The following is a 105,593-nucleotide window of genomic DNA, read 5'->3' on the forward strand; positions in this document are numbered from 1 at the left end:
ATACTCTACTATAAAGACCAAGCCAGCCTAAAACTCAAATTAAGTTTGAAATTCAACAGAAATTCACAAAATAATTCAAATTAATCGCATCCTTTATTGACAACAAGCCAAACCAGAACCCAAAACAATCTCAATTCTCTCAAAATTCCACCCTAAACAATATGAGAACGTAAAGGTTCTCAATTTTTCTGGTTGCGGTACAAGTACATTAAATTCTCAAACGTTAAAAAGGGAACAAATGTGCAAATATTTGACTCGATTTGTGTTTACATATCATTTAAAATTTTGTTTGATTTTCTAGTTTGCAATGAAATGAATTCCATGTCAGGCGATGAATAAAGATCTTCACCCTCGTTCCCATATATTCACAAATTTGCGTCTACATGCTGATGAGAGGCTGAAAAAAAGAAAAAGAATTGAAATTGAAGAAAATTGAAGATTTGCCGATGAATTTATTGTGCAAACGACATGAACATCATGTGTGCATTTGCTTGGTGGAATAATAAAGCAGGAACAAGGAAATGAATCATCCTGAAAAACGTGATAATAAAAAAATTGGCATTTGCTATAAAATTTTTTATTTTTTTGCAGAAATCGCAAAAATTTCTTATTATTTTCTACAGTTCATGCTTGTTTAAATTTACAGATTTTTCCATCATGTCTATCATGTCTAATGACATTTCATTTAGTACCAGTCAACTACTTCGATTTAAATTGTTTATCGTCATTGGTATTTTCATATATTTTCAGGGATTTTTATCATCTTTTTTTGAGTTTTCTAGAAATTTACAATAATTTTTCATTTTGATTAATTACAATTTGATATAAAAAAGTTTGAAAGAAAATCTGAAATTTTGAGGATTTAGCACGTTATATTGTCAGATTAATGGCTTTTCCGAATAGTACTTTTGTTTGCTAGGACGTTGCTAAGTCGCTGTCTTAACCGTAAGACTCAAGTTGCCTTTGTCGCACCGAAACTGCAAACTAGTTGCATAATCAATGCTAGAGCTCGAAGTCGACTCGAATTTTGCATGAAGTCGAGTCAAATTGATCGACTTTTGTTATTCAAAATCCGAGTGAACTTCAAATTCTCATAAATACGACTTACGACTTTGAGCTGCTCGGGATTGTAATACATTTCTGGCAAATATACTTGATTTGTCTTCAAGAATCTGTTGCAAGTGTTTGTTAAATTCTTTTGACTTGATGTAGAACTTTGAAGATTTTGACCTCAAAGCAGTCGTGACAGAGCCTATTCCATTTGTGTCACTCTGGCTGATGTAATTTTCAACCTAAAATCGTTCTAAATACTGATAATTTCTTTACATTTCTCAAAAGCTTGCAAAAATCTCGCTAAAATTCTTCAAAATATCAGAAATGCCATCATTAAGGTTTTCAAAGGGGATTGAATCCCGGGATTACATACATTTTGATCCCGTAATTGGAAACTCTATTCATCACTATTCATCTGTACCAAAACACGCTAATTCCTCAAAATTCCATCTTTTTCTTCAATTATCCTGACTATTCCTCTCTGATAATTCTTTATTTAATTTTTTGATACTTTTCATACTCTTTCCAATACACTTTCCTATTAAAAATAAATTTAAGCAGATGCAATTGAAGCATTATGATGAGGATAAACTTTTCATTATGATAAGTCTGTGTGAGTCATCTATGTTTGATGATTTGGATGCTACTTTTTGAGTAGTCGGCAGTTTTTTAATAAATGCTTATGGAAGAAATTTTAGATTTTTATGTTGAATGAATGAAGTTATGCATTTAGGGACGGTTTGAAATTTGAAATTTTAATTTTGGCTTTACTTCAAAGGTGAGTTTTGGCGAGTAATCTGATCAAAGATCAAATCCTTTTGGTGCTTGGCTCCATAACCCGATTTATGACGTAAAAGTAACCAAAAATTTGGTCAAAGACTAACTTGACTCTTGCCTTAGACTGAATTTTACCGAATCAAGCCAGCGTGAAAATGTTGCCATGCCAGATTCTATGAAATCTGGTTTCAGAGCTGGATTTTTGATCATTTCTACGTTGAGTGCTTACCGGGTTTACTGGCAACCTAGGTCAATGAATGATAAGCATTCAGAAATTTGAATTTTCTTTATTCCTGAATTTTCAAGACTGACAAGCAATCCTTGCAGTTCCTTAATCAACATTATAAGTTCCTTTACAAAGAATTGTCATTGATTTGACTTAAAAGTCACTAAAAGCAGCTCAAAATCTCAAAACTCTTTCATCTCGATCTTTAAAACTTTGAATGCTCCTATCTAGATATCCATCAAGTTGCTCCATAACTTTACCCAATTCATGTTAAATGTAGCATAAATCTATGTCAGTAGATTGACAATAAAACTCTTTAATGGCATTTAATAGCATCAATAATCATAATACAAAATATGAATGCTCCATTCAATGGCATCAATTTTCAAGGAAAACTCTTTTTCAATAGAAAAGTAAACTCATCAAAGAAGCAGCAAGAAGAAGAAGGTCGAAAAGTCATAAAAGTAAAATTTCCTATAAAAAAGTTTTTTTTATGAACTGTTTAACTCAAAACAATCAAAAAATGAGCGACAGAAATGAGATCATAAAAAGCTATGAACTTTTTCCTCTTTCCAATTTTATTTTGATGCTTAAGATGAAGAAGAAGCTACAGGAAATAAAAGAGCACTTCTCAATGACTCATTAAAGATGATGAAGAACTTTTTTTTACTGCAAATTAGAAGAAATTTTCATTAAAATTTTACTCAAGTGAAATAAAAATTAATTTGGTTCTCATCATTTGTCAAAAAAAAATTGAGGATGTATATCCTTTGCAATAAAATGCTGGTTTTGATTGCTGTTGGGTTATTTTGGCAAAATAATAAAATTAAATTGAATCGTTTTTTTGTGAAATTTCGAGGCTTGTTAGGCATTAAATTAAATTTAGACCCGAGTGGCGCAATTTAGTGGTTCTTGTCATACGATTGAATCAGAACCAACCATCAAGGTGCCATTTGAGCATTTTCAAGCCTAAACGATCCCATTGTGCTGTTAATGACTTGAAGGTTTAACTGTTTTTTGCCATAAAATTGACTCGAAGTCAACCGTCAAGTTGCCATCAGGACAGAAGTCATGGGAGGAAGCTGTCGATAGAGACAGTCCCTAACAGACAAAGAGCATGCTTTCATGGTTCAGAAACATCTAACCTGTAAGGGATTTTTGCAGGAATCGGGAATTGGCAAGCGATAGCCAGCAACAGATCTATGTGAGACCATGGATTACAATTGATCTGTATGGCCAGTGAAGTAATTAAGTTAGTGAGCATCTTTACTTCAGCGACTCAACAAACCCCAATCGAACACATCAACACCCTTCTCGGGACTTAAGAGGTTTAAGAAATTTTATTGGCAAAATTTTTGCAATTTGCGGTTGTTGGGAACTTTGCTGTGCTGTGTTATGAGTCATAATGTCTGTCGTAATATTTTTATATTCCTCATCTTAATTTGTATCTTTTAATCTTTTTAACAACTTTTATAGCCATTTTCATGCTCAGTTTGATGTGAGGACATGCTGTTATTTTGATAAATAGGATGATCGTAGAGTTTATGGCTGTTTAGTCATCAAAATGTGGAGTTTTTTTGGAGAGATAAGGGCTTTTTTTTGGGTTTCAAATTGTTGGTTTTGGAGCTGATAACTGAATTTTGTTAACATAAATGTTTGAAATAGTCAAAATCAGACATTGAAGTTGACTTTTGTTCCGTTAAATGCGACAAAACCGGTCGTCACGACGCCGGCTACTTCAGGTCTTACCGTAAATACGACGTAAAAATGTTTAAAAATTTTGAACCAAAAATTCCACAAAAATCTGAAAATGTTTTCGTTGCTTCATATCCTGACAACAAAAAACCGAATTTTCCATCCTTCCTCCAATCTTCCTGAATGCAATTTTTATGTTCCATTCAGCATAAATATCTAATTTTTCTTCCATAATAATAAATTGATGATAATCAGCTTTTCGATTATTTGTTAGAGCCATTTTCATTTATTATTCATTTCATTCACAATATTTTTTTTTTGTTATGCTTAGGTTATTTATGTACAAAAAAGCATCTCATATAATGTATTTTTATTTTATTTTTTATGTATATAATCAGATTATTCATTTTCATATTGTAATGTAATTCTCAAATATATAATATTTTTTTTCGTATGTCTTATGCACTGTTCTATCGAGTTCTGTGTGTAAATATAGCTTAGATGATGGGAAAGAGATATGTATCGAATTATGTTTGCATAGCAATTTTCATGTTTTTTTTTTTTAAAAAAAAAATTTCTTCCTATACATGCTTTTTATGCTAGTTTTGCTTGGAGCTTCTATTGAAAGTTTTATGTACAATTTTATTTTCTCATTTTATCTCAGGATATTCAACTTGCACTCGACAACTCGACAATGTTCATCTATGCTCAGCATAAAAAAATAATAATAATAAGTTTTGGAATTTTCATGAAGTTGCATTGAACGCGGTTAACCCGAGCAGCACAATATAGCAGAATTCAGATTAAAACAGCAGACTTGCAGTTTAGGTCCACAGACCTGCAGTATTTGGCTGCACTTTATAGTCTGCCTAAGGCTGCAGACTTGGTGATTTAAATGAATCCTACAATACAGTCATTAGGGCACTGATAAGTCACTGTTTTAATGACAGAAGATAATATTGAGATTAATGTGCCCTGAAGACAATGAGGCTGCTGATTTTGGCATCTTTGATGACAAATGATAAGATTCACCACATTGGACTACTCGGTCATAAAAATGAGCCGAATACAGCCATTATAGTGTCGTTCAAGCAATTTCATGGTTTCATGGTGGTCTTGCAGCTTCTTTATCTTGCGAACAAGTAATAATCATGTGGACATTGAGGGTTCCTGATGTCTCAACTTCAACAAATTCAAAAAAATCAAGACAGAGTTAAGATTGTGACAGCGTCGAAGTCACACTAGTCCAAATAACCCTGAATTGATGATTGATCTTAAATTCAGTCCAGGCTGTCGTGACTCTGGCTTGGTGCCAGATTCGGGCTTGAACACGGCAACACGTCAGAATTACGCCAGTCTTTTGCTGAATTTCGGATCGTTTAACCGTCTGGTGGTATTTAGATAGACGTCATGAATGTTCATTAATTAAGCTGAACTTTTGAATCTTGGAACTTTTAGTTTTTGAAGTAAATTCCAGTCAACCTCAATATAAAAACTTTTCAGTTCCCAAAACTTTCCGAGAAAACCACACTCAAAAATAATTTCTGCAGCAAGAAGCATTTAAACTATTATTATCATGGGAAATAAATTTATTGCATGATGAAGGCAGAAAAATTGAAAAAAATTTCTTCATCTTCTGCCTCAATTTGACGATTGAAAATTAATATCCAATGTGCAATTGCAAGGCAAGCATGGATGAGAAAAATTTTTTTTATCTCAAAATTCAATCGAATGCAAAAATATAAAAATTATCAATTTTTAGTTCCAACTTCTTCTTGTTCATGCAATTCAATTGGGAAATTCTATGCTGAACGATGATGAAAATTGTAGAATTTTTTATGCAGTCGAGCAGGAGATGATGATGATGATGCTACGAGGTGGGTTTTATTTGAGATTGAATAATTTCTAGTTTTTTTATCATAATATTTTTATATATGTATTGATTTATCACAGCCTTTTAGGAGAATAAATTTACAAGTGGAATGGTTTGAAATTTTTTTTAAGTTTTTTTTTTTCAATTTCAAGTTTTTTTTTACTTTTTTTAATATTTAAATTTTTTTATGTTTTATTTCATTTGTTGAGAGACAAGACATGTCTTTTGAGATTTGAGGATGAAGATTCGAATGCTTTTGTGATGATTTTGGGTGAATTTGTGACTGCATTTGGTCATATTATCAGTTTTCAATAATTTGATAACGATTCAAGTAGCATTTGATGATATTTAGGCTCAAATAGCATTTAAGGATGGCAATTCGGCTCTAAAAAGGGCAAAAATGTAGCATGAACACTCTTTGGTTCTGATTTCAACCTGAATGTCGCTTTACATCTGCTTGACAATGGCTAGTTTTCAGATTTTTCCAACTTAAACTCTTCGTGATCAAATTGTCACCAAAATGGACAATTTTGCTTCAAAACTTGGGAAAGGTCAAAAATGTCATTAATGTCAATATCATGCTAAGGTAATTGAAACATGAGATTGTAGTAGAGTTTGGCCAAGAATCAACTGCATTTTCCGCATTTAAGATGCACAGGCCTGCTATTCTTAATAGTTCGTCCAAGACTGCAGGCTCGCATTTCCTGTATGCAGGCCGGCAGTTCTGGATGAACCCCCAAGAGAGTACGGAACTGATCAACTCCATTTTTATCAATTTTGATCATTTTTGATAATTTTTTGATTAATTTTCAAAATTTCTTGAACATTTTTAGATTATTTTGTTCATTTTGATCAGTTTCATTTTAAAATTGTAACAACATAGTCTTGGCATTCTCGATAGCCTTTTAAAAGACATTGTCAAGCAAATGCCCTATGATCACCTCTTATCCGCTTGACTCCCCAATAAACACAATTTTAATGTGCACCGATCAGACCGCAATCAAGATTACCTCAAGAGACTTAAACTTCTCATCAAGTTTCACTCAGAGTCCCTTAAGAATCCACACAAAAATCATCACAAATCGAATCCTCATTCAAATTCTCAACTCACTTACAGATTTCAGTTGAAAAATGTCATAAAGTCTAATGCTGATTTAATATTTTTTTCTCTCAATTTCTCTGTCTCTGCCTCCCATCTCCTCATCCAATTTGACATGAACACATAAATGCTTTTAATTTTTCCTTCTTTCTCACTTGAGAATGCAATCAATTCCTGTTATTTATTCTTCTTCTTTTTTTGTGCTAGTCGATATATGTCAGCTTATCAATAACATAAATTTAGCTTTTCGACTTTTCAACTAAATTGAGAACATTGAGTAGATTGTTATGATGTTGATATGGATGAGAGGTTATGTTGGGGGGCAAGAATGTTGAGAGAATCAGGGGGTTGGTGATGGAATTGGAAATGATGGTTTCTTCTTGGCTTTTGTGGATGTGGACAGGATATGGTCATGGAATTTGGTATATTGAGGTCATTTTGACAATTTTAGGACTGGATTTTGAGTTACTGGTTGGCTGATAGGGCTACATTAGGATAACTGCAGCTTACAAGAAAAGTTTCAGAGCATGACTACAAGTTCATGCTGAATTGAAGGCTAAAATGAATTTTGTTGGATTTTGCATTGAAAATTAGAGTCAAAGTGACTTCATGTCAAGCAAAATTCATGTCTATTGAACCACAGTGACTTGCAGAGCGTCAATGAACATAAAGTCCTAATTATTGGTCACTTTAGCTGCATCGACTAGTTTCTTCAGAAATTAAGTAAATTTTTGGCATTTTTAATTTCAAGAGCAACTTTAGCAACTGAGTTTCTGACCATAATCCTGTATTTCCATCATCCCATGCATCCATGCCAATCCCACATCCAAGAACATACCAATTAAAATAATGACGCACTTGAATTCCCCCTGAACTCTCAAGCACTAGACAATCAGACTAGAAATGAAAAAAAAAAATTCATATTTATGTTCATCTCCACACATTCATCTCATCCCGGAGTTTAGACTTTATGGATATGTCGGGTAGAGATTAAAATTGCCATGATCAAATGCAATGACATTACACTTTATCACTTTTTCCAAAGCTGCTTAAATAGCTACTACCATTGCCGTTGTGTAAATTGCCTTTCGTCATCATTGGCGAGTCTGTGATATTGTTGGTATTATTATTATTACAATTGCTACCATTCAGTTGATTTAATGACGATTGAAGATGTCGTGGCGATTGATGATATGACAATGGTGGTAAATGACTTGGACTATTGTTATTACTTGTTGTTGTTGATGATGTCATGGCACTTGTCGATGGTATTGATGTCCAACTACCATCGAATTTTGATTTCATGAATAATGGCTGCTCGGATGATGCATCGATGCCATTAAGATAAGGAGATGAGGACAATTTATTGCTTTTATTTGTATTTGAATTAATACTGCTACCATTTACAAGACGATTACGTCTCATTGTATTGAGCAATGGTGTCTGTGGAACACTCTTGGTTCCATTTTTCGTTTGCATCATTGGCGATGCGTGCGATGATTGTGACATTGATGCTGGATTATTTAAATTATTCATTAATTGTTCCATTTTATTTTCAATTATATTCATTTTCAATTGATTATTTGTTGATGGTAATTGTTGATGATTTGATGCCGCAGCTGCCGCGGCTGCCATAAAATTATTGTAATGTACACTATTTGGTGCTGAATAGGAATTTGGATTTTTTGTAAATTGACGACCGACGAGTGTTGTGGTTGCATATGCTCCAAATGAATCATATGTTGGTGATGTTGTACTTTTATATGATGAACATCCAGCCACTTCAGCATAATCAGGCATATTGGGACTTAATCTAAATTTCGGGATGGAGAGAAAATGAAAATAATTAGTTTCGGTCAGTTATTGGTGGTGCATATTTTTGGATATAAAATGTTTTGTGGGTGATGGTTTTAAATTTTATTTGGTTTTTGTGATGTGGAATGGAAGCAGGGTATGCAACATTGATGGCTCATGTCATGAAGTGTGAACTATTTGATTTTGTGGCTAGAATGCATCAAGAGCCGGCTTCAATGCATCAAGAGCCTTTAGTAGACCTCAGAGGTCTGTATGACGTCATATGCACCTAAAATCAGGCATGAAGCAACTTCAGGCATCAAAAATTTCATTTAATTCCTCAAAATCCCATCACAAATTTGCACCCTCCGACATCACAATTATCTCCTCTTAATTTTAATGCTGCACGCATTCAAGCGAACGAGTTAATCGATTTTTAATAATCTATTGTTGATACCCAACAACAAAATAATATGCAGGCATAATTAATATTTGATTATTCAACCAAAGGGAATTTTTTGAGCTTAAATTTTCAAATTTTCACACTGATGGGAGATAAAAGAGTCCCTCCTCACAGGAATAATCTCTTCTCATTCACTTTAAATTTAATTATCATACATTCATCTCTTAATTGATGCTGAAAGACGAGAACAGCATATACATCTAAAAAATATCGACATGCTGCGCGCATTCCCTTATGCCCTCTCCTAAATCTAATTAAATTTCGATACAAATAGACATCAGCAGAGCATAATCATAATTTATGAGGGGAGATTTTCATATCATAGAGGCATTAAAAAGGGGCTATGTACCGTAGCATAAAAAAACATACATAAAAAAATCACTTTCGACCGGAATATTTTGTACTTCTATAAATTTTCTCAGCATCGTAGGCAGACGACAGTAAATTTTGAATGAATAAATGCTTGAGTTAGAAAGTCATGATGGGGATAAGGCGCATTTTTTGGGATGTTGTCAGTAAAAGCCACTTTCTTGAGCTATAAAATTGATTTTTGAGGATTATGGGTTAGTAGCTGATAGTCTGCATAGCTTGTCACACTTAACAGCCTCTGGTTGATCAATTCCTTGACAAGAGTCCATCCGGATGTCAAAAATTGAGCCAGAAAACAGCTTAGTGTCGTATGTACATTGAATTTAGATTTATACCGACCAATGTCAGTCTAGTGCTGATTATTTATGCTTTATAGTCATTTACTGAATTTTGGTGGATACTAATCTATCATGTAAATATGGGCAGCCCACCCGCAAGGCACATGAGATAGAAAAGACATAAAACAGTGTCTTCAGACCGATGTGACTCAGATTCGGCTGAATTCAGGCCCATATCACAACCAAGCCGGCCATAAGAGTGTCTTATTCACGCCATTTGCCTTTTGACTAGCACTTAAGCAATCAATACAAACTGCCCGACACAACATTCACCCATTACGCCTCTTCCAGTCACCACCCCAAATAAATTCTAAAAAATTGACTTCGCTTCCTTAATCCCCATATTATAGAATATATACGCAAATAAATTATGGTCCATGCATGGTTGTCATGTGAGCAGCAATAAAAAAATAAGCTAGGAATTTTCTCATCTACAAACCTTTCATAATCAGGAAGTGGAAGCTGTGGTGGTGCATTTGCAGGAATATTTCCTTCACCATTCATTCCATTTGGTGGAATATTTTGAACATCCGTTGCTTGTCGCCACACGCCTCCAGTCGGATCGATCCAAACGCCATTTGCATTTAGTGGTAATGTCGGAAACTTTCGCACCGTTCCAATCGCGTGATTTCCTGTAATCATTGTAAGATTTTTTTTATATTATCGCATTTGTAAAGAAAATGAGAGTAAAAAAAAGTTTTTTATTCTTTTGTGTCTCAACTTGATTCCTATTGTACTTGTTTTTTTGTACAATGAGCAATTTCAAGCTGTGCTGAATATTCTTGTTCATTTGTTATTGAGAGTGTCTAGTCACGAGATATGGGAATGAATAATATTTCTTATGTAACGTAACAAAGCAAGTGAATTAAAGCATGTTAGGGCATTATTAGGAGGAGCTGACCCATATGGAGTCATGGTATGTGCTGAAGGTGACAGCAAGGCTGTGGAATTTCGGAATTTTGAAGTTTATGAAGCCCTGGATTCACTGGCCATTAAGTCAATCATGAATTAAAACTTCAAAATCTCTACATCTGGGTCGATTCCTCCTTCAAGATTCAAGCCATGACTCCAAGAAGCTTACCCTCAAACCCAACTTACACAATACTCCAACCAATTCCATTTTCACGACACATCCTTAATGAAATTCTTCGACTCAACATAGACATGACATTTTTATATTAAATTTTATCCACTTGGCACTGCCATAAAGCACTTTGTGCTTTATAATTCCCATTTGAAGCACATAACACAACAAAATATCAAGCAATGCCGCTGCGATTTTTTAATTTGTTTTCACGACTTCTTTCTAGTTTTTTTTTGTTCTTTAATTCCGCATATTCATATAAAAAACAATGGAAATAAGTATCATGGAGAGCATAAAGTGTAGAAATGTATATAAGACACTTGAGATATCACAAACAATACAATGGCTGTGCCAAAGTTCTGTTTTTATCTGTTATGCATATGCAGGAAAAGTATAAATTGCCAAGTGCTTGCTATTTTTATTGTGCCAATTTTTTTATTGTCTCTCTCATGTTTTAATGTATGAATATGCTGAGTATGTGATGGATACTAGGGGATAGTTGGCGGGAAAAATGGTGAAAATTTGCCAATTTGTTGTATGAGCTTTAAGGGAATTATGTAGGAAGGAAGTGACTTTAAATTGGTGTCAAAGTAGCATGGAGTTGAATCTTATCGAGCATATCAAGAAGTACTCGATATAGAGTTTGGGAGAGTTGTCCAAAAACAGCAAATTGATGGAATTTAGCGACCGAGGGGAGCTTTGACCTCTATCCAACCCCCTTCTGTATTCACCAATATTCAACAAGCTAATATTGGAGCACTACAGTGTCCTAGCTATGCCTTGGAAGTCCTGTGGCACTTCAAAAACTAAAAGCCCCAAAATTTGACCCAATATCCTCCCTACAATTGTGCTAACTTCACACAAATCCACAATAAATTTCAATGATTCACAGAACTGTGACTCAATCAAGCATAATCTATAAAGTCACAATAGTACTCATCAAATCCAATTACTATGCACATCCGCTCATGATTTTCCATAAAATAAAATTCATAAATTATGCATCATAATTCCAGAGATAATCAATTTGTTTATGAATATGCTAGTTCATACTATAATTGCAGCATATGCGACTTGAAATGCTTATAAAAAAATAGGTAATAAACTTATGATGTGGATGTTAATTAATGAAATGTTATTGCCAATATGACACGAATTTGTAGTGTATATTCAGGCACCGAGACGAATATAAAAAGTGGAATTTGATTTAGACTGGCTTTTATGGCTCCATGATTACTATTTTCATTTATGGATGTACTTTATCGCAAGAAAATTTATTGGGGCATTTGATTATAGAGCTTGTATGGAGCCACAATAAACCTGTACCAAGAAAGCTCTTTGACTGTTAGCTACTAAGAGTTTATAACGGTCATTTTAAATTTGAAAAATCGATAAAAAAAATTCAAAAATAATTTCAACGGTTTTTTGCAATTTCAGCATTTCCTACCAAACCGCAATATCAAATCTGATATATTCTCCTACCCGTACACAAAAGAACTCAACAAATCACATTAAAAATGAAAATTCCTTACCATGCACGCTCGTTAGCGAATTGTGCTTAATGTACTGTATTTTCCTGAACAAAACTGTAGCGCCAAACAGGAAAACAATAATAGCTATAATTGAGCCCAACAGTATAATAAACCAGGTCTGCGTGATAATATCATCGGAATAATCGCGACTGATTGGATATCTTGTTAAGGTAAAGGAAGAAAAAAGCATAAAAGTCACAAATTAAAATGAAATTAAATTTAATGTACACCAATATTTACCTGACATAGCCCTGATCCAATTTATTTGTGCTCGGATCAAGTCGTAAAATTGATGGCGAACTATATGGCCCGTAGCCAATTTTTGTTGATGCCGATACACTCACGGAATACGTAACGCCAGCTGTTAAGTTTGTCAACATTAATTTTGGTGAATTTCCATCTACAGTCATGTTGGTAAGGACTTTTGAGATGTTATTTGCATCATATCCTCTTATTATGACATGATAGTTCCTCAAAATACCATTAAGATTCTCAACCGGTGGCGGTTGCCATTTAAGATAAACAGCTGTTGTATTGAGTAAAACTGCTTCCATATTTGTCGGTGCAGCACTTGGCACTATAAGCATATGAATAGGAAGAAATTATTACCATAATCATAATAATAATCATACTGTGCATCCTTACCATCCTCAAGTGTTGCAGTCTGTATCAAATTTGATGGCTTCCCCTCAATACTCTTATAAAATGGTATAAGGAAGAAGTCATACACTGTATTACGTTCTAATTGTGTTATTGTGCATGCTGAAGCACCGCCACCATGAATTGCAGTTAACATTTTATAGACTCCGTTTGAATTAACTTTTATCGAGTAGATGTAGAAGCCTTCAACATACTGTCCATTTACAATCTGTATTATGAGAATTGGATATGATTAGGAAGTGGAAATAAGGAAGAAGTTGCGATGAAAATTAATTTTTGGAATTTATTGAGCATTTTTAAGATGGAAGGAGAGACTGGCTTGCTGTTTATGAGCTTGGATGATGAGTATTCATGAAATAGGCATTGTACTCTCAATTAGACAAGTCTGTTGATGTGAATACGTTAAATCAGAGTAAGCTGTCCTGAGGACAGGTTATTGAGTCATTCACCGATTTGTGCTGTTCGGGAGTGCTCAATAAAGATGAACCTGATTAAGGAATGGATATTGAGAAGGAATCAGCCACCACAATCATGGCCTTACATCTCATATCTTATCCTGAAAGGTATGGCAACAGAATTTGAGGAACAATTTGTCTGCTAAAGTCCGTAGTCTTCAAAAAGGCCAAAAGGCACTGCTTTATGGACTTAAAGTCCCATCTGAAGCAATCAAGACATTCCAAGGACATACTGCATCTCCATTAAGTAGCAATTGAAATTCACATGACCAGTATCAAGACAAATTCATGAATCAATGTCCAACAATGACATTCTATCCAAAAGACATCCTAACAAGAGGCCATATCTATATACTCAACAGTTTACATCACAAAAGTGCCCACTCATAATTTTATTACATTCCATCCCTTCCGTTCCATCATTTTAAAGAAAAGAAAATAATAATTTTATAGCTTCATATTCCTACTTACATCCCACACAAGACGAACACTTGTGGAATCTGTTGCATTTGCCTCCAACAAGTTGACCACTTTACCAGTCGACAATATAGCTTGTGCCTCACTCAAACTGATATCGTCGACAATATTAAAATCCTTTCCGACAGATATTGCCTCCGACATTGGTGATGGAAGTCCAAGACCAAATGAATTTTCAGCTCTAACAATATAAATGTATGTCAAGTCCTTTTGTACATTCACATGTGTAAATGATAAGCTCTCGACACGCTGTGCAATTGTTATCCATCCTTTTGTATTGTCATTTGGAAATACTTCAACCGTGTATCCAATTATGTCTGATGCACCAGACTTTACGCACGGTAGCCATGATAATGTTATTGAATTGTTTGTGACATTTGTAAATTCAGGCTTACCGGGAGCACTTGGAAATGCTGGCGATTCTGGTGCACGATAAAATTTAATGTTTGGATTTGTTGGATAATCCAGTTTGAGGTAGCCACTCCATGTTGATTTACCGCTACGACTACTTGCGACACATGTATAAAGTCCTTGATCGACATTCTTGTCGAGATCAATAATGATTAAATTTCCCGTATCTGATATGTTAATTCTATCGGAATTTACGACTGGATTACCATCAAGGTACCATGAGATAACTGGTGTTGGATTTCCTGATGCTTTACACATCAAATTGACCATCGATTTAACTGGAAGTGTTTGATTTACTGGACCGAGTATAATGATTGGTGGAGGTTTGTCCTCCTGTGATGATATTGTAAGTCTGGCACGAACACTTATGGATCCAACTGCATTTACAGCACTACAGACTACAACAATACCATTATCACTTTTAGCTGTGGATGGAAGTGTCAAAATTGATGAACTTTCAGGCGTTATTGTCGTCTCAAAACGATCAAAATTATTTGGTGGAAAAATTAACGACCGATTGCCTTCAATTGACCAAAAAAGTAAAGGCTGTGGCTGACCCGTTGCTTTACATTCAAATGTTACATCAAGCGGTGCTTCCACAACTTTCGGTGATGGACGTATTACTAATGTTGGTGTTGAATAGACATTAAGAATTCCTGTGGCTGTTATAGCACCAACAACATTGTCAGCCTCACAACTGTATTCACCTTCATCCTCAATCACAACATTATCGACCCGAAGGCTACGATCTTCGAGTATGTGAACTCTATCCAGTGGCATATTACCACCAGATGCTGAACGACGCCACAGGACATCCGGTATGGGATCACCACCCACTCTACATTGAAATGTTACCGACGATCCTTCAACTACGCTCTGATTGCTTGGGCCACGTATGAGAAATGGCTTGACTGTAAAGGAAGTAAAATTTATGATTTGTTTGACATTTATTGAGGATCTGAAGGACATTTTTGAGGAAATGGATGAAAAAAGTTTGAGAATCCATACAGTGAAGAAGGTCAACAATCATTAAAAGACGTCAAATTTGTACAGACCTCATAGTCAGCTCATGTGGCTATTTCCTCATCCACAGACTTTTTTCCCACTTATTACTTACCATTAACTTTGAGAAATGCGGCATACGACTCACGAATTCCGGCTACATTTCTTGCGACACATTGATATGAACCTTCGTCAGATTGCCTTACGTCTTGAATTGCTAAATTGGCTCCATCAACAATACGAATCCTAAATCAACGAAAATATTGGAAATAGATGAAAAATGAGTATGGTGAGGAAATTAATGTTTGGGTATATTGGCAATGTCATAGCACTAAATGGATTTTTATGAGATTTTTTGTCAAGCTGCTGTAAATTGTGTGTGAGGAATTAGGTATCGAATGCGATATGCTTAATATTCCGTGGTTCGAATCCTATACAGATCAACTAATCACTGCAACAAATTTTCAATATCAATTTTTTGCAGCATCAACCATTTAAACTTTTTGATCCCATCCACAGATTTCATATCCAGTACACAAATATCAACATTAACATAATGTGACAAGCTATAATAACATTATCGCATGTTTATTTACCAGAAATCAATTAAATGTATGAATATGTGCCAAAAATAATTAAGGCAACATAAGTAACAACAACAACATCCCATATATTCATGAGGATGGTCATAAAAATCAAATAATTACGGTAATTAAGTACGAAACAAGAAGAAGTAAGTATAAGGAGTGAGAGAGCAGCCATGAAAGAGAGTATAAATATTTTGTATAGACATGAAAGCATGAAAAATATGTTTACGAGCAATTCGAGTGAACTAATTACGTTAATTAATTATCTTCACATCGCCAATTTACTTGTTTTTTGTTCCGGTTCCATTGTGGAGATTTTGGAAGAGTTTCTGGATGTTTTGGTGGATTTTTAGGGATGTTAGCTCCTGCTGAGAGCAATTAGAGCTTAATTTGGTAGAATAGGTGATTAAATGCATGACTATGGTTCTCATGGTGTCCTGAAGGTACATCCATACCCGAAGGGCACCGATTAGACACTGAGTAAATGACAGGACGTCCAAATGATGCCTTAACGACAGTTTTAATCGATTTTGACATCAAAAACTGCCAAAATCGTCAAATTTCAGTCCAATACTCAATGTCAATTAACATTTTCCATGAGAACCTGACTCAACACCTCTTAAACAGCCACAAAACCCCCCAAAATTCCCACAAGGAACCGACAATAATTCATCAACAACTCACCTTTTCGATGTGTCTGTGTCAATTTTCTGTCCATTTTTCTTCCACATTATTGACGGCTCTGGACTGCCTTTCGGTGGACCGCACTCAAGTATTGCTGTTTCACCTTGTGCCACTCGAATATTTTGCGGCTCCAGTCGGAATTCATCTCTCAAGACTGTAAATAAAAAGATATAAAGGAACGCAATTAATTTTGATTTTATTTTCTACTTCTTTCTTCACTGCTTTATGAGTTTAATGATGATTTAATTATAAGTCATTTATAAAATGAATGAAGAAGATGAAGGAGGGGTGGATGATGATGAATGATGTAAATGGAAAGTGAGGATGATGAATGCCTTTATACTCCATTTAAAGGATGAGTCTGAATGAACTTTTTTATTTCTTCATATTTTTTGTTAAATGAAATATGATTTTACAGATGAAAAGGTTTAATGCAATACGATTGAGGGTTAAGGATTAAACATTTTATGAGACGCAGTTTTAATTGGAATTTGAAGAATGCTTGTTAAGATCCGTTTAAATTTGAATTTTAATAATCCGTTATTATTTGAATTTTCAAAATTTATAAGAATTTGAATTTGAAATATCCGTTAAAATTTTAGAATTTTTAAATTTCAAAACCATTAAAATTTGAATTTTTCAATACCGTTAAAATTTGAATTTTCTCAATGCCAATAAAAGCAAACTGCATCAACATTTTGACCCCATCCGCAGATAAATACAACAAAGAATCCATCCAATAAAACAAAACTAAGGTAAATTCAGGAATACAACAACCAACCCATCCACCTATCAGCATCATTAATATGCTTAGCAACTGAAATCCGCTTTTAAGGTTATTGCGTTTCATTCATTCATATAAGTACGGATGTATATTTTTTTAATGAGATTTTCCTCTTATTTCATTGTTCTGTTTGTTCTGCCTTAACTTCAGGTAAACATAACATGTTGCTAGACAGTAAGAGTTTTAAAGTCTTGTTGCAATTGGTAATAATTTTTATTATTCTTATAAATTGATTGATACATCTTTAAAGTGGATTAGGAACTGTGCATAGGAGAGAATTGAATTAAATATTAAGGTTAGGAGAGTAGCTTACGTTGGTCGTTGTTAAAGCCTTATTTTCTAAAATAAGTTAAGTACAATAATTTATATTTTTAATGACATGAACATGGTCTTGTGCTCAATATTAAAACTTGTTCCTGCAAATCCTCCAAAGATTTACTAAAACTGTCACTTTTGTCTTTCAATTCTTTTTGTAGCTCTTCTATCAGCACTTTTTGTTGCTGATTTTCTTCTATTATATCAGTAATCAAGGCAGTTTGATTATTCAAAGCTTCTTTCAATTCCTTGTTTTCATCTCTTATGTCTTTGAAATTTTCATGAAATTCTTCAATTGTGTCCTCAATTTTGCATACTCTTTCATCAAGATTACCAGCATTACATCCAGGAGGTAGGGGTTTGGAGGTTGTTGATGTTGTTGTTGTTGGGATTGTAGTTGTTGTAGTCGGAGTTGCAATTGGAGTTGTAGTAGTTGGAACTGTAGTTGTTGGAACTGTAGTTGTTGGAACTGTAGTTGTAGTTCGAGCTGTAGTTGTTGTAGTTGGAGTTGTTGTTCTTGTAGTTGTTGTAGTGGTTCGAGTTGTTGTTGTAGTTCCTTCACAATTATTTAAAAATAATATTCATTTATTATGTAAAATTCATGTAAATTATCAATAAAATGCTTACCAGGATATAACTCATCATAATTCCCAAAACAATCCCTTAAAGCTGTTCTCATTGACTGCCTCGATGCTGATGTATCGGTAATATTAACATCAGCACAATCGTTCATTGTCATATAAAAGTATGTCACATTTGTATTATCAATAAGCCTTTCATCAATGGCACCAATTTGATTTGCATGAAATGAAAAGGTTGTCAATTGAGGATGAATTCCAAATGAGTCTGAATGGATTGTCTTCAGATTACATTTTTGTGAATAGAGTCCTTGTAAGTTCTTTAATGGCTTGAAAATCCTCTTTGGAAATTCACTGATTGGATTTTCGTATATCCATAAAGTCTCTAAATTTTCAAGCGGCTCAAACCATTCTGGACGAAGAGTTGTGATTTCACTTCTACTGAAGCTTAAAACCTTTAAATTTTCTAATGGATCAAAAAGGTCTTCTGGTAAGTCAGTTAAAGGATTTAATCCGATGTAAAGCCTCTCAAGCTTTGAATTTTCTTCAAATGCATCTTCATCAATTCTCGAGATCATGTTGCTGATTAACTCCAGATGTAGTAGCTGCTCACATTTTTCAAATGAGTAGTCATGGATCCTTTGGATTTTACTCAAATACAGAATTATCTTTTTGACATTTTTGAATGTTTCGCAGATTATGGACGGCACATTCAACGTATTTGATTGAGAATTTGATGAAATCACTGTAACGTCGGCATTTGTCTTTCCAGCCAGATGAGTTCCATTAATTGATGTAAAATTATTATATCCATTTGGATTATTAATCAATAAAATGCAGGAATAGTCAGACACGCTCATAGAATAAAGGCAACTTACACCTGCATTTTGAGCAGAAGTTGTGTAGGTATTAAGCAGTAAAATGGCGATTATTATGAAATATTTTGAATCCATTTGGACTTCCGAAATGTATTTCAACTCTTTGACTTATTGCGACTGAATGAATCGATTGGAATTTTTAATCAACTTAAATTCTTTGCCTTATCAAATTTTATATCCGTAGAAAGTCTTCATTCCGTTTTTTCATCATTTTTCATCACTTAAACCATTGTTTCTCAATCTATTAGGTACGGCACGCTAATAAAGTTAAAGATGAATCTAAAAAATTCTGCCGCAAAATAAAAGGTTGAGCCGGCAAGCTTAATTAATCCACTTGAGATAAGTTTCAAGTACTTCCCATGAACAAAAGATAATTCGATGACATTGTTTGTTGTTCATTCGATAGAAATAATATTTGGCACGTAATGGTTTTAATTTTAGCAGCATACTCATGGTCAGAAACAGAGCTGATTCAAATGTCTTGTTCGGAAGAGTTTGCCTATCTCGTAAGGTAAATGGTGTAAAGCGGTCAAAAATTCTAGACCAACATGACTATTGATTCGAATGAGATTTGATGAAATTCAACATTAAGTTAGAGTCAGGTTGGTTAGGAGTCGAATTTTCGTTCATTTCTACGCTCTGTTCGGGTTTGATCAAATAAACTCAAATAGCACAAATCGATTTAAATCCGGCACCATGGCAGAATCACGTTAATTTGATGCTGGTACACATTTTTCGCATATTCCTCGAAAGCATACAACTTAAAAATGCCTGGAAATCCGACCCTAAGCAAACTCAATTCAATTCTGAGGCTGAATTTCATCAAATCCGACCTGAAACCTAAATAATACTGGCCTGGGTTCAGATTTTCGATTGTTTCTAATTGTTATTCTTTCGGGAATGTTGTCCACGAATCAAACAAGAATCAATAAAGACTGAATCAGTAAAAACATGCATTTTAAGTTATTTATTTCTTAACAATTAACTCCGCGAACATGATATTTTCAATTCCGCAATTTGTCTTCTCAGATCTTCCAACTCATCGTTGATATTGTGAAAGTTCCCATGAAATTCTTCAATTTCACTTTCTATTCTACAGACTCTATCATCTAGATTTCCAGCCTCACATGCTGGAGTTGTAGTTTGTTCTGTTGTTGTTGAAGTGGTTCCAGTTGTTGTTTCTGAATTGGAATTATGTATTAATTAAATAAGATTTGGATGTTTTTCAGTCCAGCATGACTCTAATTTTATGCCAGATTCCGGCTTCAAACTAGAGTCAAGTTGGTCTGAGGCTGGAAAAATTCTCACCAATTCCAATATTTCTGTAGTTTTCAAAACATGGTTCCAAAATGTTCATCATATGCTCCCTATTATCCAGCGCATCGTTAATATCAACATCAGCACAAACATTCCCAGTAAAGAACAGATAGTTCAGCATTTCAGTGTTATTAAAAAGCAGCTCATCAACAGCATAAATTTGGTTCCTCATCAAATAAATCACATTAAGTTTCGGATGAATCCCAAAAGATTCCGAATGAATAACCTTTAAGTTATTGTCATCGAGTCCAAAAACTTCCAAATTTTTAAGGCCTTTAAAAGCATTTTCTGGAAGTTCCTCAATTTGATTCTCATTCAGGAACAAAAATTGTAAATTTTCAAGTGAATCAAACCATTGAGGTCTGATGTTTGTGATTTGATTTGCATACAGGTACAGTTCCTGCAAATTTGTCAAAGGCCTAAAAATATTTGCAGGCAGATCAGCGATTCTGTTTTCTGTCAGATCCAAATCCAGAAGCTTTGACTGATTGAAAAACAAATTTTCAGGTAAAGTCGTTAATTCATTGCTGTATATCCATAAATTCAAAAGTTCTGGATTTTCACCGAATGATCCACTTTCAATGAAATTGATTCTGTTGTCATTAAGGTACAGACCAGACAGCATTTTGCAGTTATTAAAGGAATTTCTGTTCACTCTCTGAAGTCCAATATTGGTAAGCACAACAGTTCTGATATTTCGGAATCTTGAACAGATTATTGATGGAATATTTATGGAACTGGATCCAGCTTCCGGCAAAACTCCAACAACATCTTCATCACTTCTGCCTTCTAAATGTGTTCCATTAATTTGTGTGAAGTTATTCAATCCATTTGGATTATTAATTGATAGATTGCAATTGTAGTTGGTTCCTTGAGATGAAAACCGGCAACTTATGGCTGCATTCTGACCGAAAATTAAGCTAAAGTTCAGTAAAAGAACCAGAAATTTCAACATTTTTTTCGACATTATCACAATGAAATTTCAAACAAATTCAACGCCGCTGCTGTTTGTGACTAGATGAAAATTGGAAAAAGTCAACAATATTTATACATTCAGATACTCAGAAGTACTTCCTGAGATCAGATAAAGCATGTGATAAGAATAATACGAATGGGAAATACCAAATAATAAGCCAAAATTATTTATTTTCATTTCTAAATTTCGATTGCTTTCTTATCAATTTATACAGGCACAATTTCGCTTAATATCTATAATTGTATTATCTATGTCCCGACCGACGAAAGTGAGTAAAGGTTCCATTATTTCTCTCGTGATCTTAACAAGCAAAGAAATCGCTTTTAGGTACCAAAGTGGAATTTCTGTATCATGAAAACATCCTCTTTGCCTATTAGGGCTATAAATGAATCCATTTGATATTAATGATTCGCAGTCGAGATGAAGCCTTAATCATTTATGTCGGTTGGGTTTGCCGTGATGTAAGTTACTCAACAAAGCTCGAAGTCAACTCAGATTTTGTTTGGAATGGTAGACTTGAGTCGATCTGACTCGATATAAGATTTGATCGACTTCGAGCTTTGTTACTAAGTTTTCCATAGGTTCCAGGTTCAAAACTGCATATCCAGACCATGATCCTGTGATTATCATCTACTGCAAACTGTTCTGATAGCTATTAACCATTCCGTCATTTCAGCCAGACAACGAAGTCAACTCAAATTTTAAATTAACGTCCTTTTCCTTCCAAAATCCAAGTCAACTTCAAGCTTTGCTATTGATTTCAAGCTAATCCTCTCCCAAATCATCTTATTTACATGCACACGGACGCGATTTCAATTCCAAAATCTGATCCTGCATTTCCTTCATCACAGCATGAATGTCCTCAATTTCAATTTGCAGTTCTTCAATTTTTGTATTGAGTTGAATGTTCTCGTCCTGGATATTTTGAAAGTCTTCCTGAATTACTTTCATTTCATCTTCCATGTCACAAAATCTTTCATTCACGTGACCACGATCACATCGTTGATTTTGATTTGGATTATTTAAGGAGTCAAGAATTAATGATCGAAGATCAGCAGCTTGATTATCACTTTGACAATTAATTGAGAAGATGCTTATTGATAGAACTAGAAACAGCTGTAGAATCTTTAGATCCATTTTTGAAAACGTACAGTTCGATTGCCTTTATTCAACTAATACAACGAGAAGCTTTTCTTGACTTTTATTTTATTTTCCTTATCAGCAATTCTTTTAGATTGTCAAGTCATTTCGTGACGAGCTATAAGCTTGACTTCCTATGGTCTTATCAAAAAATATTTGTCACATTCCTTGTCAATTTGTAATTTTTAGGTTTTATCTTAAGTGACTCAATGTTTTGAGTTTTTTGATATCAAAAGATCCCGAGCTGCACTCTGGCTGTGTCAATGACTTTACCTTGGTGTACGACCATGCCATTCCAAATAGCCCAAGTCAGTTAATCGATCCAAAATCTGACAACAGACCGGCGATACTCTGACATGGTCAAACATCAATTCAGTGCCTCGACTGCATAGTGCTAGATATTGGATAGGTTGACAGACTTGCGCTATTCGGGCACAAGTCGATAAGGCGCTGCTACGTAGCAATATCAGTGGAAAGACAAGAAATTCTTCATCTGACGATACATGACTGTAGCTTTTGATTCATTTTTATGGCGAAAAATGTGACTTGCTGCATTTTGTCGCTCGGGAGAAATATTTCAGAATTGAAGTTCAAGTCCGAACATCTAAAAATATATAATTTATCTCGTATAGCATCCAACACAATGATTTCTACAAGCACATGATGGTCTTATATGCTTTTACTACTAGTTGTCGCTTAAAACAAGCTTTATCGCTGGCTACAACTTGCCAATTCCCAATTTCAATTGCAATTCTGTCTCATTCGACGGTTCCTTCCATAATCTTTTACAGCTCATTCCTTCAAATTAGCAATCCACCCAGCATTTTATTTTTGTCCATGAATTGCAAATTTATGACAAATTTTGTGCCAATTTATCTGTGAGAAATCGCGTTATATGGCAAATAATAAAAATAAAAAAAAAAACATGAAGAAATACTAAACGACTGATCGTAAAAAAGTAGACAAGCTTGGCTGTACTTCCTTCAATGTATGAACGTTTTATTGTTTGGGAAATGAGCATGTATAATTTGCATAAATTTTATTTTTCTTTTCATTTTTTTTTCATGCATGCTAAACCAAGTCTGGTAATAAAATGAAATAAATAATGTGAATCTTTTGAGTGAATTTTGGAGTGGGATATGAGTAGGTAAAGGATGGAGAGAGTCGTTAAAAGTGAAATTTAAGGAGGTTCCAGAATTTTTGAATTTATCCGTCATTTTGAAATTTTTAGCACGGATCAATTGCAAGCCACAAGTTGTTTAAAGTTCCTAGACCTATTTTGAGTCACTCGGGTATCTATGCAAGCCTGCAGGAACCGCTTAAAGCAAAAATTCATCCACTTAATCTCAAAAAAAGTTATCTCAATTTAAAAGCACTAAAAAAATATTTTTTTCATCAAATTAAACTCAACAAAGCTTCCCCAAAAACAGCACAAACAGTGAAGCCCCCCCTTGACAATTTCCATTTCATTTTCCGCAAATAATACACAAATGTATACAATTTGCCGTATGCATATAATACAATATAATAAAAATACATATAAAATGAAATGTATTAAAACCATTATCATGCCATATAATAATAGAAGCTGCTTCATTGTTGATCTCGTACACATGAAATGGAGAAATGAGGATGCAAAAATATCTAATTTTAAAATGAGACTTTTTTTTGCTTCCAGTGGAAAAAAAGGAGGAATAAAAATACGAAGTCGCAAGAAAATTTATTTGTTTCTATAAAAAAGTATAACCTCATGTGCTTAATTCTATTTTATTGGCATGGATAAATGAAGAGTTGTGGATTGAGGAACAGATTAATGCGAAGTGGGGGAAGCTTAGATGTACTTTTTTAAGAGGATTTTGTTTTGAGGTACGAGAAGGAAAAATAATCTGAGGTGTATTCAGAGTTCAATTGATTTCCCTGCATTTATTATGTAGCTTGTGCTTAAATCAGCTAAGTTTGCACCAAATTCGACTTAACAATAGATATTCTCGATGGCTTGACTTCTACAAATTCTCCAAACAGTCCTAAATTATCTATATTTAACCCGAAAAGCACAAGTAAGATAATCGATCCAAAATTCGAAATCAGGCTCTAACAGGTAAAAATCATACTGACGAGTACCTGCTCATCTGTTTTATACTAGATAAGAGTTGTCCTGAGCGTTGCTCCTAGCTTATTTTGCTCTTGAAAGCACACTCTTTGTCTACTAGAGATTCATGACTCTAGTATAAAAGCAACGCATCATTTGGAGCAGCGCAAAATCCGGATCTTTGCTAGAAACACTCAGCATTGGAAGCATAGGCATAGCAACATGGTAAGAAGCGTAACTATAGAGTGGGACCGGATTTTCCCATATTTTTCTTCAAGCCTTGTAACTTCCGAGTCAATTCTAAAGTATTTAATAGTCGATCTAGTATCAATCGCTAGTTCTGAGTGATGTCCCAACCCCTAGAATATTTGATGCACAAACTACGTTCTATTCTACAAGAAAAGTCCATAAAATCATAATTTAGTGCCATCAATAACCCAGCACATTGAAAAAATGACTCCAAAGACATGACATTAACCCTAACTAAGGTCAAAAAGTTCGCAAATTCTCAACCCTTACAAAAAATTCACTGCAATATAATTCATACTTATTTTCAGGACATTTAATTCGACATCATGGCAACTAAAAAAATCTTCAACAGCATAAAAAAATTTCAATTCTCTCCCGATAATCTGAAAATAAATTGCCCCTAATGTCCTTAGGAACTAATAAGCCTTCTTAACTTTCATTCAACTACGGTTCTTTTCTGGCACTTATACTATCGATTTTTTCATTTGACATTCAACCTACACATTAGTATGGAAAATGTATGTGCTTTATAAAAAAAGGAACTGTAGATATTCATGATGCGATCCTTTTTTTTTAGTCGAGCAATTATGCTTCAGGGAAATGACCGTAATAAAATTTAATGAGCATCGAATTAAAATTAAATCGTACCCGACATAAAGAAATGTTCTTAATTTCAAGTATCGACAAAAGTCTTTTTTATCATCCTTAATGATTTTAATTAAGAACAATTTTTCGTGTAGTCAATAAATTTTCAATCGAAACGTGTTTAATTCCAAAATCTCATAACTTCTTCGCGTGACATTTTGGATTGTAAGTTAAAAAATTGTTTCATGTTATCATATCTAATATAAATACGTACGTGATGATTTTATGGTTGAAGAAATTTTACATCTCGCTTTTTACTTTTTCGACTTTACTTTTTTTACTATATTCAGACACAAAAAAAACGGAGCATTCAAAACGTGTGGAAAAAATCGAAAAATAATTGGAAAGAAATAAAATGTTAAAATGAGTCTCATAAATTGTTCGATCATGATGTCGGGAATTTTTGAGAGTTTGGGGGGAATGTGAAAAAGAGTTGGATGTTGCTTTGTCTATGTGGCAGACTGTCGGGGAGCTAAATTGAGGGAATCTGCCAAAATATAGGATTTTGAGACTTATTCGAGTAGCAAAAGATGGTTAATCGATCCAAAATGTGACTTCAGGGCGACATGACGCTAGTTTGGTGACAGATTCAAACCAAATTTGGCATCAAATCAGAGTCACGCCGACCTAAGACCAGATTTTCAATTGATAAGTCGATTTAAACTCTATGGGCTATGAGATCGACCAAGAGATGGATTGTTGAGTCGAATTTTGTATGAAATTGGCAATGAAACGAGTAGACGTTGGGTATGTATGGTTTATAGGACTGTAGGAGTGCTAGGAATGTAGAAGTGCTAATCATGAAGGGGTTCTGGGGCTGCAGAAGTTATGATTTGGTTCTTGTTACGAGGGTTGCCTAGAGTTGCCTAAGCAGGAACGAAACAAAGCTTCTTGTCACTCTGGTCATCAAAAGCACAACAATTTAAAGTGCCAGGGTAATGCTTTACTTTTGACAAATTGACGCTGTCCATTCGTAACATCATCAATATGGTGAACGGATATATGATGCGGATAGTTGCATAAGCTGGAAAGTGGCAAAACCTCTTGCCGGCCTGGTCTTAAATTGTCCAACATTATTAAGTGCCTTGGGGCCATGCTCCACTTTTTACACCCTGTCGCTATCTATTCCCAATATCATCAACATGTTGAATCACCTTATTTACCCAGGAACGTCACTATTGTCTACAGTTCCTTCAATATTTGACTTATAAAATTCTACACTTGATTCTATTCTACTAAAGAATAATTAACTTAATTTTACATAAAACATGCTCCTTCTCGAACCCCACCCTAACATCACTTCATACTTCTCACATCGTCTCCTTCCAATTTTATTGAAAATTTATTGAAATTTCGTTCATTTTAGAATTTTAAAATCGAAATTAAAAAAGAAGTAAAAATGAGAAAAAATTTCTTATCTAGTTTGAAACTCATTCAACGAACAATGAGCTTCAAATAACGATGTATGTATAAAAGCGAAGCTTTAAAGAATGTGTTGAAATGCATGGAAAAGGAATAAGCAACATCATACATTCACCTACAGTCATGGAATTCAAATGGCAAAATTATTCAAATGAAAATGGAAATAAAAGCAAAAGCACAGTTGAGCACATTGAAATGTAAGCTTTTTTTACTTTTTTTTGTCATCGTCGTCATCATCATCAGCCGTAACAAGTTCAGGATAATATTTTTACTAGTCGTGTAGGAAGAAAAAAGTCGTTTTTTTGAAAATGTAGTAAAAAGATACATTTTATGTTCATGATGTATTAAAAAAATCTGTTGGGTGATTTATGGACAGGAAGGAGAAGAAATCTTGAATATTTGAATATTCATAAATGGTTAGAGGTGGATATGAAAGTAAGAGAGTTTGACATTTTATGGAGTTTTTGCTTTATGATCTTTAAATTTGCATTTTTAGACTAGTTTGCATATTTTTAAGGATTGGGAGCTCTTTAGGAAAGCACAAGGTGTAGAGTAAACCGAAATTCCAACTCCAGACTGACTTGATTCTGGTCTAACCTCGGATTTTATCGGATCTGGCTTTGCAACATATTTACATAGACTTTAAGCCAGATTGTCGACTTTTTCAACGTCAAGTGACTTCTGTGTATTAAAGAGACTTTGATAAAGGTTTGAGGTGTCATGTTGTTTCAATTTTGATGATTTTTTGAGGATCCGATGGGACTGAGTTCATGAATAACGTAAAATGTATCAATCTAGATCTTAATCTTGTCTTGATATTAGCTATAAACAATGAAGCCAGATGATAAAGGGATTAGGGTCCAGAAATAGGTTTTTTGAAGAATGCTTGAGCATATTCTTAAAATTCTATAAAACCAGCCTTGATTCAGGTTTTCTGATGCCGATACCAAGACTTGACTTCCCAATTCGGGTTTTCAGAATTGACAGTCCTGGTTTCAGCTTTGAATTTGTTTGGACCAGGACTTTAGGAAGCCCAACCATTGACGAACCTTCAATATTCCTTAAACTTCCTAAATATTTGTAAATCCTTAAATCCTTTCAAATTTCAATTTGAATACTCGTTTCAGGCTTTCAATCCTGATATTAAATAGAACTACCCGGAACAACCTACGATACAATCCTGGGAATCGAGACCCCTCCTTCTCTAACCTCCATTTAATAATTCTTACCTGTAAAACCAAATGACTTAAAACTTTAGAAAAAATTCTCATTTTCAGCAGTGAAAAAAGTGAATTTTTCATTTAAAATTATGCAAATGAATAAAAAAGAATTCTGCTTCCTTTATATTCTATCGTGTTAAAAAAATTGCATATCTGTGAATAATAAAACTCACCTGCTACTACCATTGTAGCGTTACGACTCCGTGCCACACCTAATTCATTTTTTGCCTCACACCAATAAACGCCACCGTCATTTTTAACAGCCTTATTACACAATGATGTTGAAAAAATATGAAAAAAAGAAGAGAAAAGGAATAAAATTTTTTTATATTAAATGAATGAAATTTTGAGGGAATAAAAGAAAATGTTGAAAGATATTTCCCGGTGGAAGCATTACAACGTGGATGGGAATATTTAGAAATTTTATAGATAAGTCGTTTAAGCGCATTGATTCTATTATGGAAATTTGTTTTAATTTTTTTTGCTCTGTAGATTTGAGACATTTTTGGATGAAATTTCTTCATTATGCTGGTATTAAGTATATAAATATGGATTATATTTTAGTGTAGAGTAGGATTCAGGCATGCATTCTCTACATTTTGGATGTGCAGTTCTGCAGTTTTGAATTAAATCTTACCCGGAAGACACACACTGTAGAAATGGCTGAAAATCCGGCCCAAAATTAGTGTGACTTTAGCCTCAGGTCAGATTCAATGAAATTAGACTTGAGGCCTGGCTTGAGGCCAGAGTCAAGCTGATTTGGAGCCCAATAATCCGGCATTTTTATGGCGTATGCTTTTCAGCAAGGCTACAAGTTTGCAGATACTCTACAATAGAGAAAGAGTTTTGTTAATTCTACACAGTAAGGCCAAACAACTCAGAGCTCTGTAGGAGGTTTAGACTCCCATTAATACACCTCGGTAGTATACTGCAATTTCAATGCCCTTATGGGAGCATTCAAATGAATATCGATCGGATCTGTCTGTTACTAAGAGGAACTAATGTCATATGGATGCAATTTGAGGTCAAACCTTTCTATTTGTGTTAAAACCAGACCTCAATATCGATTTGGATTTTGTATAGGAAATCCTACTTTAATCGTCTCAACTTCATATAAAATCCGAGTTTACTGCCAATTCTAGCTAAAATACCAGCATCTAGCAGCTAATTAGACGCTTTGAAATTCCAAATACCATTCCATTTAAAGCCCTAAACAGACAAAAAAATCCAATAAAAAAAATCCCACTCAAAATCAGCTTCAAATAAATGAATGAGTGGGTGAGACAAGAAATAAAAAAAAAATTCAATATCCTGTAAGTTTATTTAATTTTCAGCTGCAGCTTCTGTCTGATTATAATTCAGACAATCCGATTACCGGCATCTCATAGCAACAGAGCATAGATTTTTTTTTATATTTCGTACGTAATGATATTCTCAAAAGAATTACAGCAGCAAACTGAGAGAGAGTAAAGGAGGAAATATCCTAGTATAGCTTTCATGTCATGCCATTACGTTTATGTTTAAATTGCAAGAACATTAAATACATGGAAAAGGAAGCGAAAAAAAAAATGTTGAAAGATTTAAGGTGTACATTTTTAATTAGTTTTTCTTCCTCCCCATTTTTTATTTCACGTTTCATCTTCCTGCCTGCTTATATTTCCACTGTGTTGTATCATGTACGTCGTCATATGCGGGTGGGCGAATTTCAATGAACGAAAAAATTAAAAAACATGAAAGGCAAAAAAAGGCGTTTTTTAATTTACTTTTATTTACATTTTTTCACTCATTCATTTGCTTTGTTACTTCTGATCCCGAGTGACACATGTGAAGATGGCTCTGAAACCGAGAAAGCTATAGTTGGCAGCCTTATGGACGCTAAATGCAAACGATTTCTCCGATAACTCCTAGATGGACGCCTTTAAGGCTTCGCTATACCTCCTATCCATAACAGGCAAAGAGCATCATCTCGAGAGCTGGCTCAACCTTAATATTCTAGCTAAGCATGTACTTGAGCATTGCCCTCAACAAACTCCACTCTTGTAAGCATGCTCCACGCTCTTTGCCTGTTCAGGTTTATTAACACCAAATTATAGCCACCACAATTAGTCGTCCATATGGCTGCCAAAAATACCTGCCTCCTTAGCTAAGTCTTCTTCATTAGTGCCACTCGGGTCTCTTTTAACTTCTGTTTTTTTGTGTATGATTTGGTAAGCTAAACAGAATTAAAAAAAAGTTATTTTAATGGGAAATGGAAGAGAAATTGTGAACGTGTTGGAATCTCTTAACGATTCTCAAAGGTTTTATGCTGTTTTTTGTCTGTTTGTTTGTTGCTGTTTACTTTGCTGATTTTTTTAAAAGGGGCATCTTTGATGAACAATTTATTCGGATGCAGATGAGTGAAAGGTTTAATGTTTAAAAGTTAATTTTTGATGAAGTTTGAATAAATTTTGTCTTTTGGACATGATAACTGATGGACATGCTGAATTTTTAAAACTATTAGCAGTCGACTTGGACAATTGATGCGATTCTGATCCACTTGAGTACGGACTATCAAATTCATGCTAAATCTGATTTCGAAAGTGCATTTTAATTCCTGGATTTAAAAGTCTAATTAGCAGACATTCAGCCTAATTTGCAGAGGTATTGGAAATTGGCAAGCAAGGCCTTAGATCAAATAGAGGCCTTAGATCACAATTGTTCAGGACAGCCAGCGAAATAAGGAATTTGCAGATTAGCTCTTTAAAAATTCAAGAAAATTGTCTTCAAAAGTTACAATTTTTTACCAAAAAACTCAACAAATACAAAAATATCTCCTAGCTAGTTCCTACCCTCACGAAAAACCATCGATTTTCCTACTCTCTCTTTATTCATACTTTCCTTTTTAATTTTCGTAATATTTCATGGATATAAACGCAGCAATAATAAAAAGTCGTGTAATAAAAAAGAAAAAACTTCAACAAAATATCTCCTTCATTATATTGTGTCTAGTCCCTTAAGGTTAGGGAAATCATCATAATATATCCATAATATTTTTTTCGCGCTCATTTGCTGTCAACAGAACTAAAATTGAGTTGAATGTTGTTTAGTCCTTGTGAGGATTTTGAGATGATATTTTGGGTATTTTTGGGCAAATTTCTATTTTGAGAGCAGCTAAGGGATGTCTTTGGGTACAAAACCACCATTTTTGGACAAAATTCCTTAATATTTCCAGGAATTTTCGAGTAAATCCGAGCGACAAAACACGGAAAATCTTACTTTTTGCCATAACACTGAGTCAAAATCAGCCGTCAGTGTGCCATCAGGGCTTTTAGCTTGTTACTTAGAAATCCTTCACAAACGCCATGTGAAGCTGCGTCGCGGAATTAACGGTAATGCGCCAAGTGGCCTTGATGGCACCGTGACGACTACTTTTTATTCATTTTACTGTGAAAAATGTGTCAATGTGCCTCTCGAGAATTGTTTTGTAAGAGTAGTAAGTAATAGCTTAGAACGTCCATAAGTCAACAATTTATACCCAAAACTCTCAAATCACCTAAATTCCATCCAAAAATATTCACCCAAAATCCTCACAAGTTCCAGTTTATTACAATAATAAATAAAAGAAGAAGAAATGGCACACAGCATTGTTAAAAATTATGTTAATAGTATGAGAAGCTATACAACAGAAATTGTTAGGGAAATAGCTGTAATGTTGAGTAAGAGATGACGATGGAATAAAAAAAAATAAATCAATTTTTATGAAAGAAAAGGGAAATTAAGTTCGTTACCGGCATTCATGCATAAATATTTAATTTTTCATCATCCGCATTTTTCAGCAGTGTCGTTTCCAAAAAATGAAAAAAATATGTGTACACGAGCAGCATGTGGAAATAGAATTGAGATAATATGGTTAAAAAATAAGAGGGTCATAAAGTCCTCTCATTAGAATCGTTGTTACATCTCCATACACAATGTACACATTCATATATTGGATTATTATAAAATTGTGCAGCAGCACACACAAAAATTTGCGGATCATAATCGAGAGCCCACACACATACCGAATTGTGAATGTAAATATTTTAATATCTACATGATATGAATTATAAATTTATTTAATCATCAGCTCAACCCTCACTTTTTTTTAGAAATTTGAAATTTTTTTTTGTCTATTTTGTAGGGATTCTGTGAGGATTGTTTTAATGCTGTTGGAACTTTTTTGGGGGGATTTTGTTGTTCTATCAAATGGTGCTGATATCATCTCTTGCAAATTAACACGTTTGCTGATTTTTTGTGCTTATTAATTGCCGAGCAGCACAATGATAGTCATTAAAAACTGCTTTGTCGTCATATTGACGATAATACGTTACAGCAACGTAAAGGCTACATGAAAACTACGTAACGGCCACGTAACGGCTACGTAACATCTATGTGACAACTACGCAACGGTTACGTGAAGTCTATGTGACGACTACGTAACGGCTTGTAGCTGCAATGTGATGGTTACGTGACGGCTGCATAATGACTACGTGACGGCTACGTAGCGGCTACTTAATTGTAACATGATATAGCAACATATCGATACGTTATGTAGCTTTAATACAACGACTGCGTGACGTCTACATAACAACTTTGTGACATCTTTGTATCGACTACGTGTCAGCAACGTAACGGCAACATGAAGACAATGAGAAGCTTTCATGCCGGCTAATTTTTTAATTTTAATGTGATAATTGATGGAAATCTTCAACTTGAATATGAAAAAATCCACAAAGTAGCAGTTTATTGCTTGAACCAGCAATCTCACTTCCAAATCTTTAACCTGCCCCTTTCTAGAACCCCTAAAAATCTTACAACACGTCCCTCACAAAGAAATTCTTTTTTTAAGAACAATCCGATTAAATTAATTTGCTGAACTTCATCTTCATTCCAATTCCACTTTGGTACACTTGAAAGAGATTCAAAAATTATACTTTTTTTATATGAAGAAATCACAGTAGTAGGTCTGGTAACGTTGAATCTCCTCACACAGTTTCAAATCATATTTTTTATGTTCTTCTCTCCTTTCCTGCGTCTTCCGACGATGAAAAGTTTTTTCATATATTTTTTTATATCCCCTCTCAGAGGACTTGTTATGAAAATTTTATTCGTGCATTCTTTTTTCACTGTACTAACTTGTAGTATCGGATCCTTGTGAGGGATTTGGGTGATTTTTGGAAGGAATTGGTGTTAATTTAAGGGATCTTGTTGAATTTGTAAGGGATTGATATGAAGTAAAGTGATTTTTGGATTCTTTTTCGTTGGAAATGTATTGGATTAATAATCCGGAAGGTACATAACGTAGAAATGGACGAATATCCATCCAAATCCGATTTGATTCAAGTCTGTGATCGGATTTCATCGATTGGTCAGAGTCATACTGGCACGGAGCCGGATTTAGGGCCATTTTTATGCCGGAAGACTTTCTGTCAAGGTTTATGCGATAGAAACTCTGGGAAACACTCGATGTGATTCAAGTTTTAGCTGTTCTTAGTTGCTGTTGACTCGAAGAAGACGAATTGATTCCGAATAGAATTCAGTAAAGTACCACTTTAGATGCGAAGACTTGCAGTTCGGCAATACCTTAGCTCGTCCTAAGCAGCAGGCCTGCAGTTTTGGATGAACCCTAATTCCAAGCCTCTCCACGACTATACTCCTACCTTCTGGTGTCAAATTCTTCTAAAACCAAATTCATTCATCTTCCTTCTTAATCAATCTAACATTTAGGACGCATAATTAGTGACCTCCTGGCTCTATAATTTATAATTTAATGCTTAAAAACAATTCCTTGACACTTGACTTTCCCGAATTTATCACCTAATAATTAAATTTCTCAGTCAAGATTGAATAAAAATCTGATAAAATTACCCTAAATGAGATACATAGTCAGTACGTACGACTGTTTGGAATAAATTTTAACCATCCTCTTCAAGCCACACAGCAGGATGAATTTCATCTCATTTTCTTTATTCTTATTATTTTGTGTGTGTGTGTAGATGTTTGTGCATGTAAAGAGGGATATACAGAGACAGAAATCCGAAATGAAAGGGAATGAAAGTTTAAGCTGCCACTTTGGCATGAAAATCTCGTCGAGAAATATTTTTTTGTTACGTATACACGAATGAGGATTGAGGGACGATGAAAAAAATATGTAAAGGAATTTAGGAAGCATTTGAGATATTAAATTTTTTTATTCTTTTGTCTCTATGTTGTTGATCTAGTTCTAGCATTAGCTGAAGTTGGATTTGTTGGGGTTTGAGGGGGTTGTCTTCGTGTCTTTTTATTGTTTTTTTACAGTTATTTGGAAGGAATGAAAGTGTTTTTTTGAATATTTTTCAATTGATTGTAAATCAAAGGAGTTTTGGGATTTTTGGGGAAGGAATGAATTGATTTTTTTTAAGGAATTTTGAAGAATTTTGGATTTTATCATGAATTTATAAGAATTTCTTAACATTTGTTCTTCAATTTTCATCTTTTAGATTTCAGATAATGAATATTATTCAGTCTGTACAATCAGAAAATTTAGCATTGCTAAGCTTCATAGTACAGTAGAGGGATATTTGTGATTACGTGTCAAACTAAGCATCTTAATAATTCATTACAATTCTCATTCTTTTAGCTATCATCTCGAATAGCTTAGTCCTGTTTGCAATCTGTTGCTTACTTCGTAGAACTTCTTGAGGTTGAAAGTCTTCCCATCGTTAACCTGATTGTTAGCTGCCATCATTCAGGCAGGATTGTTTGGATAGGCTTTAAATCTGTCCTATAAAGTACATGTGGCGTAGGACGGTAATGAAGGAATGCCAGTTATATGTCTAAACAAGAACTAATTTGTTCAAGCTTTGTGATACAGCCTGCAACAGAGTCAGATGGAAAGCAATATGAAGCAACCTAGGCTCCAAATCGGAGCATGGTTCTAGTAAGTAAGTATAAAGTATATATCCCGGAACAGAGCTTGGTTGTGAGCATTGTTGTATTTAGTTGTCACAGAAGATATCACAAGAAGGTGTATACTTGACATTTAGTCAACTTCGGAGTCAGACTTTGGATATATCAGTAAAATGTCGATATTCAAAATCGATAATTGCCAGAATAACTTAAATACTTATTATATCAGCCTTAGGCCGTCGAGGGTCTGGATCTCAGATTTCATCAAATCTAGTCCAAATTTAGAGTTAGACTGGCCTAACATATGATTTTTCGATATTTTTTTACAATGTGCTTTCCAGAATTGATTTCCAATGTCTCAATTTGGACGAATTCTCAAATTATAGCAAAATCTAGAATCCATAGTCTTCAAAAACACCAGATTCTCATTTTAAAGCTATCTCTACTCTGAAATCTTCAAAAAAAAACACAATTTTTTACAGCATTCATGCCTTAACACATCGATCTACAATATCTTTCAACATATTTCTCCTGAAAAATAGGTCAAAATAAATCTGCAAAATATTTTTTTTCACGAAGCCAAACAAAATATTTTGCACAAATATTCGAACATCCTCACACAAACAACAGCAAAAAGAAGAAGTTGAAAAAAATCAATAATAAAAAAATATTTCACTTCCCCCCATCTAGATGCTTACCTTAAGAAAAAAGAGATTCCCCATGGGTAAAATATTTCGATGTTGTGATGATTTGAGCAACATTCCATCCTTATACCATAAAATTGTTGGATTTGGAGAACCTTCTGATTTACAATTTAACGTAACTGGATCATTTCGTGGTACAACGGTATCTATTGGATGTTCAACAATTCGTGGTGATGTAAAGGCTATAAGAGAAAATGAGAGAAAAAAATTTAATTAAATTTGAATGTAAATCCACAATTAAATTAGACGGAAGTGGATGGAAAATCAAGTGTTGTGGTCTGTTGCCATAATGGCCAGCAATAGTGCTCACAACAAGATTGTTATAAAATATTTAATGAAGCAGAACAACAGCAACAGAAGTTCCGATGCAACAGAAACTCTTATGGAAGTAAGGAGATAATTTTATTGGAAGTGACTGAACGCATTTAAGGCAAACTTTGTTAATTATTTAACTGATTTAATGTCAAATTTTCATGATTCTGAGAGGAAAAAATATTAACACTCGACAGCATATGGCAGACGCTGTTCTAATGGATATAAAAAGTTTCAACCAGAGTTGGCAAGAGGGTCTTTTCTGCCAATTTTCGTCCTTTACTGTCGACAGTCAACATCAGCCATAGGCCGCCCGATAAGCTTGAGACACCTTCCACTGGGAGACTGTCAACAGCTTCCGGCAAGTTTCAACGGCTTCTGGCAAGTGTCAACGATTGCCGTCAACCTTCTGGCAAGCAACAATTTTCATTCATTCCACAAAAACGGCTTCTAGACGCTAAGTGTCAACGGCTTCTGTCAGCTTGAAAAGCTTCAACGGCTTCTGGCAATAATGATTATGCAAGTGTGACGGCTTCTAGGGGCCTCAAGTGTCAACGGCTTCCGGCAAGTGCCTTGTCATCAACCCAAACACATGCGAGACGGCTTAAACTGGCAAGTGTCAACGTTTTTCGCGGCAATTGTCAACGGCTTCTGACACAGTGTCAACGGCTTCCGTTAACACTTGTCAAAGCTTTGCGCGTTTTTAGTTGTAGAACTATACGATAAGATCAAGGTACTCAAACCGATTTCTCTACAGCACGGCTTTTTTCTACGGTTTTTTTTATAAAGTAATTTTGAACTTTTTAGTCAAATGATTACTTAATTTAATATTTTGATAATCTTGGAACATGTTTGTAAGAACGATAGGGCTTCGCTTGGCATAAGTTTCAAGAACTAAGCTGTACCGATAGGCCAAGCTTCGCTTGGCATAAGTTTGAAGAACTGCTACACGGCTTCGTGGCATAAGTTTGAAGAAAAGCTGTCAACGGCTTCGCTTGGCATAAGTGAAGAAAGCTGAATGCCATCAAGTTTCAATTACCCCAACTCTGAACTTCATAGGCCATTTTTCCACCCCAAAGCCAAAGTGCAGCAACAATTTTCATTCATTCCACAAAATTTTTCTCACTAAAAAATTAAATTTGTTTCGCTTTGCAACACATTTTAGACGCTAATTAGTTTTTCACCGTAAATTACGCGGTCTTGTTGGATGTCTCGCATGTCAGCTTGAAAAACTTTTTTATATTCATTTTACGAGAAAATGTTATAATGAAGGTAAGCAGCCGCTGCTGTTATTCAACTACAATAATGATTATGCAAGTTGGATGATGATTGCTTGTGTATGTTTCTAGGGCTGCCTCAGATGTGCATAAAATTCCTAAACAGAGACATTCTCATGTTTATTGTGATAATAGCAAGTGCCTTCAGGTTACACACATACACAAATCAACCCAAACACATGCGAGACATTCCGTGACTAAACAAAAAAAAAATAATGGAAAGAAAAACATATTTTACAGAGAAAATGAGGAAAAAAAGAAGCAGCTAGGAGATGCTGCACAGATGTGACGATGAGAGCTTCTACCGTGAAATTGTAAATCAACATGGGGATAATGATGATGCACAAAAATTCCTTTTATCTCATTCCTTAACAAGAACCGTGAATTAAAATGAATGAAATGAAGGTTTTGTGATTTTATGAAAGATGCTTTTGAACTTCCGCGTGGGATTTGGATGGAATATCTGAATTTATATGAAATTCATTGGTTTTTGCTCATTTTTGATCATTTTAATCAGCTCCAAACCCTAAAATTGAAGCTATTTCATTATTTTGATGCAACATAACCTCAAAATCCTTTTAAAAATGCCAAAATCCTCCTCAATATCCATCAAACATCAAAAATTCTTAGTCATCAATTTCCGTCATCATTTTACACCTCTAAACATCACAAAACTTTAAGTGCTCTCAATAAATATTCAACAATAGGATTACTTAACACGCCGAGTAGTTCAAAAAAATAAGCATAAGAATTTCCTGTGTCATAAAAGTGAAGAAGTAGAGCATTAAGAGCTCCCCAGAGCTATCAACTTTTATATTTTTCATTCACTATAGGTAAAGTACATCGGCAGAATCTTTTGTAATGCAAAATAGGATTTTTTATTATATGAAGGAATAAATTAAATGCAAAAGAGGAAGTAACGATAATTTTTGACTTTATAACTAGATGTATGAGAGAACGTGAATAATATTTTTGTGAGGGGAGGGAAGAAAGTGAGTCAAATGAGTGTGTAATATCGAGGGAGGCATCGAAACGCTCTAGTTATTGTTGATACTATTACCAAACAACCCCTCCGATGTGCCATTAAACGATTTCGTCTCATTTATAGGCAGTTTCATTTATTGTTTGGATAGAATGTGCGTATGGATGGGATGACTTAGGGGTTTTTGAGAATCGAAGGAAAATTTTGAAAATTTAGCAATTTGAAATTGTTTTAATTTTAAAAGTTTTCGAAATTCAAAAATTTTAATTTTCAAATTTCAAATTATTAAATTTTTTAAATTTTCTAAATTCAAATTTTCAACTGTTTGAAACTTAAATTTCAAAATTCAAATTTTTATATTTTTTAAATTTCAGAATTCAACATTTTAAATCTATAAAATTCATGTTATTAAATTTTAAATTTTTGAAATTTCAAATTTTTTAAATTTTTAAAACTCAAATTTTTTAAATTTTCAAATTTTAAATTGTTTAAATTTTCAAAATTCAAATTTTTTAATTAGAATTTTCAAACTTTAAAAGAATTTATTTAAAAATTTCCATCCCTACCACTCGAATCCCCCTACAAATTACCTCCAAATCCCCTATCCCCTCTCCCATTACATCGCAGACAACATAGTCATGTTGATACAATAACAAACAGAGCAGTTAAAAAAAATTAAAATCATAAAATAATTAAAGCAAATAAATTGTTCAGTTTAGAAAATTTTTAATGGTTCAATTTTATTTTTCCATTGTTTCCCATTAAAATATAAAGCCGTAATTCTTGTGAGGGGGGAGATAGACAAAGAGGAAGAGACAATTAAATTGGAGCGGGTGTTGTTAGCATTTTATAATCATAATATGATCTTTTTCAGGTGGAATTTTAATTTATTTTGAATTTTTTAAAGTTTAAAGTTGTAGAAATTTAGCTTGGAATGGCTGGAAATTGTGAAAAAGTCAAGTTTAGTTGGCTGGTCTGGTCTGTACTTGATTGTAAAAAAAAAATAAAATAAACATTAGCTTTGCAGACCTTAAGGATCCATAGCTGCGCGTTTATATGCGTTTCATGGCTATTGGGAGTTTAACGAGGGAGGATTCGCCAGATCTCTCGCTCAAACCTAGACCTACAGTTTATAGTGGAATCCGAACCACTTCTTTGATGACATTACTGCCTGTAGCCTTCAAAAGGAGGCTGTGAGCCGCGTTTCCACTACATATGATTCGAAAAAGGACATGTGAAAAATTTCCCATGCCGAGTCTCGAACCCATGATCGCTAGATCGGTATTGCAATAATTATGTACCGAAGTACTAAACCATTCCGCCACCGAGCCACCTCGACTCACTTGATTGTAGTCATGCAAAATTGCACAATGCAGTCACTAGGCTGATCCTATGTCGCAGCTTTAACAGCAAGACGTTAGGTTGCCTTTGTGGCTATGTCTTGCCCGGGCATGCCATTATGTGGAGCTTTAGGCTTTCATTTTGACACCATTGCTGATTCCTTTGTTCCAAAATCTAATCAGCCTTCAACAAATGCGCTTTAAACCCCAAAATCTCACATCCCCAATTTCCAATTTCCCACTTATTTTTATTCAGCGGTTAAAAGCATCTGTTTAAAGTTATGCTAGCGGAATTGGAATTTTTAAAAGCCAGACATCAATATTAAATTTTGGGGAAATGAAAGCAAACAAGAAATTTTGAGGGTAGTTTGTTTTTTTTTGGGTTCCTACACAAATGTTTTGCCTTCCTCGGTGGTAAAATTAGTGGAAGTGCTCGTCGAAAAGAATAAAGAAAGCAAAAGTCATTAATTTTGAAAATATATGCACGAAAAAGCAATGAAAAAGTTTTTTTTTTGTATACATTCAAAAAGTCATAAAAATAAATAAGAGAAGGAAGTTGGGTGGTTAGTTTTTAATGAAGATTTGGGAGGAGAATTTTGGATATTTAGGATAAAAATGGATAATTTTAAAATTTATACCTAGTTGATGAACTATTGTAAAGTTTTTTATTCAAAAGGACATTATGTGGTGAATTTAATTGAGTTTAGAATGGGTATGAAGGTCTTGTTAGCCTAAAAGAGGTTGATGGATTTACAAATTAGAACATATTAAGATTAAGGTTCGAATCTTCAAGATATATCTGTAATTAATGTTTTGTTAATTGTTAAGTCTCGCAGAATCTGAAGACGGTCCATAGGTCGGCTAATCGGTTCAAAATCGGTACCAGACTAGAATGACTCTGACTTGATACTAGATTTGATTTGAATCAAATCCAGCATCAAGTCTGAGTTATGCCAGCTTTGGGACTGACTTTTGATCGATTAATCGATTGGCCATATTCAGCTAAGTGCCAGCTTCAGCCAGAAACAGATGTCTGCTCTGCTAAATTAATTATTACAAAGTTCTAGATGTTGATGATGACTGTTTGGATTTCTAGTACAGATCTAAGCTCTTCATTGCTTTAGACATGCTAATTATTAAACCAGGAACGCGAACAGCCCAGAAATGACCGAAAATCAGACACTTTGTCAACTTTACTCTAAGCTAAGACAAGATTTCATCAAACCTAGCTTGAAACCAGAGTCACACTTGTCTGGGACCGGATTTATGGCTTTTTCTACACCATGTGCCTTCCAAGAATCGTCCCTTACGAGACATTTTAGCACACAACTTAATATTCCTTCCAAATACCATCCAAATGCCATTTTTACCTCAACCGACCCTCAAGCTACAAAAATCACGATAAAACAATTATGAAAATTAAATGAAAAATCTCGCAAAAATTGACTTTAATTTATTTTTCCATTTAAAGCTTCAAATAAAGCTATTCTCGTGGAATTTCATGTATATTTCTGGCGAAGGTAAATTATGAAAATTCAGACACTAATTATGTTGATTATATTTTTCGGTACTATGATGATAATGCTATATTTATGGCATTTGCGGAAAATATTTTTGTGTGATGAAAAATTTCGCGTTTTGTGAATTAAGGATATTAAGCTCTTTGATGTCAAATATGAGGATTTTTTGAATATTCTGTCAAAAATTAATTTTCACTTTTTGAGTTTCTAAAAAAAATATTTTTTCAATTTAGAAATTGTCATAGAAATTACAGCCATCTAAGTCCACAGACAGTGAATATTCTGAAAAAATATTTACTTCCAATATTCAAATATTTACGAGCTAGTTAGCTTAACAATTTTGATCAACTCGAACATAACATCGAGTGCCCAATTAGGCTTTATATGTACATACATATATATACCTCATTAAAATGTAAACTGTATACATAATAACAGTCACAAGCTACTAACATGAATACATTAAATGTTCATGTCATTTTTCAATCAGTCGTCAAGCTTGTTTACTGAATAATCATCGACATAAAATGCATTTAATAGCTGGCTATATTTTTTTACAAAAATAATTGCGACTTAAAACGGAAAGGCTAATAAGAAGGTAAGGTAAGGAGGTTGTGAATTTATTATGTTAGCTGAACAGACAAGGAGCATGCTTATGAGTATGGTTGCAAAATTAGGCAATTTTTTTGACTCAGTATAGTCAAGTGGCACGCTCATTTAGATGAGTATGCTCACTATATTGAGTAATTATATTGATTTAGTACGCTCATTTAGTTGAGTATGCTCAATATCTGTAAGGATCATATGCTTGGCAGGCTGAAAACTTAAATGCAACTAGGGATATAGCTGGAATCAGAGATGGCAGGACTTTAGGAGACAGGACAAAAGTCGAGGCATCTTTCTGAACATTTGGAGTACAGACGAGGCATCTGTTTGGGCATTTAGAGTCCGGAATCCAGTGAAAGAGTCAAATTTGGAGGTTTGCAAACGCTGGATTAGATGCAGCTACTACAATAGCTAGGACAACCTTAAATTCTGACTATAAATTTCATTTCGATTCTTTGAATCAACCAAAATAGCACAAGTTGAGCACAAGTCAGTGATTCGATCCAAAGTTCAGCACCAGAGTCATCTTGAGCCGGTCTAGTGACACATCAGAGACCTCCAGAAGACCGGCACTAGGCCAATTTGACTTTTGTACCGGATTTTGGATCGATTGACCTAGAATTTCCCAAAATTTCATCTTAATTTACCCTTTAACCTCCAAAAACAAAGTTCTTATTGTTCTCGCCAAACTTTTTCCTATAATCCGACACAAAAAAATAAAGAAGAAAGCTTGTCAAAAAATCTCATCAATCTTAAAAGCACTTCAAATAATTGCTTAAGCCTCGCAACGTAAAAAAAAAAATTATTAATTAATCATTCAACATTTAATTAACGTCATTACAGCCATGCTGAGGGAATGATGGAAAAGTTTCCAGCACAGCCGCCTACCCACCTCATGTTAAAGACATGAAAAATTATGGAAGTAGTTAAACGAAAAATGTCCTCAAACTGTCACTTACTTACTTTATATTTTTTTTATTTTTTGTTCTTTACAGCAAGTCAACATGAAAAATAATTTTTATGACATTTGCATTATAAAACTTGCAAGGAACATGCAACAAATTGCTCATAAATTTTCGTATAATGGCGAGCAATTGAGGTCATTTATTGCATGCTTCCAAATTATTCTTTTTTATATTTTCGTGCTTATTTTTGGAGTGGTGAGGAGTGTGGAGAGGTTGGTGGTTTTGAGCGCATTTCTTATGCTAGACAACTGCTTGCACAATCTTATAAATTGACCAGGAAGTCTAAAGACAAGCTTTCATGACCACAAACCAAAATTTCCATTCCAAAATGTCTTCCATCCACCACAATTCCCACAGACTTACTGCCACGAGTCAACCCACAAACCTCAATGCTTCCACAAAACTTTCCATCCACAAAAAAAATTGCTCCAAGCGCAACAAAACAACAGAATTTATTGACCATTTAAGGAATTCATATTCAATGAAATGTTTCTACATCTTCATGATTGTTGGTCGTTCTCCATTTTATTATATTTTCTACAATTTTTTTATATTCCAAGATGTAAATGACTTGTTTTGTTCGCGCAACGAACTTTAATGCATTTTTAATGTCTTTTATAGAGAATCTTTTTTAATGCTGATGAGGAAAAATTGTAGAAATTTTTTTTTGTCTAGAACTTGTCTGTTATGCAAAGTTGGCTGCAAGCTTGTCGGCTATGAATTTTTCATGAGTCAATGTAGGACTTATTTATGTACTTGGGAGAGGTTAATTTGTATGATTTTATGTCTTGTGGACAATTGATGGGGATTTGTTTTGAATGAGAAAGTTAGGAGAGATTTGAAATGGGAGGGAGGTAAGGTGATGGGTGGATATGCGGTGAACTGAGTTGCAGCACTATCAAATAGCACTCCTGAGCAGCAAATTGGAGCAAATTCCATTTTTCTCCATTAAAATGAGCCAAAAACAACCAGTTGCGGCTTGAGTGGTGATGTAATGATGCCATAGCGTCTACTCAACCCTGCTATGCTTCCACTACGTCGCCATATTGACGGCAAGACGTAAATTAGCCAAGACGATGTTGTGCCACTCGGGAACACGAGCAGTTCAAGATTTCTAAGCAACTAAACCTATCCACAGCTTATTTTCAATGAAATCTTACATAAATTAATCTGCGTCCCATCCACAGCACCCCATCACTCACTTCCAACTCGCTTATGAATTTAAAATTACATTTCCCGATGCAATTTTCCATCTACAAGATTTTTCTTCGTCTTATTCATTCCCTTACTTATTTCATGCTAAAAACAACTTCATAATTCTTAATGATTTTGCGCTTGAACATTAGTCAGCATCTCTTGTGAACCATTAAGCTATAAAATCTATTTTGAGACCAATCTGCACACAAGAGAATGTAAGGACTATATAATTCCAACTATAATAAGAAAATTTTTCCTTAACTTATGATTTTATCGTTGGAAGTACGTAAAAAAAACTTTTCCCATTACCAGCTTCAGGTGCTTTTATGATGCTTTTTTATGGGATATACATACATTTTTTTGCTTATTTTCTTGCTTCTTTACGATAAAGACTAGATAGTCTGTCATGTCTGATGGGAATCATGAATGGAAAGTTTTGTGATACAAATGACATTAGCTATGTATGGAACTTATGGTGTGGATGAGAATCTGTAATTATCTTTGATACGTAGACATTTTGTGGAAGTTTCAGTGAGAGTTAAGCATGCTGTGGTCAATTAGAAAGAGATTAGAAGACATTTTCGAGTTTAGAATTTGTAATTAGAAGATGTTGGAGAGGAAGTGAGGGAAGATTATGTTCTAAACTAGTTTTGGAGCCAAAATGGATCGATTCTGTATAGGGATGGATACTTTACTTATAAATACTACTGAATTTTCAACTTTTGAGGCACATTAGGTACAAAATGTGGCTTTAGGACAGCTTGATTCTTTGAATTTCACAGAAATTAACTTCAAGACAGAGTCACGCTAAATCCGGACCTACTCTAGAGTCAAGCTTCGAATTCAATGAAATCTGGTCGGACAACAGAGTCACCCCACAGATTCAGTGATATCTGGTCCTATGTCAAAGTCACACCGGCCTAGAACCACATTATTCGCCTTTCACAGCTGTGTTCCTTGCGAATCAAGTTGCTCAATAGTATTTGCTGAACTGACTCAATGCTCAGCCTCCAGAAAATCGATCAACCATCAATCCTTGATTCTTACTTCTTACTCTTCCTGAACTTTACTTCTGCATACTGCTCCAATGTCAATATATCACTAAAAACATTATAGACGCTACCTCAGCAAAAGTCTACAAAGCAGACAAAAGTTCAACATCCCTGAGCTCTATTCAACCTTAAATTCTTCTTCCAATAATTCAAATAGCCAGACAGCTATAAAAATACACACATAAACTCCAATTCTACCTTTCGTAAATTTTGATGGATTTCCCCATTCACGACTATAATTTCAGGAAATTGATTTTGACGTGAATATGATAGAAAATTGCTAGCTTTTAAATTTTTGATGCGATTCTTTTTTCAGACAATCAGTCGAGAGAGAGCACAAAAAAACTGAAAATTGATTTTAGTCTGCAATGGCCTCACATAAAAACTTTTGTGTTCCACATTGAAGTTCAATTAAGTGAAATTTGTGAAAACAAAAATAAAAGTTATTTATAGGCTTGATTGACAAATTTCGGAAGTAATTTGAGAAACACAAAAATATTTGAAACAATTTCATGTTCCTATCAAAATATTTGATTGACATTGAGCTTTTAGATCGATTGATTGTGAGGTGTTGTTTTGGGATACAAATATGTATGGTAATTTCTGTCTGTTGTTTGCATAAATATTGATGCGGAATTGATGCTTTAAAATGTTAGTGCTTTAAAATTGAATTTTTGGGAGGGTTAGGGAAGCAGAAGGGAGAATGTAGTTGAACTAGGTCAGCTTTAGGACTGTATGAAGACAGAATCTATAGTAATTGGCACCAAGCAGTCATAAATCTGTCTTTACGCCATATTTTTGACTTTTTAGATTGAACGTGTTGTCTGTAGGGCTGCAATTTAACTGAAATTCATGAATTGAGCATAAAATCATTGCTCAGTGTCCTTTCAGCTGCTGAACGGCAATTTCAGCCATAACAATCGATCAAAATCAGCTGTTACTGTGTCGCTAGAGCAAGTTCGCATCCTGTCGTCAAAACGGCGACGTACAGGGCTCTAGAGAACACGTTGTGCGTATATTTGAGTCTATATCCTTAGAAATCCTGATCAGTATCTCAAATTCCATCAAAAACTTCCCAAAAACTAAGCCAAAACCTCCTTCAACTCCAAATTCAACCCAAAAAATCCACCTCACCCATAAATTATTCATACCATCAACTCAAAATGCCAGATGGAAATACCCATTATCAAGTTCTAACTCCAGAACCCCTTCACTCAACCAAAAATAAGAATCAACATCGATTGTTTTTCTCAGTTTATTGCCTTTGGGCGGAAATTCAGCTTTAATTTCTCCACTAAACGTCAAAACAACAACAACAATGGTTAAGAACAATGGCAATAAAATGATAAAATAATAATAAAATTCAGCCATATGTCAGTAAATAAATCAACATCATTTAAAGAACTTCAGTGAATCATAAAAAGTTATTTTTGAAAAGATAAAATTTCACATCAAACTTTTCATCTGTTCTTATATTTCTGAAAGGGTACGGAAGTAATAATCAAAAAAACTTGTGCCATATCAAACCTAATAAAAAAAAAGTCCCTCGCAACAACAACAACAGCACAAATTATAGCAAACAGTTTCATATATAATATAAGATTGTAAAAGTATAGGAGTATAAAGATTATGTTACATATGCGCAATAATAGGCTGACAAAAAGGAGAAAGAAGAAAGGAAACAACAAGAAATGAAATCAAATAGAAATAGGAAGTGAGTTTGAGATGTAATTGGAGATGATGGTGGGTGGAAACGCATTTGGTATTGTGAATTTTCAGGATGTTGGATGTTTGGAAAGTGCTGTGAGCTTTGGATGGTTCAGCTTCAATCAAGCTTCAATCTGTTAGGATATTATGCTGAATAATAATTGAATTGACATTTTGAAGCTTAATTGATGTAACACCAGATCGGCATTAAAAGTTAATGGAAGCCAAGTGACTGCCATATGACGTTGATTGACAATTTTCATATAAACTGCAATGTGACCGCCATTTGGCTGCCAAGGAGAACTTGTGCCGATTGAGACAGACTCGTTAAATTAGAGTACAAATTACGGTTGCATCCGTGCATTAATCGATGCTTTTAGGAATTGAATCCTAGCATTTACATCGCCATAGTAGCCAAAACCGTTAAAAGTCAGTTAGAAGCTATCTATTAGCTAGTCTACATGCATTTATCGTTGCCATAAGTATCCTCAAATCTAATTTCCAAATTTTAAAGACTTGTCAGCTTCCAACCTAAATTAAGTTTCCAACAAATCTACAAACATACCAGTAATATGCCTTAAATCCTCAATATTCAATCTATATCCACCATCACTTGATTCTACAGCTCAAAAATCAACCATATGCTTCACCAAAAATTCCCTTTAATTTCCTCGCACTTAAAACTCCAAAAACTAATCCCCCGAAAATTCCCTTTATGCCTTTTAGTTCCATTCCAAAATCCACCAACCGACAAATCGACTGTTGAGCCAAAACTTCATTCCTACCAAAACTTCCCCAAATATTAAGTGAAAGAAAAACCTCCCGGAACAATGCCGTAGACAATGATTTCAAATGTAAACTTTTTTATGATTCTATGTGATATCACCATGGAACCGACAACAATAATAAAAAAAAGAAAGAGAGCAAAAAGTAATAATTTCACTTCATGTCTTGAACTTCTTATATTTCTGGCACAAGAATGTGAAAAGAGTCATTTGAGATGAATGAAAAAGAAGGGGAAATTGTCATTAGACTGTATAAAAGTCACTCAATAGCGATCCCTAACAGACAATGATCATGATCACTAGTTTGTGATTGCAATCACATTACAATCACAAAGTGTTTTTTCATGATCACAGCTTGTGATCGCAATCATTATCGTATCTGATCGTGATCGCTCTGAAAAAATTTCATCATCACCGTATCATAATCATTGAACATAGTCACTGAGCATAATCAGATGTCATCTGAGTACGATCACTCTAAAAATATCTGAGCATGTTCACTGATCGCGATCAATGAGTGCAATCAGATGTGACCTTATCATAATCACTACTGGAAATTTTCATTTTCAAATTATCATAATCACTGATCGTAATCAATGAGCTTGATATTTGATCATGTTCACTGATTGTAATTAGTGAGCGTAATCAGAGCATAATCACTTCCAAAACTTTTCAAAATTTTTCAAAGTCATATGACCATGTTCACTGATTGTAATCAATGAACATAATCAAATGTGTTCTGAGCATGATCACTTCAATCAGGGGGAAGATTACTTGGCCTTACTGGATCTTCTTATTTAATCGGGAAAGTAACTTTTACCTTACTGGATCTTGATTTTAGTTCGTGAAAGTGACTTTGATCTTACTGGATCTTGGTTTTAGTTCGTAGAGGTGACTTTGACCTTACTGGATCTTGGTATTTGATCGTAAAAGCTACTTAGATTCTACTGGATCTTGGTTTTAGTTCTTGGAAGTAATTTTTACCTTACTGGATCTTGTTATTTAATCGTTAAAGTGATTTTGACCTAACAGGATCTTAATTTTAGTTCGTGGAAATGACTTTGATCTTACTGGATCTGTAGTTTTGTTTGTAGAAATGACTTTGACCTAACTAGACCTTGTTTTTAGTTCGTTTAAGTGACTAAAAAAAAGACCCAGAAAGTCCAAAGTCATGTCCACGAACTAAAAACAAGATTCAGTAAGGTAAAAAATACTTTCCAAATCAAGTAACAAGATCCAGTAAGGTCATGCAAGATCCAGAAAGACATTAAAGCAAGATCCAGAAAGATTTGAGTCATTTTCAAGGAACTATCATAAAAAAAACTTGAAAAAATGTGAATTTTTGCAAAGATTTTCGCAAGATTTTCATTAGGATGAAAAACGATTGAAAATACATTTTTGATATCGATTTTCCTATGCTTTCAAGAAAACCATTCAAAAATTGATTTTCTGCCTTAATTTTCTGAAGTTAAAAAGAAAACCTTATAAAATGTAAGGTTTTGCATCTTTTTTCTCAAATTAGGTTGAAAAACCTTAATAAATCCAATTTTCCGTAAATTTTCCTTTATTTGACTAAATAATGGTTTTAAGGAATCACTAATTTTAATTTGTATACATACATATGCATAAGTATGCTTGCACATGTAAGCACATATTTCTCGAACCCTACTTTTTTCATAATCACATGATTATGTTCACTGATCATGATCAGTGAGTATGAAAAGTAAAAAAGTTAATTAAGTTAACTATTAAAACCCGAATGGTATCCGAAGTGATAAAGTATCATTACTTCTGGAAATTTGCATCATCAAAAAATATAATAATTTAAATATGTCTTTTGCCATATTTCTATTATTATATATTTACAGATGGTGGCTTCAAGGAAAAACGTGAGATCTCGAAAGTTAAGCAACGCAGCAAAAAGATGGGTGACCGAAAAAAAAATTCTAAGTTTAAAATTTTCAGAAAAAAAAATTAATAATTTCTACTAACACACATACAAAAAAATACTTAAAAAAATTCAGCTAACACCAAAAAAAATTAGTTAACATAATTAATTTTTTTGTTTTTTCATGATCACTAACCCGAAGTGATCATGATCACTGATCACGCTCAGTGATTGCAATCACTGATCATGATCATGATTGCGTCTGATTACGATCAGTGACCACGAAAGTGAAAAAATTGCATGCAAGTTTGCACTTGCATACAAGTTATGATCGTAATCAGACGCAATAATGATCATGATCAGTGATCATAATCACAAAAGCGCGATCGCGTCGGTACCGTACCGTCATCAAATAATGTATGGAGTGATGATGAAAATTCATCATGATCACAACTCCGTTTCATCATCACAAATATCGCATCTGATCATGCTCATTGCCTGTTAGGGGATCGTTATGGGCTGATAAGACATACAATTTGTTGAAACATAAAGACTATGGCATATATGGGGAGTTAAAAAAAATCAATAAATTGATAAATCGAGATGCATAAAAGGCTTTAAATGTAAATAGAAAAGGAAACTGTATGGATTCTGCGAATGGGATTAAGATTTTTTTCTTCCTGCTTTTTTTCATATGCTTGAATATTGCTTAAGCTCCTTTCATTTTCGTACTCGATCCCTTCCATTAATTTAATACCTTTTATTTTTGTGAGACTTGGGTGAAGATTGCTTGATTTTTGGGGGGATTTTGGGATGTTTTATGGAGATATTATGGTTGAATAGGACAATTCGGGTAATCGATCCTATATCCGGTACCAGGTAGCCCCTACCAAGACATCACTATGACACTAAGATTGCTTAACAACGACATGATGCCAGATTTGAACCAAATCCAGCAACAAGTCAGAATCACGCCGAAATAGACCATAATATAGGTTTTTCCGATATCAAAGTCAGCATTGAGACCAAAGACCTGTTGTATCGTCCCAAAACATCTCTAAAATTGTGAAGTCTAATGTGATTTTCCCGGAAATTCTTGCTTTCGGTCTCAACATTGAGAGCCCTAATATCCTAGAATTAAAGCCCAATTCCTACTAAAAATGCTATTGTGCATCATAATTTGAATGGATACAGCTTGAAAAACTCAACTGCCACCAAGCAAAATCACCCAAACTGTAATGCCAACTTCACCCAAGTAACCCATCATCATCCTCTTTCATACAGAGATTTTATGTTTCCTCGTACATACAAAATTAAAAGAATGTAGGAGGAAGGAAAAAAAAAGCCGAAGAATAAAAAGAAAATTGCACGCAAGTAAAGCACGTAGGCACATTTAGACATGAATGAAAGTAGACATAAGACTCGAGAGTAGATCCAATTAATTAAGGAAAATTAGGAGCAACATCTAAGACACATACACACAATAATATGAAAAAATCGATAAACGAACATGTCCAATTTTGTAATTTATGGCCAATTTCTTCTTTTTTATTTCCCATCTTATGCTGTAATTAATGAATCTATCCCGTAGGTTAAAGGCTGAATAAATGGATGTGTATACTCATGTGTAATTATTGTTATTATTATTATCATACCTTACGATCTACGGTGCCAAAAAATTTTTGGTTCTTTGTTTTATGAACGGAATCGGAAAAAATAATTTCCCATAAATTTTCACATGGAAATTCCAATTTTCATTCTTTTTAGGTAATATTGTGATTATTTGCTGTTAAAATCAATAGAAGAGATATAAAGATACACAATGGGAGGCTCCTCAACAATGGTCGGAAGATTAATATTGCTCGTCTTTATGTGTGGAATAAGCAGCTTTAGTTTTGGGATGTGTGAAAGCCTTAATCATGATTGGGAATTTTAGTGGTGGAGCAATGGATGTATTTAGAGTGGCATTTTAAAGGGTTCGATTCTTATCAAAGACGGTTCATTCAAGGCAATCTCTAAAAGACAAGGCCATGCTCTGAGGATACTCAATTTTGCTAGACTTAAATGTAGACTCAAAGGCATACGGCGCACTATAGGCGAAAAATAGTGTCTCCAAGTCGGTGTGACTCTTGCTCAGTGTTGTTCATAGGTTTTGGTGTTACGGCATGCCTTGAATGCTGTGGCACCAATTTTGGATAGCACTGTACTAACTTGTGGCTTGATTCACAAATTTTGACTTAAACCCAGACTTTTATCCTAAGAACCAGACACAAAACTCCTCAAATCGAAGCTCTAAAACTCAGAAACAACAGTAATCAATATAAAGCTCTGCATCCACAAAAGTCCCCAAATTTTAACATCTGGACATTCCCAAAAAACCTCACATAAATCCATCAACAAATACATCCAACAACATTCACAGCTGTACAAAAGCAATTAAAATCATTTAACCAAAAACTACCATTTCCAAATGCGCTCTATAAATTCTGGATAATTCCTTCTAAAAACCTCTCAAGCTACATCCAGCAGCTCTTTTCATTTCTCAGTTTTCTATTCCAGCATCTAAAAAAATAAAGTTTTGTTCTTTCTGTATATGCGGTTTATTGAATAATTTATTGATAGTTTTGTATGTACACAATACTCATTCCTTCTCAATTTCTCTCTAAAGTCTATAATATGTGGATGTGCATGATACACAAAATAGAAGAGATGCTGAAACTAACTAAAATCCTATTCAGCCTGAAAATTCTATTATAAATCTCTCACTCGTTCGTTTTTCTTCCTTACTTTTTACTCATCCTTACAGTTTTTTGTATGTGCTGTATATGAGCATACAAGCACACTTCATGGTAGAGCTTATGTGGATATATATATTTGAAAATGTATGGCATCTCGCATTGTGTTATTATCGTGTGGATTTTCATTTCTTTCAATTTTAGTGAACTTTTTAGCATGCGATTTTGTGGTTATATTGAGTTGATTATGTTTTGTCTGGAGTTGGGTTTTGGTTTGGTTTTTTGGAGGATCTTATTGCTTTAAAATTGGAAATTATTATGGAATCATCCAGAATCATCTATATAGTCGAAGCTAGAGTTATGTTGAATAGCACAATTTGGTTGATTGATCCAAAATCCGGAGCTAAGCCTGCGTTACTCTGGGATCTTAATCTAATCTGGTACCAAGTCAGAGTCATGTCGGCATGAGGCTATTCGGGTATATCAAAGCAGCAATGGCAATTTTTTCATTTTGCAATGCATTTTGAAGCTAGTTTGACAGCTAATTGCATTATTCAACATGCTAAGACTGCCTGAGGTGCCAATATACATCATATCTGAATCCAAGAACCCTAATCATGCCCTAATGGACATCATTGCATCTCTGCGACATATTCCTTATGGACGGCAACGTAGCAGAGCCTAACAGACTCCATTCACCTGCTTGAGTTCGACACAATTACAAAACAATCGACTGAAGTTCAAAATTTAACCCCAGATGACCCTAAATGCGCTCTAACCCCAACAATCTCTCTTTAACCTTCATAACCATCAATTTTTTTCCTCATTCCTTCTTACATCTCTTCCTCATTTTTTGCTGAAGTTGAAAAACAAAGGCATCAGCATTGGCATAAGCAATATCAATTCGAAAATCATAAAGAAAAAGAAGCGGAAGAAGCTTAATCAGCAGGAATTACTGCCATTCATACATTCACATACATAAATGCTATGTGCGCGCTATTGAATATTATCTACGGTGATTAATTATTTTCTAGTGAGAAATTCTACTTTCTGATTCTGCTGCTTACTGTTTTCTATTGCTGCCATGGTGAAAGATTTTAAGCTTTACTTTTATGAAACTGATAGGATTTCACTTCCTACATATTTTTGTCAGAAATGGAACGTTGATGATGATTTTGTGGGGAAAAAGGGGTTGAAAATGGCTCATAATGAGGCGCAATTTTTATCTTAGTTCCAAATCTCATTATTAGGAATTTAAAGTGAAATAAGAGATGAAGTTTGTTCTTGTCGAGGTTAAATTGTAGGAGTTTAAGTTTTAATCAGTTTTAATTAACAAAATCGACTTAAATTACATGTCTTTTTAAATGGGAAGTTTAATTATAGCTTTGGAAATTCGAGGAAGATGATTGGAAAAGTTGATGATGATGGGTAATAAAGGATGAACTTTGTTTAATGGATCTGATTGCTGATTAAAATTAGAGGATGCACGAGTGGTTGATGATGCAATACTGCTGATGATTTTAAGCTAATTTGAAGGCTTTTGATCATTTAGGATTGAAATTTGTCATTCATATTGCAATTAGAAGCCGTTCAGTTATTACATTCAAGTAAGGGGAAGGGGTAAATCCTGTTATTCTGTAACAGAATAAGTGAAAGAACCCTTACTGGACCTGATCCCTTAATTTAGATGCGCATTTGTTGTACCGGATTTATTTTGATGTGAATTAATGTGAATTTGGCTAGTATAGATGCAATCGGCATAAAAATTGCCTTGATAGCTGAATTATTAATGTGCAGAATCCGAAAATTGACATTTAATTTGAGCAAATTTAATAAAATTATCATAAGACGCCGTTCAAGTATTACGTAACGCTCTAAGAGGAAGGTGAGGATAGGAGGAGTTAAGAGAGGCATCAAAGAGTCACAATAAGTCGAACAGCCCCTAAACATCTCAAAATAAATTTCCTAAAATTCATATTTCTTTTAATAAAAAATTTATCAGCTTATTAATGAAATTGTTCAGTCACATAAAAAATGAATGAATTTCTTTATGTCTTAAATTAAATTCTCCCCAAAGAAAATAAATTCTTTGCATTTGCATCTAAATTCGCCATTATTCCTCATATGTGAATTGTGCATATTTTATTTATGATTATGGAAGTAATAAAAAAATTTCTAATGCAATTTTTAGTTCATAAATTGAATATCAAAAATTTTCTTTTTTTTCCTTCCCGACAAATTTAATTTTCTTTTGTCATTTTCATCCCCTCGACAGATTTCATTGCCTTTTCCTCTTCCTTGTATTGATTTCCCCGAAATTTCTTCATTTCCCTTTTCTATTATTTCTTCTTTTTTTTCGCTCCCAAATCAAATTACTTACGATATTCTGCTGCTGATAAATTACATTTTTTCTTCCTTATGTACACACATATAGGCATTATCAGAGAGACCCCCCATACCATATCCATGTCGCTTACATGTTTGCCATTCATTAAAGGAGAAAATTTTTTCAATTTGCAATTTTCATTTCATGATAGCAAGATCATTGATTTATTGTACTGATTTAATATACATATGGTTAAATGGGAATTACAAGGATTGGACAATATGGAATTAATGTTAATAAATTGGATTTTACGAATTATAATGGATTTTTTAGTTAGTTTAATGGGATGACTGGGTTCGAAATTGAATCATTTTCAATATTGAATCCTTTGGAACATGATGTAGGACGGTAATCAAGGTACGGTAATCAAGTAATGCCAGTTAGATGTAAAAAACTAAGAATTTCAACAAGCATTGTGATTTAGCCAGCAATAACGTCAGATAGAAAGCTTTTTGCAGCAACCTAGACTCCAATTCGGATAGTTCCAGTAAGTAAGTATAGAATCCTTTGAGTTTAGTAAAGTCACCTGAAGTATGTATTTTAGTAAGATTGAATTGGGCTACGCTGAAATGTAAATTTCATGAATCCTAACCTTTCTACGGACTAAACAAAAATACCAAATTCTTACTGGATAGTCATAAGGACGTCTTACAGTTGAAATAGCGATGCAGGGTTACTCTAACGAACATAATGTACGGTATAGAGTCATAGATATCCAAAAATGTAAGAACCGACCCCAAACCCTGAATATTTCACTTTGTCAACTCGTAAGGACATGTCTCAAGTACGATATTTCAGCTCTCAATGCTCAAACTGGTCGATGACTAGATTGTGAACCTGAACAGTCAATATACTAATTTATAGATTCAGTCTAGTCAAACACAGTCAACAAGCTTGCAATAGACATCCTACAAGCATCTTAAATTCCAATTTAAATGTCATATCATCCCTAAATCACAAAGCACTTGAATTAAATTATGAACTATACAATAGAATGCAGGATAGAATGCTTATAGATCAGAATTAACTACCTATGACTTGATAATTCAGTGAGAGATTGAAGCTTAAATAGAATTTATGTACTTCTATAATAGATAAATAAATTGATCTTGCCAAATTGATTTATTGTATGAGAATAGATGACTCCTTTGCCTTGATACAAGCTATGATACACAGGATTTACTATTTACTCTACACTCTCATGTCCTTGAGACTTCAGACACAGAAAGAATTTTCAAATTGCTTTAAATATTTAATGTATCCTGAAGAGCGTCAAAGCCTTGCTCTTTATGTGTACGGGTACCAAGCAATTCATGATGTTATATCAGCCATACAGCACAACATATAATAACAAAAGGCTTATTGTTGTTGTTTTTTTCCACTCTCTTGTTTGTCGTTCTCATTCTCATTAATATTAGAAGCCAATTTGAATTATAGACTAAAGCTTTATGTTCCTTAATCATGGAAACGCACTTAAACGATACGAGAGAACAATTTCTTGCCATACAGCTATTCTCACAACGATAACTTCTCGCACGATTAAGGTCTCATGATATTTTTTCAACTTCTGCCACCTTCAATACATTGTATTAAGCATACAGCAACATATATTTGCCAATGAAGAAGGAAGAAAACATAGAAGCTTGTGAAAATTATGTAATCAATTTTATTGCCATTGTATGGGTAGCATAGCATTGAAAATTGCTGTGGAAATTAAAACCTAGTTTAGGTTGAATGATATGCGACATGCGAATAGAAAATTGTAGCTATTTTTCTTTCAATAATTATGCACATTAGATGGCAAAAAAGTTGATATTTTTTTATATGCTGTAAATGGCTTTTGTGGTTATTTATGGATGGGTGTTTTGTAGCTTAATTTATGTTGAAGTTTTGAATTTTTTGTATGGATATTTTATGTGGCGGAAAATTTACGTAAATTCAAGTGCTGTCTGGAGAGTTTGTTTTTTGTCAATTCAGGAGGATGATGAATGTGATTATTTCGATTTTTTGGAGTATTAAGTGATGTTGGTAGTGCCCGGAGCTATTTAATCATCATATAGATCCAACATCGCAAATTAAAATGTGACCAGCGAACTCCCGAATTCGTCAAATTGAGGAGTTTTTGTCCAATTTTGAGTACAATTTCTAAGTCGACTTCAAGCTCTAGTGGTGATTTGTGAACTAGACCCATTAAGTAGAGTTAGAAGGAGTCAGTAGAGCATGATTTTCTCTAGAGGTTTCTCCAAAATAGAGTCCAGTACCTCTAGTATTGCTTGTATTGTACTAATCTAGAAAATAATTGGATTGTCATTATATTCTGGCAATTTTGATACTCTATTGTCTTTACTACATGCGTCTACCTATAAAAAAGCTATTTCATAATTAGTTCCACAAATGTCAATTAGACATAAGTTTAACAAATTACAGCCTATTCTACTTAAGATAGTCACACCGTTGACTTTAAATTTACGAAAAGATGCTCTGATATCAATAGAATAGCCCATTTTGACAACAAAAATGAAGGTTGTCAATTTTAATGACTAAAATTGGCCCAAAACGGACATCTTATTAAAATAATGTTTTGTTAGACATCCTAACCATGACTCTACTGAGTTTGCATTCCAGTAAGTGAATAATGTGACCTAAATGCATCTAGACTAAAGAACTATTGGTAATGGGAATTGGCAGGCGTAAGCTGGCGATATAACCAGCTTTAGACGACATTTGAAGGATACCATAGATCACAGCTGATCTGTACGGCCATAGAAGTAAGTAAGTAAGTAAATGCATCTCCCATTCAAATTCATCACCTCAAGCTACCTTATTTACACAATCTTGACACAATTACAATCCCTCTGTTCCTTATATCACTTCAGAAAACTCCATCACAGCGCTTTTACAATCCAAAGTCCTTCAAGCATTTCCCCATCCATCTACCAAGACAAACTACTTCATTTTCATCAATCTAATGAGAAAAATTGAGTTCAACAAACAAGAAATAAACTTTTTTTTCTTCAACTGTCTAAAATTCACTCACTGAATGATGCAGCGCATTAACAGTACTGCAAACCTTTTACTTTTATTAAATTTTATCATAGAATGTAATCATAAACATAAAGCATGATGACGTTCCACATTATTTTTTCAACTTGCTTGCTTCTCTCCATCGTCTTACAAATTTTTTATCTCTTCTATTATTATAGCTCCTTCACGTAAATGTAGCAGCAGCAGTCGCAAACAATAAGACGAACGGAAATATAAGAAAATTGCAATTCATCAGAGAAATATTCACAACGTGGAGGAATAAAGGAATTTAGGGCAGTGAAGAATTATGGAATTACAAAAAGCGGACAAACAATAACAACAACAGGCAGGAACAGTCATGGATGGAATGAAAAAAAATAATAAGAAATAATTTTTTCTTATCATTTATGATTTCATGTAATGCTCAACTCGAACAAGAGCAATAATAATGTTGTGTACATAAAAGCATGTTCATAAGCACATGTAGAATAAATTTTACTCTCTTGTTGTTGCCGTTCTGTCTTATCTTAACGGTTTTATGTTTAAGAATGGAATAAAAAAAAAATGAAAATATTTCATGCATGCGATGTCGGACGGGGGGCATTAATGAATGTCGGTTTATGTTATTTTCTACAGCTTTTGAATAAAGCTAAAGCACTTAACGTTTGTTGAAAGCCTGGATGGTTCTGTTGCTTTTGTGTATGGATTTTATTATTTATTGCATTCTGGTCGGTGATTTTTGTTTTATGGAGATTATTATCATGGATTGCAGAGGTGGGATGTGGATGTTAAAGGCTTTGAGCTCCAATGACATAGATATGCATTAATAATCTTAGTGTATAGACGGAATTGGTTGCGACAAGCACAATTAGAGACTCATACTAGGAATTGTCGATTGACAAATCATAATTGAATGCTGTTAATAGATCCAGCAACCTATGAATACTAGGATGACTGTCTTGAGTCGATATAAGTCAAATCAGCTGCATTCTAGAGTCAAATGCAAGTTGGGGAGACTAGTTTCACACTGTGTGCTCTTCTGACTAAATCATGGTATGCTTAAACAAATGTAAGACTTAGTTGGGCAATGATTGCGGATATTTGGACATTTTTGGTCTAATTGATGCCTAAACGAAGACAACTACTTCTAAAAGCAGCTAGGCATCGGATTTGCCAAGTGCAGCTCAATACTCAGTCCTAAATGTACTGTCGCATTGTCGTCGTGTTGGAACATTTAAACATGCTCTATCGGTTGAGGCACCTTTAAAGGTCTCAAACTATCGTTTTTCAGCAAAATTACAGCCCAGCACTGAGTCAAGCTATATTCAAACAGACTAGCTTAGAGCTTCTTACAAGCATCCTTTTAACAGTCTGACAACTAGAACTTAACAAAAATGTAAATTCAGTCTTTCTTTTGTACTTCTTCCCATTCTTTCAAGACATTTAAATCTGTGATGATGAAGGTCTTCATTTTCTGTTGCTTCTACATTCAGCAACTCTCTTATTCTACAGATACTAAGAACCAACAAAAATTGAAGACATTTAAAAGTTCCAAAACTTTTCAGACTTCTCACAAAAAAAGGCGCGACTGTAGAAATTTTAAAAATAAAACTTTCAATATGTTTTTTGCCGTTCCTGAACAGCACATGAATGTCTTCACCTCATTTTTTATGGACTTTAAGATTGTTTAATGGCAGCAAAAAAGTTGTTAATGTTCCCAGAGCATGCAATGCAAAAAAAATATTTGCGAACAACACGGACAATAAGGAAATGTGAAATGTCGACATGATTTCATTAGCACAAACTGCTGCTGCTGCCATGCCCATAAAAATGGCACTGACTGAATATTAAAAGAAACAAATCAGCTCAATTTAACAGAAAAATTTAAGTTTAAATTTCAAAAAAAGAAATTTAATTTTCTCTACAGCAGCAACTCATCCCAAGTTCCATAGCTTATTGTCAGTTGGAAGTTGAAATTTATGGATTTTATGCTCAACGAAAATGAAACGAAATGAAATGCAAATTTATTCAATTTAGTGAAAAACTTTTTTTTATTCTCGTATGAGGCTTAGGCCAATTTCAGTGTAAGGAAGTACTCGACTGTACTGCATACATACATGTGTACAATAGACACACATGGAGTGTACAGAATGAAAAGACAATGTGGCGCATGGAATGGCAATAAAAATATTTTTATGGAAAAGGTAAACAAAAAATTTGCAAAAATAAGGCAAAGAATTTTTCTGATTTTTTTGGTTCTGTGGAAATGAAATTTTTATGGGCTTTACGGATATAAAAAAATATGGTAAAAAATTCTTCATGCTGAGATGGAAAAAAGATGTTGACTTTTTATTAGAAAATTATGCTTAATTTTATGGGCTGAAATTGGCATATTAAAATAGGCACATTTCGAATTAATTCTGAGACTGCTTTAACGTAACGACTGGGTAGGTTGGCTTGAGAATTTATTTTTTGGGGCTGTTTGAGGTTCTATTTGATTAGACTTTTCATTAAAAGCTTCTTTTATTTTTGACACTTCAACATCGAAACCCCAACAAATTTATTAATTAATTTTGTCTTATGTTTACAGAGCAGTGGTGGACAACCTGTGGGCCGCGGCACAATAAAGTGCTCAAATTGAACTAAACAGTATGTCATGTACGGCTTTGGTCAAAGCTCACCACCAAGATGTACCAAAAATTAAAAAAGGTTGCCCACCCCTGCCACCATCACTTCCCCTCCATCACATCCCAACTTTTCATCACAATATTCATTACAAAATCACAAAACTTCATCACAATAGCACCAAAAAATAACAAAATCATGGAAATAATAGTTAAGACTTTTAAGTCCTTTCATTTATTAACTTTTGTGCCTTTCTTCCTTCATTTCATGAAAAAAAGAAAGCTATTGAACCACAGAATGAAAATACACAAAAGACTTTTTGGGGTTGAAATATAAAATTCAGTTCCACATACTTTTTTTTTGTCAACAAATTTCCATTCTATTTGCTGATGAAAATGACTGAGAAAAAGGATTAAAAATTTTTGAATAAATTTTGAAGACTCACAAAGAATTGCGTAAGTAATAAAAGAGGAATTAAAAGAAAAAAAATAACTTTTATGGCTGGGAAATGTAATGAGATGGAATTAGAAAGAAGTCATTCAAATGTGGCGTTTGAATTAAATTTGAAGATTTTTGGAAATGTAATTTTTAGAGACTTTTGTTCAACGACGGAAGTATAGCTAGAAAGAGGGCAATGACCTCGTAGACAATTGACAGGAAATGACGAGTTCAGAAGCTTGTGCAGTCCGGATTCAAATTAAAAAGTAGAATCTCCTCCAATTGGAGTCATCCTAACTCTGATTTCAATCTTAAATTTTGAAATTTTTGTAAGTTAAGAAAATGATCCTTCCCTGTTCTGTGTGGAAGTTCAATAATTAGGAAATTACAATATGAAAGCTCTAAGGCACGAAGTGTTGCTTACTGAAACTTATTAATGTGAGGGTCACTATGTAACGACAGACCTCTGACGGATATGATGTGAAGTAAAATTATTCACTATAACTGACGTAGCAGAGCTCGACAGCTCGTGACTATGCGTCATGCTTCAAGTTCAGTGGAAGCAGATCACTTTTTCTCGACTAAAAATGTCAATTTACACAAGCCAGTCCATGTTGCTTGCTGCTTGCTATAATACAAGTGTCAACAAAACGCTGATATGCTTTGTACTGCTCGTAGCGTAGCCTTAGCACGAGTTATCCACAGCATATCGACGCTACACATGCTCCAACTCTCCACACCCAATACCACCTCCCAAAAAACAAACAGCACCTCCCCAAAAAAACTCTTTAAAATTTAAAATTACATCCACATTCCCAATCAAACATAAAAACTGCTCATTTCACCAAATCGATCCCAAAAAGCACTGCACAAAAAAATTTTAAGTGCTGAATAAATATTTGAATCCAAAAAAAATTTTTTACAGCACTTCCATTCACGATTGAGAACGAAAAATCAATTTGAAAATAGAACAAAAAATCATGTATATTCCCGCAAAATTTGAAGCTCTCCTGAGACTGCCTGCACATTCATATGTGTACATAGTGTACACATTAAGCACAAAGTGTCTGTCTATCATCATCATCAACATTTTCATCTCACTTTATACGATGTAGCTTCCTACGTGTTGGTAAATTGAAAAAAAAAAAAATTCTTTCACATCTCCGTTGTACATTTGCAATGGATGACTATGGCAGGTATGGCATGCAATGAAAAAACATGAGTGAGTGAGATAGACAGAGATGATGATCAAATATCATTTATTTAATTAAGTTTACTTTCATCAACTCCGAAAATGAATGGAACTGAATAAAAAAAGAGGAACGGAATGGAATGAGAACTTATCATATTCATCTCCTGCTCGTTGATGTCGAGAAAAAGCTTACTGAATTCATATTTAAATAATTTCCCGAAAAAAAAGTCCTTCCCCAACTTCCCCGCACCAATTTTTATCTCTTTACTTTACTTTAATTAAAAAAAATCATCATCAACGAAGCACATGTTCATCTGAGTGAGGCCTCAAAGCGGTGCTGTATACTAAAATAACATTTTAAAAATGAATAAAAAGCACTTGAAACACAGCAACAAACAGCAACATAGATCCTCATGAAATGGAGCTTTACGATGTAAATGAAATAACAACATTAAAATAATTAAAAAATTGTATCAACATGAAACATGCCTTCGAGGTAGTTCCTACCTTTCGAGTTGAAAATATAAAAAAATGCTGAAAAAATGTTTCCGTTTTTTTTGGAAAGATATGTGAGATTTTTGAGGGGGTTATGAGGTATTCTGTGAGGTGGAAAAATTTGCCAGATTTCAAAAGAATTTACACAAATATTTTCAAGAGCTTAATTTTGGAAGTTTAGAGATGAAATTGTGTCAATTCTTTAATATAATCAGGTGTGTGTTTCTGAAGGAATGTGAGAAGGAAGAGGAGTTACGACACTTGCCTGAATAGCACAAGCCTGTTAATTGATCCAAAATCCGACAAGAAGCCTGCGTGACTCTAAGATAATGCCGGATTCAAATTTAAAAAGAGTCACTTCAGTCTGGAGTCAAATTTTCGATCGATTAACTGATTTTGACAAAATTTGTGTTAGATATTGTCAAAATTTGTGTCTTGGTCCAAATCAACACCCGAACAGCATAACATGTATGCTTAGCTAAACGTTACGTCGAAGCCGTAATAGTAGTAAAACACGAAATTGACCTAACTGTAAAGCAACAGATGATTCTGACTCATTTTTACAGCAAAAAATACGACTCGCTGCCTTGTACTGCCCGGGATGATAAGAATTATCTAATAAACACTGTACAGAGAAAAGAACTGTAAGTCAGCATTATGTCGTACTCTCTTGCTCATCTCTGGAAGCTTAAAGGTAAGAGCACTTGAATTTATAATTAAGAGGGCATGAGTTCATGTCCTATCCGAGCTATAGCAAGGTTTATATGTATAGCTCAGTTGCAGTAAGGTTCCAAACAATTTTGGTTGTAAAAAAATTGTACAAAGCAGAGACGCAGAAAGGAACCTCAAAATTCATCAAAAAATCCAATATATCAATTCCTAAACTCATCTCCTTCATCCAGAGGCAAACAGGCGAAGAGTATGCTTTCATGGTACAGAAATACCACTACGGTACCTAAAAGCGGTATCTATGCCTGTTAGGATCACTTATCTACATTAACATACTCCTGTTACTGTTAATTGACTCAAATAAAAAAAGATGAAAGGAAAAAATTCATTCCATTATCATTTTCATGTGCTAGAAAGCATCCTCCTTCTTGATACTTTTATGGATCAAAACTTTATACTAGAAATGTTGTGATAACTTCCATAACAAGCACGATTCTGTATCACTTTTCATATTGTTGGATGCTTTTTAGCTTATATTTTGAGTTCATTGAGTTTTTGCTTTGATCTTGATGGCTCGAAGGCTTTGAAACTCATGAGGAGGGTGGTGGACTTTATTATTGAAGTTTATTGTCATTTTGAGATGTCCTTTAGGGTACTTAAAGACGAGTCTGTTTTTATGGCTTAAAATTTCAAAAGTTTGATGAGTTTTGTCAACAAAAATTTCATTGTGTGACTGCACAGAACTTCTTTAATGAGGAACAAAGTTCATTAAAATGCGCTCAGCATATCTTTAATCATCCACACTTTCTACCTCACCATCAACTTTAAATTCGAATAAAAAATGAAACTTTTTTTTCTGCTTCGACATTGGCAACAAGCTTCCCTCATGTATGCTCTTTACCGCCTCCTCCTACTCCTCCTTCATTCCTTATTTCACTCGACTTCATCATCATGGTATGTTTGTCTTGTTATAAGCGAATGAGAAAGTTTCATCATTTAAACAAACACACAGCACAAAAAAATATAAAAAGTTCTTGAAAATATAACAAAAAAATAATATTCATTAAAAATTCAAAGCCATTCCCAACTCTGTCTTCGTTCAGTTGATTCCAATGTTATTTATCTCGTTCACTTCACTCATTCATTTGTTTTTTTCATATGGGAAATAGGGGTTGTTTGATGAATGGGGGTCTAATTGGTATTTTGAACTTTTAAGATTAAATTAATATGCAGATATGGAAATGAATTGGTATGGAAGTAAAATAGGAAAGTGTTGTGAGTTAGTCGGAATAGTAATCTTAGTGTTACATGGTTTGACATGGAATATTAGTGATTTTTTGGACTATTTGATAGCCATGAATGGACTTTTATATGATGTATCTTTAGAGACACCTTCTCGAGCAACATAATGCAATGAACCGAATTCATCGCCGTAAAAATGGTTAGAAACCCCATGTCACGGTGCCTTCAATGATCTTCGAGTCTAACAGTTTAAATTCTCGATATTGTCGTCCAGTTAATGCCAAATCTGGTCTGTTTTTTCCACTGATTCTTGTAAAATACGTTCAAAATATAATCAGGTGAGTCTCGGAGCATAGTTTAAGAAAGAACATTGAAATACAGCAGTATTGTCCAAACTGTGTGTCATGACATCCAAAAAACATTGAACAGCACTAAAGTAGAGTCTTATTTTGCCTCAAATATGATCACTAGAGCGGTCAAAGTACTCATTGTTTGAGACAGAGCCAAGTACTCATTGCTGTCGATAGATATTGTAAATCGGCCGACTGTAGCTGATAACAGAGTCAATTTCAGCTACATCTATTGATCTGGTTGACCAAGGAAGTAAGTAAGTACAGATATTATCCTTAAAATGCCAATTTAAATCCAAATGACCCTTCAAAATCACAATCAAACTTACAAAAACATTCCAAAAATAAATCACAAAATATTTCCATTCCCGAACTCCCCAAACAGAACTCAAGAGAATCCCTAAAGCAACAAACAGCAAACACAAAAAAAAGTATTTTAAAATGTTTAAAATTCATTTTGAGATACGAGAAAGTTTCTTTTCATTATGAGCAGAGAGCAGTAGAGAAGGAAGAATGAGAAGAAGTAAAAAAAAAATCATTAAATTATCCTCGTTAGAATCCAAAAAAGACTTGATTTGCATGCCTTTGCTATTCATCCACACAAAAAAATAAGAAGAATAAATGTGAAATAGTCCTAACAGATTTAAATACAATCGAGAATGTTTTGAACTTACAGAATTTCATTTATTACAGAATAGATTTTACGGAAATGGAAACGAGATTAAGATGAATGGGATTGATAGCCAAAAGTTGGCAATTTCGATTTTCCCTTCATTTAACTTTTTTTTGTGTGTATATACATGTCTATATGTGGGAGATAAAATTTATTCATGTAATTCAAAATACAATAGAAAATTGTGGATTTGGAAACAAATAAAAACACAAAGTAAGGAAGGAAGGAGGAATAGGAAAAAAAAGGTTAATTCGATTCAATTTATTTAGTTTGATTTTGCTGGTTAAAATGTGAAAAATTGGAAATTTCAGATTTTTTGTCGATTTTGATTTTTTTGAGATAAATGAGGTGGGTGGAAGATTAAATTTAAAGTGGTTAGGATGGAATATAAATGAATCAATTGATGTTGCTGTTTAGTTTGAGTAAGGAGTGAGTATGGGTAGGGGAATTGACCATATCTCCTGCCGTTTCTAGACCAATTTTTGCTAAAAAAATGCCAAAATTTCATGAAATTTTTAGGGTTCGATCAAGACTCACAGTCTTGCGTATTTGAGATGCAGATAAGTAGTTTTCAGCTGTACCTTATAGTTTGCCGGTTATAGAGGATGTGAATGCGGCGTTGTCCTTAATTTAGGTAAGGATTTTGGGGATTTTTGATTCAAAAACAATTACAAGTTGACGAATTTTTTAAAAAGGGAATGAAAAGGCGAGGATAAGGAGATTGGCTCTCATCTTCCAAAATGCACCCTTATGCAGGATCTAAAAACCAAGACCAAGCAAGATTCCATCAGAATTAACTCAAAATCACATCATTTGCCCCTCAAACTCCCCACAAAATGATCACAAGAACATCCAAGATTCATAAATCTCTCAACCAAAAAATTATCAAACTAACGAAAAAAAAGCTCACAAAAAAAAGACTCAAGTCATGAAAAAGAAATAACATCCAAAATCGATCCTAATAAAGATTCTTCCACATCATCGCATTTTTCAATTTGCACGCTCATTTTTCTCTTCATCTCCTCGTGCTACAGATTTTCGTCATTCCTTGCGTTCAATATTCAAATTCTACATTGGAAAATATGAGCAGTTCAAGTGGCAATGGAAGTAGTGAAGTGCTTAAAGAAGAAAATTGATAAATTTTGTATCCATTGACCCGATAAATGTCATTTAATTTCCCATTAGTCGATTTATCTTATCGACGTTTGACTTCGATTGACTTTATGGACGTGATTTTTTATGGAAAATGGAGGAAATTGAGGTGATTTGGGGATTTTTCATGCCTTTAAAATTGTAAATTTTGTGAAAAATTTGAAATTTCGATCAAAAGTTTCCAACCCTTGAACTCATCCACTTTACGTTCAATTCAACTTCAAATCGTGCCTTTAAATTAAATTTTCTTAAAATTTTCACAGAAAAATACTTGAGGAAAATCCATCCGAATGGAAAAATCAATTTTTATTTTTATGTTTTTTCCAAAAAATTTTCCTCGCCTTTCCATCAATTTTCAAGCCAATCAATCCAATTTTAGTGCCTCCTCTTCACATGCTGTCTTCATTAAATGGATGAAAATAGATTTTCTTCATCAATTTTAAGGATGAAAAAAGAGTGAAAATAAATTAAGTTGTTGAGGAAATTTATCGACTTGAGGATTTTTTGGTTCAATTTTGAGGATTTTTTTGTGGTTTTTGAAACTATAAAAAGGAACTGCTGAGTAAAATCGACCCTTAGACTTGAAATAGTTCAATAAACTTAAGCAAGAAAATCTTCCAAAAAAATTAAAATTCTCAACGTTTTTTCAAGTGCCACATGACTTGTTGATGTCCATACCCAAAAGGTCTACAGCACAAAATCCAATGTTTAATGATGACTTGGAAGAATCATGTAAATTGTTAAGGAAAGGCACACAAAAAGGAAGGCAGGCACAACATGTGGTTAGTAATTGAGGCAAATGGACGATGAAAATTTTCATCCGATCCATCAATTAGTCTCGATGACTGTACAGAAAATTTCAGTTCCTTTTTTGTGGATTTTTCTAATAAAATTTGATGACTGAAGGAATTTTTGAGAATTTAAAGAAAGTTTTTCATTAAAGGAAAATTGAATGAGAAGAATGGAAAGTATCGATTTCCTATCCGTGCATTATTGCATCCTCACATCCATCAACAAACGAAAGAAAAATAGGAATGAAAAGCTCAAGAGATTTTATATCTCGAGGCGCATCGAATATTAATAATTGTGAATGGAAAAATGTGTTACAGAACAGCAATATCATCGTGAGTAGCACAGCACATATCACAATGATATTCGATACATTCTTCTTTTACTTCTGTGCTGCTCATTTGGGAATTTGTTCAAATAAAAGCAACATAAAATCATAAAAATATGTGAAACATGAAAATTGAGCTCAGATCGATCGATTGCAGTAAAATTCATCTTGTGATTCGTGTGCTGAACTTGCTGCTTCTTTTTCTTACATAAAATAAGCAGTTGGAAGGAAAAAGGATTTGAAGGAAAATGTTCTCAACTGGTTCTGTTTTTGCTTGAGATTTTGACTGAATTTGATGAATCATTTATGAATTTTTGGTGGATTGATGTGAATGTGATGGAATTTAGGTTTGGATGCAAAGTAACTTCCACATGACGATCCACCTTAAAAGTAAAAATGATATGATGAAAGATTTACATCCCCTTAGTTCCTTTTACAATCTAAACATCAAAAAGTTTTAATTTTTTGCTTTGTTTAATTTTTAAATTTTCATCTCAAAAAGTTTGAAAGAAAATTCATTGAGCCGGAAAAGTTGTTCCTTGTTCAGTCTTTTGCAAAGAAAAATTCGCAAATTAATTTTTTTGGAAACATTCAAATTAAAAATTCTTTATTATTTTAAGGAAGAATTCCAAATTTTTAGATCCTAAACAAATTTTACAGCATTTTCCATTCCATTTGAGATCCACAAGTCCAAAATAACATCCACAATCACTTCCAATTGGCATTAAAAATTCAAAAGAAAACTTTTCATTTCCTGTATTTAATTAACATTTTCACAATTTATTAAAAATTCACGAATTAATTTCAATTATTTTTTAATTTTAACATTTTTGCACTTCCAATAAATCCACAAACAAGTCTCGACACTGAATTTTTCATCAATTTTCCAGCTCAATTATCAAAAAAAGCATTTAAAGTTGAAAATTTTCGTAATTGATTAACTGAAATTTTTCTTTCCGACACTTTAGGCGATTTTCACTTCCATTTTTTCAATGTTCCTGTTCTCGGTCACCATTCTGACTTTACATAGCCGTAATTGTGTGCTAATGTAATCAGTTGTGCCACGAGACAGGAAATTTATTTGTTTTCAACTTTGACAGCAACTCAGACTCGGTAATGTGCGGACTCACTCAGAATGGGGATGAAAAATGGGTCGAAAAATGTTTCAAGTCATTCACAATTTCCTTCACAGCCGCGACTTTGCTTCAAAGTTTTTTTTAAGTCATAAATAGAAAGGGGAAGTGGATTTGGAAGCGATTAACGGCATTTAATGATTCATCAAGAAATTTCCACAATCAAAATGTCACCTGGATTCTTAATTGATGTTAAAAAAGGATTGGAAAATGTCAATTATGTTCAGTTCCTCATTTCTCAATCAGTATTAAGTCACAAAGACTGCTTCTGTTTTTGTTGCTGATAAGAAACTTCCTGTCACTTTTTTTGATGCTCAAATAATGTCGGAGAGAGGATAAAGATAAGAAATAAGCAGAGAATGAAGCTTCATGCCATATGGCAGCAGCAGCATAATGAGGATGCCGCAATTTTCCACAAATTAAATCGCAAGTCGACTTTGTCAAGACGCACAGCAGCACATGATAAGAAATGAAGAAGACGAAAAAGTCTGAAAATTTTTTAATTAACGATGAAAATTTTTTGTTCCTCAAGAAAAGAATGGGAAAAAGTTGGAAGGAATGAAAAATGTAAAAAGTCCGATGGCGACAAAAAATTTTCATTTGCGGATGAGAAAGGAACTGATTTCTTAATTAAAACTATTGTTCGTCATTTGCTGCTCATCACTTCTTTTCCTTTTGGCGATTTTCATTCAAATTTTGAGTCGCATAAACTGTGGAATTTGAAGGAACTGCTTAAAAGTTTAAAGCTATTCAAAGTTGTTGCTCTTTAATTCCTCACCTCACACTCATGCCTGCTCATGTCGATTAATTTCATTTTCAATGACTAATGAATTAATGCTTAATCAATAATTAATAAATTAAACAGTCTGATGGAGTGAGACTGAATATTTGAAGGAACAATTCTCGTCGTAACTTCCATAAACTTTTTTATTTGTTGTTGATTTTCTCATTGTTGCTCACTTTTTGTGTGTTTCTGTGTCGTTTTCGAGTTCATTAAATTTTGTTTTTCTTTTTTTGTTCGATTTAAGGAAGTCGACAAGGAAGGAAGGGAGAGAAAATTCATTTTTGAAGGCGAGAAAGCAAGAAAAATTTGTTTTTATGTCGCCGGTTCTCAAGCAATGATAAATTCAATGATTTGGCATGATAAGCTACTGCCGAAATTTAAAATCATCCACAAAATTCAGCATGTAAAGCAATGAATATCCATGAAAAAATAAAGCAAATGGCAATAAATTCATTTCGATGAATTAATTGCTTTATGACTTGCAAGTGCATTAGCTGATGCCGCTTCTGTTGCCGTTAATTTTCATTTCCATCGACATACAATTTTAATTCATATTTATGCTGCTTTAATGTTCAATCCATAATAATTTTTGATCATGTTAATTACCTTCGATTTGGTTTATGAATAATGCTGTGAGAATTATGCAATATGCTTTGAGCTTTGTATCCATATTCCTCATGATTTCTTCCTTCTTTTTTTATGCCTTTATACTTAATTTAATTTAATTCACTGACATTTTCATTTAATTAATTCACAAAAAAAATGTCATCAATTATTAATAAGAATCATCGATATCAGCCACAACAATTAATGGTTATGGACACTGACACAAGAGACTCACTTTAACTTTAATTATCCTCAATACACAACAATACACATGCACACGATTGAGGAAATTCTTTCATATTTTTTCATTTCATTTCCACCAAAAAAAATAACAAAAATTCATATCGAGTCGATTAATTTTCACATTAAATGATGTAGGAACAAAACGACTCTAATATTTCATATTTCCAACTCCCTCATGATTATTACAACATGTAATTTTCCTTTATGCCATACGAGTGTTGATTCTTTCCTATTCGCACTTTTTTCATTCATTTTTCATCTTGACAAAATAAAATTTTTCCTTTCACTTTTTCACTTGATGAAGGACTTTGTGCTTCCTATTTTGAGTTTTGAATTCTTTTTTTGTTTAAAATTTTTGTATTCACTTGAAATTCCGTCACATTGTATCCATATTTTTTATTGTGTAAATTTTCATTTGTGATGAAGGAAGCTGTTCAATTTTTTGGAATAAATTTTGAATTTTTATTGGGTTTTTTGGTGTTGTTTTGTTGAATTTTATACTTTTATTGTTGATTTTTTAAATAATTTGAATTTTGTTCAATTTTTTGTTTATTGTAATAATTTTTTTGAATTTAAAATTTGATGTTTTTCAACTTTTTTTTTGTTGCCTGTCAAATCTTTTCTTTCGATTTCAATTTTTGTTCATAGAATTTGATATTTTTCAAAATTCTTGTTCATTTGAATTTTTCGAAGATTTCAAAATTTCTTTTTAAATTCAAATTCTTTCGCTTATTTTAAATTTTGTAATTTCAAAATTCTTGGTGTTCAATTCAAATTTCTCGTTGGTTTTAAATTCAAATTTCTCGTTGGTTTTTAACTTTCTTGTTGTATTTAAAACTCTTGTTTATTTCAATTTCTTAATGTTTCTCGAAATTCTTGTTTCTTTTCAAATTTCTTTTGAATTTTCAAATTTAAAAAAGTTTCATAAAATTTCAGTCAACGTTTATTTGAAGCATTTGATATGCAGTTCATCTGAATTTAAAAATCAAATTCTACAAAAATTTGAATTCTTTTAAATATTTCAAAATCTTTTCAATTCTTTCATATTTTTGTTCATATTCTGAATATTTTCAATTCAGTTTTTATAACTTATTCAGCGATTTCATCAAATTTTCTCATTTTCAGTCACAATTTTCACTTATTTCATATTAAACTTCTCAAATGTTCCAAAATGTTTAACAATTTCCAATTAATTCTTGCAATATTTCTGTTATTTCTTCAAAATCATCCAATAAATCCACAACATAAACAATCACAAAATTAATCCACCTTTTAAAGTTCTTCTTATTGTTCCAGCAATTTTTCACAATTTAAACTTTAAATCCCCCCACACTCAGGTGAGAATGATAATACAGAAAATCTAGAAAATAAAGGTTTTTAGTCAACGAGCAGCAAGAAAATTTTGCGACCATCAACCACGAAAAACTCCACTGAATTGAGGGGAGAAAAGAAAAGAAAGTAAACGGAAATTTTTGCACATTTTTATGTTCTCCCCAAAAAAGCAGCATAAACTCTCCAACATGATATGCTTTATGCTCTAAAGGAATTTCATTCACGACATCCGTTCTCTCAGACTTTTATCGACTCTCTCAACGGCTGTTCGGCACTTTCGTTAGATTTTGCGCATTTCAAATGTTTTGCTTTTATTTCAGACGACTTCGGGTCTAGTTGTGGATGTTTTATTATGAAAATGGATTTTTAGTACCGGCAATAAAGGTAAATAGGAAGTGATGTTGTGATTTTAACCCTCCGATAAAAACACTTTTTGAATGTTCAACGAATGTTTTTCTTCTTTTTTTGAACCTTCTTGTTTGTTTGAGTATGAATGGAATGAAGCATCAATTGCTTAACGATATGCTTTTAGTAAATAAACTAAACATTTAGTTAACATGAAATAGGAAAGCGGATGAATAAGTAAGTTGGGTATTTTAGTGATTTTTGGAGGATTAGGACGCAGTTTTTGAATGGGTTTGGGATTCAAGGTTTTGGACTTTCCGGGGCGTATTAAGGGTTTGGGTGAGGTTTGGCAAATACCTCACAATCTCCTGCCATAGTCGTATTGGGTCAAATAACTAACAAACTCTCCCTTCTCTAGCTTTGAACAAATATTCAATTTGAAATTTTGAGTTTTTGAATTTTTAAAATCCGTTACAAAAATTAAATACTTCAAAAACAATTGCTAGGATTGAGAATCGAACCTATGACTTTTTGGTTACTTACCAAGTACTCTGTCCTCTATGCCACCGAACCATTACTTGCCTAGTACCCTATATAGACCACCGAACCATATAAAGTCATGTAACAAGTACTAGACTTCATCTATTATCTGCATAAAACAACCCCGACAGTCAGACTAAATTCCCATCCGCCACCCATCCATTCCACAACAACTACACAACTAAAATTAGGGGAAATCATTTCTAGTTCCTTAATTTTATCGAACACCCTCGATTTTTGATGACTTTTACTTTTCCTTTCCTCCTTCTTTTTTCTATTGATAAAAGGGACGAATTTTTGTGACATTGATGGTTGCCTTGCGATAATTGTGAATATGTCGTCTTACATACATGTCGCATTACTGTTATCTTATAGGGGATAGTTTTATATCATAGAACACAAAAGGACCTGTGCTCAAAATCTTAATTAAATAAAATTTTCTTTATGTTAACAATTTCTCAAAAGAAAATCAATAGCTACAAATTGCTAATGAGGGGATTTAGTTTAAAATGAGATTGTGGATGGGATGAATCCTTGTTGTTTTTGTTATCGAGATAGGGAAATTTAATTAATATTTTAATACTAGGACGTATGTTATTAGATAGTTATTGATAATTCAAGAGATTTAAGTAGCTTTTGTTAGACTCTGAGGAATTTGGTCGGTTGATTTGTGTGGTTGGATGGGAGGAAATGTAATTATGGCTCATAAAATATTAAAATTGATGTGCAGTTCCAAGGAAATGAGGAAAAAATTGAAGAAAATTCAAAAATTCAAGCTAAAGCCATCAAAATTGACGAAAAAGTTATTTTATATGATCCACAACCTTCATACCTGAAAAGAACAAGTCGGTTAATCAGGCACTACACCTTCATGACTCTGACATAATACCAGACTCACACCGAACCCAAATATCATCATCATCTCCAAAAATCATGCAATTATGTCCAAAATTCATCAAAAAATTTGTCCCCTAATTTCCCTCAAATTAATCCTTTCCCAGTCTTTTAATTCCAAAACTCAAACACGTGCTCAAATCATGTAATGATCTCAATTGTCTCAAATTTCATTGCCATCGAGAGAATTCTTTAGTTCTTTTTTTGCTGATGTCGTTTCTTTCATCTTTTTTCAAGGAAACTTCTCCTTTTGTCAATTTATTGATTAATGCTGGTTGGGTGTCGTGCATTTGAATTAGTTAATAGGATTAAAATTTGTTCGTCATTTTCTTGGGAAAAATTGTCTTGAATTTAATTCTTCTAATATGGCCTGAGGGAAACTGCACAGCAGATGACAGCACATTATAGTGTAAATATTTGGTATATAAGCGATAAAATCTAAATAAACAATAAAGTTAAGAATGAATTTTTATAAAGAAATTTGAAAAATTTGAAGGATTCAAAAAGCACTCGAGAACATTTTTGAAGTGCTCTTTTGAAGCAACTTGAAATTCGTCATTGAAATTCGAATCTAAAACAAAAATTTTTGCTTCCTTTTGAAATTTGATGAACATGATTAACAAGAATGTTTAGGTAGTTGATGATGTCAATGGTGAATTTGTTAATGTATGCTGAATTTCCAGACTTAAAACTCAAAAACTCTTCCAAAATTCCTTCCAAAGAAATTGTCACAAAACTCAGCAAAAGGGTTCAGTTCCATAAAAATTCAAAGAAGATGTTCAAGGAAATAGCAAGGCACCATATGCAGCTTAGTTCCTCATCATTTTACGATGCAATCCAATAAACAATCATAAATAGAAATGATGAGGAAGGAAATAGATGGGTAGGAAGGAGGGTCTGAAAGGGAACAACAATAAATAAATAAATGGAAATTTTCTCAATCTTGAAGGGAGGAAAAAAAGACACAAAAATGGAAGTGGATGTGTGGAGTTGCATAATTTTTCATCATTTTATTTGATTTCGTACACAAAAATTTCACATGCGACCCATCATCATCAATATCATCGCCAGTTTCTCCCCATCACACTCTTTAACCCAACTTTGTTTGACTTTCGGATTTTCTTGCCTTTCTATTTACAACATTCACTTCGTCTTCACCCTCTCAGCACTTTCTGTTCCTTTATTCTCCCTCAAGATATTCTCAATCTTGTTCAGCAAATCACTTCTTGAGATGTTTTACATACAATTTTTATGTTAAAATATGGAAGTTTTTTCTTTTTTTTCAGAGAATTTTCGTGTCGCGGGCTTCAGAAATGAACTTAGTCTGCAGACTACAAGTCAGTTCCAGGAAGCTGTTTGTCAGGAGAATGCTCATTAAAGATCTACAAGTAATCTTAAAGTTGACAAATTTTATGAAATAAAACTCAAAAAAACACCGAACATCATAAACGAATGAGCTTTGTAGGCACACAAGCATGAATAAATTTCAGCACAGCATCAGCACAGCAAATGAAAATGTTTCAATCCGCTTTCAACATGCATAAAAAAATTTGAAAAGAACACAAGAAACACAAATAAAAATTCATCAAATTTTGTTTGTCTTTGAATTTAAAACATTTCATCACATGAAAAAAAGGAAGCAAAAATCCAGCTTCATTATTGGAATGTTTTCCGAATATTTAGCATCAATCAATTCACAATCGGATTTAAAAAATGCCAAGCAAAAAAAGAATTCGAAAACAAAACAGAAATGAAAAATGTTGCAGAAAATTGAATCTATGCTGTATGCATGATAAAAAAAACAAGAATCCAAGTCAACAATTGTCAAATTCACAAAAGAGCTGTGCTGCACAGTGAGTGTCTGTACTGAGAAAAAGACAAATTGAATGAGGAAAGTCTTCACACTTGCACAATTTATCAGGCAAGAGAGTGGAGATCCTTAATGGATTTGAGCTTTTTTTTTTCACTAAACTATAGCGACAATTTGGGGACATAACAACAAATCAAAATACAGTCTCAACAAGCAGAAGCAGCAGGAGCAGCTTTCGACTTTCTAATCTCTCCTCTTCTGCCATTCTCCACTCTATTGTTGAATTTTCCAGACATTTTTTGTCACTGTCAGTTTATTTTTCACTTTTTTTCTTCTATTCCTTTTGTATCCTGAACCACAGCTTCTGCTGCTTGCCGCTTTTATTGTCGATGCTCCAATATTCAATAGCAAATGTGAAAAATGTCGAAATGTTTGTTTGGCATGAATTGTTGATGTTTTTCTTCTCAATGTCTGATTTTTTTTTTTGACAATGTTTGCTGATTTTTGTAGATGATTGGTGATTGTTGGGCTGTCGACTTGTCGTGTATTACTTGGATGTACCTGTAATGGCCGCAGTTGACTGCATTTATAATGATTGATTCTGAGTCAGAGTTGGACAGGCTGCGAATAGTCGACTGTATGTCAAATTTGACATATTAAGGCTTAGTTATCTATCTGTGATTCATAGTCTCTTTAGTTAACGTCTAAAGCAGGTTCTATCCTAGGATGCTCAATTTCTAATACCAAATGCTTGACTATCTCTATCAACAGCCTCTTTTCAAGAGTTCTCTAGTCGCCCTCATGCTGACTAACATATCAAGGCATGCTCCACAAATGTCAGTTTATAACTGAACGTAAAGTCGACCAATCGCAACTTGTTCTGCTCATATAGACTATTATATCAGTTTAACAGATATTTATATGCTCATAAGTCTAGCATTCTAAAGTTTATCCACGAGATTCTCAAAAATTGGCATCAAATCTGCTCAAATGTCCAATGTATCCCTAATGTATGACAAATACGATCAATATAAGCTCAAAGCTAGTCAAAGCCATCAAAATACTTCACAAAAATCCAACCTAACTTCAACATAAAGTCGATAATCCAAGCGTCATCTCTAACCACAATGCCATAAAGTTTTAAAACTCGTTAAATTTTTTTCATCTTATTCATTCACTCATTCATTCGACATGTATGAAGCTGCACAGAATTGAATTGAATTTTGTTCCTCTCCTCACTCTGTGTATGCTCTTCAATTCATTTGTTGGGATTTCGAATGATTGCGATGAAAAAAAGTAAAAATGCCAACAAATTCAAATAATGATGAACAACAATTTGATTGTATTTCATCTTTCAGCCGATTCAAATAGAATGGATGGATGTCGAAGTTGATGGAATGAGGGAAAAAGTTGGAAATGAAAATTCAACATAAAGTTGATTTTGCTTAATTTTTGCTCATCTCGCTTAAATAATTTAATTTATTTATGATTCTGCAATGTGGAATAGCTTTCATATTCATATTAAGGATGCTTTATCTAAGTTGAGCATGCAAACTTCATTATGATGCAACTTAAATTGACTGTATGAGCTTTAAAACAAAAATCAACCAAAATTCATCCAAAAAGATCCAAAAGTCAAACAAAGTTGGGTTAAAGAGTGTGATGGGGAGAAACTGGCGATGATATTGATGATGATGGGTCGCATGTGAAATTTTTGTGTACGAAATCAAATAAAATGATGAAAAATTATGCAACTCCACACATCCACTTCCATTTTTGTGTCTTTTTTTCTCCCTTCAAGATTGAGAAAATTTCCATTTATTTATTTATTGTTGTTCCCTTTCAGACCCTCCTTCCTACCCATCTATTTCCTTCCTCATCATTTCTATTTATGATTGTTTATTGGATTGCATCGTAAAATGATGAGGAACTAAGCTGCATATGGTGCCTTTCTATTTCTTGAACATCTTCTTTGAATATTTATGGAACTGAACCCTTTTGCTGAGTTTTGTGACAATTTCTTTGGAAGAAATTTTGGAAGAGTTTTGAGTTTTAAGTCTGGAAATTCAGCATACATTAACAAATTCACCATTGACATCATCAACTACCTAAACATTCTTGTTAATCATGTTCATCAAATTTCAAAAGGAAGCAAAAATTTTTGTTTTAGATTCGAATTTCAATGACGAATTTCAAGTTGCTTCAAAAGAGCACTTCAAAAATGTTCTCGAGTGCTTTTTGAATCCTTCAAATTTTTCTGTTTTCGTTTTTAATTTCTTTATAAAAAATTCATTCATTTTAAAGAGATTTTTATCTCTTATTTAACATAAAATGAGGTAGAATATGCAGTAATCTCATGTATAGCATGAAAGGAAGAATACAAAAATTCAAGAGCAGGAGAATCATTAATTCCTTTAATGAATTCAGCTACACGGCAGTCAAACAACATTAATCAATGCTACAAAAAAGGAAAAGTTTCCACCAGAATGGATTTAAATGCAAAAATTCTCAATTTTAAAGCATAAAAACTGACAATGAAATTTGAGACAATTGAGATCATTACATCATTTGTGCATTATTTACAGCACAAACAGGAAATCATCAGGAAAACACAAAAGGCGTAAAAATTTCCGGGACAAGGGCATTGGAATGCTGTAACGGAGACGAATTTTAATCCCTTATGTTCTGCATCGCAATGCGATTTTAGAGATGAAAGATGATGGAAATTCCTTGGGGTTGCGACGTCCATAATTAATCAAATTGAAAAGTGCATCAAACCATTTCCATCCCTAAACATCCATAAAAATACTCAAATTATAGTCCATTCAGTTGTAGTTGTAAATCCAACACCCTCAAAATTTACTCGCAATTTATAGCTCTATTGTTCTATTCTTTAACAATGGAAGATTGAGAAGGAAGAGATTTTTTGGGAAGGAAGAGGGTAGGAGCGCATTTGTGATGCTGGAATTGAATGCTGTTGAGCCTGGTAACGCTTAAAATTGGGACATTGAGGTTTATTATTGGAATGATATGGAATTAAGGTTTAAAATGTCAATAAATTGTACAAATTTAGTCAATGACTTAACGAGGCCAGAAATGCTGACTTATTAGTACTGAACGTCCTTATTCGGAGCTTAGGGATGAATTTATTGCCAAAAAGATCTAAATTCAATTAAGGCATGTTGAAATGTTGCAACCACAGCGACGAGATGACAGTTTACTTAGGACCAAGTGGCAGCCGAATCGCGAAACCTTGCCAAGTGGCTGATACTAGGTTATTCGTCGTCTTCTCGCCATGAACGGCCGTATTAGCAACATTTCAATATGTGCCGTTCGTTAAATTCCTTTTTGGTTTCTAAAAAATGCAATAAAACTCCAAAAACTGCTAACAATTCCTTCCATATCATCCAGTCAATCCGAATGACCATCCATTTACTTCAAACAGACGATACCCGCAAGAAATAAAAGGAAAATCTTTTTCATGACGCAAGGGAATTTTCACTTTCATTTCGATCTATTTCCTTACACATCTCGAGTCTTATGTCTGTGAGTGCAAATTGCTTTCAATATAAAAATTGTACATCCATTCAGTTATGTGGGGGAGAGGCACATCTGACAGCACTTCAAAATTAAAAACTTCTTTTTCGTTCAGTGAGGAAGAACAAAAAGGGAGAAGAAAAAAATGAAAGAATTGAGGATCTGAAGATGTTTTGAATGGAAATTGCACAACAAACAATGTGCTTTGTTCAGCACGTTTCAAGTGCCATGGAAACTTCGGTAATTTTTCCTTGTTCTTGTTCGATTTTTCGTCGAGTTTTTCGTGAAATTTTCTCAAATTTTCTTGACTCTCAAAAAAAGTTTTTCCTCTCCCCAAAAAAAAGAAAATTTTTTCTGACTCAAAAAAAAGGAAAATTTAACGAAAATTTTCATAAACATCAGTGGAACTCAACATATTGGTCGTACGACTGCAAAGCAATTTATTCAAATAATTTAAAAATAATCAAAATTAAATGCTCATTAAGACATTTGCCATTGCCTCATCGCATTCCTTGTCATATTCTTTTTTTTATATCCAAAAAATTATTAAACAAAGATTTGAAGTTGAATGTTGGGTGCGAATGGCAAAATAAACGCAATTAACTCACATGTGATGGCACGATAATGGATTTTTATTTATTCATCATTAAGGTATGGTGGATGGAGGTAAGGAAATTGGTTAGGTTTGAAAAATTAGAGTCGTTCATCATTTAATGGGGAAATTAATCGATTCCAACAGGCAAAGAGCATGCTTTAACACAATGCTTACAGGCTTACGGTACCTAAAAACGGTGTCTTTGCCTGTTAAGGCTGAATATGAATTTTTGTTATTTTTTTGGCTGAAAATGAAATGAAAAAATATGAAAGAATTTCCTCAATCGTGTGCATGTGTATTGTTGTGTATTGAGGATAATTAAAGTTAAAGTGAGTCTCTTGTGTCAGTGTCCATAACCATTAATTGTTGTGGCTGATATCGATGATTCTTATTAATAATTGATGACATTTTTTTTGTGAATTAATTAAATGAAAATGTCAGTGAATTAAATTAAATTAAGTATAAAGGCATAAAAAAGAAGGAAGAAATCATGAGGAATATGGATACAAAGCTCAAAGCATATTGCATAATTCTCACAGCATTATTCATAAACCAAATCGAAGGTAATTAACATGATCAAAAATTATTATGGATTGAACATTAAAGCAGCATAAATATGAATTAAAATTGTATGTCGATGGAAATGAAAATTAACGGCAACAGAAGCGGCATCAGCTAATGCACTTGCAAGTCATAAAGCAATTAATTCATCGAAATGAATTTATTGCCATTTGCTTTATTTTTTATGGATATTCATTGCGTTACATGCTCTTTTTCATGTGCCTGAATTTTGTGGATGATTTTAAATTTCGGCAGTAGCTTAACATGCCAATTCTGAAGTCAAATCATTGAATTTATCATTGCTTGAGAACCGGCGACACAAAAACAATTTTTCTTGCTTTCTCGCCTTCAAAAATGAATTTTCTCTCCCTTCCTTCCTTGTCGACTTCCTTAAATCGAACAAAAAAAGGAAAACAAAATTTAATGAACTCGAAAACGACACAGAAACACACAAAAAGTGAGCAACAATGAGAAAATCAACAACAAATAAAAAAGTTTATGGAAGTTACGACGAGAATTGTTCCTTCAAATATTCAGTCTCACTCCATCAGACTGTTTAATTTATTAATTATTGATTAAGCATTAATTCATTAGTCATTGAAAATGAAATTAATCGACATGAGCAGGCATGAGTGTGAGGTGAGGAATTAAAGAGCTACAACTTTGAATTTCAAGCAATTCCTTTAAGTTCCTTTAAATTCTCAATCGACAAAGAATTTTCCGACTTAAAATTTGAATGAAAATCGCCAAGAGGGAGGAAGTGATGAGCAACAATAGTTTTAATTAAGAAATCAGTTCCTTTTCCCATCCGCAAATGAAAATTTTTTGTCGCCATCGGACTTTTTACATTTTTCATTCCTTCCAACTTTTTCCCATTCCTTTCTTGACGAACAAAAAATTTTCATCGTTAATTAAAAAATTTTCAGACTTTTTCGTCTTCTTCATTTCTTATCATGTGCTGCTGTGCGTCTTGACAAAGTCGACTTGTGATTTAATTTGTGGAAAATTGCGGCATCCTCATTATCCTGCTGCCATATGGCATGAATCTTCATTCTTTCCTTATTTCTTATCTTTATCCTCTCTCCGACATTCTTTGAGCATCAAAAAAAGTGACAGGAATTTTCTTATCAGCAACAAAAACAGAAGCAGTCTTTGTGACTTAATACTGATTGAGAAATGAGGAACTGAACATAATTGACATTTTCCAATCCTTTTTTAACATCAATTAAGAATCCAGGTGACATTTTGATTGTGGAAATTTCTTGATGAATCATTAAATGCCGTTAATCGCTTCCAAGTCCTCTTCCCCTTTTCATTTATGACTTGAAAAAAACTTTGAAGCAAAGTCGCGGCTGTGAAGGAAATTGTGAATGACTTGAAACATTTTTCGACCCATTTTTCATCCCCATTCTGAGTGAGTCCGCACATTACCGAGTCTGAGTTGCTGTCAAAGTTGAAAACAAATAAATTTCCTGTCTCGTGGCACAACTGATTACATTAGCACACAATTACGGCTATGTAAAGTCAGAATGGTGACCGAGAACAGGAACATTGAAAAAATGGAAGTGAAAATCGCCTAAAGTGTCGGAAAGAAAAATTTCAGTTAATCAATTACGAAAATTTTCAACTTTAAATGCTTTTTTTGATAATTGAGCTGGAAAATTGATGAAAAATTCAGTGTCGAGACTTGGATTTATTGGAAGTGCAAAAATTTAAAAATTAAAAAATAATTGAAATTAATTCGTGAATTTTTAATAAATTGTGAAAATGTTAATTAAATACAGGAAATGATAAGTTTTGTTTTGAATTTTTAATGCCAATTGGAAGTGATTGTGGATGTTTTTTGGGATTGTGGATCTCAAATGAAATGGAAAATGCTGTAAAATTTATTTAGGATCAAAAAATTTGGAATTCTTCCTTAAAATAATAAAGAATTTTCAATTTGAATGTTTCCAAAAAAATTAATTTGCGAATTTTTCTTTGCAAAAGACTGAACAAGGAACAACTTTTCCGGCTCAATGAATTTTCTTTCAAACTTTTTGAGATGAAAATTTAAAAATTAAACAAAGCAAAAAATTAAAACTTTTTGATGTTTAGATTGTAAAAGGAACTAAGGGGATGTAAATCTTTCATCATATCATTTATGACTTCTAAAGGTGGATCGTCATGTGGAAGTTACTTTGCATCCAAGCTTAAATTCCATCATCAACATTCACATCAATCCACCAAAAATTCATAAAAGATTCATCAAATTCAACCAGACTCACAAGCAAAAACAGAACAAGTTGAGAGTATTTCCTTTTCATTTTCCATTCGTTCTTTCTTCCAACTGGTTATTTCATGTAAGAAAAAGAAGCAGCAAGTTCAGCACATGAATCACAAGATGAATTTTACTGCAATCGATCGATCTGAGCTCAATTTTCATGTTTCACATATTTTTATGATTTTATGTTGCTTTTATTTGAACAAATTCCCAAATGAGCAGCACAGAAGTAAAAGAAGAATGTATCGAATATCATTGTGATATGTGCTGTGCTACTCTCGATGATATTGCTGTTCTGTAACACATTTTTCCATTCACAATTATTAATATTCGATGCGCCTCGAGATATAAAATCTCTTGAGCTTTTCATTGCTATTTTTCTTTCGTTTGTTGATGGATGTGAGGATGCAATAATGCACGGATAGAAAATCGATACTTTCCATTCTTCTCATTCAATTTTCTTTTAATGAAAAATTTTCTTTAAATTCTCAAAAATTCCTTCAGTCATCAAATTTTATGAGAAAAATCCACAAAAAAGGAACTGAAAATTTCTGTACAGTCATCGAGACTAATTGATGGATCGGATGAAAATTTTCATCGTCCATTTGCCTCAATTACTAACCACATGTTGTGCCTGCCTTCCTTTTTTGTGTGCCTTTCCTTAACAATTTACATGATTCTTCCAAGTCATCATTAAACATTGGATTTTGTGCTGTAGACCTTTTGGGTATGGACATCAACAAGTCATGTGACACTTGAAAGAATGACCAAAGGAGTTTTGGATAAAAGGATGAGTTTCTTAAGCTCTATTCTGAATGAATTAAAGTTTAAGATGAGGAACAAGCATAAACTTCCTCAAATTCCTTCAAATTGAATCAAAAAGTCAATCCATGCCGTTCACTGTTTACCTTTTCCATAAAAATATTTTTATTGCCATTCCATGCGCCACATTGTCTTTCATTCTGTACACTCCATGTGTGTCTGTACTACACATGTATTTATGCAGTACAGTCGAGTACTTCCTTACACTGAAATTGGCCTAAGCCTCATACGAGAATAAAAAAAAAGTTTTTCACTAAATTGAATAAATTTGCATTTCATTTCGTTTCATTTTCGTTGAGCATAAAATCCATAAATTTCAACTTCCAACTGACAATAAGCTAAGGAACTGATATGAGCTGCTGATGTACTGAAAATTAATTTCTTTGAAATTTTAAATCAATTTTTCTGTTGAAATGAACTTATTTTGTTTTTCTAGGTGAGATTTAAGAGTTGAAATAAAATTAACGGTTTTGAAAAATTCAAATGATTTGAAAAATTTTTGGCCGTTATTTCTGTTACGAATTTGAATGATCTTTATTAATTGTTACACGCTTTTGTTCTTATTTAGTTTGGAGTCGTTCATTACGTTCAGAAATTCGAGTGAGGGTTTTGGTGGATTATCAAGCTATATTAGTATTTTGAGCTAATGCTTTAATTTAACATAATTTCGAGCGAATTTATTTTATTATTTTAATAAATGGCAAGTTAATATCCAGTTGATGACTAGTTCTAACGTATTTTGTGTGCCAAAGTGTGCAGCAGCTCAAAAAAGTTTGGGCAACACTCCCGTAACGCAACTAATCAACGGCCCATTTGCTCCTAATTTCTTTGACAATGAATATACATATGCTTGAACTTTAACGAATAGAATTGATATTGGAATATCCTATTAAAATTTATTGAACCGGAAGGTTCATTCTATTAATAAATTCAAAACGATCTTGAAATCTAATAAAATTCATTCATTTTTCTAGCAACTCTATCAATTTAATTATAAATTTAGATGAATATTCGTATTATAATACAAATTTCTGAGAATAAGGAAAAGAATGAAGCATGGGGTATCTAGAAGTGCAGTTAGAGCTGTTCGGGAACGGGAGTTGACTCTTCTCTTTGCTCTTATGGAATTATTTCTTCATTTTTTAGGGTTTTTTGAGTAAAAATCCAAAAATTTATTGATTTTCACACTTTTATTCTTAAGATGAGCTGAGTTGTGGTCCACAGCTATACCACTTCTAAAATGCATCCTTAAAGTCAAACCTGAGCGACACAAATGAAGAAAGTTCCTCAACAAAGCATTTAAGTCCACTAAAGTATCTTTTATGAACACTAAATGTACTCAGACAATCTGCAGCAATCACAAAACTCCATATCCACAAATATCAAGTTCCAATAGTCTCAAAACAAATTGACAAAAAAGTTCCATGAACTCTTAATAGCCAGACATTTGTTCTGAATATTATTTTTGATAGTAAATTAAAAAGAAAAGAATTTAATCGATTTGACCCATTTTTCGTTTAAAGCCAATTTAAGTACTCGTGGATCGTGACATCCTTCATTGACAATTATTTAACGAAATTCGTTGTTGTTGCTTTCAATTTTTTTTTGGGCAACAAATTTGTAGTGTCATTGAACTAATGAGTGATTGTTACATGATATCTTAATAATTCTCACAAATTGCATTTCAAGGGAAGTCCAATTTTTTATTTTAATACATTACAATTTGCGGCCGGCTGATTTCTCGTTATGGACAGTGACGTAACAGTTCTATACAGTCAAACTGTTTTCCATTTCAGTTGTTGCATTAATTTGTAGCTTTTTTTTTGCATTGTAGAATTTAACGAAATGAAACAAAAGAGAAAAAAAATGTTCGTGCATTGATATTCAACACTTGAATTCAGTTTCAGTTTCTAGTTCTCGGAAATTTTGTTTGTTTATTTGCTTTACTATTATTAGCTGTGGATTTGAATAAAAGTGTTTGTCGTGCAGTTTGTCGTATTCTCACAAATTTAAATTACAAAATTCTTAAAAATTACACAATTTTGCCCGAGGCTCAGCAACAGCTCTTCTATTAACATCATATGGAAGTCGTCTGCTCTTTCATATCTATAACAATCCCTAACAGGCAAAGAGCATACTCTCGAGAGCTTGCTCACCTTAAATATTCTAGATAATCACCCTCGTAAGCGTTGATCTCAGCTTATTATTCTCTTAAGAATACGTCCTTTGCCTGTTAGAGCAAATAGAGGCGGCTTCCATTTAGTGCCTTAATAAAAGAGATGTTTCGGAGTCTTGAACGCTCCGTCCACAAAGAATTCACACATTTAAGGCATCACTTTCATTAGTTCTATCAAGCTTAACTCGTTGATTCTCTTTTTTGGTTATTTTATAAAGCTCCTTTAAACTTTTAACAAAGTAATAATCAATTAAGCATGCAATTCCGATTATAATAACTTCACGTCCTGCACCATGAGAGAGCGCTACTAGAATTGTTAAAACAGAATAAGTTGCAAATAAGATGAACTCTATTTGTTGAAAGACATAAGCTGGTTTAATTAGTTTATGGTTCCGCTGAAAAGATATGTAAATAATTAAGGATCGAATTAGGCTGTTCGGGTATTTAGCATCAAGAAATTTGCAATAAAGTACCTTAAAAATTCCAATGAGAAGCAAGACATGTATAATGAACGATATAGTTGATAAAACAAGAAGAACAAGAATAAAAATAGGACTAATATTGCATGTACTGTAAATTAACATCTTTTGAGCCCTTTCGCAATCAATAAATATGCTTGCCACCAAATCAACAGTTAATTTAAGTGATATAAGACCAAAACTAATAGAACGAGACCTTGAAAATTAAATAATTTTCGGATCATTGAGTGTGATTAAATGATAAATAAATGATTTTGGATCTTACCATCCTAAAAACAGCCCTCCATATCTAAAACATGGTTCTTCGTCTGACATTTTTAAAAAAATTACTTCTCTCTGTTGAGATTATCCACTGAACAGTTTGACTTTTGAAACTCGAATGTTTATTAAGTAATTCGATGAACTTAAATCACAGCACTTAAAGCAATTGTGACTTAAATTTGAGAATTTCACCATATCATAAAATATCTACGTTTCTATTATCCACGTTTAAAAAAGGCAGTATTACAAAAGTATATTAAAGTCACTGTGCAGGGCTATCATCTATACTATGTAATGCTTCGTTGTTTAAAGGCTCAATAAAAATTAGAGCTCAATTGAAGTTAAACCATATTTATATTAAATAAATCTTAATACATTTGAGAGATTCTGGATGAAGATAGATATGAGAAGTCATATCTGCAGCGAATAAAGGGACTTGACGTAAGAATTAAACAAAATTTGGAAGCATTTTGGTTCTTTTATCAGGCAAAAATATGGTGGACGTTCAAAACGGAACTGCTTAGTTCCAATAAGCATTTGTTTGACGACTAAAACAGCAAAATTATCTTTAAATGTTTAAAATTCAATAATAAATTAACGAAAATCCCAAATTCTTTCCGATTCCTTTAGTTTGAACAAAATACTAAATATTGGAAGTAGAAGTTCTGATTTTCCAGGTCTGTAATATATTTTTTTGGACTAAATATGATAAATCGAACATCTTAAATTAAAATCCTGCCATTTTCAAATTTATGCTTTTTTAGAAGTTTAGATACTCAGGCAGCTGAATGAACGAGATGAGAATGAAATTGGGGATCTGAGCAAAGTTGAACCAAGATAGAACGGACCTAAAACTATCACGTTATACCAAAAGATATAAATATCGTAACAAGATCCTAAATTTATTCGAAACTTTTATTTTTCTCCAATATTTTTTCAAAATAATAAACTTAAACATCTATACAGGGAATATAATCTCATTATTATCATTATTAAATCTTTTCAGAGCAATTGAATTGATAATTTTCTTATTCTCAATTTTAAAATCCTCTCTAAGAGAATAAAATGCATTAAGCATATAATAATCAGTACAAAAAATAATTATATTAAAAACTATAAATATCATCAATCCTTCAAATATTAAGTAGAAAATAATCAGCAAGTGTACAGGCACTAAAAGAAGAAATTCAATTCCTTGCATGATTACCGCTGGAAGAATTAGTTTGTGACTCCGCTGGGTTATGAAAATTTAAAATTGTCATTTTAAGGGCATTTTTCATGTTAACAGTTTACTAACCTTATAGATACCGAACAGAAGAATAAAATGAATTATGGTGTAGAGACTTGCATAGATGAAACTGGCAATAAATACTGAAAAGTCAAGAAAATTAGTAACTTACTATCATGCCACTGACACATATGTCCATGTTCAGATTTGCAGATCTTAACCAAAGCGACACAAAAGAAGAAGCCTCAAAAAAGCTTTTGAGGCTTTGTCAAAACTCATTTATTAACACTAAATGGAAGCAGCCTCCATTTGCCATCCATATAGCTAATTTAACAGAGCCTTGAAAGCTCCATGGTGAAGTCTTCTTCATTTGTGTCACTCGGGTTTGAAATTTGAACATCAATTTTCAATGACCATAATTAAACAATAAACTTACAAGTCATAAGAAGATCACAATGTTGATTCGAATAAGTTGATCCTTGACGATTAGCATTTGCAGCTCTTCCACACAACTCTTTTGGAGGATCAACGAATAGTCCAAATATTAGAATTGAAAGAACTCCATAGAAGGTTGTTCGATAGCTTAAGAATAATATAATGAGATCTTAGAATATTATTAGACATCACAAACTTTATAGTTACATGCAAAGAGGTCGCTTTTAGGTACCGTACCCGAGTCGACAAAAATACATTATAACTAATTAATGTCCAGTTAATGACTGGTTCTAAAGTATTTTTGTCCACTCTACGTAGTGGTATTCTGTACCATGTAAGCATGCTCCTGGCCTGTTACAGTTTTAACTTACAACGCAATTGCTTGTACGCCTGTTTTTAAATTCAGACATAAAAATTTATTTAACTTTTTCATATTAAAATTTCCTACTGCAAAACTCTTAAAGGAATGCCTTTTAAAAACTGAATGGAACTACTGCATTTAATGACTCTGAATGCTCTTACAGGCTAGTTCTCTCAGTAAGAATGAAAACAAAACATTCAAAGAGATAATATTTTTGTTGTAATAATCAGTGAATGAATACAATGATGTTGTCGTCTCTTGACCTTGACTCTTTGATCTGAAATGTAATATAATTAAAGAAATCATGACAAATTGAAGAATTTCATTATTTTTTTGACACCAAAATTTCGGTTTGATTTCAGATCTAATGCAATAATCCTTGAAATGAATTAAAGCGCAGTTCTGCGCGTTTCATATGACAATTTCAATTCGAAGCCACACAGAAGTGGACTATATTTGCCGATACTTAATGTGTCAGCATTGCATCTTCAAGAACCCCAAGACAAAAAGTCGATTCTGTACTAAAATGAAATAATATTGAAATACTTTTGCCGAATTCCTCTCATGTTACTGATAAGATTATTAAAATCAATGAACCATCGAATGCCAAATGAAATTCTAATCTTAATCATTCAACTTGAAGATTAAAATTTAATAATCAAATTATTTTATATTACATTTAAAATAATTTTTTCAGCACATAAATTGGAAATAAAAGCGTGTAGAATCAAGAAGTTCAAAGTCAAATGTTTAAATTATGTCAAATCAAACGATTAAATTTTATTAATTTTTTTGAATTTTTTTTTTTATTAATAAATGTCATCAATATACACATAATATAATGTACAGCAGATAATGAACAGTCTCATTTATTAGACATTTGGTGTCTTATTAAACTGCACATTAACAACACCTCGTCTAGAAGCATTTTTAATTTTGATGTACAATGAATACAAAGCTGTGAAAGAGTAGAAATTAAGTGATCCCATAATGAGTCCGCCAATGACTGATCCGACTGATAAGTTCAATAGCATTTTCAAGACGATATAAACCAATCCAAGAGCTTCAACAACCAGAACTGGAACAATTTGCTTGTGATTTTGCTGGATAATAAAAAATATTTTAATGTCATTAAAAGTCTAAAATTTTACAAAACTTACATTTGAAATTCCTCGGAGCAAAAGGAAGTAGATGACAAATGAAAGTATGTATATTGCGATTACAATCGTTAAAATTACTATATATGCTGTAGAAATAATGAAACAAAATTAATTATTAGATAGATTTTTCACTGATGAATCCCGAATTTCACAAGTCGGGTAATCGATCCAAGATTTGTCGCAGAAAATGCGTAACTTTGGCATGGTTTAAATGCAAGAATCTGGAAAACTCTTGATTCAATCCGAAATTGACATCAAGTCAGAGTCTCGACGGCCAGGGGTCGGATTTTTGATCCAATAACCGATTTGTTCCTTTCGGATAAACTATCTATTGAACCACCATAACTGTATGACTAATGGAGAAAGAATACTCACCTCCAAAAATGCTTTCGCAATCATATAATCCGAATGCTCTTGTGTAAGGTTCAGTTAACGCATGATCCAAATCTCTTATATCGTAACAGGATAAATTTGACAAATAAACCATTCCTATTACTATAATTGAAATTACGAATCCACTTCCAAGTACTCCAAGCCTGAAATAGATTAAAGTGTAAGAGTTATAATTAAGGTTCGGTCAAGAATTGAATTTTAGATGCGCAGGCCTGCAGTTTATGGCTGTACATCATTGATTGTCCAAGGCTGTAGGCCTGCAATTTTCGATTAATCCTAGATTTAATCTAGCACATGACATTCCTTAAGTACTGATTACACATTCATGCTTTTCAGATTCATATACTAGACAATACCAGATTTTAGTGACAGTGATCCTTAATTTAGGAATTTTTTCAAATCCCAAACTTCAGTGGAACTGCACATGAGATTCAAAACACAACAATACTTACCATCCGACAATTTTTCCGAAAGTTTCCAATCCAAAACAACAAAATCCATCAACTGTCCACATTTTTGAGGCACTTTTTTTCAATTTTTTAACCTTTACTGTGACAAATTCAATAATCAACTGAACTGATAATTGTCAAAGGGAATTTAATTTTCTTTCTGATTTGATTAATTGAGAGTTCTAAAATCATTAATGCTCATTGGTTGACATCTTATGAGAAATGATGTAGGGTTCGCACAGATGCGCAGACCTGCAGATTCTATTGTTCTAGATGCGCATCCAATTGCATCCAAATGCATCCATCTGAATTTTTTTTCATAAAAAAATAATAAAAAATTGCATTTTTGAAAGTTTCTAAAGTATTTGGTTAAATTTTCAGATGCATTTGGATGCGCATCCAGATGCGCAGGTCTTCAGTTTTCTGCATCTAATTTTGGCAAACCCTAGAATTTTGAGATTATGCATGAATCACAATAATTTCGCATTATGTACAAATATTTATTAAAATAAAATTCGATTTAAATGACAAGTAAGTCTTCAGGAATTCCTTCAGGCTTACTATACATCACCTTAACATTAGCTGCTTTCTTTTCATTTTTAAATTTGACATACAATGAATACAAAATTAAACAGAAATAGATTGATATACATCCAGTTATGAGTGCTGACAACAGTGCTTTAATGTTAAATGAGATTAGTTCCTCCACAATTACTGATATAAGTGAAATAATCTCCAAAATTAGAGCTGGCAGGATTCTTTCATGTGATCGCTAAATGGAAATGAGAAAATTATTAAATTCAAAATTTATCTTGTAAAATTTGTTTATTTACAGTGGAAATTCCTCTGAGAAGTTGCAAATAGATAATGAAACAACCAGATGCTAGAAGAATTAGAATTGTGCTGAGCAGGAGATTCTCTAAAAGAAATAAAAGAAATAGTCAAATTTTGAAACTCTTTATAATTGTTTAAGGTTCTGAAAAATATTAAATCGTTCATTACTTAACGCCAGAAATGGCATTTTAAGCCTGTCTTCGGGTAAATGCTTCAAATGACGATGTCAGTTATCCGAAGACATGCTTTTTGTGTCTTTTTACACTAGTTACGATTGCTTAACATTTCAATAAGTTTCATCATTCAATCCACAATCTTACCTAATGTAATGCTTTGACAATCACTCAATTCATAGTCAAATCCAAAAGTTGTCAAAATTTGAGCATCTAAATCTATTCTGGCTTGTTTATCGCATGGAATGATTAGTGTTAATGCTAACATGAGACCACTCATTAATACTAGAATAGATGACATAATTATCAAAAACCTAAAATTATAAAAATTTTCACTTATTTTTGGAACATAATTTGAGTTTGCTTGCTTACCATCCTAATATTTTTCCACCTGTTTCTAGTTTTAAGCATAAACAGCTATTAAAAGTCAACATTTTTAATAAATATTGAAAATAAAATATATTTTATTAAAAATATTGTCAATATAATCGTAACTGATTTAATTCTGTGAGACAAAAGTCGAATAATGTACTTCCAATTCAAGAACTAATTGATAAAGTTGAAAATATGAGATTATTCAATTTTATTCTCATTATGCTCATTTAATGATTGTAAATGTGAGAATAATTGTGAACATAAGAAATAATCATGTTGATGCATTTAAATTGTCATTGACTTTGATTTAAGTTGATCTTTCATGAAGAGCAAGAGGAGCCGAGCGACATAATTGACCAAGACTCCGATATAGAGGTTCTAAGGCTTTGTTAAAGCTCATTAATTTGCAGCATGTTTGCCCCTTAAATTTGGTATCTATTCAAGTTGATGATGCCAGATATAAGACTAACCAAGACTATATAGTATTCGGAATTTGCTTGTGAAAAAAATATTATAAATTCATTTTTACAGAATTTGTTTTGAACATAAGAAATAGTCCACGAGGTCGACTTTGAGTCGACTCAATTCAAGTTTAGTTCTTTTTTCGGATCGAATCGACTTAAAGTCAATTTGACTTGGTCAACTACAATGCTATCAGACTGAGTATTCGGAATATACTTGTAAAAAAATTACATAAATCCATTTTTTACAGATTTTGTTTTGTAATAGTCCACGAGGTCGACTTTGAGTCGACTCAATTCAAGTTGACTTTTTATCGCATTGAGTCGATTTGAAGTCAATTTTTGGTCAACTTGCTATCAACTGAGAATCAACTTAATAATGTATTTTGTATAAATAGTCAATTCACATACAAAATTAAGTCGACTTGAATCGACATCTATCTCTGCTATTTTCTAATTTTGTGTTTCTAGCATAATAATGCCAACAAAACGTCTTTGTGCTTTTATATTGTGACAAGTTTAGGGACTGTCCCAAATAGGACAAGTTAGTTAATCATTCCAAAATTTGACACCAGGCCGGAATGACTCTAGCATGGGACCGGGCAGATGTAATTCTAGTATTCATTTAAATCGAATCCAGCACCAAGTAAGAGACACGCCGATCTAGGATCAAATTTTTGATCAATTAGCCAATTTGTACTGTTCACAAATATAGGATTTTCAATCCCGGGAATAAATTGAACTCAACCTGAGATTAATTCCAGAATTACAACCTCAATAATGACTAACTCAACCAGCAGAGTTTAAATCATACTTAAAAATGCGCCCAATCACCATTCACATAGAACAAAAAAAGTCAACTCAACTCAGTCTCGCTTTATGCTTCCTATATGTATTGCATAGTTATATCTATGTATACATTCAGATCTATCTACATCTACATAGAGCAAATATATATAAATTGACCGACCGTGTAACGCTTTTTTTATATTTTCTTGCTTTCTTCTTTCATTTCAAGTTTAAGATTTTTAGGTCGGAAACATGAAGAAGTAAATGTTCATTTCTTCTATGCCGTGCTTATTCCATTCCAATATTTGTTGTTGTATTGTGTGCATTTTACAAAAAAAAAATATCTATACTTTTTCTTTGTTACAATATACATTACTCATACAACGGCTGATGACGATAGTTTGGAGAGTGTTTGTATTATGGGACAATCGCTAGAACGTTGTGGGCTCCATTTGAGACAATTTGGCATCAATATCAAGTTTTATTCAAAAACTACGAAGAAAAGTATGAAGTAAAAAATAAAAAAAATCTTCTTTTCTCGATTCCTTCATACTACATATGCCCCCATACATATCGAAACGAAAGCTTCAAGCAGCTCCACAAAAAGCAGCGAGTAAACAGAAATTCCATATACAAAATATTTTCATTTATCGATAAAACTTTGAAGTGTGTAGACTGTCTTCGCTTTGCAGTCAGCAATTTTTATTTTACTTTTTTTTCTCATAATTTTTTTTTTGGTGTGTTTCTTAAGTTTATTGAGTAACGCAATTTCGGGACCTAGAAAATTAAAAAAAATTGTGTGTGCGGATAAAAATAATAAAAAAAAAGAGTTTAAGTGCGTTCAATTTTGTCGTTTTTGATAAAGCCAACCTTTTTTTATCAATTTTTACGATAACGACATCGATTTTTTTTTTCTGCACAATTAAAAATATTTTGTAAGCCATTTAATCATCAGCGAGTGTGAATAACCGATAGTGGAAAATATACAATATTTTTTGGCAATAAGAACTTTTTTTTTTTTGCTAGTTTGATAGAGAAAAAAATTATTTTTTTTGACATAAAAATTGCAGACAATAAAAAAATTGGTCAGACGCAACAGACGGTTTTTTGCTGATTTGTTGTTGAGGTATTTTTTGGCTATTGTTGGGATTATTTTGACTATAGTTGAGTGCTTTTGAATCCATTTAAATGTGACAAAAAAGAATATAAATATTTATGAATTAAATTTAAATTGTTGCAGTTTAAAATTTGTTGAGAGTTTTGTAGAACTTTAAATTGATAGGAAAGTGAAAATGTTGGGAAAAATTAGAATTTTAATCAAAGAAACAGAACTTAGAATTTTAAAAATTGAGAAATTAATGTCAAAAATTTAAAATTGCCAAAAAAAAATCAAAGATTAAATTTAAAATTTTAAAACTTATGACAAAATAAAAAAGAAAATGATCAAATTTGAAAATATTCAAACTTAAAATTAATCTTCAAATTTAAAACAAAACATTCAAATCTAAAATAATGCTTCAATTTGAGGACTTTAAAATTTAAAACTTTTAAAAAATTTAAAATTTAATACTTTAGAGTTTAAAAATTAAAAATTAGAAATTTAAATTGTTGAAATTTAATTGTTGAAAATTGAAATTGTTGAATTTAAAACTTTAAAATGTTGAATTTCAAACTTTTAAAAACTATAAAATTTAAGACATTTAGAAATTTTTAAAATTAAAATTTGAAAAAATAATTAAATTTAAAACTTTTAAAATTGATTAAAAAATCAACAACTTTTAAAAGTAATAAATCTTTTAACATTTCATTTTAAATGTTATAGAAAATTGATAACTTGAAAAAAAATCTAAAAATTCTTTAAAATTAAGTCAAATCTTTCAAACAACCTTCTATTTAATTTTTTTAAAAATTTTAAATTTTAAAATCCAAAAAATTGAACTTTAAAAGTTAAATAAAAATTTGTATCATTTATAGAAAATTGTGAAACTTAAGAACAAAAAAAACACAGAAACTTTTAAAAGCGATTACAGAGTAAAGAAAAAGAAAAAAGTTTATAAAGGAAGCTCAGCAAGCCTTGAAAAAAAAAAAGAGAATTCATACAAAGCTCAGTCGCATAAACACTAAGTCGAAAAATCATCTTCATAAACAATAATAATAAAAATATAAAAAAAGTGCTTCAGACACCATTGTGTTCATACATTTATTGAAATTCTGCAGAAATCTACAAACAATAGAAATAAAATCAATTGCAGCAAGAATAAATAATAATATAAAAAAATCACCATTTAAAAATAATTCTATAGAATCCAAAAATAAGCTCTATAGACTTTAAAAACTTATACAAATTGCACCAGCAAAAATAATAAATAATAATACACAAAGAAGGAGGAACATCAGTAAAGCAGACAGACGAGCCGATACAATTGACTAGTTAGAATAGCAATAAATAATTAAGCGCACGAAAGTAGAATATCGCACACGTATAATTGGCGTTAATGTTAAGTGCAGTTTTGAGGAAGTGAACAAAAAGAAGCAGCAATAACAAACACAAATCTCGATAATTGAATCATCAAATAGCCATGGATATAATTAGAAACTTGTATTTGCATAAATATTCTGTGAGTATTTTTTTAACATGTTCATAACTTCATTTTTTTACATTTCGTTGTGCATCTCGACAACCCATGACGAATTATTATATTGTGTAATTTTCTATGCGGGAAATGTGGTTTCAGTTAATGCTTTGTCGGTTGTGAGACTTTTAAGGGCTTGGGACTCGGTTTGGTCGTGTTTTGAGATTACCACAACATCACGAACTGTCAAGGATCAGACATTATTGTGAAAGTCATGAAAAATTGCAATATTTCTCAATCTTCATATTGAAAATTTGAAAATTTCACAATTTTTGAGTGACAAAATTCAATTTTCAACTTCCACGTGTAACAGGGAAGGTACTTCTTTACTTTTAAATTCACAAGAGTGCTTGACCCTTAGAAATAGTTGATTAATAACTGCATTTACCTACAAGTGAAGCTAATCATATAATTTAAGGTAAAATATGAAGAGTAGTTTCAGTAAAGCTTTATTTAATGCATGCTTACATTGTAAGAGTCGCATTTGTAGCTAGGAAATGCAGTAATTTAGAGATGATTTATTATTAGGCTGCATTACTTTGACTCTATTTGTAATTATGCCTTGATTCGGATACGAATAATTGGTACTTAAATAGCATATGTTTTTAATTGTTATGAAATCCATTACCAAGGCTTCATTGCTCTAGTATGATAAAGGATTTAAATCGAATTTGGTCCGAAATCATACCAAGGCTTAACACCGGATTGGGGTTCGAATTTTGCCGAAAATTATGGCTTGGGGATTTCATTCAAAAGAAGATACTAATTTTTGAATTAAATGGAAATTATTAATTGCTGAAAGGTAGCTTACAGATCACCATTCATAGTGACACTTTTGGTATAAGCAATAAATCCTATATTCCAAACATTCCCCAATAGCAAAAGGTGTTCACTGAGGAACTGATAAGTCATCATATTAACAATAGTATCCAAAGTTCCCCTGACAGTTCACCGCATTGTGTCGCTCGGGACTCCATTCTATCCTTACGTGGCTTATACACTTACCCTTGCATATGCATATACAACCCTGAATAAAGCTCCGACAAATGTTTTACTGTTTCGTTTGAGTCATAAAAATAACTCACAATCAAGCTATAAAATGGTTAGATTAATGTTTAGGTGTTGAATCAAATACGATTGTTGAAAATGCAATTTATTCAACAAAAAAAAATCTTGTATTAATGTATCCGTTTAGCAACAGTTGAGCAATAGGGATGTAGTATGTCTTACGACTTAAGTTGTTCATTTGACAGCCTTACTAATTTTACTGATACAATCTTATCTAATTTCTTGAGTAATGCTAGTTTGCTTAGTAATGTCAGCTTTTTCAACTAGTCACAGACTTTTAAGTACTTTTTTGTTGCAAAATCATCAAAAAGTCATTGAGAATTTATCGACTAAATAGCTAAACATTAATTCTGAGTGAATCATGCACCTCTCAGCAAAAAATATCAAAACAATTACTTCTAAATAGGTCACTTTTCACTCAGTCATTTAAAGCTTAGCAAAATTTACTACCCATTAAATTCTTCTTAATCCATAACCCACTGAACAGCACGTAAAATAGGTCACATAAAATTGCCAATCCTAAACATCTTAAGCCTCGTTAAATAACCGCTTTGTTCTACAAATAAACCCAATGATTTGTGGTCAAACACAAAGCCTTAAAAACAATGTAATAATGAGGTCAAATTACCTCATGAAAGCGCGTGTGGTAAGCCTTAAGGAAGAAAATATTCGATATCATAACAATGCAAGTTTTGTATTTATTTATTTTATCAATTTTTTTTTTAATTTCTTTGTTTGCTCAACACTTTTCATTTTCTTTTAATTCTCACATAGTCGTTCTTGCCATTACGATTCTTGCCTCAATACTTTACTTTATTCCATTCTTCTTTTGTGTACTTAACACATAAAAATTTCTCCTCTTCATTATTATTACTATTATTTTGTAGGCTCTTACTTCATCCAACCATCCCAATGTATACACGAGAATCAATCGTGTCCCAGTAAAATACTGAAAGAATAAGAATATAAATTGGGATGATGACATAAATTGTGTGTTGTTGGGTATGAAAGTTCCTTGATCAGGGGTTTGGGAATTGTGTGGATTTAGTCGCACCGTTGCTGAGATTGCTTGAGGCTTCGTAAATTTCTGAGGGGATAGAACTGCGTCTTGATACTTTAGCTCTGGTTTGAGGGGATGGAACTACATTTCAAGACTTTAGCTCATTTCTGAGGAATTGGAACTTTATCTTGATAATTTAGTTCATTTCTGAGAGGATGGAACTATATCTTGAGACATTAGTTCATTTCTGAGAGGATGGAACTGCATCTTGAGACTTTAGTCCATTTCTGAGGGTATGGAACTACATCTTGAGACTTTAGTCCATTTCTGAGGGTATGGAACTACATCTTGAGACTTTAGTCCATTTCTGAGGGTATGGAACTGCATCTTGAGACTTTAGTTTATTTCTAAGGGGATGGAACTGCATCTTGAGACTTTAGTCCATTTCTGAGGATATGAAACTACATCTTGAGACTTTAGTCCATTTCTGAGGGTATGAAACTACATCTTGAGACCTTAGTCCATTTCTGAGAGGATGGAACTGTATCTTGAGACTTTAGTCCATTTCTGAGGTTATGGAACTGCATCTTAAGAATTTAGTCCATTTCTGAGGGTATGGAACTACATCTTGTGACTTTATACCATTTCAACCAGTCAATTGAGTCATTATTGAGCTTCCTGACCATTTCTGACGACGACGACGATAGAAGAACATCTCGTGACTTTAATTCATGTCTGAGGGGACATAACCACGTGAGGAGACTTTAGTCCATTACTGCTAGAATACTACAGAAACAGAGCCTTATCTTGATACCTTTATCAGCATTAAAACAGCCACATCATTCAACGGTGTGACTACATCCATTAAAACATACTTATTACCATTCAACCAGTCAATTTACAGTCATTATTGCCGCTTCCCTGACCGACGACGACGACGACGACGAGAAAAGAGAGAGAATAAAGAAAATTTTACCTATATATTATAATACGGCTTGTTGAATGGAATAGCTGTAAACTTCAAGACCTATCTTAATAATCTTAAGAATAAGGAAATAAGACGAGAACGAGTTTTAACCGTTGCAAAAGCGAATAATATAATGTGTATTACGAGATCTCTCATTCTCTCTCCTTTTTCTTCATTCCAACAATTTTGACATCATTTTCCTCTTCACTTACTCCAAACCCGATCTCATCGTCATTGATCATCAAACATGAAAGTTATATCGTTGTACAAGGTTGAGACTCTATTAGAGTCAATTTATAAATTAGACAATTCTGTTACACAATATCATATATATGTAATTAAATTCACATGAATGTGGAAGTAATTAGAAGCGAATCGAGTTGGAAATACAGACAGAATCGAGTTACAGTTAGCGATATGTGAGGCTTTTATGATTGGAGAGAAAAATGTTTTGTTCTGCATAAATTATCTGCTTGTTTGCGTAGATCCAATTTTTATACATTTTTTGAATATTTTTTTTAAAGATTTATGTTGAGCTACCTGTAGAATAACTGTGAAATAGCTATGTGTAGAGGTTATTGACTGACTCGCGACCAGACACATTTTCGAGAAGTTTTTTTTTTTTTAATGTGTAATCTATTTGAGGCAAGTGGATTTATGGATTTATCAGGGGAGGTGGTTTTAATTTTTGATATCTTATCTTCCTTCATACTTTGTTGAGTTTGGATTGAACGGACTTGTGAGACGAAATTAAAGTTTTTAGTACAAATTTTTGGAATTTCATTGAAAATTTCAAGCTTTTTCATACAAGTTGTCTTCAACCTCTGGATATTCATGCCTATTGCTACCAAATTTGTGACAGCTGAGTAAATATGAATGTGTATTTGGAAGTCTATCGTATACAAAATTTTTTTAGGAGTCAACGACCGGAGTACGGACGTGTTTTTATTTGAATTTGACAATCGTGGAAATATTATTAGAAATTATTGAATTTTTCAAATTAGGAATAAGTCGTGAGATGGTTTTTAAATTGGAAGGTAATAATTTTGGGTTGGTTTCGGTTTGGGTCAGCTTTGTGATGTCATGCTCTGAGGGTAAGCCTTAGAAATTAGATTTTGAGTCTCATTCTGAGGTCTGCATAGTGCAACTAACTCTTAAGCATAGTACGGACACTCAAATCAAGCTTCAGACGCTATAATCTCATCTTAAGTCACTGTTCCAAGTAATCCCTTGAGAAGAACCATCTTAAATGCAATTGTTCAGGTTAAACTCGATACCCAACCATCCCCTACCCTCAATCCTCAAAATTCTACACAAAAATCAACAAATCCTTCTTAAAACTCCACAAACCAAATCGTCCCAACCTCGCAAACTTCACACATTAAAATTAAATTAATACACGAGATGATCCAACAAATTTGTGGGACGATGATGTTCTCTCCCTCTATCGTCTCACTGTCTTTTACTTCTTCATATTTATTTTTTTACTACAATAACAAAACATTGCGTAATTTTTAAACTTGAAATTGAGAAGTTACCGTAGACGGAATTACTTACTGTAACGGAAAGATTATTGCCTGCTTGATGCTGTACGTTTGTATCAATTTATTGCATTTTACGTGAAACTTTATTGCATGCTTATGGTATAATAAATTGCATTTATTTTTTGAGTTCATTGACATCGTGGCTGAAGTGAGCCGTTTCTTTATGCTCTGTGTTTCCGTTCAATGAAGAGGGAAAAGAAACGAGCCAAGAGGCAAGAAATGCATTTGACCTAAATTTCTTTTTTTTCTTCTCTTCTTATTCTTTGACTCCGTGACAGCCCAAAAGCCGCAAAAAAATTCGAGTAAATTATTTCTCTGTTTTTTGCTTAATAAAAGATTTTGAAACATTTGTGGGTAAAAAAAATTGTTAGTGCTGAACTAACTGTTGATGTAATATGATATGGTAATATGATTATCATCATGACGCAGATGAATGTTGGAGAATGATTTTTTTGGTAGCTAGGAATACGCGGATATTTTGAGCGTGGTTTGGATTGATTGGATTTTATTTAAAAAATTTGACTTTTTCAACAAATTCACCTCATTTTCTACCAAATTCACCCCAATTTTTCAACAAATTAACGGCTTTTGGATTAAAAACATTGAAATTTCAACAAACTCACCACTTTTCTACCAAATTCACCACTTTTTTCCAAAGATTTTAGAATTTTAGCCTTTGGAGATAACCGCGCTATTCGCACAACAATCCTAAAATAATCACCTTCTACATACTTTTTCATACAATATAAAAATTAGTCATCTCACATTCTTATTACGACTGCATATAATAATAACTAAAAAATTTTAATTCTGTTGCTCACTTGGCAAAAATTTGATGTTACGAATAAACATACGAAAAAAGAGACTCTGTATAGTGCCAACGAACTGCAATTAAAATAAACAATCATTGCCCTCAATCTACCGAAATATGATTTTTCGTTTTCTTTGAATTTTGCTTTGTTTAAAGACGATTGTAATAAATTGCTAGCATTTGTTATTGTACAATGATAAGGCTTTGTTTTGTGGATTTATTTATTCGTGTGTTGGTTGTACTGAAGTCTCGTGATTACAGTATGTTGAATGAGTGAGAAATGGTGGAGTTTTAAGCCTACAAAAGACCATGAACAAGCAGGAAGAAGCTAAAGTCATTGGCTAAACTTTGATTTGAATTTCAAAAAACTTTTAAAATTTCAAAAACTTATCAAAATGTCAAAACGCACATTCAGCACAAAATCTGATCAACTGTCAATGACCTCCGATGTTTATCAACATTTTCTTGATAAAAGAATAGTTTAATCGCAATGAAATTGCTTCCGCAAACATTTCATTCAATTCTTGATCAAATAAAATTTATCGAGTCGCAAGCCTTAGCTTCTAATTTGCAAAATAATATTCCACCTTGAATTGATTGCAATTGTCAATGTGTTATGAGGAAAGCTATGTGACATTATCTATAAACAATTGTACGAGGAAGTTCTTCTCAAGTCCACAGATACCTTCAAATTGAAGGCTTCAATATTTGCCAATTATCACGCATACAAAGGTATAGTCATTGATAAGAGCTATTTTAGATAACAGTGAGCACCAATACAGACAGTAATGATAATGACTGTAAAATAGGTGAATAAATTGTTTTTGGATAGTTTGTATGTGCGATAAGGAAGCAAAAAGCGTGCGATGTACACCACATTACGTGCAATCCGTTCAAGTCAGTCGGTTAATTGGTTTGAATTAAATTTTTTTTAAAAACAAAAATCTTTGTTCTCATTTTTCATCCTCAATTATTTGAGTGGAAGTGTCGCGAAGGTCTAAACTATTTGAAAAGATTAATAATTGATTGAAATCGAAGGTCAAGAACAACTTGGTGCTTAGATGATTATTTATTTATACTTGCTGTGGACTGCCTGCTTCATCACACTTGTTGTTTATATTCTGGTATGGATAATCATTATGAGGAGTTTATGGGAAGTCAGACTAGCAAAATCAATGAAAGAGATTAAAGTTGGCAGGACTTTCGAACTGCATTATGGAGTTGCGTCCAAGGGCAAAACGAAATGTTACCTTGAAGGCTGATTGCGACACAAATTTCAGGGTAAACGTGGTTTGCCGACTTGTGTTGATCTGGATTGTGTCGTTTATGGATATGAATCACATGGTTTTAATGATTTAATTGCTGTGATACTAAAGTGAACGGATGTTCCTTATATACCCTCAAGTTTGCTCAATTTTCCACAGTTTTTCCTCATTAAACTTCCAATATTCTTACAAATTTCCTTAATTTCTCGAATTTTATCATCAAAAATATTTGTCGAAAGATTTTGCGCACTTTTTTATTCCAATTTTTATCTATTCTGTCGTATATCACCTGTCATGTTATCAGTCTACCTCCATCCTTATCTCACGATTACATTTGGCAATTAAACTTGATTGCTCTAATGTAATTTTTATGCTGCAAAAACAATGTAAATGTCGACAAGTGAAATGTCAACAGATACTTGTTGAATATTCAGCTGTGTTGATTCGTAATAGCATACAAGGCTGAAATGTCAATGTCAATTGTTTACCGGGTGATGTTGTATATCTTTTTTTAAATGATTCTGTTTATAGTTTTTACTATCGTAATGTTTACGTTCTGTTTGCTCTTTAGTTATGGAGTAGCTTTTGAGAGAATTTCCGTGTTTATTTTTCTAATTCTGAATTTATATTTAGAACTAAATGTGGGTTGTAATGCTTGATTGATGCATGAACTTCAATTGTGTAATAGACATTGATGCATGTGACTCAAATCATTGTAAATGTCGAATTATATCATTTAAAATTCAATGTTCTGGAGTCTGAGCATGAAAGGGTTAAATAACTGAGCAACACAATGTAATTGATAGGCGCCGCTACTTTGTCGCATTGACGGCTAGACATAAGAGTGCCCTGATGACAACATTACGTCTGCACTTTCCTCTATCCTTGATTTGACTCATTACTAACCTCTCTAAAGCTTTTGTCAAAATATCAACGTAATATCCTCAAATATTTATCAAAGTGAATGCATCTTAATGATCTTATGTCATTCATGTCATTGCCAAAGCTTTTTAATTCACCAATATCAAACCATAACATCGCCCAAAGTTAAAGCATTAGCAAATGCGCACAGCAAATCTAATTGATAGTAAAAGAAGAAAGTAAACAGTTTGTTTAAGGCACAGAATAAATATTAATTGCTGGATTTCGAGTTTTTAATAGAAAATTTCATCATTTGAATATTTTTAAAAGGGCATTGACCATTTTGTCACGATTATCTGATATCAGTTGGAATGTAGGCCACACGTGAATGACTAAGACTTTGTTTTTTAACGATGCAATCAGGAGGAATGGATGATTCGTGAGTTGCATAGTCTTGAACTGGTGTGGTAGGAAGGAATTTTAATTAGTTGGTGGTATTTTAAACTATGGTCGAAAAGGTAGCTAACTATACCCATGTTCCTATGTTTTGTAGCTTAGGCTACAACACCTGAGGCTTTCCACCTGACTCTGTTGCTGGATCTGTCACTGAATTTTCACAAATTCTCTGTTCGCACATTGAGCTGACATTAGTCTAGTCTGAAAGGTAGATTAAGGCTATAAAATGATTGTTTCAACACCTCTGCTTAGTCTGATCATACGCGGAACATGACTTAAGAGCTTCCGCTACTGACAAAGCTTACCCATACCTTCCAACATCCACCTTTCTCCCTTAAAACAGATTAAAAACTCAATGAAAGTTAAATTTATTAATTCCAAAGTACTTTCTTATTTTTATGCAATGTTAAGTGCTTCACATCATGCTTATCATCTGTAGCAGTTTGCACTTTCACGCCTGCATTAATGACATTATAATTTTTATTGAGATTACTTTCATGTACTGTTGTATCCTATAATTGATTAAAATTATTTACTGATAAAGTTGCTGGAAGTTTTGCATAAAAAATTGAAAGTTTTTCGCATGATTTCTCTTGGTTAATGGAAATGAGTTTATTTATTTATGTAAAATGAGTTGATTATAATAAGTTAATAAGGAAATTAATTAAATTTTATGCTGATTAAATTTTTTATTTCTATTGAATTGATTTTTTGGTCAATTTTTACATCAAAGTCTTGCCAAATTGAATAATTCTGAAGATTTTACAATTAATATTGATCCAAAAATGACAACAACTCCCTTCATTACCCCTGGCTGTCCCCAGCTTTCGCGAATATTAATGACATATCGATTTTCACTCACAAAATAAACAATATAAACATAATAAATTAATTATGTGCAAATTTAAAACAAACAAAGCGATTAAAGTTCGCAAGACGAAATTGGGTTGTCGATAAGCACAAAAAGAAGAGATTTTTATCGTTATTTTAATTTTCTTTTCCAATTTTAGCACAAAATGTTTTATAAAACAAAATCATCACCACGTCGGTCGAACTCTACAACTGTTACATCAAATGGCGATGCGATAAGTAAGTTTATTAAGATTTCTTAGTTTAATGATGTTGGATTTGGTGGATGCTTGAGAGGTTAATGACCCAAAACCGTCAACTTCACACCCCTTCTCCTGAATACGTCCCTGTCTGGATTTAACCAATTAATTAACTGAATTCCTGAATTTTGCATCAAATTCAAGAGGTTAGAGCCAAATTAAGTTCACCATAGTTCGCTAAGAACAGATTGAAATTTGTACAAAATGTTATACTTCACAAGTGTTAGCAGAAAATAATTCCATGCAAATTTCAATCGGTTTTTAGCAAACCGGTGCAATTTCAAGTTCCCAAACTAAGTAGAAGAAGGCTCCGCTTCCTTCATTGGTGTCGCTCGGGCTTAATCAGAAAAAATTCAAATCTAGAAAGTCCGTTATATTTTTAAATCCCATAAAACCGTTAATTATAATCTCAAAATTCTTTTAAATCTCCATCATAGCACCAAAAATTGTTCAATAGTCTTGTAGATACATTCTTCATTTCCCAAAAAAGGCCATTTAACTTTTTTTTATGTCCACAAAATCCAACACTCGGTCTGAATACTTAAAAAATATTCTCCATAAAATGAAAAAGTTCAATAAACTCTTTTGGTCTACATAACATTCTTTTTTTTGTGTTGTCTTTTAAACTCTTTTTGTAGGATCACAGCAGTTTTACATTTATGCGATCGACAGACCAGATGCAAACAGCCCACCACCTGCTCATTTAGACCTGCCACCAAAATACGAGGATGTCGTGAAAGATCCAAAATACTTGAGACGTGAAGTTATTTAAATTAATTGAATTTTACGGACTTAAATATTGTGGTCTTAAGATGTTAAGGATGTAGTTTGTAAGAACTTTTCTAATATTATACTAAACTTAATTTAATTAAATTAATTTCTCCTATGTAAGTTTAACAGAATTATTTGAAGTAATACCTAATAAAAAATTGTATTTAAAAATAAAGACATTATTTTATTTGGACATACCTAGATATTTTAATGGCTATTCTAAAAATAATAAAATGACAAATCACGAAAATCTAATTTTAAACTGTTTATTTAAAGTAAATTTGCTGAGTCCACAATTGCTTTCAGGAATTAAAATTATTAGGTTCTAGCCATGTCATTGATAATTAACAATATAGGTGAAATTCACACTACTTCAATCTTTTTTAACTACTTAACAATGCTCAAAAATCAATTAAAAGCTATTTAATAACATTTAGACTTTTAACGAACTTTTAATTTTTAAATGCTCAAACTGTTGTATGGTTTTAAAGATTCAAAATAACTATTGTACTGTTTTGAGATTTAAGAAGTTAAAGTT

General features: G+C 33.0%; 5 protein-coding genes and 1 long non-coding RNA gene across 6 annotated transcripts; all 6 read right to left on the reverse strand.

The window, feature by feature from the left end:
• Positions 1-7,503: 7,503 nt before the first annotated feature.
• Positions 7,504-70,705, reverse strand: robo3 (roundabout 3). Its single transcript, XM_070638474.1, has 11 exons — positions 70,055-70,705; positions 35,797-35,984; positions 28,366-28,456; positions 16,580-16,733; positions 15,424-15,554; positions 13,890-15,217; positions 12,949-13,171; positions 12,544-12,880; positions 12,304-12,464; positions 10,127-10,319; positions 7,504-8,536 (listed from the first exon to the last, which is right to left on the reverse strand). The coding sequence occupies exons 1-11, from the start codon at positions 70,125-70,127 to the stop codon at positions 7,744-7,746; spliced, it is 3,672 nt and encodes a 1,223-aa protein (XP_070494575.1). The 5' UTR covers positions 70,128-70,705; the 3' UTR covers positions 7,504-7,743.
• On the reverse strand, positions 17,673-19,263 carry LOC139089049 (leucine-rich repeat-containing protein 15-like). Its single transcript, XM_070638476.1, has 2 exons — positions 18,306-19,263; positions 17,673-18,234 (listed from the first exon to the last, which is right to left on the reverse strand). The coding sequence occupies exons 1-2, from the start codon at positions 19,207-19,209 to the stop codon at positions 17,735-17,737; spliced, it is 1,404 nt and encodes a 467-aa protein (XP_070494577.1). The 5' UTR covers positions 19,210-19,263; the 3' UTR covers positions 17,673-17,734.
• On the reverse strand, positions 20,087-21,457 carry LOC139089051 (leucine-rich repeat-containing protein 15-like). The gene is made up of 2 exons (XM_070638478.1): positions 20,443-21,457; positions 20,087-20,315 (listed from the first exon to the last, which is right to left on the reverse strand). Exons 1-2 carry the CDS (start codon positions 21,416-21,418, stop codon positions 20,116-20,118), a joined length of 1,176 nt encoding a protein of 391 aa, XP_070494579.1. The 5' UTR covers positions 21,419-21,457; the 3' UTR covers positions 20,087-20,115.
• A 16,336-nt stretch (positions 70,706-87,041) lies between the features above and the next one.
• LOC139089042 (uncharacterized) lies at positions 87,042-87,700 on the reverse strand. The gene is made up of 3 exons (XR_011544270.1): positions 87,577-87,700; positions 87,210-87,283; positions 87,042-87,146 (listed from the first exon to the last, which is right to left on the reverse strand). It is a non-coding gene; the product is annotated as an uncharacterized lncRNA (long non-coding RNA).
• Positions 87,701-88,760: 1,060 nt separating this feature from the next.
• On the reverse strand, positions 88,761-90,046 carry LOC139089090 (uncharacterized). The gene is made up of 4 exons (XM_070638522.1): positions 89,942-90,046; positions 89,472-89,632; positions 89,097-89,182; positions 88,761-89,039 (listed from the first exon to the last, which is right to left on the reverse strand). Exons 1-4 carry the CDS (start codon positions 90,001-90,003, stop codon positions 88,809-88,811), a joined length of 540 nt encoding a protein of 179 aa, XP_070494623.1. The 5' UTR covers positions 90,004-90,046; the 3' UTR covers positions 88,761-88,808.
• Positions 90,047-90,417: 371 nt separating this feature from the next.
• Positions 90,418-91,453, reverse strand: LOC139089091 (uncharacterized). Its single transcript, XM_070638523.1, has 4 exons — positions 91,318-91,453; positions 91,093-91,259; positions 90,772-90,857; positions 90,418-90,710 (listed from the first exon to the last, which is right to left on the reverse strand). The coding sequence occupies exons 1-4, from the start codon at positions 91,377-91,379 to the stop codon at positions 90,459-90,461; spliced, it is 567 nt and encodes a 188-aa protein (XP_070494624.1). The 5' UTR covers positions 91,380-91,453; the 3' UTR covers positions 90,418-90,458.
• Positions 91,454-105,593: the final 14,140 nt, after the last annotated feature.

The sequence above is a fragment of the Chironomus tepperi genome, unplaced genomic scaffold (assembly GCF_022539635.2).
Source record: "Chironomus tepperi strain 1889 unplaced genomic scaffold, CSIRO-AGI_Ctep_v1 contig_174, whole genome shotgun sequence".
Classification (NCBI taxonomy): domain Eukaryota; kingdom Metazoa; phylum Arthropoda; class Insecta; order Diptera; family Chironomidae; genus Chironomus; species Chironomus tepperi.

Excerpts from the sequence above, each read along its gene's own strand:
- LOC139089049 (XM_070638476.1), bottom strand. The coding sequence starts at position 19,209 with ATGGATTCAAAATATTTCATAATAATCGCCATTTTACTGCTTAATACC. Across the intron at positions 18,235-18,305 it reads TTATGATGAGTTATATCCTG|GAACTACAACAACAACTCGA; the intron begins GTAAGCATTTTA and ends ATAATTGTGAAG.
- LOC139089090 (XM_070638522.1), bottom strand. The coding sequence starts at position 90,003 with ATGTGGACAGTTGATGGATTTTGTTGTTTTGGATTGGAAACTTTCGGA. Across the intron at positions 89,633-89,941 it reads TTCGGAAAAATTGTCGGATG|GCTTGGAGTACTTGGAAGTG; the intron begins GTAAGTATTGTT and ends AATCTATTTCAG. Across the intron at positions 89,040-89,096 it reads TGCTCCGAGGAATTTCAAAT|CAAAATCACAAGCAAATTGT; the intron begins GTAAGTTTTGTA and ends TTTATTATCCAG.
- LOC139089051 (XM_070638478.1), bottom strand. The coding sequence starts at position 21,418 with ATGTCGAAAAAAATGTTGAAATTTCTGGTTCTTTTACTGAACTTTAGC. Across the intron at positions 20,316-20,442 it reads CTACAGAAATATTGGAATTG|AAACAACAACTGGAACCACT; the intron begins GTGAGAATTTTT and ends ATTCCAATTCAG.
- LOC139089091 (XM_070638523.1), bottom strand. The coding sequence starts at position 91,379 with ATGTTGACTTTTAATAGCTGTTTATGCTTAAAACTAGAAACAGGTGGA. Across the intron at positions 90,858-91,092 it reads TTGTCAAAGCATTACATTAG|AGAATCTCCTGCTCAGCACA; the intron begins GTAAGATTGTGG and ends TATTTCTTTTAG. Across the intron at positions 90,711-90,771 it reads TTCTCAGAGGAATTTCCACT|CGATCACATGAAAGAATCCT; the intron begins GTAAATAAACAA and ends ATTTCCATTTAG.
- robo3 (XM_070638474.1), bottom strand. The coding sequence starts at position 70,127 with ATGAGGAATATGGATACAAAGCTCAAAGCATATTGCATAATTCTCACA. Across the intron at positions 35,985-70,054 it reads ATTCATAAACCAAATCGAAG|CCTTTACATCACCACGAATT; the intron begins GTAATTAACATG and ends TTTCTCTTATAG. Across the intron at positions 12,881-12,948 it reads GACTGCAACACTTGAGGATG|TGCCAAGTGCTGCACCGACA; the intron begins GTAAGGATGCAC and ends ATATGCTTATAG.